Genomic DNA, 125901 nt, shown 5'->3' on the forward strand with positions numbered 1-125901 from the left:
GGATCGAACCCGCGTCTTTTGCATTTCCATGGAGGCGAAATGCTAGAGCTCATGTAGTGTGCGACAGTGAACGTTAAAGAAGCCGAAGGGTAGAAATTATCCTCTATAGCGTACCTCGTAGCCTGAGTCGCTTTGAGACCTTAATCCTGTAAAATCAAACGAAACGTTCCATAATCGTATTTCCTGAATCAATTCAAACCTATAGGGCTGCCTGAAAATTCTATTGGCTCTTTCGCACCTTTGATAAAGTTTCTAAAGGCGGCCTGTGAATGGGTGATAATAATCGGATTTGGCTAATAATTGGGTGATAATAATCAGAAAGTGCCATGGCAATTTCTTCTGCTTCGTGAGGGTCTTCAGTCTCTATTGAGGCATATTTATTAGCATTTAGTGAGTATTTACTAATACCACAGACATTTTGCCGTTTACATATGTTGCGGAATCCGTATAATGAAAATTGGCTAATCCTCCATATCGTTTTTAAGGAAGATTGCCCTGGCTTGCAATTTTCTGAATGATATTCCGAATGCATTTTTCTGGACAGGGGGGGTTATGTGAATTTTCTTTCTGATTTCAACGGGGACTTCTCATTTATTCTTTGTGGTGTATACCCTAGGCGCACCTAGTCTCTTAAGCACTTCTCTCCCTGTGTGGGTAGCTGCGAGGGGAACCTTCTGGGCAGTGCGATGTGCTTCTATGTGTTTGTCCAGTGTGTTATGCCCCCCTGAGCTTTCTAGTTTGCGGGTGGATGTATACATAGAGAGTCTTAGTGGTTGTTTGCAGACTTTTTTGACTAAGATGCCTATGTTGTCTTTCTCACTTTTCCTGGGGTGAGGTAGGGCGTAACATACACGATTATACTCATAGTGAAGGTTTTGACAAGACCTATTGAATTTTTTGTTATGCCATGGCTAGAGTTGATGATTGTGCTTATCATTCTAAGCAGCTGTCTTGTTACTTCAGTAAGTCGCTGAACAGTTACTATATCGCCTACATCCTCTTGTATGTGAGCCTAGAATTTTTAGTGTATTAACTATTGTAATTTCCTCGCCGCAGATGGTGACTGAGATGTTGCATTGTTCAGGGTATATTCCTTTAGTCTTCCTTATGACAACATGAAGTTCTGATTTGGATGGTCAGCACTGTACTACACAATCGGTGGCCTATTCTCGGACTGCATTTGCTGCCTGTTGTAAGCTTTCCTGTACGGATCCTTCTGTGCTTAGGTTTACTCGTATCGTAATATCGTCTGCGTAAAGAGCGTGTTAAACATTTTCTAGACTCTTTAGTTTTTTCGGCAGTCCTGTCAAGGCGAGATTGCATAGGAGCAGTACTGCTCCCTGTGGCGTACCTACCCTGCCTAACTTGACTGGTTTCGATTTGACACCCACAACGCTTTGCCTTGCTGTTTTATCACTTACGAAATTATTACACACGCGTTTACCACAACTGATGGTCCGTAGGTGTCTGGGGATCTTATCGTGTCTATCATTACCAAACCCCCTTTGAGGTCAAGGGCGAGTATTGCGCTCAGTGATGGCTTTACTATCTCTCGCTAGAATGCCATCTTTAAGTTGCAGCAAAATATGATGTATCGATAGTTTGGAACAGAATCCAAACATGGTGCCCAGTAGTAACCTAAGCCTGTCTATATGCCCTTGTAGTCTCTTCAGGACAATGTGCTCCATGAGCTTACCCACGCATGATATTAGATATATAGGTCTTAGGGCGTTTATATTAGCTTCTTTACCGCGCTTGGGAGTAAACGAAATTTCAGCCTCCTTATATGCTGCGGACATAGCGCCCCCGTCCCAGCATTTGTTGAATAAATTGGTTAAATGCTGGTGGAGTCGTCATCTAGATTTACTAAAGCCTTGTTGGTTTTGCTGTGATTGCCGGGAGAGGAATTTCGACGTAGGTGGGCGAATCCCGCTTTTAATTCTTGCACAGTTATCCTTGCACTCTTTGCAGTCTGGGTGCTGGGCTTCTTTAAGGCCCTGGATGAGCTCTTCATATTACCCTCCTATGCATGGAAGGCCCAAATCGTATCCCTATTTCATTCCCCTTTACCCGTTAGTGGACTAATGATGCTTTCAAGTAGATTCTTCGTTTTAGCTAACCCTAGCTTGCTCTGCTTGTCACCGCATATTCGTCGCCAGTTCTGCTTCAAGAGTTCATCTGCATAATCCTCGGCTTATCTTTCCAGTTGCGCGATTAGAATTCTTAACTTCCTGTCATGCCTACGTTTTTTCCAACTTTTTTTGCAAGCTCCCTCCTGCTTTCAGAAGGTGCAGGAGTTGGTTGTCTATTGTTGGGTGGTCTGCAGTTGTTCGCAGTGTTTCGGCTAATTTTGAAATGTATTTGCTAACTTCTAGTGTCCACCTATAAACGCGATAGCGTCAAGGCTTCCGTTCTGCAGAAAATCCGAAGTCGGCGTTTTGAGCGAAAAAGCAGGCGGCCCGCCTAGGTCACGTGACTCTGTGACGTCATCACAGCGCGTCCACCGTGGCAGGAAGCAGCTAAAGTAATGGCTGGTCACGAAAGGTTGCTTGGCAAGGGAAATCTGCAGTGTCTCACAAGCCCCACCATTGGCTGTGTTTGAAAGTCACTTTCCGGGGCAGTGGCGCATCACTTAACTGCTGCACCACTGCGCCAGGAGTGGTATATTAGGACTCCCAGGGATATATATGAATGTGAAGTAGACAATGACCGTATCAGCGAAATGAAAAACAAAGAGGACCCCAGGCTGCTATAGGGGTCCACTACCGCTATAGCGTCATACCCTTAAAGGGAAGCTGAAGTGTTTTTTTTTTTTTTTTAGAATACGAGGTTATTCAAGAATCTGAATCTATGAAGTTTCTAGCATGCAAAGTATTTTTGCATTAGCATTTAAAATGCTGATGTAATCGTCGATTAAAACCGCGACACTGTTCAGGCTTCTCACTGTGTTGGAGGGGTGCGGGAAAACTTGTAGCGACGTTATTGTTGCCGAAATTTCAGATGCCCGCTGCCTTTGCCTGCATCCTGCCGTGCGTTGTCTGACGCCGCCAAACAATGCTTCGTGATGTTCACCTTCTATGGCGTTGGGTTTCTTCCACGAAACAATTGTTTCTTCGCTGGAAACGTAGCGGCATCGAACGTGACGTCATTATTGGGGCCTCAGCCCTTTGCTGTGCCCTGCAGGTAAGCCTGAACGCCGACGCTGCTTTATTTGGCGATTACGCCACCATTTCAAGCGCTAACGCAAAACGATTTCGCAGGCTTTAACTACATGTTTCACACATCCGGCCCTTTTCTCGGCCCTTTTCAACTCATTGGTTTCTAAAACCTCTTCATATTCCCTTCAAGGAGGAGTTTAAGTGCCCCCTCAAGTTTCGATGTCTAGTATTACCTGCCTGCCGCCACTCCGCCCTGTATATTCTCAAAGAAGGTTCCAGTCCGTTAGTCTGGCTTCGTGCGCTATGTCCTCCAATTACTCCCCTGGGTCCTAACTTCTATTATGCTGTGGTCACTTTCCAGCTTCTTGTCGCAATTGTCTGCCTTTTTTTTCTAATTTTTAACCATTTCGAGATCTGGATAGTGTCTCTGGCTTCGCTATCTCCTGTCGGTTGATTAGTTTAGCAAAGTGAGCGATTCTGTCATACCTTCTGCTAGGTTTCCACCCTTCTTGCATTCTTGTTTGTTGCCCCAAGCCGTATTAGCTGCGTTGAAATCCCCAAGGATGACCAGTGCCCCTTTCTTTGCTTTTTTTTTAACTACCTGCCTAGTAATCGTGTTAAAGCTGCGTGGTTTATCATTTGGGAGACTATATATCAAGAACCAATGTGTATACCGACCGACATGCCCTAGTATTCACCCCCCTCTCCTCTTGTATGGTATTCGTGGTTGTTCACGGCAGCTCACGGCGAACTTTCTTTTGCATCGCATTGTCCAAGCTTCAGAGAGCAGCTCTTAGGCGCCCGTTCCTGGGTTCCACGTTGTAGTCCTCGGCGTCGGCGTAGTCGGCGTAACACGCCACCTGACAACCGTGACAGGCAGTAATAGAGCGAAACGCCACCCGCCGCGGTGAGAGCGGAGGAATGGACAATAGGAAGGCTGTCCATTCCTCTACGAGAAGAGCTGCGCTCAAATTTCGCATTGCCGACTATCGTAATCATCTGTGAATTTTTGATTAGAAGTTTTTTATTCGGTCTTTGGTACGAAAAGCCGGGATCAGCGAGCAGCCGCCAGCGCACACGGGAATAGTTAGCGACCACACTCTCATACCAAGGCGCGAGTGCATATCCTTTCGGGCACTTCCTGGGCGCCCGCGCACGCTTGCATCGGCGACAGCAGCGAGAGTACGACGAGACATGAGCGGGAGCTAGCCACGTGGCACCCGCGCCTCTCGGCCAGTAGCGTACGTCGTGCAAGGCTGGCTCGACGGGTGACGAAACCGCGTGAGATCTAGACAACCTAGAGCAACAGCTGATGTCAGCTTACTGTTGGTTTTTGCCGTGGTGCACCGACGTTGCATCATAAAAAAGAATAGACGAGGACAAAGAAAGAACGAGACAGGACGTGCGCTAGTAGCGCACGTCCTGTATCGTTCTTAATTAGTCCGCGTCTGTAGCGCTACTCTTTTTTTGTTGTGCAAGGAGACCAATTAGCCTAACTTTCTTCCATTAGCCACGTAGTGTCAGCTACAATAGCAGTGTGCAACAGCGGAAGCTTTCTTGAGTTCCTCTCTGTTTGGGTGCGTAGTGCGTGTATGTAGTGCGCTGAGAACAATCAGCCAACGATGTGGGACTATAATTGCAATTGCAACACCACGTGATTCTATTGATATCGATACTTAACGTTTAAATCCATATTCAGTAGAGCACTGATTTTTCGATGTCTCGAAAATGGAGCTTGGTGGGCTAGAAGAACAACAAGAAAGGCATGGTTGCAGTTAACGCACGGCTAATCATTTAGGACCGCTCCAGCACACGCCACAACTGCGTGCGTCTCATTTTTCCTAAGCTCGAGCCAAATGGAATAGACCGCCGCATGCAGCCGGAACCGAGACGCAGGGTTTCGTGCCATGTCTACACGATCCCACTATTGAGAGTAAAAAATAAAATAAAAATAGAATACAGGAACTCGTGCCTTTTATTTCTGGTTCGAGTCGGAGCGAATGCTATACGGGCGCTCTTACAATTTAAGGAGCGATTACGCAATCTGTGCGTTCACTGACGTGCGTCCGCAGCAGGCCGATGAGCATGTGTCTTGTCTCGATTTGTCAACAGTGATAGCCTGAAACGTCAGTGGCCTTGGCAGAAGGAAAGATAGGCAATTGATGCCCGCAGTATTGCTCCCGCCCTTCACCTCTCTCCGATATACGAGACAGAGGAGCGCATAAAACCGAAGACCAACCAGGGGAAGAGGTCTGAACAAGAGGCCCTGATTAGGACCATCAGCAAAGCCGTAAAAGGGGCGGTCGCGTGCGGTCCTCTTTCTCAGATTCTGGCTGACTGCATTCTCTCTCCCCCCTCTCGCATCTATCTCTCCCTACTGCGCGAAGATGCACTCTCTTCGCCCTCTCCCTCGCCCTCTCAGCAGCCAGAAGGGAAAACGCGTGCGATGCGCTGTTCCCGCTCTCGCTGCTTCCCTCGCCGGCTCGCGCGCGCCCGACGTTTTGGAGAAAGCGCCGCGCCGCTAGTGCCGGCGCCGTATATACGGAAGGGACCGACCCCATTTCGGCGGCAGGCCCAGTCGAATCTCAAGCCGTTCCACTATGCGAACGTCTCCGGCGGCGCTGCTCCGGCCGGCCCTGCGGCCGCTACTGCTGCTGCTGCTGCTACTGCTCAGCCCGCTGCTGGTGCCGGCGAGCGGGGCGCAGGATGGCGAACCTGCATCCTCGACGCCCGCCGCATCCGGCGCGGCCGCTGACGACGCTCTGGAGTCGGACGAGCAGACCAAGGTGAGCGCACGGCGCGGTGCACCCTGACCAGTCTGTCGCCGTCATCGCGCGCGATTCCCGTGCGCGCCTTCCGCACGTCGCGCGCGAGAGGAGGAAGTGGGGCAGGAATAAACGGGCAAGAGCCGTTTTCGATTTCGATGGAACGGGTACGGCCTGCTCCTGCAGTTTAGAAGCCAAGTTTAGGCCGCCTCGCCGGACTAACGGGTAAAATTCCGTCCGGCGCTCTCCCGGCCACACTCTTGTTACCAGCGGCGGCCGCGCACTTTGTTAGGAAGTAAGGAGCACTTTCTTTCACGTCTCCAGGCGCTGCTGCATATAGGTGGCTGAACACGCTAATGCTGCGTAGGTGCGCACAATCCTTAAAGCTGTGGCGAAGAGCGCACTGTTTCCAATGCCATGAACGAAGAGGCGCAGACAGTCTTGTCTTCCTGCCGCGCTTCACTGTGCCATTAACGGGGCTCATCTGAGGTAAGCGCGTGGGGATGCGTGGACCTGACCTGTAGCGGCCTACAGCTTCTGAAAGCGCTCTGGAGGCTACTTTTCCTCGTTTTGAATTTCCCATTAGTGTCCGTTTGGTGTCGTCCGCACAGTCTTGCTTCTCACTCACTTAGTAAAACCCTTGAGGCTTCCCTGAGATCAAAAGGTCTTGGAAGATGAGGACAGGCGTTGTTCCTACCTACCTTGCAGAGAATTAAACCTTGAGACAAAAGGGGGGGGGGGGGGGCATAAGTGCTCTACTATGTGAATGAGGATAAAACAATGCAGCCCGGTTACTTTTGGCAAAGACGGAACTTGCGCGACTGCGAATTCGAGTTTGAAGGAGTGATGGTGCAGGGATGGTCACCCCTGCTCCAACGTGATTTATTAATGTGGTGTTCGTACCAAAGGGAGCTATAAATGCACGGTGACTTTAAACTTGCACCGAAGTATTGAGGAGCGCGCGCTAGCATCCTTCTGGTCACGTAGCCTACGGGAAAATGCAGCTCCACCATCGGCTGGACATCGGACGCGCGAGCTAGGGACCGCTGACATCCCTAGCTCGCGCTAGAGATTCCACTGGTCAGAAGAGTTAAAATAGTTAATGGCATTATAATTCAGTGAAACGACGACGTAATGTCGGGCGTGCAGCTTTACTACTCCTGTGTGCCACCAATGTGCTTCAAATGTGTGCTTTAATTGGACTTAATAGTATCGAGTGTACCGTCTGTACACGATCATCTGGCGAATGCTGAGTACAGGGTTGTAAAAAATTTGCGGCTTATACCGCGATCACGATGTGAGAAGACGAAAGACACGGTTTTGGGCAGTTTCTCTCAACTCGTCCTCAAACTCGGTTTGCTCTTTCTTGACCGAGCTAAATTTAACCATTTCCCAGTACGCATTCTTTCGAGTTGTGGAAACGGAAACGGACGATTTGGGGCTTTGATCATTCGCTCCCCGTAGACGCATACGAGGTCGAAAGAAGAAGGAACTCACTCGCGCGTGGAGAAGGAACAGAACGAGCGTTAACGACATGCCTTCGCAGTGGTCCCCCCCCCCCCCCCCCCCCTTTTCTTTCTACCGCTGAGAACTCGCACTCAGGCTATTATACGACGCAAATGACGTGTGCAAGAAAACGTCCTTGCGTGCGTAGTTATGTAACGCGAGCAGAGTGAGAGGAACTGCCGCGAAGTGCCACAGCAGCCCAGGCCCGGGGCTCGAGAAAACGATTTCCGTGCTTCTAGTTTCTTTAGGGTTGCTCTCGCCCGACTTTAAAACTGACGACTGATATGCATCACGCTATAAACTTGCGTGCACCCGGAAGCAGCCAGAAGCGGCATATTCCACCTTTAGCGTTGACGTCTGCCAGGCTATACATACGCTTCTCCTCAGCGTTACGTGGCCCTTCAGGGATTCACCTCGAAAACAGCGAAACCCATATATAGTGCAGTTCTCCTTCGTGTTCCGTATACCCTTGACGATCGTCACGCGCTGCGACTCTTGGCTCACCGTGCAATCCGGCAGTTTCTTGTGCAGACCATGCAATGTAAGGCGTAGCGAGTCCTTTCTGGCTTTGCGATTCGACCTGCAGGCTCGACACGTAGTATAGGGCGCATCCATGACTGAGGCGCGTGTTATAACCTTGCCGTGCGGACGGGCCAGACAACGACAGCCGGAAGTGTGGCGGTCGACGCTGACCGATTGCTGCAAGGGCGGAAGTCGCCGAGGGACGCGCTGAAGAAGTGGAACAGAGCGTAGGAGGAAAAACAACGTTTCCTTAAGCAAATATAGAAGACAAGAAGCGACAGCGGCGCTTCTGTAATGCAGAATGCGTTGCGTCAGCGCTGTAATAACTTATCCGACAGCGTGGACGTTTTGCGCATTTCTTGAGTCTTGGATGGATTGAGCACGCAGCAAATATTGTGACCGACTTGTCGATTCTTAACTTCGATCAGCGCTGGCGGATTAAAAGAGCGAAATTTCGGACTTCCTCGATACATGAACTGGTAAACCAGTCTGTATTACTGCGCTTATGGCATGTCCGGCGGTGACGTTGAGTGCTAATTTTCGGCATGTTTAGATTGCTGTGGTTTGAGCTGGAGCCGCCGCTCGTGCTGCATACAGTAAATTACGATGAGCAAGCTTTCCGCTGTCCTCGCAATCATACGAAAAGGCAGGGGGATGAAGAGCGTTCTTCCTGTATTTTTTTACGATACCAACGAATGCTGGCGCATTTAATATGTTCCGTTGTCTCTAGCTTGGTCTCTTTGTGTGGCGTGTTATAGGATTTGATTAGTGGTCCTTGAGAGCAACCTGTAAGACAAGATTCAAAACCTGGCTTGTTCTATAGGGTTCCTACTCCGATTTACAGCGACGCTTGGCGATGTTAAATTGCCTGAGTATTTTTGCCCTTACTGCTCCTACAAAGTGATCAGTTTAACACTTCGGAATATATGTCGCGAGGAAGACAGCATGTTGTCATTTCGCAGATACACGGCCATATTATAGAACCACCTATTCATTACACCTGTCTTCTCCTTTCACTCGAAATGCTGGAAAAATTTTGGAATGTAAAGTTTTTCGCTGGAAATTAAAATTGATGCTGCACTTAGGTGATGGGTGTTGTTTATGAAAAGAAAAAAAAGAAAGATGTTCGTGAGTATATACTCGAAGGCACCCCTTGCATAAACACTGTCGTCGTTCTGTGTACAAGCATTCAAATAAATATGGCGCGGTATGCAGCGGAAGCATTGTGAACGGGGTCTGTTGCTATGGGTGAATAAAGTGCAGCCGTACGCGTGCTGCAAAAAACACACATACACAAAATGCTTTATGGTGGTGATCGTTTGCTGTGCGCACGGCGCAAAGTAAATACGTCGTCTTTTCAAAAAAAAAATTCGCTTTATTTTTGTTAACGCTTTCTTGGTATCAGTGAAACGGCTGAATTTGAGATCGAGCGTCACATATAAAAATAGGAATGAAAAGACTCTTTACATCATGTGCGGGCGTAGAAGTGAGACTGCTACCGGGACATTACATACCGCTTCCTCGAATGTTCTTATCTCACGGAAAACTTGGGGTAAGCCTATAGATAGGCATTGCGGATAAAAAGGCTTTCCCGTTTATGTGTTCCCGATATGAATGCGTGTTTAGATAAGAATGTCTGAAAATGCAGTAAGGTGTTCGCATGAGCCTGAGTTGAGGCAAGATGTATCGAGTTGCCGTCAGCGTGAGACGTTCTACGAAGCGAAGGCTGCGGCATTGGAATAGTCAGCAAGGCTCGAGAGCTACGCGAAGACGCAATCGGAGACTGAACAAGGGCTAAAGAAAACATAATTTTGCTGGAAACTAGCAGACACGCGGCAATCTGTTGGACATGAGAAGACACTTTTCGTCGTTACTTCGCCTTCATTCGAACGAATGGACGCGTCACATTAAGCTGCTTGCAAGCACAGCCGCTCAAGACGACTGCATCGCATGACACTTTCTTCAATACAGTTTGTGTCACGCAGCGTTTATGTCTCGCCTTCTCCTTATCCTTCGGCTTGCTAATCGATTTCGGGGCTGGAGCTTGTAAGGTACGATTGTTGGACGCTTTGGGCGTTCATTTGTATATTGCTGTCGGCAGAACCCGATTTCCTCTCTCCTTAACCGTTACGAATCCCCAAGATAATAGTAGAATGCTATGCGTTCGTTTTCTTTACTTTACTCTAACTAGGGAAATTTTCAGTTTTCTGGCTACTTCACTGTTTCTGGACGTGTTCGTTGATGTGGTTCCATACAACCCTGGGGTCGTGCACGACGGCAGTGTATCGTGCTTCAGTATTTTTGAGATCGCGTCGCCACATCGTCGCTTTTCCGCGCACCGTTGCGCTGGGAAAACATGTGCGCCTCCCACGCGGCTCCTCGTACCCTGATGTGCGCCCATTTCCTTTCGGGCTGCTCTGCGGCGGAGTGCGCCACACTCGAGGCATGACCAAGGAATGCGTGGGACGTAGCATACTACAGTTTCGTCGGTTTCGCGGAAATGCGCATGAAAATGTATGCGCGCGCGTAATGAATGCATCCGCCCTCGCCTCTCGCTATGGGGTTGGAATCGATCCCAAGAGCGTCGCTGACAAGGAGGTGTGTATGGTCTCGACGAAGAGCACGGTGGTGCCATTGGCGGAAAAACCCTGTCTTGTTCCAACGCATACGCACAGACGGAGGCCCGTTCGTGCTCAATGCTCGCGCGATGGCCGTGAGAGGCGCGAGTGTGTACAGCGACAGACGGCTCATCTGTAGCCACCGGGTCAAGGTTGTGTGCCATCCCTTCTTAGAGCCTGCGTGCTATATCGCGCCTTTTTTTTCCCCGTCTCTTTCTGCCTTGTTCCTTTCTTATCTATCTTTCGCGCTGTGTGCTTTGCACTGATCCGCGTCGCTCCGTGGAAGCTGCCCTCCCAAGTTGCACGGAGCGCATCTTCGCGGGTCGCCGTGGCCGCGATGGAAACCATCGCGTCGAGTGGAAGTGATATTGGCGTTGCTGCTTATGCGATGCCTATAGCGGTTACGACGGCTACGGATGATGGATCACTGTCACCAGTGGACGGGGGGTTATAGAACCACCGACCTGACCTGGCCGGTCGCGGCCTTGAACCATTTTTTCGTATGGGCCATATATAGCATGCGAGGTTCCGATTCCGGTCCAGGATTACGACTTTCTTACATTAAGAGAGAGGGGGCATACTTTGTGGTCGCGGTGTCACGCAGGTCAACCGACCAATTACAAGGGCAGGATGAAAAAAATTAGGTGGCCTAAGCTTCTAAAAGGAATGCTGCACCCCCTACTCCCGCCTAGATACAACCTTTAGCTTTTTTTTTTTTTTCCATTCTAGCGGAGAGCGTACTTAGCGACCCTTTCTTGGCATTAGGCGGTAACACGACTACTGGGAGCAGCGAAAACCACTGCCTGGCTACACTTCCCCCCTTCAAGTTCTGCTGTTGACCCGGTTCGTTCTCGTATTTGGGCACAGTTTTCAGGGACCTTCAACAGTCCGATGTCGTGCGCTGTTTATCGCCTGGGCGCTGTTAGCGTATCGCGCCGTGGCTCTCATCTCATCTTATCCTTGTAGGGTTCTTTCATGACCTTTGGCGTTTCGAAAAAAAAAAAAAAAACTACTAAAGGGAGTACAGCCAGGCTCTTGTCTCTGATGCTTTCTCTCGCGCTGTCGATGATTATAGCCTTGTAACTTTCTTTTTTTTTTGATAAGATAAATCTGATTATGGGTGTATGGTCTTGAGTGCTTGGCCCGCATACGCATTGTTGTAGATAAATTAATGAGGCGTAGCTTCACTCAACCAGTTGTTAGTCTGCGCTCGTCATGTGTCTTGTCCCCTGTGGCCTTTTATGTTTTAAAATCAAATCAAAAACACAAAAAACCTTCTCGCTTTACTCCGGAACGCAACTATTTGCTCCTCAATGCGCGGCTCGTAGCTCATCACCGTCGTTGTTGGAAGACGTTACCTGGCGAATAACTTTACGCTCAGCTGTCTCGGACTGCGCCCGCGCTGCTGAGAGATCGAAATATAACGGAAGGAGCGTACTCGCATTCCTCGTGTTGCCTGTCTTGGTCCCTAGTGATGCCATGGTTATCATCCGTGCCCTTTCTATAGTCTTGTTTCTTTCTTATTTTCTGTTTGCGGCAAGTAGCCTCGGTAGAGCTTGTCTGCAACTTAGGCTACCGAGTCGCTGACAGTCTTCGACGCTCAGAGGATGGAGAGCAATCAGAGGAAGATCGTCGTTCGAAAGCGTGTCATCGAGGCACATATGCTCTCACTCGATTGCGCAAGCCAGCGCCAGTCTCTTGCGTCGCCCGACACTTCCTCGTTCACAGATGCGCAAATCGGCTTACCCCTTTCCTGGCGCGAATGGGGTGTCGTGCATGAGCCCGTCGAGGGGATTTAGCGGTTGTGGCGCTCTCCTGCTCGGTAGCGGGTTCGGGTTCTGGCCGCGCCGGACACACTTTGATGGAGGGTGCAGAAACACCTGTGCGCTGATATTTATGCGCACTTGAGAGAACCTCGTGTGGCCAAAAAGTAAACCACAGCCCACCTGTGTACGGTTTTTCTCAGAGCCCAGGTGTAGCTTTGACATACATAAACCACTACGTCAGTCAATTATTCACGAAATTTTTGAAGCAAGGAAAGAGTTGGCGTTGAAAAATGCCTGAACGAAAAGGCGACGATTCTTGGAAACGTTTGATTTCATCCAAACTTGGTTTGTTGCCGTAATTAGCCCAACAGGATGTTCCGCAGTAATTCCGCTGTCGTTAATGGATGTGAAGTAAGCGAAGACGATACGGAACTGCTCGTACAGCCGCAGGAGCAAACAGTGTAAAACTGGCTGTACGGCCAGCGAGCATATTTAACTTTAAGATGTGGTTCTCTCTCAACGGTGCAAAGTCTTAGTGCTTAACGTGCATTTTTTAAATGCGAGATCAAACTATAGCCACGTCTTCATAGAGCGTAACGGAATATTATCGCTTTCACTAATCATCCGACCTGTTCAACTAAAATTTCAGGATGCGAGTTCGTCGGTCAGATGAATGCTAATGACAGTTTCACTTGAAATAAATTTTTCTTGAGTATTCTTTATTATCTACCTGGACTTGCTGAGATCGTCATATCTTTGTTAACTTTTCTTTGTTTAATGCAACCTGCTAAATTCTGCGCCAATATTTTAGTTTGGCGTACAGACGATGGCGCTATTAATCATAAATGCGCTGCTTTTTCGTCAGAGCATCTGGCCGATATGTTAGTGATTTAAGCGGCAGTTCAAGAAAAACATCACTGCGCAAAAGATGTACGGCGCGCTCAGAAGAATTTAAAGCGTTAGCGGCAGCATTTTAAAGGACTGCAGCAACGTGCTTATCTCGTTACGCAAGTCCGATTAGAACACCATCATCTGTTTAGCGCTTACCGAAAATTAAGGGGTTGCTACCCAATGCAGGGCCTCAGTGTACAGCGATAGCGTTCGGCTTCCGAGCCCAAGGTCACTAGTTCAACCTAGCTGCAGCGGCTGCATTTCGATAGGGGTTTAGTGATTTTTTTTTGAAAAGCCATATTCTGAGATTTCGGAGCTCGCCGAAGAGCCCGACATGGTCGAAATTATCCCGTAGCCCTGCACTACAGCGTGCCTCATAGCAGTGTTGCTTTGGAACGTGATGATACGTCGACCATTCAATGAAAGGTTGGTGACCGTGAAAACATTGAGCCATTATCGGTGCAAGATATTTAATGCTTTGAGGCGTTCCGGGTGAATTCAGTGGTAACATCTCAGGAGCTCCGCTGTCATTCCTGTGTACGCAGGCAAAGGCCTGCAGGCAAAGGCCTGCGTACGCACTTACGCCGATGCTTAAAAGGGAATGGAAAAAGCCACCTCAGAAATGGCATATATGAAGTCTGAGCAAAACGCACCTTGAGAGGAAAATGAGAAAAACATTCCGCCATATATATAGGTACGAGAGAATACGGATGCTTCCCTACGAATTTTAACGCTCTCGAAGTTGTGGGCTTTCTCAATTTATCATCTCTTTCCTGTCGTCCACTCACAATTTTCCCCCTCGGGTCAGTGTATTGAAGCTGCGTTATAAATTCACTCTCCTTCTTTATTACTCCCGCTTGACTATTGATTTTGTTTTTGTATTATTTTAGTTCACTTTATTTACTTGTCACTGTTGCTTTCTTTTTTTTTTCATTATGGCCGAGTCATGACCGTACCCAAACATAGGCAGCTCTTCTCAGCCCGCGGATTCGGTTGTCCTCAGTGGTCATCGCCACTACCACCATCAACATCGCGCGTATTATCGCCAATAATACCAATCCATACTCAGTGGTTTCAGGAAAGTGCGCTTTCTAACCAATGTCTGTTTTTCCCCGGACGGGAAAAGCACGATGCCTTATTGTTCTTTTCTTCACATAAGGAACCACTTATTATTATCGTGATTTTTTTTTTTCTGCGTGTGCGCTAGAGGCGTTGGAATGTCTGCGACGAATGCTGCAGATCGGACACGCTTGAATTGTTCCCTGCGTCCTAGATGGAGCCCGAGGCACCCATCGCTCAGTCGGGCTACCAAGTCACCGGCCATCGACTCTGGTAGGGTGCCCGCGATGCACTCTCTCGCATCGGGCCCCGGAGGGCCAAGGCGCGATGCCCATCACAGCCGATCCGCGAGGGGAAACAGGAGAGCAGAAAGCGCGTTGACCGCGAGCACTGCTAACGAGCCGGCTCGGTTGTGGGATGCAGGTCACTGGGTCCGCTCCGCCGCCGCGGGGGAAAGAACGACGAGCACTGCCGGCTCAACATTCTTCTTTACTTTTTCCTGCCTCCCCCCCCCCCCCCCCTCCACTTTTCTCTCCGCATCCTCGGCAGTTTCCAACTTGTCGGCTTTTTCGTTCTCAGCGTGCGGTCGCTGGAGCGTGCACGTGGCTCGTGCCTTCTTCCAGCGCGCACCGTTTCCGCGCGTCGGGCAAGAACCTAAACGGCTGCCGCCCGGGCGCCCGTACGAGCAGCACTCGCAGCGGCGGCGGTGGTCCGAGCGAGAGCCAGCACTATTTGCGTCCAACAGAAGAAGCAGCAGCAGCGACGCGGGAGAGCGCGGCGCTGCTTGCCTGTCACGCTCCTGTATGCTCGCGTGCGCTTGCCTCCCTCGAGTTACCTTGCGGGCTTCGTACAGAGTGGAGGGACACGTGTTTTCGTTTCCCTCGCTTCGCTCCTATATGTTTCCTCAATTGTCAGCGCGCGCTGTGGGGGGTACGCGGGTAGCGGGACTTCTCACGGTTAGCGTCGCCGGCGGCAGCAGGCTGCGCTGACGCCACACTGTGCACACGATCCGGGTTGAGTCACCTTTAGCCTGGAAAGGAAAAAAAAAAGAGAAAGATCCGGAGCAAAAGCAGCAAAGAAAAAAAAGTTGTACCGATTCAAGCAGGTAGACTTTCTTTTCCGACGTCGAACCTTCTGTAAGTGACCACCTATAGCTAAATCAGCTGCCAGCTCTGCTCGCAAAGGAAGCCGAACACTCAAAGGTGTCAGAACGCGTTTAGCATTTGCGGCTAATGCGTTAGCCTTCAAAACTGGAGTTATATATTCGTCAGTGACTCGTTGACGATGTGTCAACACACCCGTGAACAAAAACAAGGCCTAGTCTTTCTTCTGGCCACACCTCCCCCGCCTCCTTCCAGTATTTAGCTTCATTTGCGTCCTAACTTATAACACTTGTCCTTGTTTAGTAGGCTTGAGCAACGAACAACAGTGACAGATCGGTCAGTCGAAACGACAGAAGCGGCCAGAAAGACATCCAACTTTTGCCGGCGTGTGGCCCTGCAATACTGTATCTTCAGTGCTCAACTCTGGCACTTGCTGTGTGCGTTCGGCTTCTGCATTTCGCAGGGATCTACAAAGGTGTCCACAGCAAGCAAAAAGCGTTTTTTCAGATTATCTACTTTCTGAGGCTACTTTGAGGTCGAGTTTCTAGATCGCTGCGGTTCGCCGCGCACAGAGTTTCTAATGACGAGCACACCGCAGCACCACTTAACGTGCGCATACGCGGAAGAAAAACCGCACGGGCGCATGTCACACGTTCACAGTCCACCGAGATGTTCCCACGTTCCATTATCCCGATATTCGAATTCGCCTATTATGCTCACCCAGTGGAAACGACCGCTGCACGAAAGGGCTGCTTACATTTGCGAGTATTTTTGTGGGCCTCAGCGCCTCCACGTCTTTGGGAAATACTGAGTAAAACTCAAGAAAAAGAACTGTAGGAAGGACCTAACTTAAATTGAGCGCGGTTTGTGCTGGAGGCTGGTTTCAGCTGTAGCTTTGCCCTCGCTTCGTACACAGAAATGAACGTACTCTCGGGCACTCAGGCGCCTTCCTCCTACGTTGCGCCGACCGTTTCCGTGCTCCTGCAGATTCGATTTGTTTTCCTGTCTGATGCATGAATAATAGTTCAAAACGTTAATGTATTCATAGGATCGTAGAAGTAAACAAGGTAATATCAGTGTAAAATAAAAAAAAATGACGAACAATTTATCGTGGTTAAGCCGAATGCGTATTAGGTGCGCTAGCACATCGGTTTCGGTTTCAGTTCAAGGTTCGGTTTTCAAGGTCAAGTAGGCTTCGGACAAAAATCGGCGAAATCGGTGAGTGGAGGCCTTAGTGCTGATGCACTATAACTGGTGGAGACACTTAAGCTCCACCTTAAAGGTATGACGCGCGCGATAGCGTTATAATTGATTACTGCCCATATATGCGGAATTGGTCATTTTCAACTTTACATTCACAGATAGCTGTGAATCCTCATACCACTCCTGGCGCAGGGGTGCAGTTGTTAAGCGATGCGCCACTGCCCCGGCAGGTGCTGCCATCGGTGGGGCTTGTGCGACCCAGGTTGCTCTTCCCGAGCAACCTCTCGCTATTAACCATTAATTTAACTGCCACCTGCCACCGTGGGCACTTTGCTCACAATCCAGTGGGCAGGTTGTGATGACGTCACAAGGTCAAGTGACCTAGGTGGCTCACCTAGGCATCCGGGTTACCCACCGGCCAGACAGACATTGGCGAAATCGGTGAGGGGGAGGGGAGGTCTTAGTGCTAGCGCGCCGAAATAAAAGTATACAGCAGAAATAAGTATTCCTCCATAAACTGTGGCATGAAAGGAGCGAGTGACATAGAGAATCAAATCATCTGTTTCAGGGCTTCGCGGCCTGTTCGAGCGCAGGCCCCCAAACACAAGCGGACGGCCATTTCCTTCGTGACGGAGGCCTAAAGACTGCCCTTAGTTCTGTGGCGTTTTTCTCACCAACCCGCGCTTCTAGCCTCCCCTAACGAACATGCAGTAATTAACGGAGCTGTATTCGGATCCTGAGGTGGAAACGAGGAGAGAAGGGAAAGAAGATCTTAGGTCATGCCGGAAACCAGTTGTGCTCAGCTAGTGTTCATTCGAGCCTCGTTCAGGGTCGCGGCAAACATTCGCCTCTATCCTCAACCGGATAGGACACTGCGAAATCAGTAAATTTACACCAGTGTTCACCACTACCTTGGACGAAGCTAGAAGGACCATTTGGTACCGCCGATATCTCGCGCGACTTACATTCCCCTCTTCCATCTCACACTCCGGCCAGGAATACAGCTCTGTCGATTACTACACTTGCGTGAGAGGCGCGGTCAAGACGGCGGGTCGGTGAGAAACACCACAACTGTAAGCCCTCACGTGTCTCCGTCACTGTCTGGTAGTGTTGATGCCGTAGGTAGGATAATAGGGTTCTCGGCTAGCTGCTGCCCACACCGTTCGATCACGCACCACGCGACAGCCGCGGTAATGCAGGACATCCCACATCTGCCGCTACGGACGAGGGTGGCGCTGGTGAACACTACCAACATAAATACACTCTAAAGTAGAAGGTTGGGCATCCGTCGCTGTAGCTCAGTTGGTAGAGCACCGCACGCGACAGGCCGAGGTCATAGGTTCGGATCCTACCGGCGGCAATTGGTTGTCTATTCTTATATAACCTACTTTGTAATCAATTATCCTTCAGATAAAATATTATTAGACTGCTAAATTTTCCACTTATCAATAAGCACAAATAAAAAAGGAAAAAGCTTTCCCCTATGACTTCATTGGTTTCAAGAACTGTTGGTTGCCTACATATGTATTGCGACTTGATCGTTTTATACATTGGTGCCCCTTTGAGGAAATAATCTCTTGTACGTATTTCGACTCCACGAGTCCTGTGGATATGTCCAGAAATTCTGTGTTTGTGTGGCCTCACAGCACGAGCTACAGGTATAGTTCCGCGAGCAGTTTTGCGGTGCAAAGAGATTCGAGTTAGTGTTTCCTCCCCCCCATCCCTCAGCTGCATCTGCGGTTCGGTTCTCACTGGTTGTTGACAGATCAGCACTTTGCTGTTTAACATATTCCTGCCACATAGGGAGAAATGAGGCGGCGATCAGAGCCCTAAGAAGAAGTGAAAAAATAATGCGAGGTATTTTCTATAGGCGACCCCACTTCATAATTTTGCAACAGCGCAAGAAAACCAGGACAAGAGCGAGAAGTGACACAAAGACGGCGCTGAACTTACAACTATGTTTTATTGAAAAAACACGCATCAATTTATACATTCCAAAAAATCTACGCACATGCGCATCGTCAGCCAAAGCATCATACCCAGAAGTGCCTACCATGGATAAAATCACCACACATCAAATGTGCGTACACAGAGGCATTATCTATTATGCAGCAGGCTCATTTCCTTGGCTGATATCGTTGCAGATGATGCACTGACCCACCCTTTTTCCTTCCAGATAATGTGGAACGTCTCGGCCAGTTCCCTTATGCGTCTCTATGTATGCCTATACAGCACCTCTGTGTCTACAAAAAAAAAAAAACAGCGACAGCAATAGTGTATTCACGTCTCTATTAAAAATACCACGACAGGAGTTTAAAAGAACTGAAAGATAGTGGCAATGACCGCGGTGCGTGGCTATCTTAAGAAGTTCTAAAACTGGTTAAAGCCGTGAGCCTGTCTACGGACAGAGGAAACGACGAGGTTACCGAGCCTTTCCTCAATCTTTCACGAAGAACTGACGGCGATCGCACTCGCTGTGGTCACGTCCTTCTTGCTGCCGCCAACGTGGCAACACTGCCAGCCCATGCTCACTGCAGTACAGCCACTGCAATTGGTGGCCGATACAAAGTGGTATAAGAATGACTGCGGCGTCGTATACAGTGACAATAAGTAACCCAGTTTATTTGAAAATAAGCATAGTTTGTAAGTACTGACGCTTAGAAAGGGTCACCGTCGCCGTTTCAACTTGTTTAACTGGCCTAAACTTTGTTGTGACTTTAACTTCGTGCCGAAAACATGCCACAATATAAGATACGATCCGGTGACCGTCTATACAACCTCTAGGTCGCTTTTGTGCTTCTTTCACACGCGCATTTACGGGCCGATTCCAGCTGCGTTTATATATGCACCAATCACTATTGCATAATAAAAAAAATCTGAAGGTGAAAAGAATAAATCTTTAATAACGTGTATGAATTCACCTTTGCTGAGCAGCCATTAGGCTGGGTGCCTCAGCGGTATATCCTGATGTGCCTCATCGGCCGCTTCTATTTTTCTCAGATTTTTTCATTTACTTTCCTTTTGTTTTCCGCCAGGTGATTTGTCGGCTCGGAGAAAATCCGCGAAGAAAAGCCAGATGCTCGACCGCACCATGGGAGCAGGCTTTGCGCAAAAATAGCCGACCCGTTAAATGAAAGTCTTTACTGAATTGGTGAACTTGAAACTTCACTCTTGAAAAAAAAAAAAAAAAACTAAGAGAAGGAGGAAGAAAATGCTCTCTTTTCGACGGCACTTTATCCTCGTCGCTATCACTTTTCGCTACAGTTTAGCTACTTGCGCGCCTGAAATGGTAACGTCTCCTTCCAGCCCGCAAAGATTCGTGCCACGAAGCAGGCCGCACCAAAAGCGTCAGCTGCTCCGGAAATCTCAGCGCGGACGTCCCGGAACTAGGAGCCTCTATAGACTTAATGCGCTTCCGCAGTCGACGTCTCCATAACGACGGCCCTTCCTTCTTTTCAGCCTTGCTTGGCGTTCATCGCGTGCTTCAGCTTCGCGGGCGCGCCGCGAGCAGCTCTGACGAGACCCCGGTTTAATGCGTGTCGGCCGTAGGAACGTGGAAAGCGGTTCACGTTTCCCCGTATAATGCCGCTACCGCCGCCATTCCTACTGCCCTGCACGCGAAATAGAAGGCGCAGTACACAGAGGCAGGCGCGCGGGCCCGCGAGTTAGGGCGCATCCTTAGCGCGCAATCTCGGGAAAACTCGCGCGGTGCCGCATGGTCACCTGAAGTGGGTTGTTGGCGGGTGCGATTCGCACCGGCCGGTATCCGCGCGCGCCGGAATCGCGCAACGCGGCCACGTCTGCATTTTCGTTTTGTTTTTGTTTCTCCACTTCCGGTCTTCCACTTCCGACAGGGACCCCGCTTGCTGGAAGTGACGACCACCCGGAAGTGTCAGCGACTGAACGGCGGAGGCGCGCGCGAGCCCGCGTGTGCTCGGACGCCCGGTCCGAATCGATTTCGAAGGGTCGAATAGTGGTGCGGACCGCTCGAGGAGCTTGACTGTCGCTCGGAATGCGCGGTGTTTTTCCACGTCATGGCCGCGTTGCTGCCTGGAACGCTCCTGCCGCTTGTCTCAATCATGCTTGCACTGCCGCCCCGGCGGGAAGCAGCAAGGCGGAAAGACACGCGTTCCGGGTATCTTTATACATAGATGAGGTTCGTAACAGTATATATACCCTGCCGAGTAGTGGGAAGGGGCGTTGTGTTGACCCCGAGCTCCGGCTGAGCGGGACAGGTGACGTTCGTGTTCGGACGTGGAACGCGCTTATAGTCGTGACTAACGGTGCCTCACGATGCGTGTATAAGCGAGATGCCGGCTCGTAAGGTGATCTGCGCCCGTCGTTCTCCTCTTTAGTTGAGCGTCCGAAATTGTGGCACGACTTTCACTGTGAGGTGTGCTGAAAACGGCTGCTTGCTCATACAATCACTTCTTATGCAGCGAATTCAGCAGAAAGTGTGTGTTTAATTGTGAACCTCGATTTGGCCGGAGACGCGATTGCCCCTAATCATATTGCAACGGGAGTTTATCAGGCTTTATTAAAAGATGAGCCAGTGATAACAGCACTGCGCCATAATGTGGAGAGTATGGTTGTGGCACTTTCTGTTTCAGTTTGGACCCAGTAGGTTCGCAGTGGTTCAAATTTTAAACTGTTTGGATCACCGCTTGGTCGCGCAAGTCGCGCAGCAGGGTATACCGGAAGTGCTGGCCGCAAAACTAAACTGGGCCACGCCGCCCCATCTGCATCTCTTGACAAAACGCAGCTTTCTACCAGACGGCCCAGGGATTACGAACCTGTTTCGGTTTTTCAGCGAGGAGATGTAACAACATCGTTTGTCAAAGCGTTTCTCTTGTTTTGCGTGTCTTCGTTCGCTATGTTGTTCACGTTTCCGATTCGCCGCAGCCTCATCGCTCTTGGGCGATTCTTCCGTTCTCTCTATCTCTAGCTCTCGGTCTGTCCCGTTTCTTCGTCTGTGGGCAGACAACCTGTTTAACTGCACGCAAATTACCAAACGTAAACAAAGGAGCGTTACGCATGACCTAGTTTTGGTAAGAAAGTTAAGCAATTTAGCGCCTTCCATGCGAACTCGGGAACGCGACATTTTGCCTTTGACTTTCTTACAGATAGCCTTAACAAAAGTCAGACAGCTATGGCGCTCTGCTGGTGGGATCATCAGTGCCGCGACACAATTTCGCGCGTTCGATAATCCATCCCTTATTACAATTTTCATTGGCACCATGCGTAAACGTGCTTCCTTACTGCGGTTCTACAGGTTGCATTTTGAGGCGATTTGCATAGATCTTTTGACCCTTATTACGCCCTCTCGTCGTGGTCTGTAGAGGTTGTTAAACGATATACAGCCGAGCCTACTTATAACGGCTGCAGATATAACGAACGCTCGTTTATTCGAGCGTTTGCGGTGCTAACGTCAAAATATGCAATAGGGCAATGGCAATTCGTCTCAGATGCAATGAACGTCTGTGGCCGCGCAACTCGGTTATAGCGGACGAGGAGGTGCCGTAAACTCAGTTCCGAGGTTGAAAAAAACTTGCGCTTTGCAGCGAGCATAGTGACCGAGGAGTGTCTCTATGCCCCCGCGACACCGCCCTGGAAAGAAAATAAAAAGGCGGCATTGAAAGTGTAGTTAACCGCCCGACGAGGTCAATCATTGCCTGCATCTGCACTGGCTGGTCAAAGCATCCGAAGTGGAAGCAGAAGCTACTGCCCATGGTGACGGACCAAGTAACGGCAGCGATTGGAGAAGGTTGAATGCCTTGCTGGCCACGCTGGCATGCGCCGCCTGCCCAGTCGGCTCCACCTTTTGTGCTGCTAATGTACAGGCAGCGGCAGTTAGCAGACAGTGCAGCTGATACATCCTGTGCGCACTTGCGCTGCGCTGCTTTCGTTGCTGCATGGGCCTAGGAATGATAGACGACGCTGTCGAATACACACGTGGTCAAACGCATGTCAATTTGTGACAACGCGTCGTTGATGCAAAGCTGAATTGTGAAAAGTGGTTTTTAGGAAGGTGAATGCCGCAGTAACTGTCTCACTTCTTGGTCGACCGCGCCATAAGGGAAGGCGGGAAGGTGGGAGTGATAGAAGAAAGAGAGAAAGTGGTGCCGTAGGGGAGGTCTCCGGAATAATTTCGACCACCTGGGGATGGCGTGCACTGGCATCGCACAGCACATGGGCGCCTTTTATGTTCCGCCTCTATCAGAACGTGGTCACCGCGGCCTGGTTCTACCACCAGTGCCGTGGAGGCTTCCGCCGCCACTAGTTATATCGCATTCCTAAAGCAGCTTGTGGGCAGCAACGCTATCGGTGAGGGGCATGTGACTATTTTGGAGAGCTTGTAAAGCGCCGTATTAGGGTCTAGTTAGACTAAACAGACACGCATAACGGACTTACACTGTCTGACTTTGTATTTTTGGCTGTAATATGGGAAGTGCACTTACTGCGAACATCAAATACAAAGAATTCAATCCGCGTGACCGTCAGCTTCGTTATAAGTGGACTGGACTGCATATTATCTCTGAAGCTGTTGCTGGAACTGAACGTATGAGCAGTGCTTTGGGATTGTAACAGACACGCCGACTGTATGCCTGAGGAGGCCTTCGTGTTGCCATGTCTGATGGTGTGCCCTCTTCTTCTTTCGGGTGCGCAGGACACCGAGTCCATGACCCGGCAGTGGTCTGCGATGGAGGCAGCGCTGCGCTCGACGGCCGAGCAGGCTGTGCAAACCATCTTCCCGACGCTGGTGAGAGTCAGCGGTGAGGCCGAGCTGTCTGGGGACTGCCAGGCGGCGCTACTTCAAGTCATACTGGGAGTCAGACGCCTGCGGGACTGGGCTATACGCCGTGAGTACACCTTCCCACACCGAGGCGTAGCTCCGCCCACAGCGAGTCATACTGGGAGCATAATGGAAATATTGCTTCGAGTGTCGAAGATTGTTGGTTTCTACAGGGCGAAATGCGGTCAGAAAAATTTTATTGTAATAATTTTACTCATCGATGCACCGTTCACGTGTTTTGATATCACGAAAACTGCGCCTAAAGAAAGCGGTAATCGGCGCATTCTGACCAGTCTTCGTGGAAGAGCGGTGGAGAGCCATACTTCATAGGAAGTACCCGCCGCTGTGACTCAGTGGTTACGGCGCTCGGCTGCTGAGCCGGAGGACCCAGGTTCAAATCCGGCGGTCGCGCTTCGAGGGAGGCGAAGAGAAAAAGGCGTCCTTATGTTGTGCGATGTCAGCGCACGTTTAAAAACACCAGGTTGTCTAAATTAACCCGGAGCCCTGCACTACGGCGTCCCTCATAGATCATGTTTAGCTAGACTTTAAATCTTACAATTTAGAATTTTTTTCTCCATAGGAAGTACACTGTGTAAGGATAAATGCTGTGAAAAAAAGAACAGTTAAATCTGTATCTCTGTGAGCCATGCATCACAGATTAAGAAAAAGCAGTGGCACGGTTGCCAGTTGAGTATCGCCTCGCGCCTGTGGTTGCCGCTAATGGACACTCATACAAGTGTCCTAAAAAGAAAACAATCCACTAAACCTCTGGTGCGGTACCTTTGAGCGGCTGGCAGCCACAACACAGTACGAACTACTTAACCGTGCGCCTTGCTCCATGTCGTAGAAATTGGGTTTCAAATGGAGCACAGTGATGATTTCTGTGTGCGCGCGTGATGTTCGCAAATAAATAGACATACACTTTAGTTATGGCCCAATCTTATTTCCTTTCCTAGCGCTTTTTGGTGGGTAGAAACTCACCGACCGCCAATCGTACAGACGGGGCAAAGACGTTCCATGCATGCTCTCGGCGCACACTCCACGCGGCTCGCAGCGTCCGTCCGGCGAGAGTCTCACGCCAGGGGGGGCTCCTCTCGGCCAGTCTCTCTCTCGGTCGAGTAGCGGGTGCGTGATCCCGACCGCGTGCCGTTTGTCCTTTGGCGACGGCCAAGGTCGTTCACGCGCGTAAACAGGCGTAAACAAAAACAAAAACATCGGGACCGTTGACCGGGAGCTCCCTTGCGCGTGCGCCGGCGTGGGGCTCCCGCGAAGGGTCCGCGCGCGCGGCACGTACTCCGACGGGAGAGGTGACCGTTCCTCGGACTTTGGTCGGGCGGGCTTACGTGACCGGGCCGGCGTGCGCAAATGCCCCACGTGCGCCGGCGGGATCACGGCTGGTCCGAACTCACGCGGACGTGCCCTATCAGCGGCGTCGTCGCGCCGCCAGCAGGGGTCCCACGGAATGCGGCGTGGCGGGCGAAGATTGCGGGAGGCGGAGATTCATAGTACGGATGAAGGGGACGCTGTGCCCGCCTCCGTTTTTACGCACACACACACACACACACGGACGCAACAAACATGATGCCGCCAGGATCGATCTTGGCTCATCGTTGCTTCGCTCGGAGATGCGGTAGCATCGCTCTCCCTTTCCTAAGTGCTTCGCACCAGCGCAGGTACCCTCCAAACTTCAAAACGCGATTTCCCTCTTGTGTCGGCGTATCGATCGTGTGTTGTGTATTTTCTTATTGTATTTATGCATTGAGCGAGCAGTATATACGAATATCGAATCTGTAGTTAAACGGTGTTGCTCAATCGTCTGTGCCCATTTTTAAATTGAGTAGATCTCAGCCCTGGAAAAAAAAAATGCTACAGCTCAGAAGGGTATGGCCTCGACAGAACCGGCTGTCAACTCCAGCAATATTTATTGTCATAATTACTATTCGATTTTGTTTCTAATCCAGGCGTGTAGCCTTTGCCAGGTTGGCCCCGGTACCGGGTTCACGAGGTGCCTGTGAGAGCAATGAGTAATTGATAACGTTCCCACTGCTTCGCGCCTTTGCGCTGGAGTTCATGTCTCCGGGGGCAGAAATTATTCAGAGGGGAAAGTTGGGATTTCTACTGGCGAGTTGCGTCAAAATTGAATTCTCTTGGAATATATGTGCCTTCGCAAAAGAGAAAAGAAATTTGGAAACGGTGATAGGGTGGCTGAACAGACACGCTTTCAGCTGGTTACCCTGCACTGCAGGAAAGGAAAAAAAGGAGCAGAGAGGAGAAAAGCGGGACATAAAGGGCCATATACATGCCAGACGATGAGCGCTGTACTTGTCCAATTCGTCAATCTAAGACAGGGGAGCCGTGCTCGAGAAAGCCTTCATAGCTGAGGACTACTCGGTTCTGCACTCTAAAAAGAGCTAACTATTTCACAAACGTTTACTCCACATAAATTGACTAAGCAGTGAAATGCCTCATTCAGCAGTGTACGGCAGGGAGTAAAACTCTTTGTGCACTCCCTTTACGGGCAAAAAGAGTTGCAGCATGGTTGTAATTTCTTCACTTGTATTATGCAGCGTGTGGTCACCTGTGACCTGCATCTCTCACAAAATACTTCTGTCGCTGATTCCGGTGAATGAAAAATAAAGAGATCGCCCTTTGCATAGCAGGAAGAAAGTGGTATACCACAGCGGAAGTTCTCAGTAAGCACCGTTCAGTGAAGGCATGACTTACGTACGTAAGTTTCAGAAGAGACTGACTCCTAACTGTCTCAAGTAAACAGTTACAGCCCTATGCTACGCGAAAAGGTTCTATACCCTTCGGGTGTCCCATTCACGTATTCATACATCTGTTTCAAAGCAGCGACCTTCCGAGGAAAAACGTTTCCCATAAACAACCGATACTTGGGCTGTAAGGAAAACATTTCCGCTAAATCCCCGTAAATCTTCTCTGTTCGGTGCGAAACTTGACTAACTATTTCACATGTCATTGCTATTACGGCGTGAATGTTCGACGTGACTGTAAGTGAATCTACACTCACTTTTTAATAGAATGAATTATGTAAGAGGGCGCCAGTGATCTCTGTTAAAGAAGGGCAAGCCTTCAACATTCCGTACTCTATGAAATAGGGTACTAACCATCAGGGGTTAGCAATAACCACCAGCCTGGGGTAATTATGAAGATAATTAATGATTAGATGCATAATTATCCTTATTTAATAGGAACTGACGTCCGCAGCGGCTGACAGTTTGTGGCTGAAAAGATTTCTATTGTTTCAAGCTTACTTCCTTTAGGAGCTTTTTAAAGTGTTCGCCTAAACGCCCACTACGTGTTTATAAGAGTGGCGTTTGTACCAGCCGTAGTCAAGAGGGGGCGTACCCGGATCTGGATTCCTTGCTTGGTTGCAGTTTATTATTTTCTAAAGTTTCGTAGTACGAGGAGTACATCCACTCCTGCAGGGGTGTATGTGTGCTGCAATCTGGCTGGAACGATTGGGGCAATTCTGGCAAAAGGAGAACAATGGGACAAGTGTCTACACCATCGAAAGGTGTTCCTAGAACCCCTTTACTAACGGATAAGGTTGATTGGTTTGGTTTATGGGGTTTAACGTCCCAAAGCGACTTAGGCTATGAGAGACGCTAACGCATAAGGAACCTCTGCTGCGGCAGCGAACGGTTGTCAGCTGTCAGATCTGCCGAGTGCAGCGTACCGAGCTCGTCTTCCATTAGTACACTGAGGGCGTGACTAAAGGAGACATCTGACTGTCTCGTTACAACCACAGGGGAAGCAGGAAGGGCTATGGCTCGTCCCGATCGGGATCGCAAGGGTAGAAGATGCAGCGAGTTTACTTCGCTTCGTGGTAAGCCAGGTGAAAGAATGCGCTCGAGGCTAGGTTTCAGAGAACGCAGATTGAAGTTGGCAAAATCATCCGAGTTCAACGCGGAGCAAAATGAACGAGTGATGAGGGGGTATCCAAAGTCCGCTGACCAACGTTTCGACACGAGGAGTTGTCTTAGTCTTGGCCCAGACGACCTTACTGCAGATTTCATGGCTTTCCAAGCAAAAGTTTTGCGGCTTGATATATATCACTTACAAAATACTGGATGCACCCGCCGCGATGGCTCAGTGGCTTTTGTGGGAGGGTTCTGATCCCAACATACCCAGCAATTCTGGACAAAAATGTTTCAACAGGAAGGAGTTTAAGAACGCAGTTTTTTCCTATATTGTAAGATTTCACTATATATATATCAGCATATCTCCCGTTGGCAGGCTTGCATTTTCTGCTTTCATGTTTTTTTTTTTAATTCGATACTGTCAATACCATCAGGGATCGTAACAGGGAGGGCATTCAAAGTACAGAGGCACACAAAAAAAGAGGCTGTCGTCAAAAAGCTCTACAATGCTTTTCTATGGCAGCCTGAACTGCCCGATGCGAAAGATGGAAAAACTTTAAAAGAAAGATTTTGCCACGCATCGGAAGAATGGAGCACTACCTTTATTTTTTCCATAGCACTGCCTCACAATATTCCAATATTCAAATTTTTTGTCTGAGAATGCTGGACGTGGTTCGCGAGATCAAAACCCGACGGGGCGACTGCATTTCGATGGAGGCGAAATGTAAAAACTCCCGTCTTCTCTACGATGTCAGTGCCCGTTACAGAACTCCGGCTGGTCAAAATTAATCCAGAGCCCCCCCCCCCCCTCACGACTACGGTGGTGGCTCTCATAGCCCATGTGTCGCTTAGGGACGTTGAACCCCACATACAGAAAATATAGGGTGCATCAGAAAAAGAAAGAACCTTTTTCAGGACCCCGCCAGCTCGCTCTACTGCGTCATAAACCAATCGCAGAGCACTCAGGAAGCAGGCAGTGTTTAAAATGACTCGTTGGCACCCAAATCTTTTGTTGCAACCTTTGAAAGCTTTTGAGAGCGGTGACTTCCTCCCCCTCCGCTTTTTTTTCTACTTGGTAGAGTCCGTTGCGTTTGTCGAATATAAATTTCATTACTGCGAGAACTGATTGGCTCTAAATCAGTAAAGTCACTGACGGTTAAGTTCGATTCTTGCTCTAGGATGCTGCGTCGTCTCAGCTTCAACCAGGCCGAATTGTGGTTAACGGCACAGAAGAATACTATATCGCAGTGGATCGATTGCGTTCATAGTAAAGAAGTTACAGGCACTTCTAATGTCTGTTTTAGGGATAATCCTGCTGCAAAGGCAACACAGAAAAACCTTTTCCTTGGACTTTTATGGCGTTACGGAGGAACAGTTTCTGGCGGTGACGACGTACGCGACATTTAGAGTACAATCAGGTGAATGAAACCGTGACTTTTTTCTGTTCCGAGTGATCGATGCGATCCTAACCGCTGCAGGGATGAACTGCTGACACTGTGTGTTTCTAAAGGTAGTAAATCTCAGAAAAGTGCGAGAAACGCAGTCGCCATTGTGAAGAGTCTGCTGCACTAGAGTTTTCCTGTAATCGGCTTTGGCTGCACGCGTTGGGCATCTGGAACGGCTGGCAGGGCGCGCATACATCGTCTAGCCTTGAGAACAGCGTCGACACCGGGCCTCCCTCCAGACTAGGGTTTGTGCTGTGTATAAGGCGGTATCCAGGAATCATTTCTTGCCGTTATCAAAATTAGTGCTGAGCAAAGACAGCTACACCAGATGGGCAATCGCCTACTATAAACGAGGTGCTGGGTTCTAATTCCAGACACAGCCGCTGCCTTTCTCGTCTTGCGGAGGACTGCAGGCGAATGTTTGCAGTTTTAGCGATGGCTCATTGTTGTGATGAATAAATGAAATTTGAGGACACGTTCAAATATAATGAAATTATGATGGCAAAAAAAAATGACGGTGCTCTGTATTCTCCTGTTATGGTATTGAAGTTGCACCTGGGTAGAATATCCGCAATTATTATTAACGGTATTAGAATTCAATTCAATGCCTTAAACATCATAACTTTCAATATCTGCCATCACTAAGAAAGTAATGAATTTTAGATTGTGTTGAGGTAAAGCTCGTAAAGCTTTAGATGGCATTGATTTTCATCTTCTTTTGGAGGAGATGAGTGCATGCACAAAGACTGGCTAAGAATGCCAAGCGATCCTAGCGAGACGTTGCTGGCGAGGGCGTTCTCTGCAGTCTCTGTGGCGTGAGCTTTTTAGCCAAGGTGCATTAATATGCAACGGAAGATAAGATGTGCAAGCATACTCTTCCTGTGGCGCTGTTCCCATGAGTATAATTCCCCAGTGGTGTTGCATGATCGGTTATGTGCCTCTGCCTTTCACCCCTGTTGGTGGCGTTCACTTGGGTACGGTGAATTTCGCAATGTTCGCTGTGAAAAATTCGTCGTGACAGTTTTCTCACGAAATGCCCGTCGGACAGGTTCGTAGGAAGTGAGAATGTGTGACGTCGTCTCTTTTAGACAGTCCCCATCACCGCATGGCCCAACTCGCTCGCGTGCTCGATGTTCGTGCAGTGTGGGTTGTTGCTGGAGAGGGCAATCGGCGCTCCGGCCACTCTTGCTTTATGCGTTGTAGAACTGTCGAGACACGGACTCCCGCAGTGTTGACTCCCAGTGATTTCGTTCCTACGGCAGACGGCCGCTTTGTCCGAAAAGGTCCGTTGTCCTGCGAGGCGATGTGTTTGCACTTGCACCGCCGTCTCGTCCTTGCCCCCGATGTGCGCTGGGTCCCGAAAAGGCGAACCGTGTGGGCGCCCAACAAGGCGTCACGCATGGTCAGGTGGCGTCTTTTGCCGAGTGGACGCCAATACGTCGGTGGAGCGTCGGGCTGTCCTCGGCCAGCGCGGGATGGCCATTGTTGCGCCTTGACGGACGTTTTGGGGGCGAGTCCTTGAGGTTCGAACTCGTCCATGTCCTCTCCGAGAGGGACTGAGTTACTGAGTGGCGCGCGCTGACCACTGCCAGGCGACTTGTATCTTTCTTCGGCAGTCAGTGCTGGGGCACTTCCCTCGAAGTTTGTAAATATGCGCTGAATCTTGATGTAATTTACTGAGGGAACGGAAAAACAGCAAATTTGCCCGTCCACATGAAGTACTGCACCTAAGGTACAGGTATCTAAGGTAAGGTACAGCAAAGTTTTTTTTATTTTAAATACTTATCAAGACTCAGCGTGTATACACCAACTTATGCATTTCAGTAAAGTTCCTTGTAGGGCAAGCCGAGGTATTAGTAGTGGTTTTTAATAAGCATAGTAAATGGAAGGAAAAGATTTTTGCTAGCCGCGGCTCCTGCTATGGCTGCGGGAAGCACCTGAGCTGGGGCAGCGGAAATAAAGGATAGCAGGCAGTGTGTAGAAGTGAAAAGAACGAGGGGAGGGGACAGTTAGAAAATGTAAAGGGAGAGGTACACTGTAATAAATCTACTTACATATTAACATATGCACAGGTCGCACCGCGTGTTGATTTAGTTAAGCACAGTACAAACACGCGCGCACGGCACAATGTACAGTACAGCTGGAGTAGGGCGTCCAGCTGTTCATCGTCCAAGGTAGCACACGCGGAGCGTTCGCTCACTGCGCGTCACTACCTGGCGGAGAACAGACGGGATGTCAAGCCCGCAAGCTGAGGGTGCATTTTTTTTGTTTTTGAAGGAAACCTGTAGCAAAAAAAAAAAAAAGCGCGCACACGAAAGATGACACCCGTAAACGCTTATAGTTGGCGCCTTCTTTCACGTCTTTTTCGCCCTATAAGCCACTGTCGAGAACGAAAAAGAAAATAAACCGGACTATGCATTGTCTCGCTCGTACAGCAGCGACGCTGAGCCTTTCTCTACTTGGAAACACACGCAAGCGTGCGTGTCCAAGCGTGCGCGTGTTTGGCGTTTTCGTGCTTGGCACCCACGGAGGTTTTTCAGAGAGCAAAATTCAGGCGCTAGTTCTGCTGCAAAAGGAAAGATCACGAGATACTTGTTCAGCCCAGAGTCGTGTAAGGTCTCATTGAACGCGGAGGTTTGTAGACGAGGATGTGGTGCCGTAAAGGCGCGTTGAATGGCCGGTTGGCTGAATAACAAGAAAGCAGCCCTGAGACTTGATACAATGAAAAGGACAGCGCCCGTGTCCCGTTTCAACGCTGTTTCGCTGGGGTGGGCGCAGCGTTTGCCCTGTAGCTAGCAAGTGTGATGTTCTTATACCTGTCAGGCGCAGACGTGTCTGCAGTCAGTCGTACTCCTCATAGGTCGTGTTTAAGGGACTAGCGCAACGAACCGTGGCAGTCACGTTCAAATACTTGGCGATGGCGTTAGTCAGCCCTTTCCGACCTGGTCACGCTGGTTTACTATATCGCCCATGAAGGATCCTCCGATCATTTGCAATTTGCAATTCCTTGAGTCTATCTCCATGTTTTATAGCCGAATGCATTAACAAATGTCCTTTATGGCTCAACGACAACACATCTTTCTACAGTTAATGGAAGAAAAATTTCATTCCAGGTTTGCGCACGTTGCAAATACGCTCGCCTTCTCGATTCCTTAGTTCTTACTTCGCTTAGTTGGCAGTTGCACAAATACATCAGCTCAAGACGCATTCTCAAAATGAAACTTCCAAACTCGAACGCCTGCAGTATTTTATCGAGATTAAACCGCCACGAGAACCATCCAGCGAGCTGCGCTGTTCGCAGACGTGGTCAAGTAAGGCCCGTCCATGCGCCATCGCCATTTACTTCTGAGGATCGTCGACGACTGAGCTTTCTGGTCTGTTTCTGGTCTGCATACAGGCGCCATCACGTCTTCGCGACAGTAATAGCCATACAAAGTCTGGAAATTAATTAGAGTAACAAAACGGTGATGATTTCGCCTGGAATCATGGCTTTTGGGAGCTACACCCATGAGAACGTTACTTTCTAAAGATATGTGCTGTTTAGCCTATCAGGTACTATGGGCTTTCTTTGGCTAGCTTCTACCGAAAAGGTCTGAATTAACAGTTTTCAGCTATGCCAGAGGCTACTTGCGTAAAATTTGATTTTGTCCCCCATCCGCAGCCCCATAAGCGCGATCAAAATACACCTTTAGGTACGCCTGTGATCAGATCCAGCACGATTTTTTTTATTGTGTACTATGCTTGTGTTTTAGTTTGTCAGACTTAATAAGAATTTAACAAAATCCTGTCAAAACATTGGGCTTGCGCGAGCATTTGATTAATTTTGTCATAGAATACCAAATCAAACTCATTTACCCAAGAAGCGATTTTAGCGCACTTTTTTAAACCTAAAAGCCGCCTTTCAACGCAAGCGAATGCACCCCTAACACGCACAGCATATTTACGTCCCTGTTATTTTCGCACTTTATTGGCTTCCATCGTGTTATACTGGTGCAACTCGACACCTTGTTTGACGTACAAACTTCGTTAAAAGTCTTAGGATCACAGGATTCGTCTTTGAGCCCTTTAGTGGAGCCCATGCGGCACCCCTATAGATTAAAAGGTATCAAAAGATGAGTACGAGCATTCTTCTGTCTCTCTGTAGAATTAGAGCTTCTTCATCATCATCACTATATTGAACCTAACTACGTCCATTGCAGGGCAAAGGCCTATCCCCCATTGACCTCCTGCTAACCGCCTCAGCGCATACTGCGGCCCCTTTATTCCCACAAACTTCCGAAACTCACGCGACCACCTGACTCTCTGTCTGCCCCTGCTACCTGTGCCTTCCCTTGGAATCCACTTGAATGCCCTAACGGACCATCGGCTATGTTTCCATCGCATTATTTTCCCTATACATATGCTTCAGGGTGTCATAGGCGCCCCATTGCACGACTGAAAAGCAGACTATGTGGCTTGAAGACTTTTGACAAAGAGTGTACACGTACCTACGGGCGAAAACAAGTAGAGCTCTCCGCGGTGTTCACACTCCACTGACGCCCTACCAGCCAAAATAGTTCGGGTTGGCGCGGTCATAACTGCAGTTATACAGTCGAACTTCGTTATAACGAATCGGTTTGTAACAAAATAATGGATATAACGAAAGAATGACGGTTCCCTTCGAAAGCTTGGTTAACGTGGGCTATAACGAAGCTACGGCTATAACGAAGTAATAGTCGGGCCTCTTCAACTTTGTTGTAACGAGATTCACCTGTAGTTAGCTTGTTTCGCATCAGAACACCATGCCTCTGAATTTTTGTTGGGATAGGCATGAATGGAACGAATGGGAAAGCAGATATTGGCTTCCTTACGTTTCCGGGTTTGTCGTCTGTAGGCAGCGGAGGATTCGCTATCCAGATCGGCTCTGCATACTCCTCTCGTCGTGGAAATTGTTTAGCGTTCGAATGAGGTTGCGTTTACCGAGTGCGACGTGCGCAAGTATTCGGGGTATGTACGCTTCCCCATCGTATTCTGGCCTTTCTCAGCACCTCGCTTCGCAATCAATGGGGCCCCCGCTTATCGCGGCTCGGACGAGACGTTACCGGCGCTAGATGCTCGGCGATATGCGTGTCGCTGAATCGGGACTTTGCTTACGACTCTCGCGTGACCGCTCCACCAGAGCCCTGCCTGCTTTAGGGAACGCGTTCAGAACGGGTCGCGCTCGGAGATCGATCTCTCCCGATGTAACATTTGATACCTCTTGCGCGCTCTGCCTCTCGGGAGGCGCTGACGGAGGAGTTGGTCGCAAAACAAAGCATTTCCCGCGGCAACGCTCGCACGCGGTCACCGCCGCGCGGGGGCGCTCCATCAGATCGTTGTCTTTCGATGCCACCGGCGGTCATTTCCCTGGCGGGTGGACGCGAGGGGGCCCGGCGGGGCGCGAATCCGCTCGGCCACCGCTGCTGCAGAAGCAGGTGGCCGGAAGCGAAAGCAGCGCCCGCGCTTCACCTAGCTTCACCGGCGGCGCGGTCGTCGGCGCCTATTTTCGAGGTCGCGCTTACGGGCGCCCAGCGGCAGGAGCGGCAGCAGGCTGCTCCACTGACACCGCCGGTGTGGCCGGCTCCTTCCTGTTCCGCGAGCCGAAGCCGCGATACGACGCCGCAGTCGTCGTCGCTGACCTTCCGTCCTTGTTGAGCCAACTTCCTGCACCTTTCCGCGCACCCACAGGGCATCCACTGTTAGTCTCGGTTTCTTTCAGACCCTCGCCAGCCCGGCGTCGCTCGTCGATGCCCTCGCAGCGTCTGGAAGATTACCTGCAGCCAAACGCGGACGCATTCCCGCCGTGGAGGTAGCCGTCTGTCGGCGGGGGCTCGGGCATTGCTCAGGTGTCCTAGTTCCCGTTTCTGTGCATCAACTGGCTGGAATTTTTCGAGGAATCGCAGACTGGCGACCTGCTTCGTGAAAATTATTTTTGTCCGCAGCTTGAAAAACCATACGGCAGCCGGGGATGCCCGGAAAATGCCGGGATAGCGAGCACAGCCGCAGTTTACCAACTACACGCGGCCGGCGAAGTTGTGCCCGTGCCGCAAAACTCACAGAACACGATGAACGCTAGTGCAAGCTGACTGTTCGCGAGGAATCGAAGTGGGTGCCTGCAGACCTGCGCAAGTATGTGGCGCCAGCTCTGGCAGAAGATAGTATTAATCACGGGCTCGTCATGCCTACAAGCTTGTCAGCCTGGCACCGTCTCGACTCTGGTGGTTGCGGATGGTCATATGGGTCGGACGAACCATCAGAATATTTCCCAAGTTTCTCACATCTGGAGAAGGTGTTTAAAACGGTGGGCAGAGCCTCTCGCAGCATCTCTCAGCCTCTCGGAGGGCGAGAGGGGGAACTTGTTTATTTTGGGAAAACTGGTGGGCGTCTGGCAGCAGCAGGATTCGTACCGTGCACATCAGATCCTTGTTGAAGAAATAAGGAATTTCTCCCTTTCTCGCACACACTAAAGTTGTCTACTTTAAACGCATAATCTGTCTCACGTAAGTATGACAGGTTAATGGGCAATGCAGCTGGTATCAGGAAATCAACAGCCAAATAGGCGAAGCTGTTGAAGCATTAAAGCCGTCCGTGGGCTTGGTTATCGCACGGTGCGTAATCACGACTGCCAAGGTTAGGGGAACGAGGCAATTAAGAATGCGAGTTTTTATGTGCGAAAACCTTTACGAATTCGACCGCTGAACTGCCAATGCCAGCTGTAGCTTCCGCGACACTGCCGCTCCTTAGTGAGGCCTAAGTGAGGCCATTATCTAAGTAGATTATCGCTGGGCTGTTCAAGAACACCTCAGGGAAGTTGGGCGTTTCCACGTGAATTCTCTGATCGGTAGCGAGAGTTATAATGCTGAAGATGCTTGGTGAACCGTGAATGCATCGTTCCGCATGCTCATGCCAACAAGGCTGTAAGAAGAGACCATTCACTGAGGTATAATTTCTGGAAATCTAAATCCTTCTGTAGGAAAATAACTTAGTGCCGCAAAAGTGCTGCTTGGCTCAAGTAAGCTTTCAGGCACAAATTTCTGCTGATTCCACCTGCTTTATTTCATGCACTTTACAAAGCATTGTGTGATTTTGAAACGAAAGTTTGTTTCAACAGTTCTATGTGCTTTGCGTGGGCGACACTTCAGTGAAGCGAAAATATTTTACCTTCGATTGTTGTTTGAGGTGCCCGGTAGAAACAAAACATACCGACAGAATTGCTTGTCTCGTAGTAAACTGCAAGACATCTTCATCCAAAATTTTTCCAATTTCAAAACGCTGCACTCGTTCTTTCCTCCCCGTCGCTTCGTTTCCGGGTTTTATTTTTTCCGGAATGGGGGGGGGGGGGGGGGGGGGGAAATCGGGCGATATTTTCCGATCTAAAATTTGGGCGCTAATCGGGCTGCGGCGGGAAAATTTCCCCAGTTAGATTTTTTTCGGGTCATCTTGTGCTGCTCAAGACAGTTTACTATTACAGTTACTTTTTTTTTTCTAAGACAAAAAATGCTCTTTTCGCTCAATATTTCAGAAATATTATGGAAATCGCGTATTCAGCTAGAAAACTGTACCAAATGAGATTTTTTTCCCTAATCTGTTAGAAATATTTCGTCGCGCACGTTACCGGTCCCCTACGAAGCACTCCTGCGTCTGAGGAGGACTGCTGCCTGCCTTTATTTGTGCAGTGCGGAAACATTCAACACCATAGCGACGACCTCCAACGCACAAAGTCCTTGGATCAGGGTGTCGTTAGCGTGCATAGCGCTTCATACACTGGTTTTGATAAGGCGCCTTGTCGATATCCATGTTTCGGCCTCTCGCATTTAAATCCCCCCTTTCGAACACATTGTTAAATTCATCCGCCTCATGAAAACAAGCCTTAAAAGAGGTTCAAGATCCCTAGTTGACCGAAGACATTGCTCTGTAATAAGCACTAGACATCAACAAACTTTTCTTGCGGTGTCTTCAGCTTTGTGAACTAGAAAACCGACATCTAGAGGGCTCATTTTCGAGGACGAATCGGGTTTAACTCGATTTTTAGGCAGTACGTTCGGGGCGCAAGATTCGGGTAAAGTCGGGCTTTACACGAAAACGAAGGGCCTAACATGCATAGTTCCGGCCGTGATACTACGGAACACGCTTCGGCGACCGAACTCTTTTCACGCTTTACCTGGAAAATAAGTGGAAAGTTCTTTATAGGTATGCTATAGCACATGCCTCTGGTGCGCTCCCGTCTGACCGCCCCCCCCCCCCCCCCCCCCCCCTAAAAAAAACGAGCAAAAACATCATACCTTCATCACGGAAGGCGTCAGATATTTTCAGACGCCGAGGCAAGCTCCGTAGTATTCTGGCCGCACCGCAGTGCTTAAGACTCAAACCAACGGCCTCTTATCACCCCCGAAGAAGGAGCCGAGCCAGCTTCGAAACGTCGGTATTTTCAAACTTAAAAACTTTTGGTTGTAGATGTCTTGCGGCGTACTGTAAGGTGTCTAGTGGTGTGAAATGTTTCACTGTGGCATTTCACTTTTTTCAGTGGCGATCGACACTTCGCGAAGGGCGCATCCTGCTCCGTGGAATGACGGGGGCTTGATAGAGATTCTACTTTGTTCTGGAGCCATGAAAGGGCATTGCATGCCGCGTTCCATAATTATGAGGTCACTGCATTTGAGATAGGTTGCTATAGGGCATATAGTACCAAACGCGGACTGCGTGCGAAAAGCTCGTCGTTTGCTTTGTATCTGTCGAATTAATCTATACAGTTCCCTGTTCTCGGTCGATCTAGTTCGCGCATAAATAAAAAATGCCTACCTTTCTGGCTCACGTGTTCTGTACTGGTTGAACTGAGCAGGAGGTGGCCTTTTTTTTTATTTCCTTGCCAACCTAAAGGTAAAATATAGACCTTTCTCCTGATCCTGACACCCGAAGATCGACCGTACGCAAACCGTGGTTGCTGTTACGCTAGGTCCCACGTGCGATTATATAATATAACCGGCTTTTCCTGGTTGCACCTCTCACCCGTGTACGCGCGGTAGGCCATTAAGGACCAAACGCCGCGACTTTTTTCTTTCATTTCTTCTTGCCCCCCTCCCCTTTCTTTACTTTTACTCTCCGTCTGGCCAAAAGCGGCTCGGACCTGCGAGCCGCGAAAGTGCTTGCCTCCATTACGTCGTGCCAGAGAGGGGAGAGCGAAACACGCAGTCACGTGTTGATAGCTTAGTGGCGTGTGCGCATAGTTTCCCAGCGTGCGCGTTGCTCTAGTTCCCCGTGTGGGAGCCGCCGGAGCCGGATGCAACGTGCGTTAACGCAACTGGCTCCGCGACCAGGAAGCTTCCACCGGAACCAGTCTGGAGTGCGGCTCGAGTGGTGCGACGACCGGGAAGAAGGAGAAAGCGCTCAGTAATCTTGGAACCCGGCCGCCGATCTTTGGCCGCGCATTTTACGATTGCGGGCAAGCGGCGTCGTAATGCGCGCGGCTGCGAGAGCGAACGCTACAGACGGGTCGGAATCTGATGTTTCTGCTGAGCGGCGTAGCCGTTATTTTAGTTTGCCGTACGTCGGAGGCGCACGGAGCGGGTTCTTGCGTATTGAAATCCGTTACCTCAGTGTGTTTGCAGGTCGTTTTGAGCGTACATTGTGGTCGGTGCATGCATTACCCACGCCGACTTGTGCGGCAACTTTGCACAGTCATAACTGGGAGCATTGACTCGGAGAGCCGCAGTGGACAGCTTGCGATACGGTAAAGTGTCCTAGAAACAAAGAGCAGAACATGAAAAAAAAAACAGATTTAAGTTAAGAATAGCAAAAGCCGTAAAAGGAAAAAGAACAGATGCTTCAGTCCTCCCACCTTTACGCTGTACTACCTTTTCTAAACCTTGGCTAGTACTGGTGGTCACTGTTGGCTGTTTCTGCGAAGCACTGATTGCTTCCTGTCTGGCGATTGAAGAGCTACGCAGATGCGCTTCTCACAAATAACACGGTCGCGCTATTGCAGCATTGTTTTCGACTGCTATAGTGCAAGAAGTGAAGCCGTGATTTTTGTCGAAGATGCTCACTGATAAAAAGTTATAATTTACGATTGCTATTGTTCGCTTTCTAGCGGTGCACATTGGGCGATCAGGCTGTCCCCGATTCTGTGCCTGCTTCTGCGTGGGCCGTATCGGCGCATATTTTTTTTTAAAAGAGGGTAGTCGCGAAATTTTTGGTTGCGTCTTTTCTTTGTAATGATAGGTTTTAGGGGGGGGGGGGGGGGGGGGTTAACGTTCTAAAGCGACTCAGGCTATGAGGGACGCCGTAGTGTAGTGAAGGGCTCAGGAAGTTTCGACCACCCGGGATTCTTTACCGGGCTGCGTAAGACATTAGTATACATGGACCACCAGATGGTATTCGCCTGCGTCCGTTAAATAGTTCATTATTGAATTTTTTCTCTCATGCGGTTTAGATTTCTGTTTCAACAGACCAGCGATGGCTCTGTGACGACCCCACATACTGCGCGGGTCCACTCGGAGGAGGGGCAAAGGGACACCGCTAGACTCTGTTGAAAAAAAAAAAAAACAGATATATTCAAGACTTACATGTAATCGAGTACATTATGAAGAGGCTATGTTGCCCAAGCCTGCATGCTGCTGCGTTTGCGCCGGAGTCTTGGTCAGAAGGAACGGAGAGGCTGCGGAGTGGGCCTTGTTCGTTCGCTCAGGCTCAGCTTCTTCGCGATGGTTTGGACACCTCGGGCGGCGGAGGACCGACTCCCAGCGGTGTAGTCTCGGGCCTTGCTCGTCACCCCACTGAATAACTTTTTCTTCTTTCTTTTTCCGTCCATTCGGGGCGATCCTTCTTTCCAGGCTGGAGTGTCTCGCTCGCCCTACTCACAGCGCCGGTGCCCCTGCCGCTCTTGCGGGGTGTACTTGACCAGTTGAATGCTTGTCGGTGTGCGAATAAAGCTTGCGGCTAGGCTGTCGGCTTAAGGACCCCTAATGAGCCTTGGCCTCCGACACCCGACGATTCCTGGCGCCATACAATCTCTTATTCAAACACTTCCGGGATCCCACAAAGGGAAGATGTCGCCGGAGATAGCGGACCTCCGGAGACGCGCAGCTCACTGTCACAGCTGTGGCGGCAAAGTTTAGTAAATTACTTCAGGTAGAAAAACATGGCGAGCGCTGGACCGCTGGCTGGGCTTCGTCGTTTTAAATCACTGCAACACTTAAGCCTGCCTGTCTCAAAGTCGGAACGGCAATCTTTTTGAAGCATCAGCGATTATATCGCAGTTTTCTTATGCCTCACGCCAGCTATATTAAACTTTTACCTCACAGCCATCTCTGGGCGTTGAAACCGAAACCTCTACTGTATGACAGAAAAAAAAATTAAATAATAAATTATTTTCTGGTCGCAGGCAAATAGTACGTGGTGGTCAATACATACTAATGTCTTAGGCAAAATTTCAAATAAAAAAACAAAATTTGGTGTTTATACTCTGTGTTATGCGGCAGTCGTGACAGTTTACAGGGGTGATCGTCCAGTCAAATTGCGTCTAACCGCACCAGAATGACGTAAGCGAAGAGTGGCTTTTAAGTATTGTTTCGGAGCGTCCCGTTCCTCATGCTCGCTGTCCCCGGTCGCAGTGGCCGACTCGAGCGGCAAGTTGCCCATGGGCGTCATGACGGGCTCGCTGGCGACGCTCGGCTCGTTCGACCAGTGCCTGTCCGTGCGCCACGACGAAGGAGACGGCGACCCGATCGTGGGAAGGTACTGCACGCTCAACATCCAGTTCCCGGGGCTGCCGCGGCCCTTCAAGAATTCCTCGGAGCTCATCAAGGACCCCGAGTCGGTGAGCCTCAGAGAAAAAACGGGAAAAAGGGAGAGTTCATATTTCTCACAGAACGCCTCGTTTATTTCTACTAGTTTTCACGCACGTATACGTACTGGCGCGCCAAGCCTGACATGCAATCATTGATGAAGTTCCACCTGTCATAACTCTATAGAAACACCGAGTTGATCTCATTTAAGATAACAAAGAACAAGGAAACACTGGCCATGCATGAAGTAGAAACCTGGGGTGATATTCTCAATGCTGCTTGGCTGGCATCCGCAAGTCATGAGAACTCACGAGGCGACAACTAAAACGAGTCCGGTGACTAACCCGATCACTGGCCGATCACGGTGGCATTGAGACGCTAGCTAAGAAATCGTTCAATCACAAGGGACCGTACACTAAGTAAGACATGTGCGAACACCGTTGTGAATATACCCCCACAATCTGTCGGACCATGTCACTGTTAGACATGATTTACTGATGTAGATCGCTTTACTACCAGGGATGATCGAATTGCTCGTTAATTTGCGTTTTCGTTCCTGCTTTCTTGTCGGCTTCCACAGTTCATGCACTGGGTCTACAACTACGGCAAATGGATCAAGTACTTCCCGATCCGCATTGGCGTCTGCCTGCCCTCGCACTGCGAAAAGGAGGACTTGGAAAAGCTCGGCAGGCATGGTACAGTGCCCAATATGACGTGTGCATTAATTTTGATCTAAGCAAATACTTGGTTCAGCGATCAGCGCTCGGTTTCTGACGTTTTGTGTTGAATATATATATATATATATATATATATATATATATATATATATATATATATATATATATATATATATATATATATATATATATATATATATATATATATATATATATATATATATTCAACACAAAACGTCAGAAACCAAGAGCTGGTATATATATATATATATATATATATATATATATATATATATATATATATATATATATATATATATTCCTCCAACATTCTCGATCTCATTCTCACTTCCCACCCTGATAAAGTTTCTACGCCACTTCATTTACCCGGACTTAGTGACCACTCCATTATACTAAGCACATTTTCATTCCAAGTCCCAAGTTTGAAGAAAACCAAAAAAACACTTACATTATATGACAAAGGTAACTACGCTGCCATGAACACAGAACTAACCGATTTTTGGGCGTGGTTCGTCCATGACTTTTCAAGCCGGTCAGTAGAAACTAACTGGTCCCTTTTCACACACAAAATGCATCAACTAATAGATAAGCACATCCCTACTATCACGATCACAGAAAAATCATCGTCACCGTGGTTTAACAACGATCTGAAGCGCCTTAATAACAAGAAGAAACGGCTTTTCCGTACAGCCAGACGTGTGAACACTGACTGCTCATGGAAAAAGTACCATTGTGCTGAAAAAACATTCCAATCTCTGCTAAACCAAACTAAACGTTCCTTTTTTTCATCAGTATTACCTTCTATGCTTCTCACTAATCCTAACAAGTTTTGGAAATCCATTAATCCTTCACGCAACACACCTATTACTTTACATGATGAGGACCATAATCTCATTCCGGAACATGATGTCTGTCGCGTTCTAAATTCTTTTTTCTGTTCAGTTTTTACTAACGAACCGGACGGCGAATTACCGCACTTCCCTGTCTTCGATCATCCAGTTATGCCAGACATTTTGTTCGATAGCAATGGTATTAGGAAACTAATTGAATCATTGAAAGTGTCATCGTCATCTGGCATTGATGGCTTGAACTCTAAAGTGCTAAAAAATACTAAAAACGTGGTTAGTGTCATTTTGTGCCATCTTTTTCAACAGTCATTATCATCAGGCGTGCTTCCGCAAGACTGGAAAATCGGTAAGATCGTTCCAGTCCCCAAGAAAGGTTCATCGTTTTCATGTAAAAACTACCGCCCTATTTCTCTTACGAGCATCTGTTCAAAACTAATGGAACATATTATTTATTCTCACATCGTTAAATTTTTAGTTTCGCTCAAGTTTTTTCATCCTAACCAACACGGCTTTCTAAAAGGACTTTCCTGTGACACCCAACTAGCCCTTTTTGTTAATGATCTTAGCTCTCATCTTGACCTAAACATTCCCGTTGACACGCTCTTCCTTGACTTTGAAAAAGCTTTTGATAAGGTACCCCACAAAAGATTACTACTAAAACTTTCACATCTTAACCTTACCCCCTTGGTGTTAAAATGGCTACAAAATTTTTTGACCAACAGAGAGCAATTTGTCTACGCCAACAAATCATCGTCACCTCTTTCCCCCGTTACTTCAGGTGTACCACAAGGCACAGTGCTTGGACCCTTGCTTTTTCTAATCTACATTAACGATCTTCCCTCTAACGTCAACTCGAACATCCGATTATTTGCCGACGACTGTGTAATCTACCGCCCTATTACCAGCAGAACTGACTCTGACACCCTCCAAACTGATCTAACCCAAATTGAAACTTGGTGCAAGCATTGGCTAATGTCCCTTAATATTACTAAAACATGCATGCTTTCTTTTCATCGCAGGCAATCCCATATTCCCTCAAAATATGTTCTTTTTGGTTCTGAAGTATCATCTGTTCTTTCCTGTAAGTATCTTGGCATCACCTTAACTCATACCCTAACATGGTCTTCGCATATCACGAACATCGCTAATGACGCTAACCGCACCCTTGGCTTCCTACGTCGAAATCTTCGTTTTACTACCCCTTCTATCAAATTATTAGCTTATAAAACATTCGTCCGACCTAAACTAGAATTCGCTTCAGCAGTATGGGATCCTCATCAATCTAACCTTTCTATAATCCTTGAAAAAGTTCAAAACCGCGCTATCCGTTTTATTTATTGTGACTACTCTTACTATACTAGCGTGTCCTCTTTAAAATCCAGAGCATCCTTGCCTAACCTTGAAACTAGAAGAAAAATAACTCGACTATGCCTATTCCACAAGTTCTATCATTCACCTTTAGGATCATCTATCATATCAACAGCTCATCGGCCTTCTAGCCGCAACAACCACATCAAGACCGTATACCCACCCGCTGCAAGAACAACATCTCATTTCCGTTCTTTTTTTGTCATATCATCTCGGGACTGGAACGATCTGCCGCCGGAAGCCGTACTCATCGTCAACTGCATCGACTTCAAAAAAAAAGATTGAGGCCATCCTTATGTAATCAGCAATCTTTATGTATCCTGTAATCTTTATGTATCCTGTAATCTTTATGTATCCTGATCTTTATGTACTCTGTAATCTTTATATAATCTGCATGTAATCCGCCCATCCCTCATGTAATGCCCCACAACCGGGGCCTTTGAGGTAATAAATAAATAAATAATAAATAAATAAATAAATAAATAAAAATATATATATATATATATATTGGCTTTAAATGGACAAATTGAATTTGGTCTGCGTACAGAGATTTCCGCGTTGTGACGACAAAGAGCTATTTTCGCACAAAACTGAGATGGCCTCTATAACATAGCAAAAGTCAAAAAATGAAAGTAAGGTACAGCCACCGCCACCGTTTTTTACAAGAAAACTGCGATCAATACAATTTTTTTATGCGGATCTCTGAGGCTAGGCAACATCGCCATCCACTTCCAAACAGTAATCACGGAGTCTGTTTTGGTATTGATGTCTCAAGCTTGAAACGAGGGGTGAAAAAAAAAAGTTTTTTGAAAATTAAATTTTCTCACCAAGCAATAAACACATCTTTTACTGCGAAGAAAAATTTGATGGCGTTGCCGTCAGTGTCCCTTTTAACGAGTTTCGACTGTCGATAACAGGGGTGATATTACTGAATGTCAAGGCGTAATGATTCTCTTCGTATCTTTCTTCTTTTTATTATTTGTCCCTTGTGCAACAGTTCACCCCACTAACATAGCGTCTAATTTTTGTAAGGTGTGAGGACCTAGAAGTTTCTTTTAGGCAGTTGTTAGGTAAATTTCCTCTTTTTTTTTTCTCACTTGAAGTAATAAGAAAGCAAGTAAACGAATTAAAAAACTGTGACCAGAGGAATAACAATGTCTGTACATTCCGTGTGAGCTTTTCATTCATCGTGCATGCAGTTGTGAGGCGGGCCAAGATGAAATCTTGGGTTGGAACGTGCGAAGTGGACGGCCCGAAGAAGGTCAACACCATACAGCTCGTCGTAATGTGAGTATATACGCATGCAGAGCTTCGTTGTGCCTGAAGTGCTCCCGATTCGTGTTTTCCAAAAAAAAAAGAAAGAACATATTTATGTCTACCCGCGACTAGAATGCCTTGTTTCCTTTCTTTAATACCTTGAGAGTTCAGGCGGTGTTGTGTATAGTTTTAAATACTATCGCAAAACAGCTTAAAATATTGCGCCTTCGCCCGTAGATGTGTAGAAATGTTTTCCTACAGCAAAGCTCAGTTAGTACATGCATTCACAAATACTTAGTGGACCGGCAAGCCGCATTATCAGCGAAAAAACGCTCGCTATCGGGCATGTAGTAAATACTTTTTCAAAATTTGAGGCAATAAAAATAGTGGGTTCAGCTGGTTGACTAGAGGTAAACACGTGGTGTGCTTCGTGCCGTGAATGTGATTTCGCTGTTAACGTATAACATGTGAGAGTTAAGAAAATGACTGCAAACTCTTTCAGTGTTTCTTGAGACCAGTGGATAGCGTAAACCTTAAAGATTTATCAGAGGGGTCAAACCGGATATACTGCCGCTGCCGTTTCAAGCACGTGTTCGGTACACGTGCTTGGTACACGGTACACGTGGTACACGTGCTTGCCCCGTGATAAGCACACGACAGAAGCATGGCGCCAGTCTAAGCTAAGCAAAGCATTCAAGTGGCCAAAGAGCGGTCTTGGAAAGGCGCAACTGCACTCGCCTTCTGAAGAGGCATTATGTTGACCGACGTGTCTACTCGCTTAAACAACAAAATTTTTAGAAAGCGGTGTGTTTCGCGCAAAGTCCTGTCATTAACTGTGCTATAGGATTCTTCCATGCTGTTCTTCAACGTGGTGGGGAACATCACGTGGCCGAGTAGAGTAAAAAAAAACAATTAGATTTAGCATGCGCACCTGAGCGCACTATACGGCTACAAATAATAAAGAGGCTATTGAACTTGCACGAATCTTCAGAAGTGAATAAAAATTTATGGTAGTCACGAGCCGAACCCGGCTCTATAGCTGGTGGGCGAACCACGATGGCTAGTAGGTGACGTAGCGAGCCCGAATCGATAAACTCGAAGTGGCAACAGGCTAGTCCTAAGGGGAGTATATTTATTTCACCTTGCAAACAATCCGGTTACTGGGGAAATGCCATTTGCCATTTGAGATGAAAACCATGAAAGGTTTTTCAAAGATATTCGCCGCCTATCAAAGGCACCATTCACCGTTCTTTCCGTGCTTCTTGCACTCCCCGAGTCCTTCACTTGCGAGCTGCACAGCGCCCTTCTCACGACTTTCTTCGTGTGCCCGCCGCAGGAGCATCCTGGGAATCCTGGCCGTGTGCGTGGGGTTGGGCACTCTGGTGGATCGCTTCTCCGGACCCCGAGACGAGTCCAAGAAGCTGCGCGGAGACGAGACGCCTCTAGGCAAGTGTGCAGCACTGCAACAAGTACACCTTCATATTACACACTCTCACTGCGGTTCATGTTGTTCACCTGAACTGCGCAGAGTCGGCTAGATATGAGAAAAGCTTTCTTTGAGTGTACGTATTCCTGCGGACGCATTTTAGGCGCCTTTAAATACACCCAAATCGCTATGTGAAAACGTTTTTCTTAAGCTGTGCTCAAGTATACGAAGCTTATGGTGAGGTGTCATGTTTAAAAATAATGTGCGCAGTCTATTCCGTCTTTTTGATTCAATAAGTGCTGCGGTGGTTTATTAAACAGCGTAAGAACTTATTCGCGATAACAGCGAAATCTTGAATGGAAAAAAATAGGGGGTTTCTTGTGAACAGAACGAGGTATAGTTCCACACAACATAAGTTGTGAAGCGAGAAGAAATTTTGCCTTTGGGGCGAAAAAAGTTATAGTAATAGAAATTCAGTACTTTGATGGTGAATTCAGTTAGCTGTGCCTCTAGGCACTTCCTCTTACGACTGGCTAACTGCATGGGTGTTCGCCTTCATTGCTGGAGGATAATTGAGGGGTGGGTCTTAATAAGCAATGGGGAAAACCGTCTTTTAGTGCGAAACACAGCGATATCAAAAGCATTGTCTGAAAAACACTGACAAGGCTTTTGTGGAAACTGGGCGGTTGATTAACACACACATTTAGAAAGAGTAAAATAGTTCCCCAGGAAATTACTCACTAACCACTAGTTCGTTTGGTGTTACCTGAGAGCTAAACAGTACAATAACTAAAATTAACAAAAACTTTCCTTCGATGGACTATTATCTTCCTCAGCGTATTGTGCTACTAGAAATCGAGACAAGCTTGCAATGATGCCTGTTCATTCGCGTCATAATCGTTTGAAGCATTAATCTTTTCCAACGATCATAACAAGGTGGAATCGGCTTACTAACGCTGGGGTTTTACCGCACCCTCCCGCATCATTTGCCAGAAACCTCAGTGGAAATTAATTATCTGTTTTCTTTGTATTCCATTTTGACTTAGTTTTCCTCTTCTTTGCACCTGTTCTTATTACTGACCTGCTACCTTATTATTTTCTGTTCTGGCCTTTCCGTTGGCTGAAAATTCAATGTTTCTATCTTAGATTCCTACCCTGCGAAAATTATGCTTCTGGAATGCAGTAACAATCAACCAATAAATTACCGCCTTCAACGGGAAAGTAACATTATTCGAGCTTAGTCATTGCATATAACATCGTGTCTGTGAAGCGTGAGTTAGGTCTGTATTAGCTTGTTAAACTCTTTTCCGGTTTCCTGCGCAGTGAACTGACTTTTCGAACAATCATTCCAATGGTTAAGAGCGGCGTTTTCGTGCTGCTTGTTTTTTTTTTGTTGTTGTTGTTGCAGCTTTGTTGTAGATCAGACCGAGCAATTCATCAATCGATCTGTTCGTCATCATCAAGGTCATTCTCTTCTGCTGCGAGAAACAGACGCATAGAGCTTTTACACACATCCGCTCTAGCTGTAAAGGAAGCCCTAGTGACAATCCAGCGGTACATGTGGTAAAGCCGGGCAACTTATCTTTTAAAAGCGTCAATTTTACTGTCCAGTGAGGCTGTGCTATGCAAGGATCCGTAGTGATTGACGCAGTGTGGCCGATCTACTGAAAGACGCGGTGTTGGCACTTGCACCTCGATGATCTTTCAGAGTTCGCGCGGGAGCTGGCTCTGTCGTTCTCCTTCCTGGCCAACACTCGGAGGCTGCTCCAGCCGGCGCGCCGTAACTCCAGCCTGGGCGTGCTGCACGGTATCCGCGTGGTGTCTTGCCTCTGGATCATCCTCGGACACACGTACTTCCTAGGGGACATCACCACATTCGTGCGCTTCAGTGAGTAGAAGCTTGATCCCAGCCCGCATTCATATATGGGTGAACGTGCCTATACTAACCACGTTCCCCCTGGGAGTGCGCGCAGTTCTGCGGCGAGCATGATGCTTTCAGTCTATACTGTCTCTTCGCCGTGCCAACGTTTGTGTTACTAGATATTCTTTTACGACACCGGCGCAAAATATACATTCTGTGTAACGTTTGCGTGGAGCGCTCAAGCGGCCCATTGGTCACAAAGTGACACCTCGCCGCACTTTATGCTGCCGACGCAACGTTTATGCGTATGTCGAGCGAGAAAGAATTACAAACCGGGTGTGCACGAGCACATCACCAGAAAGTCGTGAGAGCCGCCGCGCTGGCTCAGTACTGGCTGTGGCTGCGGATCCCATGGCCGCGGAGGCCGTATTTAAATGGAGCCGAAATGCAAAAATGCCCGTGTGTTGTGCGATGGTAGCGCGCGTTAAAGAAATCGAAGTGGTTTAAATTAATCCAGAGCCCTCCACTACGGCGTCCCTGACAACACGAGTCGCTTCGGGACGATAAAACCCCGCAGTCCAGAAAGACATAAGCTGCTGCACCATTTGAATTTTTCATTGTCTGGTACGCACCGGTAGAGCGGTGCACGCAAGAGTGACTCATACTGTACACGACAGGTTAGTAAGTGATAGATTTGCCAGTTGCGCACTGCAGCGCTAACAGTACAGCGATGCATCACTGTCGCTATGAAATATCAGTGCGTCCATGACTTTGTTATTATCCCTTCTAATTATGTCGTCACTGCAGCAGTGGCCTAGCTGATTTCAGCACCCGCCTCGTGGGCTCGATGCCCAGTGCCGTTGGGTACCCACCAGTTTTTCATTCGATACATGCTTTCTCTTTGACTGGTGCTCGGCTTTGCAGGGGCGTAATGATTGAAAAAATGGGTCTTCGACCGCATAAAAACATGTTAGCCATTCCGCTCTTTGTCCAAGTTGCCCTCGCGAGATTAAAATAAAATCTCCATCATTACCATCAAATTCTGTCGTTGATTGCCAGTCGTTACAGTGAGCCACTCCTCGTCGTTTCATTCGAATTTTGAGGACCATTGCAGCTGCTTGAATCGACGTTATGCTGTTGCGTCTTAGGTGCAGAAATGATTTGCGATAGGCTTGAGGCTTCGAGTGGCCCGTCAGGGCGTTCAAAGAGAAGTTTGGTTTTATGGTTTTATAGGGTTCAACGTCCCAAAGCGGCTCAGGCTATGAAGGACGGCGTGGTGGAGGGCCCCGGAATTTTCGACCGCCTGGGGTTCTTTAACGTGCACGGACATCGCACAGCACACGGGCCTCTGGCATTTCGCCTCCGTCGAAATGCGACTGCCGCGGCGGGGATCGAACCCGCGTCTTTCGGGTCAGCAGCCGAGCACCTTAACCACAGGGCTACCGTGGCGGGTTCAAACAAAAGTAATCCACCTCGCATTGCAGGTGTTCGTGACGTGCCCGACCGTTGAAAATTCTCTGTGAGACTAACTGACAGCCTTTCTTGCGCTGGCCAGCTTTCTTGCAACGACTGACTGGTCACAGGACGCTGGGTATTCGAGAACACGAATGCAGTTTTGGACTAGTTTTTCTAGCTTCATTTACGTGGGAACGACGCTATTTCAACCATTACAAACAGTTGGTGACTGGGCTATCAGCGCTGGCACCGTGGTCGTAAGTTTGGCAAGGCCAGCGATAGACAGTCGCCTAGTACGAAACTTGGATTAGAAAGGTTAGCAACGCACGTGACGCGCGGCGCGGTATTCAAGTGTGAAGTGCATGCCGATGACGGACAGACGAATGGCCTGCACCATGGCGGCGGACGAGATGTCGGTGGTGTACAGCTTCGTGTTCGCTGTGTGGTGCACCATGCGTTGTGGATGACAGGACGGGAGGACGTGGAAAGAGAAGGAAGAGCACTCGTGAGCGATCGAATAAACACTTGCGGAGTACGTTGGTTGGCCATAAAGAGAACACGTCACAAGAATATACGAAACTATGCTGTGCTTGCGACATAAAAAGAGATGAGACGACTGCCTGCTGGAAAACGTTGATCTAAGGGTACTGTTTTGATGTCATGGCAGCATGTTCTTGTGGCTGAGGCCAACGACATCGACATCCTGCATGGTGTCGATGACAGCCACCACAGAAGCTTCCGCAGGTGCAAGGACGTTAAATACCAGGGCCCTTCGTCGACAAAAAAGAAGAGTTGTTGTCACCAGGCGGCGTTCTACGCTGTTCGTCGCCGGCGTTGTTTTCGGAAAGGATGAGTTTAGTTCGCAGAATTTCTCGATAAGACTACTTAGCAGTGATTGTGACCGCCATCTTTCAGGGCAAGCCTGCCGAAATTGTGATTTACACCGATGAGTTTAGCCAGTCGGTGAGCTTCCTAGCGCACGCTTCGTTTCCCGTTTTCATGTTCGTATTTGGCGTGCCTCGCGAAGGGGTTGCGTTAGGAATGCATCTGTAATTAACAGACGTCGGCAGTTAAACTTTACGAAACTTTGTTACTGACATTTTCAGTCATAGCTGCCATTCAGCGTCCGCTAAAAGTACAATTAACGGCATCCACTATGACAGCATTATAGCGGTGAAATCGGTTCACTTGGAGTCTATAGAGAAAGCTAAACCTCGCACACTTGCCCACGTTTTTTCCCCTCCGGTCCATATGCTTCTGGCACAAGCATACATCTTACAGTAGTCGCTACACTGCTCCGACAAGAGGCTTGCCTCTTTGTAGTCGCTACCTTATGGCACAAAGAGCGCTGCAATAACAGGCACAACACGTCGCAACAAGTCGAAGAGGGTACGTGTAGTTTAGTGTCGAGAAACTGCACGTGCGCTAGGAGGGTCGCAGTAGTGAAAAACTCCGAATTTATTTCGACCACCTGTCGGTCCTTGACGTACGCTAGACATCCGAGGAAAAGCAAGTGCGACAAGTGTCTGTTTACCGAGAAAGGCCCCTCGATGCAGCAGCCCTCAGACCCATGCTCTTTCTGGTATGTTTTCTTGCGGGGCCTATTAACTTTCTACTGGCTGTGTACTGTAAAAAAAAAAAAAAATCTACAACTTAGCGCAGTGAGCTACGATAGGAGTGATCTACTTTAATTTCTTTATTGTTTTTCAGAGAGGTTGAAAACACTGGAGGAACTGAACACTGACGTTCCTTTCACGGCCATTGAAAATTTTCTCCCTGTTGACACGTTCTTCTTCATCAGGTATGTTAATAATGCGATTTACACAAACGCAACAATTTTCTTTACTCCAATAACAATGATTTTCTTGCACCTGCAGTGGTCTGCTCATCGTCTACTCCAACTGGCCGAGAATGGAAAAAAAGAAAGGGAAGCTGAACGTTCTATCATCGCTATTTCAGAGGTTCTGGAGGTAAGGCTTCATGCGGAATCATTAGGTATTTATTTCGCTAAAAAAGATAAGATTCGTTCCACCATTGAGAATGTTTCTTGCTGTTCCTTCACAAGCGGTCATTGTCATTTTGATCAACTGTTCCTCCATCGTACGCACAGGAGCCCTTTCAAAGTGCATATGACACAGCAGATTTAAGAGCCGGCTCACTTCAGTGCCGGAGAAAAGAGCGCTTAATAGGATAGCTAATTGTAGGTAACGATACTGCGCTTTCCACTCACTGTGTACGCGATACTGTCGTCTACACGTTGCAATACATGACGACCTCTTGGATTTCAGATCGACTACACACGTAGTAAGAAAGCGCGGCTGGAGCATGTTGCACCGAGCTCTCTCACTCCGGAAATCCCGCTTTAGGCTGTGTTTATATGTCTAATTTTCGATTGAATACAAGATGGAACACACAGAGCTGGTCTCCAGCTCAATGCGCCAGAACTTTAGCGCGGCAAGTAAAAACAGGGGGGGGGGGGGGGGGGGGGGGGGGGGGGGGGGCTTCTTAAATTAAGCTCGACTCTGAAACGTCAAACAATGCGCCATTCTCGCAACATTTTCGCTCTATCGCTCTATAGCTTCGTTTTGCGGAATGTGTGAACATTGAGATCACAGAGTTGTGCTTCTGCTTTACTTCAGGATGACACCCTCATACCTGCTAGTGCTGGGGTCCTTCTCGCTCTTGCCTCTGCTGGGATCGGGACCGCTTTGGCACGAGGTCATGACTCCGCTGATGAACAACTGCGCGAACTCCTGGTGGAGCAATCTGCTCTATGTCAGCAACTACCTTCCCTACGACAAGATGGTAAGTTCTCGACTCTGCTGCGCAGTTAGAGCAAACATAATGTTTTCTTGCAGCAGTTGCAATATTTATCACCTAATCTTGTTATCAGCTGGCTCATTTTGTACGAGTTCGTACATCGGCACTGAATAGTCAAAGCTAACCATATCTGACAGTGGAAGAATCGTAAAGACTGTGCAGCGTTCTTTTTGACGGTCGCAGCGAAAGAGTGCGTGATATCCAGTTTGCGTAGTTGTTTTACCGCTTCCTTCTGTTTGCTAAGGCTTGAGAGTTCATTCTATTGTTTGAAATCCTGCGTTTAAAGATTCCACGCACTACACAGAACTTCTCTATGAGCAGTCTTCTTACTGGCGAGATGTGCATGGCTTCATTCTTGCCGCAGCACATATTTCGTTCTACTTTCTACCTTTCTAAGCTTTAACCGATAGGGTGGGGCGCGCATATCTTTGCGCATTCCTATATAAATAATTCAAAGCACGTTGCACCGACCGACAGAGTGTTAAAGATAGCCTGCGCGGGAATGCTTGAATGCTTGAAGGGCGCGCAAGCTTTTAGGGCGTGCTGCCAAAGTGAGACCAGTCTTTTAGGATACTAGCGCGTTCTGCGGGAGTACAGACCACGTTATTGGACTCTAGGAATACCTCGCATGCACACGCTTTCAAATTTCGCATTTTACTAAATAAAAGCTAGTGTCACTTACCAAAAGTGTCGGTCGCCAAAGATACGAAAGAGATCGAATGTCAAAGTTTGCGATGGGCCACATTCCTCGGTTCCGAGCCTTTCCCTTTTCCAAGGTGGTTATCAGACAAAACTGGGCTTGTAATGTTCTGAGTCATGAACGCCCGTTCCACTTTGTGCTTCATCATGCTCGTTGCCGGTCTTACTGCAAAGTCTTTTCTGTCTCTCTACTGTGGCACTATAGGGAGCTTGCACTGAAGCAACACTGGCCACCATGTTGTGTACGTGGAGCACGGCGAAACACCACGCGCATGCTAATAAGCCAGAAGGGCTTACGAGCACCTGTTCCTGCCTGCATCGTTGAAGCTACGCGCTGCGCACTATCATGGCGCCCGCCACCTGACGTGCAAGCCTCCTATTGCCATCCTATCTCTTCTGTGGTTTGCGCGTGTTTCACAAAGCGTGGCAAAGAATCGGCCAGAAGCCCGCGTATTTGTGACAGTCTCCTTTAGGGGTTTAGCTTACTGCCCAAGCTTCATTCAATCATTTTTCGTCTCTTCGTCAATTAAAGAGGTAATAAGTCGATCCTGCTTATAAAAGTGTAAAAATTAAGCAGCCCCCCGAAGTGCGCGAGTTAGCTTCATTAAACGTGCCCGTAAAAGACGTCACTGAAGTTATTGCCAATGTAACAGTTAGCCATTCCTGCATCACAGCAGATATTAAAGGTACTAAACTGTTAACAGTTCCAAGCAGAAAAGTTAACGTAAGCTAATGCATAAACTTTACCTAGCGTAACGTGGAAACGTTGACGTACGCAGCATTGCATATGTCTCTGCGAGTCGTATAAAATATCTGGTATTTATATTTTCAAACTCTTTGTACTCGAGGTGGTGTGAGCACAGCTTTCAGTCGCATTTGAAGCACGCATCTTTGCGGTCGAGGGCACGCTCAAAACTGCATTCGACGGCCCCGAGCGAGCGGATTTAGACCACTCTTTCTCTCGCAGTGTCTTCTGCACACCTGGTTCCAAGCGGTGAATATGCAGTTCTTCGTCTTGGCACTGCCTCTGCTGCTTTTCATCTACAAGTAAGTGCGGAACCAACAACGAGGGGTTGCGACTTTGGCACACCGGCTTTGGCTCTGTTTGTAAACGAGTGCGGCTAAATAGCGAACTTGTGGCGTTTTTCGTAGTTAATATTTGATGTGGTAATGTTTTTCTTTTTGTTGTGTTCACCGAGCTAAAAATGCGCGTCCAACTAAACTATGGCTTAAGTCTTACTTTCTCATTGTCATCCTGTAGAATATTTATTTATCACCGCGCCTTGAAAATTTGGAGCCTCATATTTGTGTGCTGAAAAAATCTGATATTCATTTACAACAACTTAATACAACTACATTTGCTATTACTGGGAACAATGTTAAACCCCACTAACCTAACTTAACTTGACCTAAAGGCTATAGAAAGAACCAGCGTAGCGCAAAATGAGTTGCCATAGTGTGCGTAAAATCCCGCTTAATTTGAAGTACAGCAATGATAAAAAAGCTTGCATTTTAATATTACGAAAGCCAACATTTTTGGTTATTTAAAAACAAAAAACCTTTGGAAGTAAACGCTACGATTCGTAGCATCTTGGCATACACTAATTTTGAAATATGAAAACACATACTCGCAAAAGTGTGCGCTTAATTCAATACCTTAGGTCAAGCAAAAATATGTTAGCAGGTATTACGAACTTATGGCGCAAACGTTTCTAGTAACCTGACAGACGTAGAGGACAAAGGTCACCGTCTTTGCGGATACAACAGTACACGTAGTGACGAGGTGCAAATTCGATTGCCTTCGTAAAGCATTAAACTGCGTCAGGAGGATAAACAAAACGCTACAGTCTGCGCGCAGTAAACGCTACACTGTGCGCAGTAAACGCTACGCTGTGCTCAATGAAAAAAACGACACTCTTCAATTACCTAAAATCTGCCTAAAAATAAAGGTTCCAGGCCCGCTACCGGAGCGGGCATGAGGCCATACGGTGCAGGAGGGATAGCAGTCATTGCCTGGTTTTGAGATTATAGATGTCGAGGAGGACTTGCTATTATCGCGCAGCTCGGCAGAAGTGTTCTTCAGCCCCACTCCGGGAGCGTTGACCTGGGCACTTTTTGCGACGGATCAGGCACCGATTTCGTAAGGTGACCATATGCGCGGAACTGCGAGCCCGGTGTGCTGTCGCAGCGCCGTTGAGTTGTGCTGCATCCTTTTGAGCCCTGCCAGTGAACTTGCTTTCCGTCCGTTGCTCATGCCGTTTAATTTTGCAGGTGTACAGCTCTCGGCCTGGCGCTGGTAGTGACGCTGTGCTTGGCCTCTTGTCTGGCGGTGGGCCTCATCACCTACTTCTTCGACTTGCCGCCAGCTTTGCTGCTCATGACTTCTGAGTGGAGGTATGCATGTGCATCCTGCTTATCGCTTTCTAGCGCTTTCAACAAATAAAAAAATTGGAGCCCTCTGTACGGCTCATAGCAGTGATTACCTCTTTGTTGTTTTGAAAACTGTTATAGTGCCGCGGAGTGCTGTGGCTGTTATTACAGCCAGTGACCATAGGCTGGTGATGATAAGCTATATTTAAAAACATGCACTTCGGCCAATAATGTGCCGGCCGTTAGAAGTGCAGTATTGGGCACAGATCGATTCATCGCCTTAGTGAAAGTGTTGCGCTTAGTGTACCTCACTTCTCGCATTGTTTATTCTTACTGTTGCGTTCGTCTCAAACGACAGCCAGTGTTCAACCTCATTGCAATGATGGCGTTCAATAGCTTACAGGAACGCGACCGTCCTTCAGATGCAACGGTGACGAGGCTAGAGTCACTCGCACATGCGCATGCGTTGGGGAGCCTGAGGTGTTGTATAATGGTGAAAGTGATTTGGTTCCCGGGGCAGCGCCGCCCGTGCAGCGGTCAATGTGAGCACACATATTTTGTTTGTATTTTGCTTTGTTGAAACGTGCTCCTTGTTTCACGTACGGCCGGACAGCAGCAGAGCCTACCCACAACAAGTACCATGTTACAAAATGATCATTCTATGTCTTTGCTCTCTACGTCGAAGTGATATGTGGGCAGCCGTTAAGGCATAACGGAAACCCTGTCTCTACTCTTTTCTCCTGCCCGCAGCAAAGCCGTGCAGCAGCTGAACCTGTTGTACTTCCAGCCCTTCACACACTTCGGCCCGTTCTGCGTGGGCCTGCTGTGCGGATTCTACCTTGTCAAGAACAAGACTATCACGATGAGCAGGGTGAGACAGTTTACTCTTTTGCGTTGGCTACGAAGCTCTTCCCTTCTAGGCAGGTTCCCGCCAATGCGCTTCATCTACAATGCAGAGTTCGCGGTCAGAACGAACCTGCCGACTAAGCGCAACAATGAGCCATTTTTGATACCGGTATTAACTTCCTCGTGCGGTGGCGTGGGTGGTGGAACACTTTATTGAAAAAGACGCCTAGTCCCGGGCTGCAGAAGAGAAGGAAATATTGGAACGAGTTACTGGGTAGCCGGGGTAGCCAGGCGCACCAGTGTTCGCTTGGCCAATGCGGAAGCAGGGAAATGCTGGATATCAGCGTGGTGTGCGGATAAGATGCAAGTGCAGAGTGTCAAAGTGCGGCGCTATATATCAGTGCCTTAAGGTGTATGTGGTGGGTGTGGTGGTGGGAAGGGTTGTTGAGGCAGCGACTGTAGTGTGCACAGAAAGGGCGACCCGGACGTGTGGAATGCGCGCTATGAGACTCCTTCTACGCGAATGAGTTGAGTGTACCTGATCCATGTATCAGCCAGTATACTAATTCCGAGGTGTCACAGTGGTGACGCAAGTGATTTTCGCTCGTGAAGCTGGCTGTGGCCTACAGATAATCAGAGAGGAGAAGAGCGCTACTCTACCACTGGCAGAACCAGTTATCTTCTGCGTGCTCTCAAGCCGTCGTGTCTTACGCCTGCTATGCGCAACAGAGCCGGATATTTGCTGCAGTGTGCCTTCCCTATTGTCGCTCTTTATATATGCAGTCAGTTCTTCGTCACTCTACGGCTCACGCAACTAAAACCTTTTTTCTGACTCTTTGGCCGTCTCCGTGCAGCCCACACTGTGGTTAGGCTGGGTGTGCGCACTGTTATGCGGCCTGGTGTCCCTGTGGGGTGTGTACCCGTTCCGCGCGGGCTTCGATGTGCATCCGGCCCTGGTCTCCTGCTACGCAGCCTTGCATCGCACGATCTGGTGCACCGCAGTCGCCTGGCTCGTCGTAGCCTGCCATGTGGGCCACGGAGGTAGGTCATCTGCGCGCACTTGGCAGTTCCGGTACACTGGGAAGAAGACCTCGAGTGCTGAAAATATAGAGCGCACGCCAGAAAAATCTAGTCAGGCATTCTGTATGACTGTTTGCGCACATTCTACGCCTTGGCCTCTCTAATAGCGCTAAATATTTTCAATAAAAATTAGAGCTTCTGTCTCACGCTTCTAAATTGCCATGCATGAAATGAGGCGAGAAGAGACGTTTGCACTTCGTTGCACAATCTAGGACCAGTTACACCTTTCTGTTGTAATTCCCATCGAAGGCAGTGCAGGTTTAATTTCGACAGCGTTAATTTCGACCTCGTCATTACATACGTTGCATAATTACTCGCCAATGCACCATAATACGCATTTCATGGCCGCATATTATCTTATCCCCTTTCTATTTCTTTTATTTTACATTTTATGCACTGCTCTCCTCTCGTCTTTGCCTCTCCCGAATTTCCTTCCTTATGCAGAGTAGCATGCCAGTGATTTTGAAACGCCGGCTAAATTCTGTTTTTCACTAAAGGGTTTCTCTCTCTCTCTCGACAGCGTGACAATCTTTCTTTTGAAGTTTTTCCCCCACTCGCATCGAGCAGTTAAGACTGCCATAGAAAATCAATGGGAAACGTTTTTGACGAAAGCCAAAACGTTAATAACAAAAAAATGCAAGCCTGCCGAAGAGAGATCTGCGTATATATTGAATGCTATAGTAAAAGCTTAGAATATATGAACAAATTGGTTCCATAAATTCTTTCCCGTTGAAAAATAGTTGTGGCGACATGCTGGGTATTATTATTGTAGAAAGCACAAAAGAAGCATAGGCAAATTACCGTATGTCTTTGAAAAGAATAGCTCTTGAACGCGAAAGCCGTCTAGCGCCTTCAGCAAGTAGCTCGAGTAGATTAAGGTTAACTACTGTGTGTTGACTCTTCTGGAAGCAGGAAGTGAAGTACTCTTTCCGGAAGCCGGAAGTCACTGTCCCTATTTGCGTGTTTGCTCACCCATTGCGACTTACGGCTCTGTTGTTTTGTGTGTGGCATCTCACTTTGTTCTGCGTGAGACCGTAGAATGTCTCGCATATTTGGGTCAGCCATTGTCGGGACAGCCTAGCGTTTTTGTATGAGGTCGGCATGTTTTCTCACTTCCTTTTTGAGCCTGCACGCCCTAGTTTGATCTTCGCTGTTGTTTAATATTTTCATTCATTTTATTGAATCTTTCTTTCTTCAAATGCTCTGAGGCCACGCAGAAAGGTAACGCGTAAGAGTGTTCTCACTTCTCTCGATATTATGGCGCTCATTGTTAAAGTGGACTAGGTTTGAATGATAGATCGGTATGTTTGACTAGCATGAAGCGTTGCAGTCAGTCTCCAATGGTACCTTTGACTAAGTAAGCATGGTAAACATGGTAAATGGTAACAAAATACACTTATTAGGTTACATTGGAAGGTTTAGAGCGAGAAGAGAACTGCTTAATGCTGCTCATTTCGCAACTGATGGCGCTTTTGATTATGCAGTATTTTATTGCTAAAGCATAGTGAGTTCAGCTTATTAACCTGGCGAACAGCACAACAAAAACGTTAAAATGTTTAATTAGGTAGGTTTATAATGCGATGAAAACTGACGCACGCTGCTCATTTCCAAGAAAGTGCGTCATAAATTTTCTACTCTCCAGGAAGTATCGAGTGTCAGAAAATCGCGAAGTCATTACCGTTCTCACGCAGCGATAATAACCGTTGTGGCTGTACGTATCAGTCATAACACAACGGTACTGGGGGCTGAGTATATCTAACATTTTAAAGCACACATGCTAAACCATACGTGCGAGACTAAGGTACAGGTGTCCTATCGGCCCTAACAGCGGCAGTGCTCCAGTACCCGTGTCCGAAAAATTCATAACAGGTACTTATATTCTTAATTGCACAGATCTATGACATGCTTTACTTGTAACTAGTGGGAAACGTCTAAGATGGTTCGACCTTTCAGACGTCGCCTCTTTTAATTTTGGACAACATTCAAAAGCTGTACCTTAATTTCTATAAAGTCCATGAGAGATGTTGTATACCTCTTCGACTTCGACTTCGAAGCACATAGATGACACCATGCGTTCGGATGTCTCACAAGAAAAAAAAAACATTCGCGCGAAGTTTGCGCAAAAAAATTTATTCTTCCTAAAAAGTGTCTGTGTTTCAAGAAACGTACCCCAAAAAAGTCGGACCCACGTCGCATATTTTAAAAGGTCACGAGCGAGTGAAGTAATTTCGGCTTAGTTAACTGTTTTGAAATATTAATTGGATCTTCTGTCTATGTGAGGATCATACGAACGTAGCGTTAAGTAGTGACTGATACATGATGCACGTTTGTGTTTTGTTTGAGCTCAAAATATTCCCAAACATTGCCCAAAGCGCTTACCTTATGACAGTTGCTTGCTCTATGTTATGCATTAGGATTTATTTCTTTACCTTCTTTCCGTATCTGCACAGGGCTGATCAACACGACGCTGGCGTGGAACGGCCTGGTGCCGCTCAGTACCCTCTCCTATCTCATCTACCTGATCCATCCCTTAGTTATCTACATGCACGTCGCCACCGCCAGGGAGATCGTCAACCTTGATCAATTCAGCATGGTACGTTACGTTGCGCGATTTACAGCCAACACACGGCATACAGAGTTCTCGCTGAGTAGAACATAGTCTGTGAACAGAGGGTAGACACATGAAAACAGACTGCCGGATGTAGCTGCTGGGTTGCTAACGAGAGCTACATCTGGACCCCTGATCTAAAACTCCCACCAGTCCAAATGCATTAGATGCCTTGCACCCGCAAATGTAAGCGTTTGCGGTGCATTTCACCGTATCAACTCCTTGTTTTGTGCGCGCTCTTGCATTTGCCTGGCGATGCTTTAAATTAGGCTGGTCTAGTTATGATGATTGTGTAAGCAGGTGCATTATATCTTGTTGGACCATGAAAGGCCTTCTAAATGTAGAGCTTAAACAAGCGCAGTCGATAGTATGCGTGACTACGATCGGGAGTGCCGAAACACCTAAGACTGCAGATTTTTATGGAAGTCAAACATTTCTTGTTTAAATAATCTCATGCCATTTGTGGTCTCACGACGAAAGGAAGGCCATCGTTCCAATCTTCCTGTCATCACTGGTAGTGGAGTGGCTGGCTGCTATACTTTCGACTGGAGAACAGTACACTTGCATACAATATTTTTGATAGGAATCAAATATGGTAGTGTCTGAGGTACTGTCTGGCAGCACCTTTACTGAGCGGTAAGTGGCCGTCCGAAGGTACGCCCAGCGCGGTTTCTGGTGTCGCCCGACGCTTCTTTGGAGCAGTCGCTGTCTATTTCTACAGCTTGCTGGACCGAGGCATTAGCATATCCGTCTTCTGTCGGGCCACTGCAGAGCTCAGAACAATTTTTTTTTCTGGAACCTTATATTATACTTCGCAGGGCTTATTTACGTTATGTATGTGCTGATTGCAGCTGCCGTCGATTTACGACCCAGCATGGGAAAGTTCAGGGAAGTGGTAATCTTAGGGTTTGACGGTTCCAGCTGTTAGTGATGCTTTTAAATCTATACGTCGGTGTTTACTAATCTTCGATTCTACCCACGCAAGGTCGTTCTCAACAGCATCAAAAAACGCTGCCTTGTCTAACACAAGTATGTCTGTTATCTCTGCTCGGTTACAGCTGTCGTGACAAGTGAAGAGCTATTCGGCTCTTTTAAGGGGGGAAAATCCCCTTGGAGAAAAATGTATTTGTTTTCACATACTGCTGCCTCGCGTGAAACTATTGCAGGAAGAGATAAAAAATGTAGAATCAAATCATATCAAACTTTTGCGACACCCAAGAATAAGGTTCAAGGTTCACCTATAACCAAGCGAAATGTGCCCCATTGCATTGGAAAGTTAGAATTAAGCACCTCTCCGTAATAGTGTAATTTTTTAGGTGGCGGCGTTTCCTTACTTCAGGAAACACGCGTTTTCAGTTACGCGGGATAATATTTCGCTGTGGTTCAGAAGACGCCTAAGTAGCGCCGAAAATTTCAATAACGTTATAAAATTGTTGCGTAGGTACAGTAAAGTTGCATGTTACATTGCAACGTTCCAATAATGTCAGAAATGAAAAAATAACGTTATATGTTGCGCGGTAAATATTAGGTTGGTAAATATTAGCTAGACAATAATATAATACTGCGTTCCAAGTGTTATTTTGCTGTAAAATCATAGCTATAAACCCTCACCATGAATTCTGAAATTATAATGCTCAAACAATAAACATAAAGATGACATTGCCAATATATTTTAAAGCACTATACCTCATAACTTTTCACACCATGCAGTAATGATTTTTTTAACTACTAGAATTTTGCAGTCAAATATCTGAGATGATGGTTGCCATAAATGGCATGCATACCACCAATATTTAATTAGAGAGCATTACATGTTACTGATTTACCACTATTGACTGGATTGATTGATTGATTGATTGATCGAGCTTTATTTCTCGTCTGTGTTATGGGAGGCTGGGACTAAAGGCACATAATACTTGGTCCCATCCCACCACCATATAAAAATGGTGATATTTCGCTCAAGCATATACATACAGAAAGACGTTCGAACCACAAGCACTTACAAGAACAAATTGTAAAAAGAAATATTTACAAATTTCGGTATTTGGGATGGACAAGCCACATGACGAAACACTCGCGTTTGCTCGAAAGCAGCCTTTATATGCGCATTCGTAAAGAGATAGAGATAAAAACACGGGAAAAAGAAAGAAATATCGCAGCTCAGGAAGAGCAAATATCATCAGCTAGCGATAATGTATTAAGCTCTGTTTTGAAGAAATTTTCAGATGTGCTGAAATCTAACAGTTCTTCGAGGTTTTTATGATTTCTGTAGACTTATGTAAGAATGTTTGTCTCTCAAATTTTGTTTTTGTCTTTCCGTAAGTGTCTCATGTTCCACCGGAAAGACTAGCGGGTGATTCATTGTCTATCGTGGTGAATAATTTTTGGTCATATATGATAAGAGGAGTTTCCTTAAGTATAGATTTCGTGTGCACGAAGCATAGGATAGCACAAAAACAACGGAGCAGTTTCTAGGTTTATATAACGAACACAGTAATTGTAATACAGACAAGTATTCGTTTCTGTAAAAGCATGAGCTTTTTGCAATTAGCTTTAGTATTCGTTCCCCATTCAAACACACTGTAGCAAAGTGTCGATAAAAGCGGGGGTTGTTTAACTGTTTTTTAAGCTATAGCGGAATCAGGTGGGTTCTTTTGTGAACGACACCGACAGGCTGAAAAAGATTGTCACATACCTGCTTTAAATATATGAACCTCAAGAAAAACGTTCCTAAAACCATACGCCTAAAATTTTTTCTTCCTTAACGCGGCTTATTTACTGTACCATTAAAATAAAGACTAATCTCGTTATTTACGTTTTTGTTATGGGCTGTAAATAAAATATGCGTGCTTTTTGCAGCGTTTAGTTACAAGTTGTGTTTCTTCGCCACTCTGATAGAGTGGCTGAGGAACAACTTTCTATACGATCTATGTACGCATTTACGCTAGAAGCAAGTTCAGAAATATCATTAGATGTAAAAAACCTTACTGATATAATTCGCATATGTTGCCAAGTTCGATGAGTCAGGTATTCGAGTAATATCGTTTACATATATTAAGAACCACAGTGGGCCTAATTTTGAGCCCGGAGGTACACCCTGCCGATTAGGTAAAATATCAGAGCGAACGGCATTAGCTCCACAAATTAACTTCAGTTGGCTAAATAACTCTTGAGTAAATCTGTTGCGACGCCACTTAACCCGTAGTTTTCTAATTTATGTATTAACGTTTTACGATAAATTGAGGCAAAAACATTTTTTTAAGCCTGAAAAAAAGACCAAGTGTATTTTTTTTTGTTTTCTGATGCCCTCGATTATTTATCTTTGGCATGTAGAAGGGCTTGCTTTCTTGATGTACTTTCTGACAGCCATACTGGGCCTTTGAGATCACATCATATTTGGTAAAAAAAAGACGGCAGCCTGTCTAATATACTATCGCTTACGGCATACTTAATGGCTGACTATATAAGCTTGATACCATGCTATCTTTTAGAATGCGAGTGTATAAGTTGCATGTATGGTATATGGTGTATAGCAGCGGTGTCACCACCGTCTACATTTTTTTCTTTCAATGTGTGAAGTGGCGGATCACAGCAGGCGGGTCTGGTCTGACCTCGCAGGCTTGCTTACCATTTGGCAAAAGTTGCACGTATATCGTAAAAATGTTTAAATAAGGTTAAGTTATTCCAAAGCTTAATTTGAACGTTCTAAAAACACCAGAAAATATGGACATTAAGAACAATCTAAAAGTTTGACCAAAACAAAGATGCAACATTGTTGTAACGGTTCGGTACTACCTGCTGCCAATGTAAACCTCAGTGCGTACACATTTTTTCATTTCACTTGTTTAACCTTCGTTCAGAACGAGTTGCAAGGAAGTCCTTCATGATTGCGAATAGGAGGCGTTAACCTGACGAGCATTTCACCTTTATATATGCTGTGAGTTGCGAAAGCGAATTGTACAGCCATGAAATTTATGAGCGTGAACACGGCAGCTCATGGCAGATAGCCTCGAGCCCTACTCATGGCGATACGCAGCGGCCGCTTTCGTAAACAAAGTGGAAAGGGAGGTCTGTCCTTCGGCTTGCCGGAAGCTGGCAACGCGGCGTAACCCTTTCCACCATGTTGCGGAAAGCAGCCGCCGCGTATCGCCACAAGTAGGGCTGGAGGCTATTTGCCACGCGCTGCCGTATTCACGCTCATAAATTTCATGACTGTACAGCAAGGGCACCCGCACACAAATATAATGGAAAAGTCGCTCAGAAAAACAAAACGCAGTGTATTACATCTCGGCTGGGAGACCAGCTTTCTTCAAGTCCACAATACTTGAAGAAGGCTAATCTAGCAGCCGAGGCGTCGTAATAAACTCTGTTAAGTTTCTGTGACTTCCTTATCATGTAAGAATCAGCTTCCAAGGAAGTGCCGTTCTCACACCAATATATATCTATAGCGCATCTACTGCCTTCTCTTTCCTTGTTAAAAACGAGTGCTTCCTTCGCGATGCTTCCTGGTGCAGTGCTACAGCTTCCTGGGACACACGGCGGTATCTGTGTTGCTGGCGTACGTGGCACACGTGACGGTGGAGCTTCCGTTCTCCACTCTCAAGGGGCTGCTGATGCAACGCCGGCGGGCCTCGCTATCGCTGGCCGCCAAAGGACGCCAGGCGCCGCTCCAAGCCATCGTCTGCGGCGCCGTTGCAGTGAACGGTCACCGGCCAACTGGGGCGCCACAGCCCGGCTTTGCTCACGTTACCTGCAATGCGTAGCACCACGCTGTGCACTCGTTCCTGCGAGCTCTGCTGCGACATCGTCGCCATGGTCGCAGTCTAGGTAGCAAGCGTTGAGGAACGTCAGTTAGTAATGTCCCGAAGGATCGGGTGCAAGTAGAAACAGACACAGTGCGTGCAAAGACTTTTGAGGGTAGAGGAGTGTGTGTCATCACACTGTGCTGTCGTCTATAGACCGTCTTCCTTCGTTACGTCTCAAAGCCGCGCTGTAAAGGTGAATCGGCCATATGCCGTCAGGAGACCGGATCGCGGGCGGAAAAGCAAATGTTATCATTCTTTCAACGAAGTTGCCTTCTCGATGCTTCTGCTTCTCAACATATGCGGCTTCACACCTCGACAACTTCACAGTCGAAAACGAAATCTCGCGCCAAGTCTCCTGGCTCTCTTCTCAGCGTGCGAAGCAGACCGCTCTCAGCTCCTATTGTGATATCAGTGCAACCTCACTACAAGTGCTAGCGGTTCCTTCTTCAACGTTTCCAGATCATTCCCGTCGAGCGCAATGTTTTGTAGCCAGTGAAACAAAGAAAATATTTCTGCATAGGGGCGGTCAGCTACAGTGAACAGCGATTCCTGCGAGGCCAAAGGGGTGGGGGGGGGGGGGGGGGGGGGGGGCGAAACTGATGCAGGTTAAATGATTCGTCATTGCGCGCCAAGTTTTCCTCCTGAGTTATCACTTGGCTTGAATATAATGTATCTTTCAACCGCACATTGGCGATGCGGCATTACCGCTGGACCCGGCTGTCGCAAATCAGCTACACGATTGATGACTGCGCTTGGAGAAAAATATGGAGTTATCCAGACATCTCCTGGATCCCTCTTAAGGGCTGCTTATCTGCGTGGACATATGCTACAGCAAGATTCCGCGTTGCAGAGGGACCCAAGAGTGCGGCTGTTCAATACGTCGTAGTCGCATTCTCGTATTGGGCTACTTACTCGTATATGCGCTCATGATTACCAAAGCGATGCCAGTGATCTCTCAAACGGTAAGAACTTGCAGGTCGCGCATTTCCAGTATTATGTCGCTTCCCAAAGCAGAGAAGGCGGTAGGGATGGAAAGCAATATTGAAAAAAAAAAAAAATCGTGAGCAAAGAAACAGTGACCGCGGCTTGATTGCTGAGGCCGGCTTAATCATCACACAAGCATCGTCACCATGTGTTCTGTTCAGAAAACTGCTATGGCTGTGTGTTTTTTGTGAACATCATCTCCGCATCGTTTTGATGAAGATTGTAATGAAGTAGAATTGTTTCTATGCATTCTACTGACGTCGGTTCGAGCATATGTTCCTCGGCATCTCTGTGTTTTCCTTCGAAGAATAAAGAATTTCTTCCTGGCACAATGGACGGCAATCTATGTTCTTTAAACCGAAGACCTGAAGTTTGCCCCCCCCCCCCCCCCCCCCCCCCAAAAAAAAAAAATGGAGGGGACAGTTACGATCCGCCTTTAAGGGTATGACGCGATAGCTAATGGGTTAATTCCCATGTATGCAGAAGGTCATTCTCTACATTCATAGATCCGTGAGAGTCCTCATGTCCCTCCCCTTGCAGTGGTGCAGTTAAGTGATGCGCCACTGCCCTGCGATGGCAGGTGCTTCCATCGGTGGCCCTTGTGCGACCCAGATTGCTATTTCCGAGCGACCAATCATTAATTTAACTGCCACCTGCCACGGTGGGCAGTTTGCTCACAATCTCGTGGGCAGGTTGTGATTGCGCTACAAGGACACGTGACTTTTCGCCGATTTTTCGCTCATGGTAAACGACGCCGATGCGACGACGCCGCCGGATTTTCTGCGACACGAGCTCCTTAGCGCCGCCGAGTAACTAGCGGGAGGAAAATTATGTGAAGACGACGACGTCGTGTGCCGCCAGCACTGAGAATAAATGCTCATCGTGCATGCTGCTATAATACATTGTGGAGTAATTTAGTGGTTTGAAGCAGTCAACAAGTTGAGTAGTGCTTTTGTTTCTTCCTCAGCCCAATTACACGTTAGAAGTGTTACAGTCACGCAAGTTAATTCTGGTTATCCATTTTGGCTGTTGAATGTGCGCTATGGCAGCGAGTTTACAAGCCCATACCTTCAGAAGAATACGAAGATAATATTTACTAATGGTAAGCAAAAAACTGGTTAGTAAGTTTCCAAGTCATATGTTCTCAGAAAAAAATACAGAGTGGGGGGGAGGGGGCGACATAAATATCTGAGGGAAAATTCAAATTAATGGCACAGTGCAAATGATCGTGCTAAGATAATCATAGTAGTGTCATTGTGGTCCCATGGCTATTTTATTCAAACAGGCTTTCAAGGACGATGAAAATTCCTTCACTCGCAGCAATCAACCTTAATAGTGTGTCGAACAGTATAGACTGCTTGTAAAGGATCTTACATCGGTAGAGTTGAAGAGTAGCAAAACCTCGGCTTGAAAATTTCGCAGACTTCGCCACCGAACAGGTAACATACGGCACAGGCAACTCTGAAGTCACGTGTACTGTGGCGGACAGAGGAATATGAACCACGCTTCGTCACCTAATGTCTTCTGACGCGTTACCTAGCGAAAATCAATGAATGTTTGATGCAGGTGCGCGTAATATTTACTTTTTTCCTTGTGCATCAAGACAGCAAACATTTCTATTTCCGTTACGCAATGCGACAGAAGAGTATGAACATGGAAGCGTGTTCCATATAATTCTGTCCGCGTCTGAACGCCAGCGATGGTTCTTCAGCAAAATTTAGAACACATTCGCTGTTTTTCTTTTGTGAAAAATGTACAAGCCACCGAATTAGTTGCTGATCCATGTAGTGGGGCTCCTGTAGCATCCCTAGCACTCCCAGTTTTCGGAAGGAAGGGGGCAATAGTTCTCTTCTGCCTCGAGGCATTTGGAACGCTGGCGAGGCGAAGCGAGCCGCACAGCACGGCCCCGAAGCAAAGCGGGCTTATTCTTTCACAAAGAATACACATTAGTGTTGTACGAGTTGACAAATGGTAAACTGCAAAGAAAGGTCGAAAGAAATGTTTAGGATCACTCGAGCAAAGTGGAAGTTTGGGCTAATTGATAAGGCGCAATGAAAGGGGGGGGGGGGCTTAGCAGGAGAGAAACAAGGAGATGAGAGGGACACAGGGCGAGCACTGACTTGCAACTGAAAGAATTGGAAGTGAAATGACTTTTCGAGGAATCTAACGCAGTTGCCCAGATATCCACTGATTTGAGAAGGCGGCTAGATATCAAGGTAAACCGAACTAAGATGCTAAGATAATCTGGGGGATAAAACACGACCAAAGGAGCATGAAAAAAAAGGAAGCATCTCCCCCGCTTTAAAACAGCAACACCTAAGAGATTACTCAGCCTTTGGCCACACAGATTCTTTTCGTAGCAAAATAACCGACGTGTCACTGATGCACATACCGCTTCCTAGTATGCATGAATAACGCCCAGTACGCTCCCTTGCTAGCTGCCCTTCAGAGTGGCCACATCATTATTTTTTCTTTGCAAAGTGGCTCATTGTTATTGTCATCCATTTTTCGGAAAAACTGCACTTGTTGGCCGCATGGGCTCTTCAGTTGCCACAGAATTAAAGATGCGGCACCTGCCGCCTAAGGCAAGACGATATAAGTTGGGGTGAAGAGGGTGGCAGCGTTAGTAATGATTCGGTCAGTTGGACAGGCGCAAAAATGCGTACCCGTCGCTCTGACAGCAGGGAATTCATTTTAAGCAAACAAGGGAAGAGGAATGAGGGGCTCGTTATAAATATGAGAGAAGCCAACAGCCACAGAAACCAAGGGGCACAGGGGATTTTTTTAATTAATTCATTTATTTTGTGGTGTTGATCAATTTATAATATTACTGAATATGTTATCGCTTAAAGCTCATTGATTAGAAAAGCACAAGAAAAACAACCGCATGCCGCCGTTGGGACCCGAACCCACGACCTCCGAACCCACGAGCGCCGCTTATGAACACTGAACACTCCCAAAGATAGGTCACTTGTAAACATAAATACCCCCGAAAGCAGATTTGACAGCCGCCGCCGTAGCTCAGTTGGTAGAGCACCGCGCGCATAATTGGTTTGGTTTATTGGTTTGGTTTATTGGGGTTTAACGCCCGAAGCAACTCAGGCTATGAGGGAGGCCGTAGTGAAGGGCTCCGGAAATTTCGACCACCTGGGGTTCTTTAACGTACACTGACATCGCACAGTACACGGGCCTCTAGAATTTTGCCTTCATCGAAATTCGGCCGCCGCGGCCGGGATCGAACCCGCGTCTTTCGGGTCAGCAGCCGAGCGCCGTAACCACTGAGCCACCGCGGCGGGTCGGACGCGTACTTCGGAGGTCGTGTGTTCCATTCCCACCGGCGGCATGCGGTTGTTTTTTTTCTTCTGCTTTTCTAATCAATGAGCTTTAAGCGATAACATAATCAGTAATATTCTAAATTGATCAACACCACAAAATAAATGAATTAATTAAAAAAATCCCGTGTGTCCCTTGGTTTCTGTGGCTGTTGGCTTCTCTCATACTTATAACGAGCTCCTCATCCCTCTTCCTTTGTTTGCTTAATTGCTTAGCGAGGGCCTCGGTTCTGGCAGCCTTGACGCCATGGGAAGAATAAAAGGGTCCTCACACAGCTTCCGCCCTCGTCGTTCGATGACGTTCCACGTCACATCAGCGGTAACTCAGGACGTGCTACGTCCGCCGCTTAAGAACGTGGGTGGCGCTGATGAACACTCTCAAGGTTAGGTTATTAGTAAAACATAAATATCCCCGAAAGCAGAAGGTTTGACAGCCGTCGCCGTAGCGCAGAGGTAGAGCACCGGACGCGTAATTCGGAGGTCGTGGGTTCGGATCCCACCGGCGGCATGCGGTTGTTTTTTCTTCTGCTTTTCTAGTCAATGAGCTTTAAGCGATAACACATTCAATAATATTCTCCATTGATCAACACCACAAAGTAAATAAATGAAAAAAAAGTTCCCTGTGTTCCCTTGGTTTCTGTGGCTGTTGGCTTCTCTCATATGTATGAGAGAAGCCACACACACACACACACACACACGCACGCACAGGTGTGTGTATATGTATATACCAGGTGTCCCAGCTAAATGTAACCAAGCTTTTAAAAAACACGGGATGTCCTAGCCGTCTGAAACCAAATGAGGGTTGTTTAGAGTCGCGTGACCTGGCCTGCAGTTTTTTTTTCGTTATTCAAGGTTGACTAATTAGTTAAGCTTAATTAACTAACTTTTTAATTATTGACATGAGGAACAAAGTTTCTTACGACTCACGTGTTGATGTTTTTCGTTACTCTTTTTTTCCTGATGTGATCGAAATTTGGAATGCTTTGCCTGTTGTACATTGCATTGTATACCCGCCCTGTCAAGCGAGGGTCAACAGTATCAATATATATATATATATATATATATATATATATATATATATATATGTACAAAGGGAATGGCGTTATTAAACGCGGCAGGTATATAAAACAGTCACCGCTCTTGAAATCAAGCGGTCGACCGCGGAACTCCATCTGCCGCCGTAATCACAGGACAAGCATAAGAGTCCTGCGGAGTACGGAACGAACATTCATAATTGAAAGCTCATTTTTCAGAAGGAACTGCGTGCTTCATGTGTTTTAAAGGAAGCCACCCTTCGTGCACGACGGTTAATCTAATAGACGATATGCGAAATTGCTTTGCGGTCTGGCAACACCGCGCCCACAACTTCCGGTTTCCATCTTGGCGCGGTCGAGCTCGTCGAGCTGGTGCATCGTTTGCTATGCGTACTTTCTTCTTGCGAGTGGAATTTCAACAGGCAAGCTTCAGCTGCTGCGTTGTTTTCACAGCTGATCTTCGACCAAATGTAGGTGCTTTCAATAAGCGCCAGCTTACTCCTACCGCATCCTCAGCTTCGCTTGAAGTCTGGCGCTGATGATCGCAATAATCCGCACTCGAAAATGGGTTGGAAAGTCGAACTGTGACCGTGTACTGCTGTCGTTTTAATGCTCGCATTAAAGCACCAGTTCAAGCATCACGCATTATCATGGCTATTTTATTCCCAGGTGGACGCGAATTCATCTGGTAGGGTAGCGAGCGGTTATTTTGCGGTGAGTGCGCACGTGTGTTGACAAACTTCTGTGACAGTGCGAACTTTCGTTCGCGCCGACGCCAGGAGCTTCGTGCATTGCAGTATAATCACACAAGACCCTCGACCAGCTGCGTAATTCGATTCCTTTACTGCAATGTGCAATGCGCATCCGCGGTTTTCAACGTCACCGTTTCAGAGGCCGGCGTCGGTTGATTTTCGCCACAATTCGTTGAAACCGCGTCCTGCTTAAGACGCAGTCAGTCGACATTAAGAAGAGGAAAGTAAGCATGCACATATAATTCAAAATATTGTAAGCAAAGACGCAGCTTTTTTTTTTTCAGAGCCACCGTGGCGGCTTGATTAGAGAAAGATGTTACAGCTGTAGGTGCATGCACGGACTAGATACGCTGGTCAAGCTGTGTGTGCAGGGGCGAAATTAGCATGTTCGGTTGCTTCCGAAACTTAATTAGCTTACTCCCAAACTTGGACAAATGGCTTTGTTGCGAAGCAAGCTGTTGGAGCTTGCCACAACGATAATAAAATCTGATGGCCTGAAGCGTTTTCAGAACACTGTTGCACGTACTTTCTAGCTTAGACATGCGTCCCTCCTTCATAATAAAGTAGCTATATTATTCGCTTCTTTTATTTTTAGATTTTCGTCGCCGCAGATATCGAAGGAATAGGAATCCTCAAGAAATAAACCATTCGCACCTCAGTTTTTATACGTAGGGTGTATTGCTTCACAAAGACTCCTTAACGCGTATAACATATGCGTATATGGTCCAGAGAGTTTGCTCGCCCTTCTAAAACTAATTGAACACGGGAAAAACTTAACTGAACACGTAGCAAACTAAGCAGTAATCGGCATATGGTTCTTCGAGTGAACTTATTTCGCCACGGCACAAGCTATTGGCCCGCTCAAAAAAATTACCTTCTCTATTACGTTGTTCAAGTATGCGTCTATATATATTCGCGCCCGACCGGAGAGCTTGATATATGCACGAAATCGGCTTCTAATTTTGATCAGAGACAACAAAGGCTGTGGTCCTTATCTTAATTTAAACGCAAATCACCTCGAGAGATTTGTCAAAAATCAGCGCAGAAAGCGAAAGCTGCGCACTGATCCGCGTGCTGACACATGATACCTCGCATGGCGTTTTGTGTTACTAAAACGTTGGGACGGAGTAAAAAAATAGAAAAGTGAAAAGCTTGAACGCACCTAGTTCTGGCACGCATCGTAGTGTCTTTTCACAGTGGAGAGGGTAGCGCAACACTGCATCGGCATTTTACTTTTCAAACGAAGCGCAGCCGTTTTAACCCAACGCTGGGCAGCGGTTTCGTTTTCTGTACCGTGCCAACATGGAGGACTTAGTTCTCGGAGCGCCGAGAGATGGCGCTGCGCATTTCGCATATCGTCTATTGCCGAATATGGTGGATGTGAACCCGCGACCACTCATTTGCACTAAAATATATGTTTTTCAGAAAAGAAAACGCACAGTAACTGCCTCACTGTTCGGCGGACACCTCAACCGCGCCTTGCGGGAACGGAGCAAGGAAGTTGTCAAAGGAGAAAGCGAGAAAGAATCTGCGCAGTGGAGGGCTCTGGATTAATTTAGACCACCTGGGGTTCCTTAAAGTGCACTGACATCGAACAGCACACGGTCGGCTGTACTGTGAGCCACACCGCACCAGCAATAGCTGCTGTCGCGAGGTTCAGGATGCAAGCTGAGAGGAAAGGCACAGTGACTTTCTTATTCAGGGCTTGCACCTTAACCCCGCTCTGGGGGATGGAGACGAGTGGAGGGGAAAGAGAGAGAAAGGAGCTTCTACGTCCCACCAAAGGACCCCGATACTAAAAAGGTGGGTGGGTCCGAACCCTTGTGCTTGGTTCGCAAGTGCCCTTCTACACTGCGGTCGCTTCTTACGTTTCTCATACTGCGCAAGCTCTCAGACAGGGAGATGCGCTACCTGTACTGTGTCACTAAGTACAGTATAATTCTGCGTGTAGAAAAAGCAGGGTACGATCAATGTAACTGATGCGAAAGGATGCTACAGCATGCACTTTACGGATTGAGCGTCGCTTATTGTTCGTGCAACCCTGTGTGGTACTTAAATGTACCGCCGTTCCGTTCCGCTCCATGCACGCAAGATGGCGCTTCATTGCACCTTTTTGCACATTGCGTTTGGATGCGGATGAAAGCGGATGAGTATGACGATATCCGATGCACAGCGCGAGAGGCACGGGTGGCAGTTGATGAAGACGACGGTACACAAAGCTCAGCGCGGGAGGCTTGCAGTTCAAAGCACGGGCTGAATGGCTGCGCGGATAGCCGAATGGAGTCGTAACAAGTGTGTGTGAAGCGAGATAATAAAAAAAGAGTAAAATAAAAGACCGAGTGATCTGAAACAGGGGCAGGCGACGCTGTTCCTTTCGCGCTGGCTTGGGTTCGAAGCCACCTCGAGAGCATCGATATTCGTTTGTGATAGGCAAAAGGCCTCATCAGAAGACCGTCTCCTCTTGCTACTTCGTTTAACTGCGTGGTACTTTCACCACTGGTTGCCGGGTTTACATCGTTCGTGGCCCGAATATCAAATTCTAGTCAACATATGCTGCACACGTTTGTAGCATTAACGCACAAACGAATTGGATTGAAGAGTATATCTGCTGTGGTTCTTTGCTAGTGGTGCATACGCAGGACAACTCGCGCGCATTGGAGATGATAGCTTCGTCGTGAGCTTATACAGTGTTCAGTGCTTCGCGGTGCTTAACTTATTGTTCTCAGATTTCGCAGTATTATTCGTAGCCGAAAACTGCCAGAACAGGTCGACGAATGCTTGGACAGGATGTCTACACGTAGCTGCGGCCAATCTGCAAAATTTACTCGGTGGATATAGGAAGCATGTGTTTGACCCTTTACGAGAATTATTGCTGCACTTCCTCGAATTAACTAGCTCTTACGTCCTGAATAATTAACTTCTCGAGTTTCTCAACTTAGTGCAACACCTTCACTTCGAACTTGTATGGCACCCCATGAAAAGCCCAATTCCGAAACTCTGGCTGTCTGTTACGAAGAAGTTTCTCCTGCGTTTCTGAGAAGAAAACTCAGAAAACATGACAAAATGCTTATGCGACCACTTAACTTTGAGCTGAAACAGACCGTTAGGCAACGAAATAGAAAGTAACGTTCCAATATGCAAAAAAGATGATTCCGCGAAGCTCTGGTTGTTTTTTCTCGCTCTGCGTTATTTTCGCATCCTCATTGCAGGGCTCTCATCTCCGTTCTAGTTTGCATCGTCGCCGTGGCAGCGCTCTCGATCTTTTTTTTTTTCATCCTTTTTCGCGGTGACGGTGGTGTCATCATCGTCAGGGTTGACAGCTGGCGCTAGAGCCAAGGATTTCGGTTTTTGGGCACATTCGGGTCGGGATGGGGAGATGGGGGACAAGAGGGGGGGGGGGGCGGCGTAAAGTTTGCAGCTGCCAATGTCTTCACAGTGTAGACAGCTATGGTTGCTACAGCTGCTGCCGGCTTCCTCACTAAAGTAGTGTTAAAATGACTATGGTAGTGAGATGGTTTTATCCCGATATATCCACGGAGGCAAGGGCAGTTTTTGTTAGAGTTTGTTATACCGCCATATGAGAGATATGACGCACCAGGAGATGCGTCGAACGCTGCGAAGCGCTCGCGTCTTAAAGCTAGCAACATGAAATCCGGTAAGATAGAAGATGCCGTTAGCAAATGATCGAAGAACAACCTAATGCACAGTATGTTCATGACCGTCTTGTACGTCAATGACATGAACATCTGGATTACCAGAAGACGACCTGCAGACAGATCGCGTAATGAGTTGACGTCGGACAGTTCCCCCGTGATGTGACACCCGTAAATCAATCGTCTTCCTTCTCCCGGACGCAGACTTGTCATAAGCGACTCCACTACGTCTTTTGCATCATGAATCTGTCGCTGGGTGGAATGCGATTGGTATTCGCCTCGACAGGGGTGCCAAACAACGAAATAACGGCATTTGACGGGGTGAGCCCAACGGGCACCATGGTTATGAACCTGTCGTGGTTAGCCTTGCCTCTCCTCAGGAATTCGTGGTGACGGCTGCTCCGGTGGAGTGTGTAGCGGTAGCAGAGGAATTAAAGCACGAAAGGACTGAAGGAGTGCCAGCGGGGCCATCATGCGACTGACTGGCCCGCGGAAAAGATGGCTGCATCCAGGCGAAGTAGAATACAGTCGACAGGCTAACAGGTGGCTCCGCTTCACATGTCGCCCTCTAAAACATGCCTTGAACAGAGGCCGCCTCGCCCCACGCCTTAAGAGCGTACGACTCCGGAAGATCCTCTGCGGACTCGCATCGTCGCAACATTAGACATCTCGCCATGCTAAAGAACGCTGGGCTCCATAGGCTTTCTGCACACTCGCATAGCCGCAAATTTCTTGATGTCATATTCTTAACGAGCAAACAGCTTCATTACGTCCTCTGAGGATTCACATTACCGCAATATTCTCTATGTCGTCTTCTTAAAGACCTCGTTGTTCTTCTTGGTAAAGTACGGACTCGCACCGTCACAACATTCGACATGTCACCTTCTTAAAGAATGCTGGTCTCCTCTTGGTCCTCTGCGATCTCGCAGAGCCACAAATTTCCCCATGTCGTCTCTTTTCTTCTGCAGACTATCATCATCATCATCATCATTTATTAATCCTTAAGGATCCCGTGGGGACATTACTTAAGGGAGGGGGGAGGGATACAAGTGTCCGACGGTCGTACATAAGAAAACGCAAAAAAAGAAAGAAAACCAGGCAAAGCAAAACAGTAACAAATTATAAAGGCGATCAAAGACAACGTGAAAAACAAGCAAAATATTAAACACATTAATATAGTCAATCAGACACAATGTGAAAAAGAAACATAGAGAAATACAAACCACAGTAATAAAACGTGTCCAATAAAGTGACCGTTTTGTAGCACGTCGCAGCTGATACAGGGAAAGTTTTATTTTTCTTGGAAATGGTCGATGAGTAGCTGTCTAAAGTTGGAAGGATTAGTTTCAACGACAATGTTTTCGGGCAAGTTATTCCAAAATTCGATCGCGCAAGGAAGAAACGAGTTGTTGAATGCATTGGTGGAGCCGTGCAAGCGCTGTATGCTATAAATTATATAAGCGGCGAGATGATCGTACCGGAGTGCGCAGAAGGTTTTCTCGAAGTGCTGGGAAGTTAAAGTACAGTTTGTGGAACAGGCAGAGGATTAAAATTTTTCGGCGAAGCGCTAATGATTTGACACCGAGAGATGATTTCATGATAGCAACACTTTGCCGGGGTTTGTACTGCGAGGTGATGAAACGTGCTACCCGGTTCTGGATGGCCTCGAGTGAGTCAATCAGGTAGGCCTGGTGCGGGTTCCATATTGTTGAGGTGTGGTCTAGTTTGCTGCGAATATATGTTTCATATGCTAGTTCTCTGATGGCTGGGGGAGACATGGCAAGTGATCTCCGGATGAATCCAAGTGACCTGGAAGCGCTAGCGCATAATTTCGTTATGTGATCTGCCCATGTTAGACTGGTCGTTATCTCAATGCCGAGGTACCTGTATGAATTAGTTTGAGACAAAGCTATGGAGTTAAGGTTGTATGGAAAATAAAGATTGGAGAGTTTGCGTGAAACGGGCATGGATTTACATTTTGCAACATTGAGCTGCATTAACCAGTCGGAGCACCACTTCTGGATTCTGCTGATGTCTTCCTCTAATATTGTCTGGTCACTGCTGTTGCTGATGCGGCGATAGATGACGCAGTCGTCCGCGAAAAGACGGACGGTTGATGAGATACCAGAAGGTAGGTCGTTGATAAATATTAAGAACAGTAACGGAGCAAGCACCGATCCCTGAGGGACCCCGGAAATTACTCGAGTAGTATCGGAAGTATGACCGGCGATGACTGCGAACTGTTGGCGGTTAGTTAAGAAGCAATGAATCCAGGATAAAGTAAGAGATGACCGCAAGATGATAAAGATGACCGCAACACTAGCCATGTCGTCTTCTCAGAAAGACCTCGCTGTTGTCCTTGGGCCAGTGTGAACTCGCATCATCACAACATTCAACATGCGGCCTTCTTAAAGAACTCTGGGCTCTATTAGGTCGTATGCGAACTTTCATAGCCATAAATTTCTCCGAGCAAACAGCGCCATTATGTCCTCTGCGGACTCACATGACCGCAACATTCTAAGTGTCATCTTCATAAAGACTTCGCTGTTCCCCTTGGTCCAGTAAGGACTCGCGCTATTGGAATATTCGACATGTCGCCTTCTTAAAGAACGCTTGGCTCCACTAGGTCCTCTGCGAACTCGCATAGCCACAAATTTCTCCATGTCGTCTTTTTGACCAGCAAACAGGGCCATTAGGTCCTCTGCGGACACACATGCTTAAACAACTCGTTGGTCTTCTTGCTAAAGTACGGACTCCCACTGTCGCAACATTCGGCAAGTCACATTAAAGAACGCTGGGCTGCACTAAGTCCTATGCTGACTTGAATAGCCACAACTTTTCCCATGCCGTCTTTTTAACGAGCAAACAGCGCCATTAGGTCCTTAGCGGACTCACATTCCCACAACTTTTGCTTGTCGTCTTCTTAAAGACATCGCTGTTCTCCTTGGTCCAGTACGGACTAGCACCGTTGCAACACTGTTGCCCTCTTAAAGAACGCTAGTGTGCAATAGGTCACCTGCGCAGTAACATTGCCGCTAATTTCTACATGTCGTCTGCTTAACGAGCACACAGCTTCTGTAGGCCTTCCGCGGACTCACATGACCGCAAAATTCTGAATGTTGTCTCCGTGACACTCACTTCGCCGACGCTACCCTTTTCTTCGTCCCTTGCGATTTCCCTATGGAAGCTTGAGGGGTAGTCCTGGCGCTGACGACCCTCAGCCATTCGCCATCCATGGCTTGAGACATTTTAATCTCTTCTCCGACGATGTGTTTCTGACCACTTTCTTCTCTCATATTGCACAAACAATATTGTACAAACAGTTCAGTTCCGGTGTGTCAATTTCAGGGATATTAAATTCAAAAGCGCGATGGACTCCAAGTGAATAAAAAACAAACACACGAACGGAACTATCAGAAGACTTTATGAACAATTGGTCAGCTCAGATTAAAGGGATCATCACTCTAACTCGTAAGAATTTTATTCATTTAGTGAAATCGCTTATTGGGGCTCCTCCTGTTATGCCCCCCCCCCCCCCCCCCCCTCCGCCCTCTCAGACTTATGGGGTAAGTGCGCGGACTCCCTCGACCAGGGTAATCGCCACGGCGGCGGCGGCAGCAAACACATGTGCAAACAGCTCATGACAAAGAGATCTCTCGAGGCCTGCCATAATCCTCCCGGAGGCGACTCGGGCAGCTGGGTCCATCCAGCTGCAGACCATGGGAACGCACGTCACTCGGGCAACGACCTGCAGACCCGGGGAACGCAAGTCCCATGTGCGGTCACCTGCAGATCGTGGGAACGCCATCAGCGCTGCCTGCGCTACACAGATGGCATCCCCCTCATCCTCAAGCAAGCTCATCTCATAACGGGGGCGTGCCCACTGGTGGGAGAGTGCGTGATGAGTGCCGAAGTGAACGTTTCAGGACACGACTTCCTCGGCAGGCCTGGCCTCCATCCAGCCAAGGATTTTACGGAATGAAGACCATATAAAATTCGGCAGCGAGTGCGGCCGAAAGACCTCCGTTTGAGAAGAAGTCCGCTCCTCACCGAGTCTCCCGTCTCCTAAGACTCCCTTTAACTGAGAGGCACTCTCAGTTGCTCTTACTTGTTCATAATATAAGTACGTGTACAAAGTTCTTGTCTCCTCGTAACCCTGTCTCCGGCCCGACCACGCTACCTGAGTCCCAACACTCCCAATAACTTGGCCGTCCGTTCCTCGTCGAAAGATTTTTTGTTGTAAAACTTGCGAGCGCACGAATGATGTGTTTCGAGCAAAAATGATGCAACCTATGACGTCAAGTATGATGTCACAAAACCACGGGTCATCACTGGCAATGCCGTGTGTGACAACATCACTAATGTCCTCACACGTGGCGTTGATATTCCTCGTCTTTTTCCGCTCTGTGATGATTTTTTGTGCTTTGCACGATGCTATTGGTTATTTTATACACCACTCTAAAAAGCCCGGCCTCAGGTGCAAAGTATTTCCCTATACACAGTACGGAACAAAAGTCTGATATTTCAGTTTTTCAAATTTACCTTTTTTCCTACACCAAAATTTGTCCATTAGGTTGGTGGGACGACCATGTCAGACTTTTTGCACATCAGCAATGATTTTTTTGTCGTCAAGACCGTTTCTTCGCACAGCAAATTCAATGAAGAGCTGCTTTCTTCGCTGCGGGAAGGGATCAGCGATTATATGTTTTTTATTACAAAATTCGCCGAGAATTTCAAGAATGCCTTTTCACAGTAACCTAATGCGTCAGTACTTCACACGCAAGCCTTTTCCGGTGATCACTGCTTGACTCCGCCGAAGCATGGAGTCCAGTAAGCTGTCAGCGAAAGTCTAGTCCACTCTCCACTTTTTCAGCAGCTTTTCGAATTTCTGCTCGCCACTGCTAGCTTTTTTGTCCCTTAGACGATGCTCGGTGCTTATCCAAATATATTCAATCGAAATAATCAAAGTAGGCTGGCTTGCCCACTCCATAAGGTCCACCATCCTCTTCATCCAACTTTTCGCAAGCGTAGAATGCTTCGGTTAGTAATGCTGTTGAAATACATAAATCCCAGATTCTTGCGTGCTTAAGGAAGCATAACATTTTCAAGAATACGCTGATCAACCTGTTTGGTTATGGTACCTTGAATTAAGTCAAGTAGACAAACTCCACGAGCGGAGAATCATCCTCGTGCTGTTACGTTCCCGCCTCTGCGGCTTAACGTGGGGAGTTGATAACCAGTTCCATATAAATTGTGTTTGGTTTGGTTTATGCGGTTTAATGTCCCAAAGCGACTCAGGCTATGAGGAACGCCGTAGAGAAGGGCTCCGAAAATTTCGACCACCTGGGCTTCTTTAACGTGCCCTGACATCGCACAGTACACGGACCTCTAAAATTACGCCTCCATCGAAATTCGACCGCCGCGGCCGGGATCGAACCCGCGTCTTTCGGGTCAGCAGCCGAGAACCATAAATTGTGTTTGGGGCAACATATTAAACGAATCCCATCATTCACACGTGACAAGAACTTCGATTTGTTGAGTGCGTGCGAATCCACGTCATTGTGTTATCGCGTACTGCAAGCCCAGGCGCATTCTCCGGCTATCGCTAATCTGATAGCCCATGCTGGCTTTAAAAGACCACTTGCACGGCCACACCACGCTCAATATGTAACCTGCTTGGTTCCTGCCATGTAGCAGGAATAAATGTTCCTTCGATGCTAAGTCTACGCCGCCCAGTTCCTGGAAGCCAGATATGACACGATTCACATAATGAAATCACTCTTTTACATTCGTAACCTGTCCACAAAACGTGTTCCTTTACCTACATCATCCGGGAAACCTAGTTCTTTTCACAAATGTGCGGGGACTGAGGTGGGATCCTGTCGCTTAGATCAGCACATTGCACACGTCTTACAGTCCATTGGGTCACTGGAAAGCCTGACAACAGGGTCAATTCTTCAGAAATGCCTGTAACAGTCAGGCCAAAGTTTTTAAGGCTCGCGAACAAAGTCTTGATCAAAACTTGGTTAGTTGTTCTGACGTGTGCCGTGCTAAGATCGAAAAACCAAACCTCCTCTCAAGCTACACATACCCAACAACTCTGGACAAAAGCATTTTTGATCGGCAAACCGTGTATGAACGTAATTTTTTCATATAATGCAAGATTTTACTATGGCAACCAATATATATCCGCAGTTTACCCGACGGCAGTCGTGATTTCTTTCTATTAACGTTTTTGATATTGTCAGAAGCGCTCCTCAGAAGTTTTTTATGGCAGTCTTAACTGTTCGATGCTATCGATGGAAACACTTTAAATGAAAGATTTTGCTACCTCTCAGAAGAATGGACAGTTACCTTCAATATTTCCATAGAGTATCTTACAATTTTCGAAGTCTTAAAATTTTTGCCCGAGAATGTTGGACATGTCTCTTCAAAAATTGCGATGGCGTGCATTGCGCATATATGGAATCCAGTGAAATCTGACGATTTTTCATCCCTTAGTTGTGGCTGCAGACAACTGGCATTTGAGTAGTCTCGATGGCGTTATGTTAACCTCACACTCCGTGCAGTGGTGTTAAAAATGTCCAGTTATATATCTAACCGCAGATTATGTCACCTGAAAGTGACAGTGAGTCAATAACAATTTAGAACAGACGTAAAATGAACGCAGTGAGATGCGCCCATGAAAGGACAAAAATGAAAAAAATTCTGACGGCATTTGGTTTGGTTTATAAAGTTTAACGTCCCAAAGCGACCAAGGCTATGAGAGACGCCGTAGTGGAGGGCTCCGGAAACTTCGACCACCTGGGGTTCTTTTACGTGCACTGACATCGCACAGTACACGGGCCCCTAAAATTTCTCCTCCAAAGAAATTCAACCGCCGCGGTCGGGATCGTACCCGCGTCTTTCGGGTCAGCAGCCGAGCACCATAACCACTGAGCCACCGCGGCGGCCTGACGGCACTTACGTCTGCTTACGTGTAGGAATGAGGAAGCATGTTTTTTGAGCAAAGGAAAGGTCGCAGTAGCTCTCAAATCTCGACATTTCGGCGGACACCTCAACCGCGCATTAAAGCATGCAACTGAAGGTGCATGTGTCATCGGTCCGAACCCCTGTCGCAACTTGGCCACCAACATCACATCACGACATCGCGATGGGCACCTCAACCGCATTTTAAGAGAAAATGTAGTCTCATAAAGCATGCAATTGAAGGTGCATATGTCGTTGGTCCGAATCCCTGTCAAAGTTAGTCTCTAACTTGACTAAAACATGTAAGCTATATGCAAAGATAAATGCTATGAAACCACCCGGAATGCTGTACGATGAACGGTTGCTCAAAATTTTGGTGAATGTATTCAGGAATACTGCCACCACATTGAGGTCAACCAGTGATTGCATCGATGGGATTTTGTCTCCACCATCGATAACTGTTGCTCAAACCAGCGTCGCCGCTTCGGCGGATGCGATTTTGCGCCGCGCGTCTCTGCCATTCTCCTCTCTGCTGTCTGCCCGTGGCAGCGATTGCGAATCAGCTCGGACTGTGTATCAGCTCGCAAGCCGGCAGACCGGGTTCGATTCGCACCTTGACTCCAAATTTTCTTTTCTTATTTTTATTCAATTTTCTTTTTCACTTTCATGTCTCGTGACGTCATATTACCGGTGATGTCACATACCTAGTGACGTCACAAGGGACCAACTTCTGGCGTCACGTTTTGCGGACACTTCCGGCGTCAAAATAGACTTTCAATGCTTTCGCAATAATAAAGAACTGAAGGCAGACAGTTACGGCCCCAACAACTACTGACAGAAGAAAAGGGCAGTGTTGCATCTTAATACATTCAGAAATAGCAAACTTTTATATCTGTGATATCTGGGATTTACACGAAAACATTTAAAGTATAATACCTTTTTGTTCAGTACTGTGTATGGCATCTTACGCTCTTCTGCTTGTTAGAATTTGCAAGTCAGAGCTAATGATACTCGTCCCAGAATCGTCATCGTAGTGCGGAAAAGAGCTCGCCGAGTCGAAATTGGTAGTTCACGTTGCCGCTGTTTCTTTTCTGAACACATTCTTCATCACCATTATCACTTTTCTCAGCAGTCATTAGAATAATATTTTCAGGTTTATAGTCTTTTCAATTAGTTGATGACAAAACTAATCGACACGCCGTCAATACGGTGGCTGCCGCCCTATGACCTCCTTCGAGCGATAGTGCAATACAAGTCTCCCTTTTTTCAGCGGCACAGTAGCAGCGAAGATGATTAGTTTTACACTCTGCTTTGGTAGCATGGGGGTTTAAAATTACGAAACCTCGCGAGACTTATGAGGGACGCCGCAGTAGACATTTTCGGATTAATTTCGACTATCTGAGGTTCTTTAATGCGCACTGAAATTGCGCAGCACGCGCGGGCGCGCTTTCACATTTTGCCTCCATTGAAAGGCGCTGCCGTGGCCAGAATTAAACACCGCGAACTGTAAGGCTCGGCAGCCGAAAGCCGAACCGCGGTGGGTTTCACAGTCGATATACTTTCTCGAAATGATACAAAGCGCGCTATGATACTGGCACATATAAATGATTGCCTGTTCGTTTTCCGTACGAGCTTTAGTTACAAAATTCCCGAAAGAAAATTAGGTGTGGTTTAACTGCTGCTGAACCTGGTAGGAGAGCGCAAGCTATGGCATATCGGGCAACTATAGTCGGCTTGGCGTCTGTAACGTTGAGTGCGTTCCGGACACTGGACAGGCAGCGCGCCCACCCTGCCACCTTGACAGGTGGCCGTTAATGGTTGATCACGAGAGTTTGCTCACCCAATGAACGCTGCGGCCTATTGCTGCAGTGCCGCGTGTCTGCCACAACGTTGTCAGCGCTAACGCATGCAGCCCACATCTCTCTCACCATTCCACGTTCCTCAAAGCGCGATTGAGGCGTCCACTGACCCAGGGAGCCAGTTATGTGCACTTCCTTTCCTTGACATCATCGGAGTCTAAAACGTTGTCAAACCCAACGCTAATGAACGCAATCACCGCCGACGGCTTATGGCTTAAGTGCCACGTTTCTGTCACAACATTGTCAATGCCAGTGCAAGCAGCGCACATCTGTCACTACCGCCACGTAGCTTAAAGCACTACTGAGAGAGAGAGAGAGAGAGAGAAATGGACGGAAAGGCAGGGAGGTTAAGCAGGCGGTGCCCAGTAGGATACCCTACCCTACACTTGGGGGGGGGGGGGGGGTCAAAGGGGAAAAAAGGAAAAAGAGCGGCAATGAAATCAGTTTTTCAAGTGTCCATCGACCACTATGTCAAGGGGACAGAGGGCGCGCACTAAAACATAGATTATAGACGGAAATACAACCCCAAGGCCTTTAAGGATCTCAGACGTGCTTTCACCGCTTTCCTTTGTGAGGAAGGTTGTGTCCAAGGCCCCAGAACCTTGGACTCTTTTAGAGGACTCGAGTCCAAGCGGTAGAGAGTAGCAGTCAGGAAACCGCGCTCTCGCTCAAAACGAGGGCAGTCACAGAGGAGGTGCCCGATCGTTTCATCGCAACCGCACAGCTCACACGCTGGACAGTCTGCTATTGCGATGAGATTGGAATAGGCGTTTCTGAACGCCACTCCAAGCCACAGGCGGCAGAACAGTGTAGCATCACCGCGGAACTCAAAATTTTAGGCGTTGTCTTCGACCGCCACCTCACTTTTCTACCGCATGCTCACTTCCTCCGCGACAAGGCAGAGATCCTCACTTCGCGTCTTGTCTCGTTTCTCTCTTTCCACCGTTCCGTCCCTCCCTGTTCTCTACGTAGGCTTTATTTTCAAGTAATACAACCCGCTCTTACTTTCGCCGCGCCCGCTTGGTGGTCTCGCAGCGCCAATTCCCGCCTTCGGGAGAAGGTTGTTTCTGTGCAGCGGGTCCGTCTTCTCGCTATCACAGGGGCTTTCCGCACAACGCGCACGGCTGCGCTTCAGGTACTCCTCCGGGTACCCTCTCTTCCCTTGGAATTGGATCGCCTCTGTGCAGAGTACAACCTTCTAAATGGTGTAGATCCCGTCACCTTTGGCGGTCACACTTACCTACCGTCTGATATCTTGCCCCGCTTTGATCCCTGATGCGACCATTCCTCTCTGGCTTCCTCATTCTCCTTCACCCGTCTTCTCCCTTCTCACTTTCCCTCTCAGGCCTTCCTTCCCGGCCTTCATATATTCACGGATGGCTCTTATACGTCCCACTCTGCGGGTGCTGCTTACGTCGCATTCTCATCTTCTGGCGCGCTGCGGAACGTGGGCCGGTTTCGTCTAGAGACAGCCTCTAGTGCCTTCTGCGCAGAGGCTGTTGCGTTTCATGAGGCCTGTTGTTACGCCCGGCGCGCCCCCTCTCCTTTACCCTTGCATGTCTACTCTGATTGCCTTTCTCTCCTTCAGGCTCTTCACTCTCTACGAAGGACTTACGCGTCCGAGACGTCAAGCGCACTCTTGCCGCCATTTCTCTTCAGCGTCCTGTCTTCCTCTATCATGTCCCCGCCCATTGTGGTGTCTGGGGCAACGAGCTCGCTGACTGGGCCGCCTCACTGGCGTCGGCGCGTGACCTCCTGCACTGTAAGAAATGTGTGTGAAATGACAAGCATTTTTACGGAAATTTTCTGTTGTCCTACAGAGAATATGTTTTGCGCCCTTCACAGAAACACGTTCACGGAAAAGAAAGTAATTTTCTGTTTTTGGAGCCGCAACACCCCCATTTCACCGAACGTTGGTGACGTGACCACCGCTGGTACACAAAAAAAGTGATCCGAAAAACCTTTGCCACCTTTTATCAATCACATTACATAATTTAAGCGTCAAAAAGTTTCTACGCGCAATATTAGCGCGCAGAATGAGAAGCAGTTCTATTTGCTGCCGTCCTACATTCATCGACGGCATGGACGTGATGTGCGGTGAGCCAGGATAAAGGCCGGGATACATGCGGCGTTTTTTTCGACGACATTCGCGCGGCAGAAAACGTCGCGGCGGCGCGACGCCCGGCTGGAGATACATGGAGCGTTGAAGCGGCGGCGCGCCGCCGCGCATCCCTCGACGCGAAAGCAAATGTGATCAACAAGTGGCAAACACCAACTGTGCAAGGAGGTCTGTGAGAACAGTGACGCTGACCATTCTGTTAAAATCAGGAAAGTTTCACTTCGACACCACTGTGCAAAATTTAGCACGCGCGCTTATATCTATAAAGATTTGCGTGCTCGAATGCATGCCGTAGCGTACCTTTCGATGCCCGCTCAGCCGCGGACACCAGCGGCTGCGGTTTTCTTCGACACATTCGCTTCAGGGAGGGAGCGCAGGCATTCCGATCCAGGATTCGGCCGTGTTCTCCAAAAAAAGCGACATTTCAAGTCTGATGAAGCGTTTATTTTCACGAAAATAACATTTCCGTGCCAAAAACACCGCGTAGCTCGTCGGCCATGGCGGCCATGTTGGCGGCGGCAGGGAGAGGACCGGAAGAGCGGGCTTACTGCGCTGCTATTGGCTCGCTTCAGCCACCGCTTCCGGTCTCACCGGACGCCGCGCGTCAGAATCTAGCCGGTCCTGATCGGCGGCGGCGGGCGTTTTTCTCGACGCCGGGCGTCAAATCTGCGCCGTCGGGCGAAAATCGACGACTCGACGCGGTAAAAACGCTCCATGTATTCCGGCCTTAATACCGGCATGCTGTGTCCGTGATTTTCACCGATCAGAGCGTTCGCACACAAGGTAAGTGGTGCACGTTTTTACCGGCGTGAACGATGCGCTTTTTGTCGTCTTTTGGGAGTATTGTTGCGGGCTTGTACTGCTGTTGAAACGGGCAGTGAAGATAAGTTGCCGGGGGACCTTGAGCGTGCCCACCACAGCCGCTTTACCGCCGATGCGTCACTGCTGCTTTACTGTGTCTCACAAAAGGTGCACAGCGCGCGGAAGAGAGAGGAACACTAGCGAGAAACACAGAAGAGTGCTATAGTTTGCGGGAAAATGCACAATTTTTGCTTTGTCTGCAGATGGGCACACCTAAAAAAACCGAGTGAGTGAGCGCGGGAAATTTTAGGCCAGGGAAGTACGCGATTGGTTAGCGTAGGAGTACGTCAAAGAGCGCGGGATTTTCAAATTCGTTTCTCGTCTAAGTAAGGATCATAAGTGTACGTTGTACCTTTTTATTTTTATTGACGTTTACTCATGCAGGTGCAAGTAATGCAGTAATTGTGTTTATTTTGTAAGATTTAACACTGATTTTATTTTTGGGCCGAAATAGTGTTGCACGGGTCAGCGCAGTCGGAAAAGTTTCTACACGGGCGTTTCAAATGCTGAACTTGCGCTGCCACAGGGAAGTTTTTCAACGGCACTGATGTCATTCGAGTCGACATTCGAAATTTTTGAGCGCCTTCGACACGCGAGCTCAGTCTGAATCCTCCAATGGCAATCGCCGTCGCTTCGGCCAGCCCGTGGAAGAGGTCAAGGGAGGAGTAACTGTGAAAAATGGTCAGATTACACAGATTAAAATACAAATTAAAAAGGGGGGAGGGGTGGAATCCTAGGCTAGGAGGCGCAAGCCACCGCCCTATACGAAGGGTTAAGCCACTACCATCCATCCATCCGCCCACCCACAACCGTGCCGCGCGCGTCTGCTTGGGCTCTGTGGCTGTTGAATACGATATCTGCTGCTTGCGTTTTTCTGGTGCTTCTTTAGCAAATAGTTCGTGTACTCGCTAAATGGGCGCCTCGAGATAACAGTACACCATTCAGCATTCACTACGCGAGCTCAAACTTTCCGCAGCACTGCGCTGATCACGACGACTGCGCACCTTAGTACCTCGTACTATGCTACTGAAAACATAGCCATTTACAAACAGTTTGCTCGCTTGCTTGAGATAAAACGCAAGCTGCGCTCTACTTATGTTAAATAATCCCCTGTGACCTAGTAGTGTGACATTTGAGGAGGCTGGCAGGTGCAAGGTTATTCACTACCAGTCAGCCGGATTAACTGCAGTGCTAGGACAATCTCTCGACACAACTCTATGGAGGGCCTCTTTTGCTCTTGAGAGGCATTTACACTTTGTTCTGGAGCTGTATTTGACTAAAATGATGCAATGTTTATGTATTGTAGACAATCCAGCATGTGTAAATGCCTCTGCTGATTTTTAGGGCCCTTATATGTGGTTGACACTTATTTGTATACAATCCAAAGCATTTCACCACTCATTGTTGGGAAAAATAACAGTCTGAGCAAGCGCAGAAATGACTTATTTATACTTATGCTCTGCTGCATTCTTATTTGTAACTGGTTTAAAGTTGCAGCTTTCCCATGGTGCTACTCTAGTAGACAATTCTTATACGCATTTAACTCCCTCTTATGCCAGGAATCTGCCAGTGATGACTGCATCGGGGACATGCCATGTTCTCCTTTCATCTTTGCAAAAGGTATAATTCCCTGTGGTACCACACTCGGGCGAGCATTCCTGATTTAAAACTTTTTTGTGCAGGAGGCAGTTTCCTTGCTGCAAAGAGATTCACCATATGCATTGACACCCTGCAAGTGATGCACGCAGCCAACCCATGCCAGGCTTCAATCTCATGTTTTTGGTGCACTTTGCTTTCAATGCTGTGTACCCAAAGGAAACAAGCCTCTGCTTGGAGTTCACACAGCGGTAAGTACTGATCTCACTTGTTAACTGAGTTGTGATGACCTTTCTTGTTTTGGTTTTGGCACTTCTTATATATGCAGTGATGATCAAAGTTATAGGTATATACCACTTTATCATAAGACCTTTTTATGAAAATGCTAACAAAGTGCAAAAGCAATTTTGATAAAAGTAAGAAAATGTTTGCTGAACCCAGGCAACTAATCAGCTGCTGTTGCTGCTTGGTTAATGCAGCTGCTAAAATAGCGCTCTGAAAAAATCTGTAGAAAGGAAAGAAAGATAACACTATTTATTGTGGAGTTGATCTTCAACCACTTCTTCACAGATTATGGCTGAACTACCTGCATTGCATGGTGCCCAGTCACTAATATGAAAGGGTTGGAAAGGGTACATGGTACTATACTGCTTCTGAGATTATGTAGCAGTGTATGGCTATTTTGGTGGAAGTCATGCACGTTGCTTGCTCATAGGGGTCATAGATATTTTCCCAGAGGAGCACAGCACCTGGGGGAGGGGGTTTACTGAAGAGTGCATATGTGCATGCAATGCCAGTAACTCTTTTGTGGCCATGTTTATGGCCATCCATTGTTTATGGATAGATTTGAACGTGTCGCCATGCAGATTTGATGGATTTGACGTCGTAGATGGTACTTTGCAGAAATTGTCAGCATTCTTTCGCTATTAGTAAGTATGAGGACTTGTGTTCATGTAACCGTGCGATGAACTTTGTGATGCGTCCGCCGCGGTGGCTCAGCGGTTACGGTGCTCGGCTGCTGTCCCGAAAGACGCGGGTTCGATCCCGGCCGCGGCGGCTAGAATTTCTTTGGAGGAGAAATTCTAGAGGCCCGTGTACTGTGCGATGTCAGTGCACGTTAAAGAACCCCAGGTGGTCCAAATTTCCGGAGCCCTCCACTACGGCGTCTCTCATAGCCTTAGTCGCTTTGGGACGTTAAACCCCATAAACCAAACCAAACCAACTTTGTGATGGTTTGATTGCATTTACACTACGGCTGCTGGAGCTTCTTTGATCTTGAGCTCTGGCAGCTGATGTGGTTCTGGCGTTATTTGGAGGGTATGCTATATTTTGTATTTTGTTTTTTGTATTTTATGGTGCTTAATTGGTGTTCGGATAGGATAAATGATGAGGATTTAAATATTTGTCCAATGTCTGGTTCTTTTCATTGCTGTATTATGTGGAAACACATTTGTCTTGTAATTTAAGCCAGTTTTTAATGCTCTGCGCTTTAAAATAAAAATTTGAAATATGAACACACTTAGTGGAGACAACGTATGCTCAGAAGAATAAAGACTATGTTAACCACCTGTGTTAGAGAAATGGAACAGAAAAAGCAAAGATAGCTTCATAAGTCGCATTGAAGCTGGACTTTCTTCAAGAAGAAATCAGCTGCCTCAAATAAGAGCAAATCTATTTTGATTGAAGCGTTTGAAGTTTCAGTATATAGTTTTTTGCTGTGAATAGATCATGTATACTGTCCATTACCATTGGCCGCTGTGTTTTCCCGCCTCTTCAGTGGTCAGAGGATTTTAACTTAAATAGTCGGGGAAACCATGGAAAAGTCTGGGAACTGGAAGAAAGTAGCTTGCTTGACACCCTGGTTTAGTGGCGGGTCATGCATGGTGTTTGTTCTTATCGGGTCAGTCAACATGACTGGAATCATGGTGTAAGTGTACAAGCCTTTGTAACCACGGTGCTTCATTTCTGCAGCCAAAGTTTTGAACACACTAAGTCAATGAGGCTTCCTTGTTCTTGTTAGCAGTCATTTTGTGAGTTCTGTCAAAAAATAATCTTCTTTAGCTTCAACATTTTTTTGGAATTGCATTCATCTGCTAAGTCTTCTGTCTATATAACTCACAATGGGGTTATTAAATAGAGCAGTGAAATTTTTGTATGGTTTGCTCTCACTGCTGACTGCGAGAGAATGCTGTGGCTAAAGGTATGCCGGATGGACCCGGTGCATTTCCTCCCCTTAGTACGTCGGATAGACCCGAAGCGTTTTTTTTTTCCAAATACATCGGACAAATCTGACAGGGTTTTTCAAAGTCCGGCCATTTGATTCTTGCCGGGCAGTCTGCTCGATTTACTTTCATAGGGCTCCTTTTAATTCTATCAGGATTAGTCATACCTTGGGCTCAAGAATGTTTACTCACTGCCCCCAATGGGCCAATTGGTGTTTCGCGCACATACTCTGAGAGCTCCATGCAATGAACTGCTTGATCGCATGACAAACATCATGTTCTCCGATTGCACCGTTCGCCACATGTCGTTTGGTCAGGGTGTGTAAACTGTAAAATTATTCCTGGCTATTTCCATGCAGCATGGTGCACATGTGTGCTTTTCTGTCGTGCGCCGAAGTCCGCTTTGTGAACTTGAAGGTTTGTTTACATGCGACGATCCGCTGTCCCTCAGTCGAAGCTGAGTGCGCGTGCGGGATCGGTGCTCCAAATACACGTGTGGTTTGTGACATTGGCTGAGAGGGGCCCATTGGCTCACGCTAAGCTCAAACCACTCAATATGTGCAAATTTCTGCCTGAAAGACCAAGCAGCGAGCTAGGCACTTTCCTTGTATTCCCCTCAGAAATGTCAATGTTGGCGCGGAAGTTGTCTGTACATGCTTCCTGCTTTGTGGTTGCTCCTCCACAATGTTCTTTTGTATTATGGTGGAGTATCTCTTTGAGTCACCTAGGTCAACGCTGTAAATAATTCCCCATACTATTGCTTTTGCGTGGCTGTGAGGCATAATATAAATATTTTAAAGATGAATATTATGTCTGGTGATAAAAAAGAGCTAGCATTATGTTTCTTATGTAATACGGATAGGTGTATCTAGGGATATGCGTGCTGTGCAGAGCATAGGCGCGCGATCTAGCAAGCATTCTGCTGCGCTTCAGTGCTGGTGATAACTTGCTTAAATTATGAGCAGAGGTGACAGATTACAAGACCAGTGCGAAAGCAGCAAGCTGCTGGTGCACGCCGCGTAGCTTGCTCCGGTGGTAGTGCTATATGCACGTGCAACCGGGTGTGAAGACATATATCTGAGATTTCTTGGGAGAGCTGGGCTTGTTTTACTTCATCTGAATGACGGCCGGCGATATAAGAATGGGAAAACTTCCCTTTGAAGCTTCTCGAAAGTCACAGTATGTGGCATGCAACTTGCAAATGCTTTGCAGAGAAGAGTGTTGCACGCAGCAGTAGTGCACTGGCTGGCAGCATCCACTATCATGTTGGACGATATTTAGCCATGGGCCGGCAGCTACATCCGCCGTACGCTCAGTGAGAATGAACAGTCTGTCAGGTGTATCTTTAGACACTTCAGCGAAAGAAAAGCGGGAATTAGAAAAGCTGAGAGTTTAGCTAGGCTTGTGTTGGATACATTGTGTTGTGGGAAGGATGAAAGAAGAAAAAGATGGAAAAAATTCTTTTTACACTATATGGTATATGCAGATGCCTCCAGAGATGCAGAAAAGAGGGAAGTGTGCTAGGTATGCGTCCAATGCCTCATAAACAATGGCCGAGGGCAGATCTCTGAATGACATGCAACTTTTCATTTCCAGCAGTTTGTAGCTTTCATGCCAGTGTCCTTGCATAGAGTGAAGGACCCCATATTTAACTAAGTAATCAGTGATGACAGTTACCAAACAGCGCTTTGCCAGTAGCTTCCCTGTCTATGTGCACAGGAGTATACGGTAGCAGAACAGTCCCTCAAAATGCACAGTGATTCACCAGTACCACCTCAAGATGTGTCCCAGCCTCCGTACTTTCTTAATTTTCTCCTTTCAGTAAGTGCAACCCCTGAAACATTGCAACATTGCCAGGTAATTTTGGCAGTATCATGTTGCCTCAGGGATGACCTTACCGCACCTTGTATGAGCCCTTTCTGAGGCCCATACTTGCAAAGTCTCTCATTATTTCCTTTTGTTTATATTACTTTTTTTACATTGCTATTTTTTATCGGTATTTTTCAGAGGGAAGCCCAATTGTAAAACAAAATTGTGCTTTATAGTACATTACCGCAAGCTGTGCCCTTAGATGGCTGTAGCCTGAAGGGATACTGCAAACCAATAGCGGCAACCGGAAGTCTCCACCACAATGCCACCAAAGGTGACTGACCACCAACTTTGCAAGCAGATAGTACGGTTTAAAATATAGAAAAGCAAAGAGGCTTGCTACTGAAAGATGAGTTTAGTTACATGAACTGAAAATGCTAACACCTTCAGCTCCTCTTCTAAAAGTGCATGCATAAGCAAAGCATAGATCTTATATGTCTGATTAAAATTTCTTTAATAAATCAACCAGTCCAAGGGACATGAATAGAATGGGCATCAAAGTTACACAAGTAGTATAGTTATTCAAAGAGAAGTGCTAGCAACAAGATCCCAGTAATGAAGAGACCGACAAAGTGCCTATTTGGTGAGAAACAGTCGCATAGACTGAGCTTCCGACTTATCCAAGAGAGTCGGTTGTTGCTGTTGCAGTGCTCCAGAAGCACTTGCCCTTGCGTTACGGGGAAAAAAAAATAAACAATACTTATTAGATGGCGCAGCATGATGCACTTTTCACCAAGGTATCTTTGCCACCATAGTACACATTCCTTTTCCAGTACTCAGGAAATTGCTAGCCAGAAGAGAGGCATCAGAGGCAAAAAAGCACTCACTTCAGTCATTTCATTTTCTGTGAAATGCTTGATCACATTCACCATCACGTGAAATATTTTATGCTAATTTGTTTTGCTGCAGTAGTGATCTGCCACATCTGGCACACACCTAAATGCTCTTTCATGACTGTCGTATTAACCAAGAAGCTCAGGTAATCGCAGAAAGTTTTCATTGTTTACAGTGAAAAGCTAGAGCAACACTTTCTGTTGGGCAAAGAGCTGCAGAGAAGGCGGCAACGTGGATGCTGAACTGCCAGCTTTTATATCAGAAGAAACAGGGACAGCTATTTGTACACCTTCCTATCTGTCGGATACACGACGAAAAAAGCTAGGCAAGGTCCATTTGTTATGAAAGCTTGTATCACGGAACACAAAAATAAGACAAAAACATACGACAAGCAGATTTTTTTTAGGCAGAAAAGACAGGGAGTGGGCCAGCAAGAATTTGCGCAGCTGTATCTATGAAGCAGCAAAAAACCAAAGGTTGCGAAGAATGGCCAACAAGAAACATGCCAAAAACCACGATGAAAACAAGGGAAAAAATAAGACATGCTCTTCAAGGTTACAAGTGATAGAAGAGATAAAGAGCTCAGAGGGCAGCAAGTAACAGGCCAAAAAGCTAAAAAGTTAAGAGATAAAAGTTGACAATGAGGGAAAAGATGAAGTGTAAAACCAGGAGCAAGTGGTGAAGGCAAAAAATAAAAAAAATACTGCTGAAGGCCCAGGATAAACATGATGAGAGAAGTGTTGTGTAGCTAAAACCAGGCATTGCATGGCAGGTAGGCTGGTTCTTTTTCTGATAATGAGTAATGCTGCCATCTTTGCATTCACTGTCGGAACTGTAAAAGTTTGCAAACAGGACGTTTATCCGAATTTCAAAGAATGGAAGTAATAGCGAAGAACAAAAACTCACTGGCTTGTGAAATCATCAAAGCAGGCAAGATACTGGCAATGAAGGACCGGTGCATAAGGAAACCTTCAGTTTCATTATTTTAAAAAGTACCAGCCTATTTGCCATGCAATACCAGATTTTAGATATGCGACACTTGTCTCACCATGTGCGCCCTCGGCCTTCAGTCGTATTTTTTATTTTTTGCCTTCACGACTTGCTTCTGGTTTTACATTTGGTCTTTGACCTAATTGTCACTTTTGCGACTTTATTCTTGTTAGCCTTTTGCCCTGTTATTCATTGGCCTGTGACGTTTTTATCTCTTTTATTGGTTTTAGCTTTCAAGACCATGTCTTGTATACTTGTTTCTACACTGGTTTCTTCCCTGTTCCTTGTTGGCCATTCTTCACTAACTTTGCTTTTCTGCTGTGTCCTAGAATCACCTGTGCCTTACTGCTTACTGGCTTATTCAGCCTTACTGGCTTATTCCCTCTGTTTTTTCAGACTTAAAAAACCACTTGTCACATTGTTTCGGGGTATCTCCTGATATGGTTTCATCTTTGTTTGCCATGTGTGCTGACAGGAAACTGTACAAAAGTTGATCATTCAGTGCTTCAGTCCATGTGGTTCTCTTTCTGTGTAGTCTGTTGTCATTTTTTTTTTGCCCTGGTTCCTCACAGATTGTAAAAAGCCAGTCTGAACAGCCATGAAATACCATATACACTTTTTATCTTGCCCCGCAGGGAGGCGTCTGCAGCATGCAGACGTTGGTGAGTGGCGACACCACGGGGTTAACCCGAGCATCCGCAGGGACATCCCCGCAGGGGGATGATGAACAATGCGTCACCACGGACCCGAGCATCCGCGCTTAGCCGTGCGTGGCATCGCCGTGTCCGGGGAAAAGGGGATCCTGGTGGTTGAGCCGATGCCGAGCGTTTGGACCCTTAAGGCCCCTCGGCGGAGGCAACACACCACTTTGGCCCCAGCTTCCTCTAGACGGCACCTCCGGCCTGACCCGACCGGGGGAAATCGGCAGTCGCCTTTTCCTATCCTCCCCTCTATCTTTCACTTTCCTATCCCTTTCTTACAACTCTCCTGTCTCCTCCTCTTTTCTTCGTTTTTTCCTCTTTTTCCTGGCGGCGAGGGTTAACCGTGTGTGACCAACTACCCTGAGTTGAGTCATATTAGGTTATAGCTAAGGTGTACAGCTGGCGTAGGCAGGACTTGCTTTCAAGTTCCTGTCGCGTCCCCTTGTTGGACTCCATGGTGGGTGGCTGGCACCATGACCGAAAAACATCAATTTTTTATGGCTTCCCCCCTTTCCAAACATGATCGCTCTCTCAAAAGAGGGCGGAACGAGGCAACAGATTTTTTCCAGAAAAAGAAACCGTCATTCACAAAGTTTCACGTAATTCACAGCAACTGTGAAGAAAAACAAGCACGAATTATATCCCCATTTCTTGTCACTAAATGCTTAACAGATACCTTAGGGCCTGGCTACAAGGTATCAAAAATGGCCAGCAGCGACCTACTTCTTGAACTACGCGAGAGCATCCAATGCTCAAAACTCTCAAACATCGATTCCATAGGGGACATCTCTGTCTCCGTAACTCCCCACCGATCCCTCAACACAGTCAAAGGCGTGATCTCAGAGGCTGACTTTATCCACCGAACAGAAAATGAAATGCTTCAAGGACTATCAGAACAAAATGTAATTGAAGTCCACAGGATCAAAATCCGCAAAGATAACAGGGAAATAGACACCAAACACATGGTCCTCACATTTAACACCAGTAGCTTGCCCGAAACAATCGAAGTAGGATACTTAAAAGTCAACGTAAGGCATTACATACCCAATCCCCGTCGCTGTTTCAACTGCCAGAAGTTTGGCCATGGCTCACAGAGCTGCCGCGGCCGCAAAACCTGCGCGAAATGCGCATCAAAGGACCACCAGTCTGAGGAATGCGACGCAGCACTACGCTGCGCAAACTGCGAAGGCGACCACGCTGCGTACTCCAGGGCGTGTCCGTCCTGGAAAAAGGAGAAAGAAATCATTACCATTAAGACCAAAGAAAACATTCCATTCAAAGAAGCCAGAAGGCGTTTTGCACTTAACAATTCATTCTCCTTCACAGCGAAACCCAACTTCGCTGATGTGGTGCGCGGGGGCGTAGCACCACACAGCGCTCCGGCACCTGCCGCGGCCATTCCCACCGCGCCTGTGGCAGTGCCATCAACGCCCCAGGCAGAGACAGCCAAGGCTGCTCTGCCAACTACAAGCCAGGGAATGCCGGTCCATGGGCCAGCATCCCGCAGGACTTCCCCCCGTCGGGGGAGGCCTGACACTAACACATCCGCGGCTTCGCGGTCCTCCAGCACCTCTGGTGAGGTGATGGATACAACTACCAGTCCGCCCGCTTTGCAGCGGCGAAATCGCTCTCATGAGCGAAGAAAAGACCGGACCCCGATAACGGGCCCAGAAGACAAGTAAATCCTTTCAGTTCTCATCCAAAAACATAAACATGACTTTCCTACTTCAATGGAATTGTAGAGGATTGCTTAGGAATTACAATGACATAACACATTTTCTTGGGTCAATGCTTCCTGTAGCTTTGTGTCTTCAGGAAACCAACCTCGGTCCACAACATACAAATATCCTGAGACATAATAAAACATTCCGACGCGATCGCGAGCATGCCAACAGACTCTCAGGAGGCGTCGCAATTGTCACTCAGAGCGGTGTCCCTGCAAAAAAAATAAATCTTAACACAAAACTGGAAGCGGTTGCGGTCAGCGTCGTTAGCTACAAAACCATAACGATATGTTCTGTATATCTTCCCCCGCACATGACATTAACAATACAAGATTTAGAAGGCCTGATAAATGAACTACCGGAGCCATTCCTGGTAGTTGGTGATTTTAACGCTCACTCACCGTTCTGGGGAAGCGAACGCTGTGACTCGAGGGGCCAAATAATAGAAGATTTTATCCTCTCAAATAATATCTGTCTTTTAAATACAGGAAAAGCGACATATTGTTGCCCAAGCTCGGGAGGGATGAGCTCCCTCGATCTAGCTTTCTCATCGCCATCTATTTTTAACGATTTTAAATGGGATGTCATTGACAACCCCTATGGCAGTGATCACCTTCCAGTACGAATTAGTTTAACATCTGCACCACAAATCATACCAACAAAACCGCGACGTTGGAAGCTTCATCTCGCTGACTGGTCACTTTTTAGAGCTAACGCAACTTTAGAAAATATAGTTTTAGATAATTTAAGCATCGACGAGATAAATGAATTGTTCACAAATTGTATCGTAACTGCCGCACAGTTAGCTATTCCGCAGTTTTCAGGAGTGGTGTCACAAAACCGCAAAGTGTGATGGACAAAAGACTGCAAGAAAGCAAAAAAACAACAAAATAGAGCTTGGGGTAAGTTTCGAAGGTATCCGACACATCAGAACCTCTTAAATTTTAAAAAGGCGAGAGCTAAAGCTCGGTACGTTCGCCGCAGTGCTGAGAAAGCCTCATGGCAGAGATATGTTTCATCCATCAACAGTTCAACTACATCAAAAAAGATGTGGGAACAGGTGTGTAAATTAGACGGCAAATTCTCTCCCTTTACAGTACCATTTCTAACAGCCCCTGGAACACAAACAAGTCTAGATGAACAGGCTGACATACTAGGACAACATTTCTCTGACGTTTCAAGCTCCTCACACTACACACAGTCATTCTTAAAACACAAAAACACAACTGAAAAGCAGAAACTTCCAACGACTGGCAGTACAAATGAAACATATAATACAATATTTACAATCCAGGAGATCCAAAACGTACTGTCCTCCGGTAAACAGACAGCACCTGGACCGGATGATGTACACTATCAAATGCTTGCCCACCTGTCTGAAGCTGCTGTAGGAGCACTTCGTCAATTTTTCAACAAGATATGGGTGTCCGGAAAGATGCCGGAGGCTTGGAAAAAAGCAGTTATCGTACCGTTCTTAAAACCTGGAAAACCGCCCACCTCTTCTAATAGTTATAGGCCCATAGCTCTTGCAAGTTGTATCGCAAAATCATTTGAAAGTGTGCTCAACGTTAGGCTCATGTTCATTCTTGAATCACGCGAACTCCTTGACATCCACCAGTGCTGATTTAAGAAAGGTTGTTCGACAACTGACCACCTCGTCCGCTTAGAAACCACAGTTCGAGAGGCGTTCATACATCAACAACACTGTCTGGCAGTCTTCTTTGACATGGAGAAAGCGTACGATACCACATGGAGGTATGGGATTCTACGCGACTTGGCAGATCTTGGCATCCGGGGTAGGATGTTGAACAGCCTGAAGGATTTCCTGTCAGACCGGTTTTTTCAGGTGCGCCTGGGTGCAACCCTTTCGAAGAGCTTTGTCCAGGAGAATGGGGTACCGCAGGGCTGTATCCTAAGTACCACTCTTTTTGTCGTGAAAATGAATACCATAGCGAAAATAATTCCCAACTCCATTATGTATTCCGTGTATGTCGACGACCTTCAGATTGCTTGCACGTCCTCCAGCCTGTCAACGTGTGAGAGGCAGGTACAACTCACTATAAACAAGTTAGCAATCTGGGCAGACAAAAATGGGTTCAAGTTCTCTTCACAGAAAACAGTTGCTGTTACTTTCTCGCTTAAAAGAGGCTTGCAGATCGATCCCAACTTACACCTAAATGGAACCACACTACCGGTAAAACAAGAACATAAATTTTTAGGAATAACATTTGATAAAAGACTGACATTTCTGCCACACATAAACAACTTGAAAGTAAAAGCCTCCCGTGCAATGAATATCCTTAAAGTACTCTCAAGGAAACGCTGGGGATCGGACAGAGCATGCCTACTTCATATCTACCGTTCTGTAGTGCGCTCATGTCTAGATTATGGGAGTATAGTGTATGGCTCGGCAAGGCCTTCATATCTAAAAAGATTAGATCCAGTTCATAATCTAGGTGTCCGCCTTTCTTGTGGAGCATACAGAACGTCTCCGGTAATGAGCCTTCATGTTGAAGCAAATGAGCCATCACTAGAAGATAGAAGACAAGCACTTACATGTTCATACATTCTTAGAATTAGGTCGCGAACAAAACACGTGTGTTATTCAATCGTCACAACATGCCCTTCTCGAATAATATTTACAAATAAGCCCCAAGCAACCAGGCCTTTGCTAATGCGATTTGAGGAGATCTGCCGAGAACTTGACTTATCAGAAACATTACCAAATGTCGCAGAACGTTGCGACGCATTTGCCCCTTGGTACAGTTTTCCGTCGGTCTGTGATGTTAGCCTTACACAGTTCAACAAGAGACAAACTCCAACAGAACACATCATACAAGAGTTCCTTACACTACAGGAAAAATACGATATCTACACGGAGTTCTACACAGACGGATCGAAAACTACAGGTTATGTTGGAAGTGCAGTAGTGGAAGGGAACTGGGAAAAAATAGTAAGACTTCCTCAGTGTGCATCAGTTTTTACAGCCGAGTGTTATGCTGTGTTTCTTGCTACGGAGAAAATAATAAGCAAGAACATCGAAAACAGTATTATATACACAGACTCCTTCAGTATACTGAAAGCACTACACTCCAGAAATGCAGTCATGCCATCAGTAGGTAAGGTCTTACATAACATAACAAGGATCCTAACACAAGGGCATAACATAAAATTATGTTGGGTTCCAAGCCATGTTGGAATCGATGGTAACGAGAGAGCGGACGCATGCGCTGCTGAAGCCCACAACAAGGAAATACAAAAAATAAGCATGCCACATAATGATTGCACAAAGCTAGTTCAGAGCAGACTGAGAAACAAATGGCAGAGCACATGGAATAGTCAGATAAAAAACAAGCTGCACTTAATAAAACTAATATTAGGAGAATGGAAATCATGCACACATCAGGAATGCTTTTTTGAAGTTATTTTATGTCGTTTACGTATTGGACACACGCACCTTACGCACAACTTCCTACTAACAAAACAAGACAAACCTACCTGTGAAAAATGCGGAGATGAACTCACAGTAACTCATATTTTAATCTCATGCATAGAACTTGAAACACTCAGAAAGAAGTTTTTTACCCCGTTTTACAACCAGCACATCCCTTTTCATCCGTCATTGATTTGAGGTGAAGAAGCTCTTATTGATAAGTCAAGCGTTTTTAACTTTTTAAAAGAAGCCAATGTACTGTCGAAACTCTGAACAATGATCAGTTTTTTACAACTTTTTTACAAATTTTTTTCGAACCACACCTCAGCCACCCTCTCGTCGTGAGAAGACGGCTGTGGTCACTATTCTATCGGTTGGGGACCTCGAGATCCTTGCACAGCCAAGGATGGCTGCTGAGGTTGCCAACCCTTTTTAAAGCTTTTACTATAAGTCTCTTTTAAAATTTTGTCATATTTTTACTACGTCGCACGAATTAACTTTTTAGGCCCTTTACACCGCCGTTCATTTAGACTTTAGTATAACAGCTATTTAAAAAAATTTTCCATACCCTGAGTTTGGCACATGATAGCCTTAGTTGCTTATGCGCCATTAAACCCAACTCAACTCAACTCAACTTTTTATCTTGATCAGGTGCTCTAAGACATTCTTGAAGAGTTTCTTCGCTTGCGCCATGATGAGTTCATGCTCCTTGTCAATGCATTTGCTATGCTTCATTCTTAGTCTTGCCTCTGTGCAAGCTTGATATGGTGCGAAGTGATTTGTCAAATATTCGAGGCTTCTAAGAATCAGTGCCATGTGCCTCCAGTCATTTTATCCAGTTGCCGCTGGTGATTAAATGGGATCCCTGTCAAAGAGCTTGCAGCAGAAACAGAATACTCTGTCTTAATATGTTAAATATCCAGCGTCCACTGAAGACTGTTGTTTTTGAGTTGTATTTGAGAAACCTTGTTTAGTATATATGGTAATGCTCACTGAGGAGAAATCAGAGGAAATTGATTAAAAGGAAAGGATTCTCGCTGGAAAATATTGGGATGTTGAACCTCATTTCTTAGATGAAAAATGTCCAAGGAATACATGGTTCTAATATACCCCCCCCTCCGCTCCTTCGAATCGCCCCCCCCCCCTTCCAGTTGCACCCATGAATCTGCCCCTGCAATAATATCACTAAAATGTCTTGAATGGTTGTAATATTGGGTCATGGACGGGACCGGCCGGATTTACTTAGGTGTTATCGTAGTGTTCGTGGTCACAGTCAACATGTGTTACATTGCTGTACATATCCATGAAGCAGCAGAGAAGTGGTATACAGATTTTTGAGTTGTGCGTTAGTTTCCTAGAACCATGCGTACACTCCACCTGTCCCACTTTTCATGCAATCTCTCTTCTCTGGGTCGCTGCGTGTGACGATACTGGCTTTCGCAGGGCATTCCCACTTCTTTTTAAACCATTATTTAGCTCATGAAGCTAATGTTTTAGTATTCCCTGCTCCACACTTAATAGTGCCTACAAAAAAGCCAGCATGACAAAATTTTGATAGCGTTAAATTGGGTGACAGGAGAATTGAAACCTTTTTCCAGTTGGATATGTAGAAAATGGTACAAGCATTATATTTATCATCACGGATTCCTTCTGTTCCTAATAACAGTGCCTTGGCTGCAGACTGGTGTGAAGAAGGTCTGGCGTACCACTTTTCTGCATACACATGGGCAAAAGTTGAGTGGGGCAAAACAGCTATTGTCGACATGAGCTGAACTTACTCAGGTTAAACAGCAGGCCGTGGAAAGTTAGCCAGGCTAGATCAGGTTAGTTTTAACCTTACTACGATAATTCATCTTGTTCCTGTACTTTAAAAAGGGCTTTTTCCATCGTCTCTGCTTTTCCTTGAAAACTGTCACAATGCACCAGCAATTTTAGCACTTCGGCATTCTTTTTCTTTCATAAATTGTCTTGGTTAGAACTGCGCATAAGGCAAGACAGCTTGTTGGGAGCTTTCATTTGCACAGTCCATGGCTACAATGCAAGAGGCAGGACAGGTGATTGGGTAGAAGCAAATGAATTTCAAAATAAAAACAAACACTGCCGACATAATGCCAGGCACAGGAAATTAAATCTCTGTTTCTAAGTTGCCAGAACGCTGCACAAAATTTTTGTCTACATCTATGCACATAGCAACGATAGCACTACAACCATTCTCTACAAAATCATTCAAATTTTCTGTGTCCATTTTCTCTTGGCATTCAGAATTGAAAAAATTTTTTGTCCAAGACAAGTATTTTATGAACGAGTAACTATGGGCTCACAGTCGAAAGTCCTGTGAGTCTCAAAGATGATGATTAGCAAAAAGCCCAGTCTACATTTAGGTCTGTAATTAATGCCTAAAATCAAGCAGTGCCACTCTGCAGTGGCAACCGCTGGGTGCCTAAAAGAAGAACTAGCTGTAATGAAATTCTCACAGAGTAGAGCATGCAAAAAGGAGAGAAATGGTGCACACATTATTTCCTACCACCATTAAATGCAAAACAGCTTGGCACAGTCAGATGTGTTCCGATTTAGATAATGCACAGGCCGTGCTGAAGGCAGTTTTAAGTTCAAAGATGGAAAGAACCTGCACAACTGAGATGGGACAAAAGCTAAGCAGTGAACTGACAAAACTCTCTAAGCACAGCTGTCCTCCCCTACCCCTTTCCCTTCTGCCGCAGCAGAGCTTACGGGTGGAAAGGATGTCATTTAGGTGGTCCTGCCCACAACAAACGACGCCTGAAACTATGCCGCGTCTGTAAGGTGCATGCACCCTTTGCAACCCTCTGCAGCAGCGAGTTATGCACTCATTTTGGCATGCTTCAGGCATACATATTGTCTCCCTCATTTTGAAGAGCTCTGGAAATGTCTTTTTTGAAGGTCGAGGGACAGAGGGAGGGCGGGTAGAGGATGGGAGGGTGTAGCATGACACCCACAGGGCAACTCAGCATCCCCATCTTGGTGACGTCTTGTGCGATTGCACCGGTCACCCTCCTCTAAGTCTAGCATTGCTTCCACTTGTCGGAGACAGGTTCACTGCTAGTGGGAACTTTGGGTTTTTTCTCTTTTGTATTTTGATTTGCATTCATTTCAGCATGAACTGTTAGGCAATGCTTCAATTGTGACTATAGCTGGATACAACTGAAGAATGCAGCGGCAGATGCCCCTATGGTGTCGAATGATTCTGACGACTTCATGGTTAATTCCCATGCACTTGCTAATCCATCACACCAGCTGGCAAAGGGAAAGGATAAACCACAAATTAAGCCAAATTAACCACAACATCGTAACGGTTGGTTGGTGCCGTCGACTGGAAGACTTCCTTTTTGCAGTATTTGAGCCTACAGTCTTGAGTTGTATACTATGCAAGATAACCCATGCATACAGCATTGCATATTGTGGTGGCACATACCTCGCTATGTGTGCCTCAATAAATTGGCTCCTCAGTCAATTGCGTGAGGATTGCTGATGAGAGATACAGCATTGTTATTGCTGCATTTGACATGAAGCTTTCTTGATGGGTGCGCTGTAAGCCGCACATATTTCTTCCAAAGTGCATCTGTAGGGGGGAATATACCGGGTGTCCCAGCTAAATGCAACCAAACTTTTAAAAAAGGCGAAGTGTCCTAGTACAGTGAAACCAACTCAGGGTTGTTCATAGTCGTGTGGCCTAGTCTTCAGCATTTTTTTCGCTCTTCAAAGTTAATTAATGAGTTAAGTTTAATTGGGTAACTTTTTAGTTATTAACTTCAGGAAGAAAGTGTCAATGCAAAAGTTTTAGATCACCTCGAAAAACCGCTAGTAGTACCGTTTCCGTCAAGTTACGATTTACGTAGCTTCATTTATTGGCCTTAAAGGGTCAGTCTACTGAATTTTATCGACCATATTTTCTTTGCGGCAACCGATAGCTCTTTACTCAAATTACCGTTTAGCCAGCTGTGGTGCCAAGGAGTGCGGTAGAACATTTTAAAATAGAATTTATTGATGTGGGAACACATCTGTATGAGATGGTAGTCTCATCTGGCAACCATCTGGATTTCCGCCGCGCGGCGACAAACATGGCGGCGCCCGTCGAAGCCGGACCTCTCGCTTCGGACTGAATTCTCGTTGTTGCTGCCTTTTTCAGTGCGTTCACTGGCCATAAATTGGGCGCCTGTCTTTCGCTTCGTCTCATCTCGCCTATAAGAAAACATATAAGAGATAAATTTGCTTTATTTTAATAATTAGAGTGACGATTCTGCCGCTCCTAGGCTTAAGTGGAGAATCGGTTTGTTTACAGCAATGGTTCCCATCCTGACGACCAGATGGCGCCACTATAGGCTGAGTTTATTTTTGCGTCTGTGCTAGCATACGCTGAACTAAAAGTGGGAATGTGCCTGCGTTTTGCGTACGTGTAATTATAAATATTCATGTGATTTACAGAAAAAGCGAGCGGTACGCCTTCTACAGTTTACTAGAACAAAACGTGCGTTTCTCTGACATTGGGGCATACAAATGGTACGTAGTATATTCACTTATGCTTCTACAAAAAAAGACTACCACTTTCTTGAACAAAATGAACGTTTGGGGTCGCCACCATGCTTTTTTACGCGACTTTTAACGCTGAAATAAAATATAAATTCCTGCCTAAACCGGGCGCAGACCCCTCGTTATTGATGTTATAGGGTGCCAACTACCAGAATATGCCATTATTTATACACTCATCTCGGTGAGTAGACTGACCCTTTAAAAGAAAGTTGTCACGTGACCAGCTGCTCGCTCACTTCTCTGCCCCAATGTGCAGCCAAAGTCTCATCGAGGAGAGGACTTCAGAAAAATGGATTATATTCTTTAAGGCGCGCCTTGGGACGTTGAAGTGGCACAGTTGTCATGAGGAAGCTTTTTCTTATTGTGCGGGTTATGGTTAAAGGCCGGTAAAAAACTACTTTACGTAAATATTACTTTGCTGCAAATGTCTCAGTAAGCTTTTTCTCAAAGCAATCTACAACTTTTCCATTGACACTTTGTTGATCAGGTCAATAATTAAAAAGTTAATTAAGCTTCACTAATTACTCAACCTTGAACGAAAAAATACTGCAGACTATGTCACACGACTCTAAACAACCCTCATTTGGTTTCAGACGGCTACGACACCTCGTGTTTTTTAAAAGCTTGGTTACATTTAGCTGGGACACCTGGTATGTGTGGAAGGAGTGAAGAGCCCAGGATGTTGTACAGACACGCTCAGCTGTGTTGACTAGCCTCGAGGACAGCTAAGCGTGATAGTGAAAGTACCTTTTCCTTGTAGCCCAGTTCAAACTGAGCATAAGCCAGGATACTGAAAAAGGCTGTTAATACTTGCATTATTGAGGCCTGCATGTGAGCCGTACTAGCGGTGTCTGGGGAAAATGCTATAGCACTGAAAATGTGCGACTCCCAATGCTCAACCAAAAGTTTGGTTCGAAGCTATTGCTTAATTTTGTTTTGATTCTGCCTACAGAGAATATTTTGTGTGTATTCTGCATGAACCTTTTGCTGGGTTATTGCTTGAGGTTGTGGTCAGAAAAGTTTTTCACTCAGGGTAGCAGGCACTTTGCACTATTCTGGGACAGTGGAAGCTGTGTGCAGATGTGAGAGGGTAACGTCACATTCACGTAACAGCTTGCTCTGCTGCACTAGACATCATTTTAGACTTGCGTATCACTGGTGGGGCATTAGTAATACAAACGAGCCTCTGCTCAGTTCTGTTAATTCCAGCTTCACTAAAATGTGCATACCCTCCTCATGCATCTAGATCTTTGTAAAGACAAAGCACGTAAATATGTGCTGCAAACTTACTTATTGCCTGCCAAAAAAGATTTTTGCTTACAACTGTACTTTCGGGTCACACAAAATAGGCATGCTGATGATTCGGCCTGTGTATACATAGACATTGCTACTCTGGTGTCAGAGAGCACTTTGAAGGAATATTGAATGCAAACTGAAGTTGGCCTTTGTCGAGAAGCTACTGTCTGATTGCAAGGAGACTGAAATGGTGCTTTTATAAGCTACATAAAATGAAGAAACAAAGCACAGGTGTTGTCATTATTGCCTCATTTTCTAAGTAGACTGCAGTCTACTGACACGTCAGATTTCTGGGTGCAGATCACAAGGCCCTATGCAGCCCCGCAACTAACTTCAAAATCTGGCCATGAAGTCCTTTTCGGCGTATACATAAGAATTTGAATTGAGTGACCGGAAAATTTTTAAATGTAGTTTTCTCAGCAATAAATTCATTTTTTTTGCTGCCACACAGTTATCAACAAATTGGTTTGATTCGATTTATTGGGGGTTAATGTCCCAAAGCGAATTACGCTATGTGGGACGCCGTAGTGAAGGGCTCCGGAAATTTCGACCACCTGGGTTCTTTAACGTGCACTGGCATTGCACAGTACATGGGCCTCTAGAATTTCGCATTCATCGAAATTTGGCTCCCACGGCCGGTATCAAACCCACTTCTTTCGGGTCAGCAGCCGGGTGCCATAACCACTGAGCCACCGAGGTGGGCAACAAATTGGGAAAGTGCAGACAGAATGAATTTTCCCCAAGAACAGGTTGCATGGAGTTGTTTTTGCATCCCTTTAAAACCTAGTGTTGGAGTTCACTCAGCAGCTTTCACGCAGGTAACAAAAACACTATGGTTGTTAAAAACCTTATTAAAGTGAACATTTAGGAAAAGTTTATTTTTGGCTTGAAGTCTGGTTTCGTACTGAGTACTAAAGATTACTGGATATATTCACTAGTGCACACAATGAAACTGAAATGTGGACTACAAAGTAATTAAATTTTGGGGTAGGGGTGCAGTCTTCTGGCAATGTTTATTATTTCTTTGAAGACAACATAGATATGCTCACTGTCCAAGGAGTAACAATGCTCTGTCCTTGTTTCAGGACCATTGCAGCTGTGAATCCTGTCCGGGGAATGAAGGCAGAGCACTCGAAGAAGCAGCAGCTCTGCCCCTCTTCAAAAGTTGCTTCCCTCATCATGCAAGACTGACTTTTAACTGTTCTGAAATTTTACAACTTTTTAAATCAATATTTTATGTGTACGCTGTGATAAACCAAACAGCCTGTGGCATGCCTTATCATGCAGTAGTCACAAGAGTGGATGTGCTATGTATACAGAATCAATGTTATATGGTTACACTGATGAGTCAAACAGCTAGTGGCATGCTTTATGTCCTGTTGCTTGTATCTCACTTCATTTCGTACTAGTGTCAGGCAAGACACAATTTGCTTAAGATGCCTTATTTATGCTTATACTTGCTGTTACACTTGAGTGGCTGGTTGTATGAATTGTAGCACTACTTTTTATCTTGTCTGCGTTAATTTTTTCATTTTAAAGTTATTATAGTCTCAAGATAAGACGTACTAACTGGAGTGAAAAAATGTCTTGCAGTTCCACTGTGATAAGGCAAACAGCCCATGGCATGCCCTATGTCCTGTTGCTTTCATCTTGCTGCTTAATGCAGCACTAGTCGTGAGCAAAGCATATTTTTCCAATACTCTCCTTTTGCGTATGCTTGCCATTAGTTTAATGATTGGTTGTGTTCATTGTTTAGGTATTATTACTTTGTGTTGTATTCATTGTACTGTATTACTATTTTAGAGTGAATCATGCCATTCTGTATGACAGAAAGGCACAGGTTTCGTTTCTACTTTACTTGCCATTACTGAAAATTTGGCATGATTTTACTGTGCAGGCAGGGCAATGCAAGTTTCTTTTTTTCTTCGGCCACCCACGCTACCATTTACCTTAATTCAGTGATGCTGAAAGATATTACTGTATAGTGAAATACCAGCCATGATAGCATTGTTTAACACTGCATATTTTCCAATATTCTTGAATACTAACTTGCCTTTGCTTGTGATTGTTTAAAAGTGGTGAAATATTTTATTCTATTGAAATATGGCAGCAGTCCTATTGTTCTGTATCTGTTTTTATGTCAGTCATTAAAAGATGACGTGAAAGAAATAAAGTGTGTGAAATGACAAAACATGGAGCTTCACAGAAAATTTCGGTGAGTCATGAAAAAAAAGCTGTTAAATGACAGAAAATATGGTAAGAGAAAATAGAACATCACAGAATTTTTCTGTTAGCAGCAAACCGAAAAAACCTCTGAAATGACAGAAAAAAGTAAAAACAGAAAATTTCTGTTATCCTCACAGACATTTTCTGTTAATTGCAAAGAAAAAACCCGGTGAAATGACAGAAAAAGTAAAAACAGAAAACATACAATAACAGAAAATTTCTATCGTCTTAACAGAAATTCTCTGTTGTAAAATGACAGAAAAAGTAAAAAACCGAAAACATAGCATAACCGAAAATTTCTGGCAGGGCAGCTGCCAGAAAATTTGTTTTTTTCAATAAATATTTTTTACAGTGCATGCGGCCGTCGTGGCTGTCATCCTTGTCAGTGCGCACTCGCATGCGTACCACCGTACTCGGGCTTTGGTCAGACACCTGGACCGCGGAACATTCGGACACCCTCCTGGCTGTTTTTGTCTCCTCTATTAACAGTCTCCCGCTCTCTTTCCCTCCACCCCGATCTCTTGACCCTCTCCTATAACTGGCCATGGTCGTTTTCCGTCGTACTTCCATCGTTTTGCCCTCCTTCGCCTTCTTGTCCATCCGGGGCAGCTGTGGGGGATGTTCTCCATTACCTGCATGTCTGTCCTCTCACCCCAGACATAGCTTGGTTTTTGGTTTTTATGGGGTTTAACGTCCCAAAGCGACTAAGGCTATGAGAGACGCCGTAGTGGAGGGCTCCGGAAATTTCGACCACCTGGGGTTCTTTAACGTGCACTGACATCGCACAGTACACGGGCCTCTAGAATTTCTCCTCCAAAGAAATTCCAGCCGCCGCGGCCGGGATCGAACCCGCGTCTTTCGGGTCAGCAGCCGAGCACCATAACCGCTGAGCCACCGCGGCGGCCCCAGACATAGCAGCACGGCTTCCCGGCTATCCGCACTTTCTTTCCCCTCATGACTTCCCCTCTTTGTTAGGTTCCCCTCGGTCTCGTGCGTTGCTTATTCGCGTTGCTGTTCGCGTTTCTTCCCTTCTTTCACCTGTGTCTCGTCTTTATTCCCGCCTGGATGGCTCGTAGACCTCCCTGCCATTTCTGGGCCTCCCCATGTCTCATGTGGTCGGGGGCACCATATGGCCAATATTGGTGGGCCGTGGCTCTGCCCCTGCCTCACGGGCATGTGGACCTTGATATTTGCTGGCTTTGCGTGCACACGCAGTCTTTGTTTTGTTTGCTTTTCGTTTTTTTTCATATTTATTTTTATTCTTTTTTTGCTATTCCTTTTTCTGTTCTCTAGCTGTTATATTTTTCATGTTTTAATTGTTTGTTTGTTTTTAACTTTTCGCTCGTTCTATTTCTTTGCTTTTTACATGCCTTTTTGTCGTTTACTTGATCCTCTTTTCTATTTCCCCTTTTTTATGTACCCCTTCTGCTTTCTTAAGCCCAGTATCTCCTGTTTGTTCGTTTTTTTTCTCCTCGCTTTCTTTTCCTGTCTCTTGTTCCTTCTTACAGATGGATGGTAACATTCGTGCATTAACAATCTCTGATTTTGCGTCGGCAATTGAGTCGTAGCATTGTATGCTGTTGTTCTCAGCGTTTATATTTGTAATGCTTGTAATGAACCCTTGTATGCGTGGAATCGTTCCACATTTTTGTACCCACTCCTGCTATAGCCCCTAGAATGGGGCTGCAGTATTTTCAAATAAAATAAATAAATAAATCCCCGCCCCTTCCCTCCTCCTGGCCGCCTGCGAGCCTGTCTGAAGAATCTGGGCACGCTGGACCCATCCCTGTTTCATGTTCATTTCGTCCTTCTTAATCCTTCAGGGGCGTCTTGCTTTAAAAATCACTTTTCCCCGCCCATCATTTGTGCCTCTTTCTTTTTTTTCCTCTCTTGTAATTGGTTTTTCTTTCTCTTGTGCGTTGGCCCCTTTTCTTTTATGTTTAATTGGATCGCCTGCGATAACCTCTGGTTGGGTGCGGGCTTCCTCTCCAATTTTTGTTTTATTTCATTTCTTGAGAGTTTACAATAAAAGGGTATATGAAGTTGAAGCAAGAGGTCGAAGTAGTGCGAGCGGGCTGTCCAACCTCCAGGGGTAGACCACGACTGTACAATCACACTTCGGGCGAGCAGTTGAAGGTGCCTTGCTGCGCCAGGTCTTGTTAGTGGTACGCGGACAGTGTTGGTTGTATCGTGAGCCGATCGAGCAGCATCGTCAGCTAAGGCGTTATCAACAATGCCGCTATGGCCTAGTACCCACTGGAAGATGATTTCGTGATCCTGTTCAAATGCCCAGTGGTGCCGATATCGTATCTCCACTACAAGTTGCTCATGGTTGCTATGCCTCAAAGCAGATTGAAGAAATTGTAGGGCAGCTTTTGAATCACAGAAAACAGCCCATTTTTGAGGTGATTGTTGTGAGATATACTTTACCGCCGCAAGAAGTGCGGCCAATTCTGCTAGAATAGAGGTAATCCGAGGCAAAACACCCTTTTAGAAAAGGGTGTTAGGAAGGGTGCTGCAAGCGCATATGCACCCTTTGATAAAAGGGTGTCTGATCTGCACCCTTCAATAAAAGGGTGTTATAAAGGTGCACATTTTGTTGCGCTTTACACGCGCGCTTAGCTATAATGGACTGGTGCAAGTTATTGCACATTTTATCATGCAAACCGCCATTAACTGACTTGCACGGTGCCCTTCTGCTCGCTACTGCAGCAATAAATGTGCATGCTCTGTGTTGTTGAAGCCTTTTCTTTAAATGCATGCATGTGCAAGCACGCATGCAGTGATGCAGACAATACAGTGTACTCAGTGAACTCATTTATTGAAAGTTAACGGTTGAGAAATGAGTGGCTCGTCATGACATGAATATGAAGGAGGCCAACAGACACCGAACCAGGGAAAGCACAAGAAAATTGTTTTATTTGTGGTGCTGATCAGTGAAAAAATAATAGTGCAATCATTTTGTGCCTGAAAATATGATTAGAAATTCTGATTTTGAACATCTTTTATGCATTAAATGAACACTGATAATTTCGTAGTGACCAACAGCAGAAATAAAAAAATTCCCTTATGCTTTCCTTAGCCTCAGTGACTGTTGGCTTCCTTTATATACATTTGTTGTAGATTCCTAAAACGTGAAGTCAGGCTTGAAGCTTGAAAAGAACCTCTGGGCGGCTGCCCTTGGCTTTGAAACATTCACATTCAAAAATAGGTGTTCTACTACGCAGCACAAGCTGTACGCTGCCTTTGGGTAGCTGATGTTAAATAGCCAGTATGCAGCCATCAAGCCGGCAAGTCCCTGAATTGCATCAATTACATGAAAAAGCCGTTGCTTCTCCACATACAGAAAATAATCATCGGCCTGCTCGATATCTCCGTTGTAGTACAGAATGCACGGTGTTGGTGGCTTCTCTCCATCCTGCATAGACAGACAGTGTAAAACAGTAATGTTCAGAATATACTATAGGCACCCAGTCAGGGCAAGAAACCATGCCAGTGCACATATATAAGGGTGTAATGAATGGGACATAACATCCCTTTGGAATGCATGATATTGTCTCAGTTTCTCCTCTCTATGACCTGCATGCATTTTTTGCTGTCTCAGACAACACCACATAAATAACTTCACTGTGGTAGAGCAATTATGGTCGTGCCATGTGCCTGGTTGCACATGATCACTTACACCACTGATAAAACGGATGGATGGGCGAGCTGATTTACATTCACAGTAACAACAGCACACAAAAAATGAAATGCTAAAAGAAAAAATTGGGGACACACAACTGATGTATAATTCTGCGAAAGCTGCTGGATTTACTCTCCACGATTACTTTGATGCTTTTATCTTAAGCCGAGACTTCATACACTGAACGTAATTTTTGTGAAAGGTGAAGGCGGGCAGAGGTGAGTAGAGTGTAACAGTGGGTTTGTTGGCAGCCCTGAAGCTAGAGGGGTGAGGAGGTGGCTGGTGCTTCTGGAGTGAAGCTCACTTTCCCACTGCCTGTTTTAAGTCGCTTCCCCTGATGTGACACATGGGCTATAATAGATGCCGCAATGACTACTCCGGATTAATGCAGACTGCCTGAGGTCCTTTAACATGCGCTGACATCACAAAGAATAAATGCACATGACAGGCAGTGAGCTTACTAATGGCGGATCACAGTGACAGATACAAAATATATGACCTAATATATGCAGATTAAATGATCATTTCCAAGTTGTTCTAACATCATCATCCATTAAAAAGAAACAAGTAAACTTAGCACAATAATAGCATAAAACAGCATCAGGTACGATTATGCCACACCTATGCAAGACAGCGTGAGAAATGGCCACAATTCCAAACAGAAAAAAAAGTACTTTTTAGTACATTGGCTGCAGATTCTTGAGTTATGGCTCTAGTGGACAATTTATGTGCATCTCGATGCTATATTATTTTTCTATGTGCTTTTAACAGTGTCAGTGAAGTGCTCCTTCATGTGCCTTGTTGCCATTTCCCAACAGCATACATTTAACTGAATTTGCCTCATTCAAAATGCAAAGACTATATTTCGAGGGAATAAAGAATTAAGACTGCCTTTGTACATGGTCTATATGTATACTGGGTTAAAAAAAAGGCAATGCTTCAATCTTTTCTGTGAACGAAAAAAAAAGCTTCGAAAGTAAATGTTCACTGTTCCACGACCAAGGAGCACTGAATAAAGTACCACGTGTTGGAATTCAGGAAGTTTAGTGAGCCTTTGAGAGTAATGCAATGCCACAGTTGCGTCCAAACACAATTTGTTCTTGAATTTTCTACATCACTACTGTTTAAAGAGTGGTTCGGTAATGTGTTTTCTACAAGTCGTGCACATCTGTAACCAATTAGGAAACAGCTGCGTTCTAAGAAAGGTGCTAATGTATTAATATGCAATGTTATCAAGTTGTACCAAACCGAGAATGAATGAAGTTAGGTGTGTGCAGATTTGTTGTGTTTGTACTCTAAATAAGGAATTCTGAGGCGAGTGAAGAAAGTGTACGAATAGTGAACCTCCATCAGTACCTGAAGGATTAATATAGCTGCTTATTTTTGTACCAGCAAATTTAAGCCAAGAACAGTGCCTAATTTCAAATTTTGCAATATACTTGCCCTAATGAGCAATGCAGAGCCACAAACCGTAATATATGCATAGTGCTGCTAGACTTAGTAACTACAAGCACAGACGTCTGAGCATGACTGCGAGATGAATCCTTTCCACAATATAAGCATGCTGTAGTTTAGGCTAATGTTGCACAGCATTATGACAGGCTTCATGTACTTGCAACTTCATTTCAACCTTTTTTTTGCAGCCTTATAGAAGATGAGCTTACCGCGGGCACAAACATTGTCTCCGTTGCCTTTGGCTGGCAAATTATTTTAGCCAAAAGCTTTAAGATTCGTACTGCACGGATATCTGCAACAAAAATGAGAAATCCTGCATAAGTTTTCATCCTGTCCTAGAATACGTATTGTTTAAACACCAAAAGGTTCAAAGGAGCAAGACAGCAACAAGTCCTCACTCCAATAGATGCAACATTGCGTTTTGCACCTGTTCACACAACATGACATGCACAAACAAACAGTCGCTGAAACCAAGGAAAGCATAGAAGAACGCTCTTCTGTGGCGACCGTGATTACAGTAAACAATCACTTGCATAGCCATTTCGGCAATGACAGACAAGCAAATGCCACAAATGCAATCCAAACCGTCTAAATGCTTTAGAGAAAAGGAAAGGGGGAATGCCTTTTGTTGCTCAGTTTGTATGCATGCAACGCTGCAAATGCCATGGAGATCATGAGTTCATGCTGCACCAACAGCATTTCATTCTTCTACTTTTTTGTATAATTACTGTCAAATGATTACACTATATTTTCCTACCTCGATCAATATCACCATATGAAAAAAAAACATTCTGCCATGCCCCTGTTGCTTGCAATGTCTTCTTTCATGCATGCATCTTAATGAGGACAGTTCACGCCCTAGTCTATCTTTGCTCCTGGATAATATTTTGATACCCTCAAGTCAATGCTCACAAGAGCGGCAGTGGGTGAGCAAATTCAAGTTTGTTGTGCTTTCCAACAATCTTTCATGTCCCCCTGAGTGGCCATGAATGCAATGGCCAGTCTGGCTGACATGTTTTAAGGCAGAAAAGCAGGGTCACATAAAGCACAGCTGTGGGTACTGAATCTGGTGCACATTAGCTTCTGCTGGCTGCAGCAAAAAACACAAAAAGCTACATGCTCAAACAGCACGTGTGTGGTCCACAAGGTCCACAAGGTTCTTTTATGCAGGAAAATTTAGGATATTTACTAGCGTAACTTGTGCGTTTTTTTTTCCCCTAAAATTGGGGCTTCAAAAAGGGGTGTGCAAATTACAAGGAGATTTTCAGAACATGCCAAAGAAACTCTGGAAAGGTCTTAACGCACAATGTATACGACATTTTGCCGCATATAAGTCAACCATGCAAATCACGTTAGCCAAAAGGAAGCTTTGACTCCAAATATATGTCAACACATACCTCACCCCCCAACCCCCTGCGCCTGCCCCAAACACGAGTTATGTCTTCTTCCCCACAAGACGGCATGACAGCACGTGCACAGCTTGAAGCAATAAACATGGAACGATACAGTCACAAAGCCATCAGTAAGAGGCAAACAGAAATTCAAGGCGATAAAACAGTGCCCTCGCTAGCGGCCTGGCGGACTTGCCACAAACAGAACAGCTAACAGTTCAGAAGTTTCGCATTCTGTCGCGATGCATGCTCCAGAGGTTACTAGAAGTTTGCAAGTGTTGCAGCCACTAGTATGGGAAAATGACCAAAGGTCATTTACTAACTCTTTTACAGAGGCCTCCTAATTTGTTGGGCGCCAAAAATGCTACGCGTAGTCCATGTTTCCTGGCTATTTTTTTGAGTCTGTGGCTGCTGTTGGTGCGACGGGTATGGCAAAGCTCTCGCAGTGATTTTTCTGCCAAGCTAGCGAGGAGTGACATGGGGGAACCCCGCATCTGTCAGCCGCCCGACTTTCGTTCCTTAGAGCTGATGTGGCAATTGAAGGTAGAGCCGCAGCAGGTCAAGGAACATGCTGACACTGAAGCCACAGATGCTTTGAAAGCAAGTAATTCCGTGTTGTTCTATTGCTTCACTAACAGTTGCTAAGAGAGCTGGCTGCGGCAGAGAGTAGTAGAGGTCCTTGGCAGGAGAATACTGCCAAATCATGGCAAATACGGGGTCGTCAAGATTATGTAGTATGGTAATTCCCTACATACACCAGGCAAGACACAGACTCAAGAAAATAGCCAGGAAACACGGACTACGCGTAGCTTTCACGGCACCCAAGAAATTTGGTGGCCTCTGTAAAAGAGTAAATCAAGGAAGTTCTGCCGAAAAGTGCGTGCAAGATCAAGTACAAGGCACCATATCCGAAACCGTATATGACCTCAGCTGTATATGACATACCGCTATCGTGCGGTGCGTCTTACATTGGAAAAACAGGAAGGTGTGTCAACGAGAGGTCTGATGGAACACTCGAAGTCACTCAAGACCAGCACAGGCAGCAATTTGCCCATTCACTGTAAAAAATGCTTTTGTGTACCAGCCCTCCACAAGACAAAGATTTTGAAAACATATTACAGAAAGCGCAAACGTGAGATACAGGAAGCTTACCTAATTGAAAACCGTGGCGACACCTGTGTCACCAGTCCGTCCATCGAACTATTATCGAAAGAGACTGCCTATCTGAAAACGAGATCCTACCTCTTTTAGAACACTATTTAAATTTATAACCCTTTTACATAAAGGGCTAGCCATGTTCCTTTTTTACCCAACCGCATGCCCATTATCCATCCATCACCTGCACCTTGTTGTTTTAATTTTCTCATGTCACTCTTCTCACAGGCATCGTTCCTTGTTACAGATACAGGCAGCAACTTGCCCATTCACTGTAAAAAATGCTCGTGCATGCCAGCCCTCCACAAGACAAAGATTTTGAAAACATATTACGGAAAGCGCAAACGTGAGATACATGAAGCTTACATGATTCAAAACCGCGGCGATACGTGTGTCAGCAGTCCGTCCCTCAACCTATTATCAAAAGAGACTGCCTATCTGAAAAAGATGATCATACCTCTCTTAGAACACTATTTAGATTTTTAACCCTTTTACATGCATGAAGTGCTAGCCGCGTTCCTTTTTTACCCAACCACATGCCCAGTATCCATCCTTGACCTGCATCTTGTTGTTTTAATTTTCTAATGTCAGTCTTCCCGCAGGCATCGTTCCTTGTTAAAACTTTTATGGCTTTTAAGAATTTATCGCTTTTATCTGGCCCTTCACACCACCCCTGATTCTGACTCAGCTGACAGCTTGCTTCAAGACTATTTAATGTGTATGCACCGTTCGTGAGAAAGCTGTATAGCTTTCCTTTGTAGCCGTATGGCTGCGCTTGGGTAGATGCCAACGAGTAATTACTCCCTTATTACCGTTCGAATAAGTAAGTCAGCACCTGTGTTGTATATTCTTCTGTCCTGTGTTTGTGCTGTTCCCCTTTTAACCAGTGTTTAACCAACTAGTTGCAACAGCACCTTCGTGAAGTTCAGAGTAATAACCTGCAATGAATGGTATGGTTTTTAGGTTTTTACGGGGGTTCACCATCCCAAGAGACTCGGGCTATGAGGGACTCAATGAATGGCTCATTCCCCTGTGGAGGAGACATCGCACCTCAAAGGATCAAAAAATAATCCAAAGCGCCTCGGAAGTGGTCGCACATTACAGGGCGAACAGGCGGGAGTGGCCCCATGGTTCGGCAGCAGGGCTGGTACCACTTGATGGGGGTGGAAGTGATCTCACATGTCAGCTATGTATTGGAGCAAGATATAGTTGGCATTGCGTAATGTTGGCATTACTTGCCCAGCAACACACCTTGCTCCATGAGCATGCAGCAAACATTTCATGACAACCAAATCCACACACAACAAAGCAATCAATGCACAGCATGCACCAAGTCCCTTTGTCAGTCCTCATGCAGTGCTGCAGCTTATGCTACTGACCTCTTCACTGGCACCTTCTATGCCAGTATTTTTCCGCACGACACGAAGAATGGCCATGTCTGGTATGATTTCGTCGTCGAGTATGTCTGTATTCATTGAAATCCTTGTCTAGGACCTGGAAACAATAAGCGTTTATCACAACATTACCCGATGTAACACTGCAAAATGAACTGTAAGGCATGCTGCCGGTAATACAGGGAAATATCCAGTTGCTCAGCTAAAAAATTTAGGGGGCACTTTGGCTCTCTAAAGGGCTGCAAGCCAAAAGCCTTTCCTTGAGCACTGGTTCGCATCGATTTTTTTTTGTGTGTTTTTATTATTATTTTTCCCTTTTTTATTTCTTAATTTTTTAGCTCTTTATTTTCCTTCTTAATTTTTTTATTTTTGGTTTTACTCATTTTTTATTTTTACGTCAGGGAAATGAGGAAGATGGGAATGAACGATGACACCGTGTTCACTACACACGCCTTTGTTCATCCCAAACCATCAAGCTGGCATGGAGGAGTGGTTAGCATGCGCGTCTCGCACTTTGGATACCCTGGTTCGATTCCTCAACTCGACCAATTTCCTACTCGGTTTTATTTATTTTACTTAGAGCATCACTATATCATCCCTTTGGTTGTTTGCATGGATACTAGCCAAAGTACAATTGACCCCGTATGAAATTCGCGCACTGTGACGTCACGACCATTTCGATCAATTGGAAGGCGTGACATTTCTGTCGATAACTCCTGCTTACAACGACGAGGCATTAAAGGCTTCCACCATAAAAATTCACCGCTATAATGCGAGCGCGGGTGCCTCGACGTGTTTTGTGCGGCGGTGATATCTATTGCGTGTTTCAGGTACTGCTCAGAAATATGCAGGAAGAATAGTATGTACCACGTGATTTTCATTGCAAGCCACCATTGGCAGGGTTGCCAGATTGGGCTATTAATAGCCAAATTGGGCTACTTTTTATCCGAGTTGGTGTCAGAAATTTCGTTTTGGCTATGTGGCTACTTTTGGGCTACATCTTTTTCATGCGTGAAAAAAAAGTTAAAGCAGTTATAATGTGCTCTGTTACAATTACTCAGGGACAGAAATAAAAGTAATTGAGCGCGTCTGCTACAAAATGACAATTTGAAAACGCTGTGTTCGAGAAAACTTATATGCGTCAGGCAGTCAAGGATCACGGCCTTTTGATTTATTTTATAGAGTGGACACTACGTGAAAGTTGCCCCAAGGAAACACTTTAGGGCCTATAGGCTCCACTCAATCCGCGCACTAACGCCACCCGCGCGCGCGCGCCACCGAACATAGACTCTTGCCGTCTGCACATGTGAGCGGTCTCCCATTGAAGGCGCACCGCGGGTGACCTTGGCGCCAGAATAGAGGGAAAACACAAAAAGAACTTAAGTCTCCCTACGTGGTGCGAATGCTTAAGCATTAAATGCTACTGTTTCGCTTCTGTTCCGTGGTTTCGTGATGCTCACAAACCGTAGACGTGGCCTAGTGGTTTGGGCGCCCGCTTCGGCTGCGGTAGGTGGCTGGTTGGAAACCCAGCAGCAGGCATGTCTTTTTCTTGCATTTTTTATCCTGGCTCTGCGGACACATTCTGCTCAAGATACGCATGAGGCAAGTAATGCGTACGCATTAATAAAGTCTTTTTCTCTCTCTTCCTATTCTCATGGTGGACACAGCAAGCGCGCCACTCGCAAGAGCCTACGCTGTTTTCTGCAGCCTCAAGCGGCACACGTGCAGCCCTCGAGATTCATTGCGAGCTACGCGAGAGCGCCGTGTCCGTCGCGTAATCCGCGTGCACTCATGCGGAGCCATGGCAGCCATGGCGCCATCCTTCAGCGCGGCGCAGAACCCACTGTACCTAATGAGGGCGGCGGAAGTTAGTGGCATAACATGGCATTAGATCCGTCGCTACGAGAACTTTAATCAGAATGGGCAAGTTGGCGAAGTACATCCCGAACTACAAGAAGGAATGGAAAAATGAGCCGGAATTCAAGGGTAATATGTTTTTCTCATTATTGCGAACGTGCTGTTAGACTGAAGATAAAATTGACATAGATTATCAGATAATGACATATATCCTTGATTTATTCTGAGCTCATGCATATCACCGAATGTAGCTTCAAGATGGCGCATGCTAGATGTTTGAGGTGACGCCCTCAATGAGAACTTTTCTCTTAATGCATAAAATGAAATGTGAGGCTGCGTAAGTATACAGCAAGGCATTTTCACTGTCGATATGCCTAATCTGCGTACGAACATTTAAAAGGCGAAATATTTCTAAACTAAAGCTGCGATTGCGTTATATCGCGCCGCCGTTCTTTTGCGCGTAAAGACTGGCTGTCGTCATCAGCCTGAGGTGATATGGCCTATTGCCGCGCCTGCAAAGTGGAACTGCGGCCCCATCTTCAGGACCTGGTTAGCCGCACTGGTTAGCGCGCATGACGGAGGCGAAACGTAACAACGGAAAGAACATGCCATGTGGACCACCTCAGACATCATGTGCTGGAAAAAAATGTAATATGCGAATGTTCTTGCCAAAAATTTATTTAGTGTGCCTAAGAAATGTCACAATAATATTTTTGGCTACTTTTGGGCTACGCAAAATTTTCGCTATTGGCTACGTTTGGGCTACTACTGAGGTCAATTTGGCTACCTGAGGTCGGAGCGATCTGGCAACCCTGAGAGAAAAGTTCTCCGACGCACTCTCACGAGGCACCAAAACATTCAACGCCGTGCGCTCGCATTATCGCGTTGCATTATTGCGTTTCATTCGTGAAGCACGTATAATTTCTTAGTGATCCTTCTGAACCCTGTCCACTCGTTTCACCAGTGCCAACTCAACGTGTAAAAAGCTCTTCACGCGCCCGCACTGCTAAGCCGGTGAGCGAACTTTCTAAGCCTTTCAAATGACAGTGAAATTTGTTTCAAACTTTAGGAATAAAACATTTGTAGCAGAACAATTTGCAACGCTTATCATGGTACGGACGCTCGTATACGTGACGCTTTTGCGACACGTGCACACAACTGATAGCAATACTGATGCAGTGACTACGTGAAATATCTACAATTTCCTACACTAACCAACACAGGCATCTCGTCGTTGCTCTGAAATGGAAAGTGGCACATACGCACTGCAACTAAGCTCTTCGGATCACTGAGAGAGCGAATCTTGACTTCACACGCTTGACAAGGTAGTTGCCAAAGAAACCAAAAAAAAAAGGAATGAACGATTACGATACCTGGAATCGATTTGCATCGAAGTCTGTTTGAGGACTCAAAAGACTGCAAGAGGCAGCCGCGGCTTTCAGTCCACGCAGGTCTGGTTCATCGAGCTTCAGTTTCCTGCGCGCTGCATTACTTCCCACCGTTAAAAGGCATGTGATCGACATTTCTTAGCGGTGCGGCTTCGGGTGCTTGCAAGAAGCCCTTGCTTGCAAGCCTTGCAAGTCACACACGCTGGTAAAATGGTGTTCACGACCGCAACAAAAACGTGCGGACTACTTACGCCGCCAGAAGGTGCAAACAAAGACTACAGTGTTGCCAGGTTCTAAACTCGGAAAAGACTCGCAAAAATCACAAACGTAGCCAAAAAGTAGCCACCGTGCCGGCGAAGTGTCAGAAGCAGCCAAAAATAGCTCCAAGGCCAATGCAGAGAGACCGACCTTGAGCCGTTGCCTAGCAACCGCCGCAGCTGGCGGACGCCACGCGCTCGCAGGAGAGCCGCCGCCGCCTTCCCTTGTTGCGCACGCTTTCGCTACGGATATACTGGCATAGCCGAGCTAAGCCACTGGCAATTTTTTAATTCTTGTAGGACGCAGGGTAACAGTGTATGCGAATAACTGAAAGCATATAAGGATGAAGCATAAAAGGATTCCCAATCAAATGAAAGAAAATACATGAACATCAAGGGACAGAAGAATGGAGACGCGCGCACTTATTTCTTTTCCCTTTTAGAGCGCAGCTCTTAGGCGCCCGTCTGCGTTTCGCGGCGTCGCCGTTGTCCGTATTGAACTAGGGTGCCTCGATGCCCAACCAGCAGTGAACACCTTAGTCGCGCTTTAAGCTGCGAAATCAATGGAGCGCGAGCTTGGAAAGCAGAGGGCAAAGTTGGTAAATTGGTTTTTGAGGAAAGGATGTGGCGCTGTGTCTCACGCATCTCGGTGGACACCTGAACCAGAGGGAAGGCGCATAACTGCCCTCTTGGAACAGTGGACACCTCAGTAGTGCTTTAAGCTACGTGGCGATATGTGCGCTGCATGCGTTGGCATTGGCAACGTTGTGCCAGAAACGCGGCGCTGAAGCCATAGGCCGTCGGCGTGCATTGTGTTCGTTAGCGTTGACAACGTTTTACAGGCGCATAGCTGCCCTCTTGGAACAGTGGACACCTCAGTCCTGCTTTAAGCTACGTGGCGGTATAGTGACAGACGTGCGCTGCATGCGTTGGCATTGAAAACATTGTGCCAGAAACGCGGCGCTGAAGCCATAGGCCGTCGGCGTTCGTTGGCGTTGACGTTTTACACTCCGTTCATTTTAAGGAAAGGAAGTGCGCATAACTGGCTCCCTGGGTTAGTGGACGTCTGGTTCGCGCTTATATGTACGTGGGGTGATGAGAGAGAGAGATAGATGTGGGCTGCAGGCATTCACAACGTTGTGCCAGAAATGCGGCGCTGAAGCCACAGGCCGTCGGCGTTCATTGTGTTAATGGCGTTGGCGTTGACAACGTTTTACACTCCGATCATTTAAAAAAAAGGAAGTGCGTATAACTGGCTCGCTGGGTCATTAGACGCCTGAATCGTGCTTATGAGAGAGAGAGAGATGTGAGCTCTTCTCGCGCGTCGTGGCCAAGGTGGGACAGCGCAGCATACGTGAATCCATCAGGACCTGGTGAAGACGAACGCCAACCATTTTTCGTGGGAGCAGTCTTTTAAATTATATGTTGTACTTTATACAGACAATTGTCCTTGTTTTTTTATATCATTTCTTAGCCTGTGTTTACTCATGTGTTCATTGTTTTCCACTTCTTACATATTGTATAACTTTTCCGGCGCCACTTACCTGCTGTACATTCTTATTCCCTTCTACTGTTATTTTTTTTCTCTGTAGTTTTCTTGCCTTTGTTGGTACAAATCTTGAGTTTGCTCCCCGCTTATGTAATGCCCTCGGGCCTTTAAGGGAAAAATAAATGAAATGAGAGAGCAGCGTCGAGTTCCTCGCGAGAAAAAAATGACATCCATAGCTGATTCCTGTGAGGCAGGAGGAACATGCCGGGAACTCGAAGCAGTCGTTACACCCGCAATTTTCTTGCAGAAGTCCATTGCTACCTCCGACTGCAGTCGATCTTGATAGACAGCCAACGCATAGAATGATTGTCTTTGCTGTGGAAGCATACGAAGGCCCCGCACAGTACGCCATGTGAGGGACATGGGCTTGCGGGGATCCAAGTGCTGACAGAAGGACTTCCAGCGCTGGTCCGCCGGCTTACTCATTCTTCGCTTGATTTTTTTCTGCGCACTTCTAGCCTCCCGTAGATCATTTCAGCACTTGATTCGTCTGTATCGCTTTTCTGCTCGCCTCCAAAGAGCACGGAGGCTTTATAGTTCGATATCAAAATCGCTGCGTATTCTTGAGGACGTGATGTGACTTCTTGCAACGTTCATAGCATTAGCTATAGTGTGCTCCAGCCTGCCAGTGAGGGCTTCTTTGCACGTCTCCTCCATATGTTTTCGAAATACCGTCCAGTCGATTTGCGCGCTGTTCCACTGTCCACTGTCCCAGGGGGCCAATTTTGCGCCTTTCCTTTGCTTTCGAAGCTGCCGCTCTTCATCACTTTCGTAGCTAAAGCGCGAATATGGTGTTCACTGTCCCAGGGGGCTAGTTATGCACCTTTCCTTTCCTTTGCTTTATTTGAAGGTCAAATGAAGGTGAAATCCGCAAGCACGGTCGCCTTGGCTTTACCTAGCGTAGTGAAGCTTCCGCTTGCGAATAAATGCAAGCCATTACGCTGTAGTGCAGGGCGAAGGTGGCACAAACGTGTCGCTAGGCCTCAGAACTTTTGTGCTTGCATGACAGACAACACGATTGTTACGCACTCCGAAAACTTGCTGCTTGTCATCGCAGGATGTCTTTAACGTCAACATGCTTCGGCACACCCCGTTCATCGAAAAACTTGAGACCTTCTTAACCGCATTCTTAAAGAAAATGTGATAGCATTTGGAAGTTCACCCACCCCCAAATATTCCAAAGGAAACCCCCAAAACTTTGAAGCAGGCCTTCCCCAGAAAATGAATTAAGGTGAATCAGTGGGTAATCAAGGTGAATTAGTGGGGATTAGTGGACAGAATAAAGTTATGAGTTGGTGAATTAAAGTGGAAGAGTGGGTCGGGTTAGCATAATCCCATCTAATAATCCTTAGAAAGTGAGTTACTCAAACATTCTAGTCCCATTTTCAAATTCGGTGGTCTGATGACGTCATGATCCTCTCGATCAATCATGGAGTTATGTTACGGAGAAACCGGATAGCTTTTGCTACACGTCAACTTAAATGCTATCGTTTCAACATGGTGCCACAGAGTTTGGGCTCTTTCTGCTCCCGGACTATGCTCGAATAACGCCTAGGAAGCAAATGGGGCTCGGATAGGATGTCCAGTGACGTACGCTGCGTTGAATTTTCATTGAATTTTCATTGAATTTAATAGACCAATAGGGAAGTATATGCGTCGTTGAATAAACGCACGCAATGGCACACACATTCTACAAGGATATAGAGCAGTCAAATCATTCTTGCAAAATGAGCTCTCACGGAGTGTTGTACCCCGCATATACATCATCATTAACTTAACTGTGTCCTCCGCAGGACAATTAAGCCTCTTCCATTGACCTACAACGACACACTATAAGCACACCTGAAAACGTGACGCCATATATAAGCACGTTAGCCAGGCGGTGATCGCTGCATTCAATCGCAAGGAGAGCGAGCAAACCTCACTGTTTTTTACCTGCCTTTCGCGCGCGACATTCCGGGCAGCTGACGACAATATAGAGCAACTGCGACTGTTGAGAAAGTTGGTATGAAAAGGTCGCGACCGATAGCAAAATGATAGTCGTGTTTAAAATGTAGATTCAACATTTAGGGCGCATGCGCCAGAGTAACGTGATTTTTTTTTCTTGGAACTGTCGCTCTGTGTAATCTACACGGTTTTCTTTCAATTTCTGTTCGCTGTCGCATTTTGTCACTTCTAACCGGGAATTTTACAGTGCTAGCCTTTCGAGCAAGCTCTTAAAGAGCGCGTGTGTTGTGGTGTCCATGTTGTTTATGTTGGACCGTTCTTTTGACGCTTCTGAAAATCAACGACATCGTATGGTTGGTATCGAGCTCTCCAGAGCAGCTGATAATTGAGCACGATCGTTCTTTTCAAGCCTCCGTCTGAACAGACTGCGCCACCCTTGTGTAGAGCCCTCGAGCAGTCTGCACCACGTAGTCAAAAGGGAAGTTAGAAGGAGTCTATGGTTCGCGGGCAAATTACTCGTGCCCACCTTGCTTGCAGGTTCATGTGGCTCTACTTCCGCACAAGCGTAGCCTTTAAAAGCTGGACGCTATGACAACGGCCGCCGCGGTGGCTCAGTGGTTATGGTGCTCGGCTGCTGACCCAAAAGACGCGGGTTCGATCCCGGCCGGGGCGGCAGGAATTTCTTTGGAGGAGAAATTCTAGAGGCCCGTGTACTGTGCGATGTCAGTGCACGTTAAAGAACCTCAGGTGGTCGAAATTTCCGGAGCCCTTCACTACGGCGTCTCTCATAGCCTTAGTCGCTTTGGGACGTAAAACTCCCATAAACCAAACCTATGACAACGTGTTAACTTTTTGGCAAGCGCGGACACCGCTCGAGCGCTCTATAGTATACACAGGAGTGACGCAGACTATACACCTGATTATGTGGTACCGTGTGCGTAGCACGTTTTAAGCGGAATAAAGAAATTTACTGTCGATATAGGTGCGTGTACGGAATCTTCTCCGAGCACCGCATGGCAGCAGTGCAACGATTATAGATGACGTCGGTATTACGGCATTTCTTGCTGGAATGCGTTTTTGTTGTTGATGTTCAAACATCCGATCGTTCGTGGCACGCATTAGGCCTATATTTGCGGGATGTTCACTGAACACTGGCAACTGACAGCCTATCATGAGGTTTTTCAATAGAGGATGAGCGAATGCCGCCAGTGCAGCGCGACTGAATGAATTCAATAGCGACAGCGTCACCGGGTAGTAGAGATTACATGTGCCGCTAAAACCTATATATAATGCGACCCAGCACATAATATGAAGCAGTACTTCAGAACATCAATAGCAGGTAACAAGGGCAAAACCGATAAAAATTGACGGCAAGCGATCCACGGGACTCTGCGTTGCTCGGAAGCTCTATCAGCGGACTCAAACGTCAAAGAATGCAGGGCGGATACAAAAGGCACTGCCTCAGACGGCAGAGGGGTACGTGAGAGGGCATCAGCATCGGCATGTTTACGGCCGGAACGACAGACAACGTGAATGTCGTACTCGTGGAGTCGCAGAGACCAGCGCCCCAGTCGACCAGAGGGATCTTTCAAAGCGGACAACCAGCAGAGGGCGTGGTGATCGGTGACAACGTCAAAAGGGCGCCAGTTCAAGTAGGGGCAAATTTTGACGATCGCCCAAAGGATGGCAAACACTCGTTCTCGGAGACAGAATAGTTGGCTTCAGCTTTTGTGAGTGTCCGGCTGGCTTAAGCGACAATGCATTCGTGAAAACCAGGCTTTCGCTGAGCGAATACTGTACCGAGGTCGACATCGCTGGCATCGGTGTGGAGTTCCGTTGGAGAACGAGGATCGAAATGACGCAGAATTGGCGGAGTGGTCAGAAGGCGGCGGAGTGTCGTAAAGACTTCATCACAGGCTGGCGACCAGGCCGAAAGGTCGTGGCCAGAAAGGAGCTTGGTCAGGGGGTTGATGACCGTGGCGAAATTGCCGATAAAGCGGCGGAAGTAGGAACAGAGGCCGACGAAGCTGCGGAGGTCGTTTACAGAAGTGGGTTTCGGAAATTCTGCTACAGCTCGCAAATTTGCCGGGTCCGGGAGAATGCCATCCTTTGACACTACATGTCCGAGAATGGTGAGCTGCCGAGCTC

General features: G+C 46.7%; 2 protein-coding genes across 2 annotated transcripts; both read left to right on the forward strand.

The window, feature by feature from the left end:
- Positions 1-5690: 5690 nt before the first annotated feature.
- LOC149353427 (nose resistant to fluoxetine protein 6-like) lies at positions 5691-65213 on the forward strand. The gene is made up of 16 exons (XM_089577349.1): positions 5691-5944; positions 23259-23451; positions 40341-40546; positions 41095-41209; positions 44628-44715; positions 46022-46131; positions 47820-47999; positions 51138-51228; positions 51305-51397; positions 52067-52232; positions 53914-53993; positions 55218-55340; positions 56067-56187; positions 57017-57203; positions 59693-59835; positions 64365-65213. Exons 1-16 carry the CDS (start codon positions 5759-5761, stop codon positions 64611-64613), a joined length of 2331 nt encoding a protein of 776 aa, XP_089433475.1. The 5' UTR covers positions 5691-5758; the 3' UTR covers positions 64614-65213.
- Positions 65214-94774: 29561 nt separating this feature from the next.
- LOC149353428 (uncharacterized) lies at positions 94775-96875 on the forward strand. The gene has a single exon (XM_089577350.1). It carries the CDS (start codon positions 94904-94906, stop codon positions 96110-96112), a length of 1209 nt encoding a protein of 402 aa, XP_089433476.1. The 5' UTR covers positions 94775-94903; the 3' UTR covers positions 96113-96875.
- Positions 96876-125901: the final 29026 nt, after the last annotated feature.

This window comes from Amblyomma mixtum, chromosome 3, assembly GCF_055824585.1.
Source record: "Amblyomma mixtum isolate Tamu chromosome 3, ASM5582458v1, whole genome shotgun sequence".
In the NCBI taxonomy this organism is placed as follows: Eukaryota; Metazoa; Arthropoda; class Arachnida; order Ixodida; family Ixodidae; genus Amblyomma; species Amblyomma mixtum.

Bases quoted from the DNA above. Each gene is read 5' to 3' on its own strand.
- LOC149353427 (XM_089577349.1), top strand. From the start codon at position 5,759: ATGCGAACGTCTCCGGCGGCGCTGCTCCGGCCGGCCCTGCGGCCGCTA. The intron at 5,945-23,258 runs GTGAGCGCACGG...TCGGGTGCGCAG, and splicing joins AGTCGGACGAGCAGACCAAG to GACACCGAGTCCATGACCCG. The intron at 57,204-59,692 runs GTAGGTCATCTG...GTATCTGCACAG, and splicing joins CTGCCATGTGGGCCACGGAG to GGCTGATCAACACGACGCTG.
- LOC149353428 (XM_089577350.1), top strand. From the start codon at position 94,904: ATGACCGAAAAACATCAATTTTTTATGGCTTCCCCCCTTTCCAAACAT.